Here is a 135,049-nt window from a genome sequence, read left to right as displayed (position 1 = left end):
ACTTATTAACTTTCTTTTATCTTACTAGCTGATCCGTGTCGTCCCGAATAGCAGAATAAGTATTAGTAAAGTAATAAACTAAAAAATTAAAGAATTGACTGTTAGGCGTTACGAAGTTCGCCGGGTCAGCTAGTTTCAAATAATTATATTGATAGCTCCAATGTAAGAGGTTATTCGTGATAATAATTCTGTGACTATAGACATCATATAGTAATATAGCCCTTTTTACATACTTCCTCCATTTACACAATGAAAACTCAAGTGAACGAGCAATGAGTTATAAATCGCCTACGTGGGTACCTCAGTTTCTCCTAATTCAGCCGCCAAATAACTTACCACGTAAACAGTGTTTCGGTTGTAGGTGCGATTAGATCGGTGGTGAGGTGAAATTATAGGCCCCTATGCCCCTTATGGGCACGATTTTGGCCCTCTGGTATGGAAACGAATGAATGATTTCACGGGTGTCATATGATAAATTAATTTCCACATACCTATTCATCCATAGAAGCGTTGGTTACCGCTTACCATCAGATGGGTATCCAAGTATTTTGCTATTGGTATTACATAAACAAAAAAACTTACGTCTATTTATGAAGCTAACTATAGTAGGTAGGTTAGCTAGGTCCTACTACACTACTATTTCTATTACGTTTCGTTTTAATTTTGTTTACTGATTGATACTTCATAAGCTACAAGGTCATATTCGAAACATCGTGTTCCCCTGGGCATTTATTGGAATAAAAGAGTTCTCGTAAATGAAACGAGTGGCGTGCGATATTCATCTGTTTTCATTAGGTGTTGCCCTGCTTGCCAGATTAATCGCATATAAGGCCTTTGTTTATGGGAAGTCATTATTCAATTAAATTTCACGAACAGACGAGAGCTATTGTGCTAGGTGACTGATAATAAAAGCTTTATAATATCTGATATTATTTTTAGGTGTATCAGTACATAGTATAAAATAAAGTCGCTGTCGCTGTCTGTCCTTCCTTATGTATGCTTAAATCATTAAAACTATGCAACGGATTCTGAAGCGATTTTTTTAATAGACAGAGTGAAATGATTCAATAGGAAGGTTTATATGTATGGTACGTGATGATGCGGCTCGAATGCTCAGATGGTAGATGATGATGGCCAGAGAAATGATAGCTGTTTAGTCTCGAATTTAATGGTTAAATACTGAAATTACAAATTTGGTGGATGACAAAATGTACGTTAGATCGAATATTTTAAGTCTGTTACATTACGTTGCGTATTTGAATTGGATGGGTGTGCGTTCCAATCAGAACGCTCCTTTTGTGTTGCGTTTTGTTTCTGCTTGTACGCGACAATGTATAAAACATGTACACTAATCGCACCCTACAACCCAGACAAAGCAAGCTGTTTGTCGTCTGAAATAGGCGATGACGTTCTAGTGAATGACTGTAGTAGTTGCCTTGGTTGTGGACTGTATTCACCTGTTAACCGGGTAATTCCTTTTTTAATTACCCAGCATATAACGGGCGCTATCTCTCACTAGGACGTGTCAGTACGTCAGCACAATATAATTTAATGTATATATTTTTGATATGAAATATTCCACCCGCTCCAGGTTCCAGAGCGCAGCAGAATATTATTGAATAGTGCAGAAATTTACAAAATGTAGGCATACATAAGACCTACACGTACACTAAAATTTTAACATTTGACATATTTATACATCCCGCTCGGTTAACAGGTTAAAGAAGTTTAAATTATCATGCAGCTGTATAAGTTGTATAATAAAAGAATTTTTAAAATCGGCTTGAATTTTGCCTGTTTATAACTTAAATTTAAATGTTTACTTTATTTAATATTGAATTCCTTAATTAATCTATACAGTAATTAGCACCATGTAGTGACAACTATTGTAGTGTTTGGTATGCATTGTTCCTTATCATATATTCTGTTTTTGTGTTCAACATAATGCCATACCTACAAATTATTATTATTATTTTGTATATTCCTAATGTTATGAAAATGTGAAATCCCCATATGATGACGTGTGTCCATGGTACTTTTAATGTATATAGCATTTATGTTTTACAAGTAGGTGGCAGCTTGTTTGAAATTCCAATTATATTACCTTGTTGTAACTGCAGCACTACATTGGTTTTGTTATTATTCAGTAAATTGTAGGAGATAGGTACATTATATTCATCGTATTTATAAATACACGTTATTTATTGAAATTAGAAAACATTTCACATTAATTAATTTTCAAAAAGACTTCGTCGAATACTAAAGGATGCCAAACGTTGATGTAAGCGCATGTCTGGTCTGTAGGTAGGACATGGACCCTTCAGCACAAAGCATAACAAATTACATAATTCATCGTCATTACGACTCGTCCCTTTCCACCCTAAAGAAAAATTGCAACAATCTCTCACAGACCGCGTTAGCGAACCTTTATTATTATTATTCATAACTTCAGATAATAAATGATTAAACTCGCCCTTTGGAAATTATTTCATTATCATTCTGTTATTTGTCTCTTCAAAATGACAATTGCATCATTATTGTCATCTTACCATAATTAAATCCGTTATTTAATTTTTTGCAATTTCTGCTTAGCACATGTATGATATTAATAATCTAGTATTTAGTAACTGATATTTATTAGAATAAAATGTTACTGTATCCATTATGGAAAACATTAATCACTTATGTAAAATGTTTTTTATGTAATAAAATGGCAAACAAGTTGAAGGAAAGTGGCAAGAGTCGCTTATATATGGTCGCTTACATGAACGCCACCATGGATATCAGAAGGACCTTGTTCTGGAAATTTTATTGCCATATCTTATATCTTCAATCGAAATACATTTTATGAAGCAAGCTGCTTGGTGGCTGAAATATTTATAACTGATACAGATCACTAACTAGTACATAGTATAAATTATTGTGTCCTAGTATTTGGTATTTATTCATTTATATACATTTCTATTCTTGAATGTTATATCAACCTTAAATTGAAAAGGAATTACAGCATATTGTTTTAAGAGACGAACTTCTTAGCATTCCGTGGTATCATGTGCGGGTACTGGATCAACAGAGGGAATCTCTGAGCGTAGTTTTTAGTGACCCTTTTGTTGACATACAGCACTCATCTTTCCCGCTTGTGTTTCTCTCTTTGTCTAGCCAAATCTAATAGAAGCCTGCTACTGCAGCCTTAGTTACACATTGTAGCATAGAACCCACTGCAGTTCTAGTTAGTTCAAGATCTTAGATCTCAGATTGCATAGAGATTTTCCTGATATACCTGTTGCTCCCACTTCGAATGCATATAATGCACAATAAATTACCCACATACCCAGTTTTAGTTAATTCGTTTATTTATTTATTTTAGGAAGATTAACGGTGTTATTTTACATGTTACTTGTCATATCAAATTGTCCTATGCCAATTAATAATCTTCGCCAATAGTAGTTTGTAATATTTGTTTGTTTTTATTACATGATCTTTAGATATATTTCTTTCCCATAGGGTCTGCCAGTGTCACACTTTTAATTTACTGAATTTCCCGAACATTATAATGACATCTCATAATAACTGTATTAGTCACTTCTTTCTTTTTGATGTTTAAACTGGAATTGCAGTTGAATAACAGCTTACTAAACAAGCTGCATGCATAAGTAAGACGAAGTTATTCAATCACGCAGAAGCTTTTATATAAAGTTTATTACTGTAAACAAAATTAAATAAATCGGTATTCAAATGGAACATAAAAAGGTTTTAATTTGCTACTTCAACTTATACTTTATTAACAAACATCATACATCTATAATCAGTGATCTTTCGATGTTTGAGTTTCGATGCGTTCGATTCTGGCATTCATGCGTATGTAAAGTTTAAATTTAGTTATAACGAAAAAATAAATTACCTATAGCATATGTACATTAAATATCCTGTGTAGCATTTGTTATATTATAGAAATAATGATACATGAGAAAACTATTAACAAGATTAAGAGGTTGGGTTTCAAAATGAAGTTCAACTAAGCATGGCCATTAGAAGAGACGCTAGACGCCATCACGACAACATGTCGCTACCTGTCCACCGTGATATATGCGACCCTCGCCTAATTGCTTGCCTCTGGTACAGTACACACAAAATTTCTACATAAGTTACAAACTTTTCATTAAATGAAGACTATATTTTACAAGCGGAATGAGAGCGTCGTAGCCCATTTCTGGCATGACCTGTAAACCACAATGCTCTCAAGATTAAATCTGAGCGACACCAAGTAACTTTGTGTGTTAATAAATCATAAACTCTGATTAACGTTTCAGTGATGGAAAATATCGAGAACGATAAGTCTTTAAATATGATCAAATCATGACGTGGCAAGAACTGTATGTTTATTTGTTAGGATGAATTAGAATATTTTTTTCTCAGAATCTATTGTTATATAGTGAGTCAATGCATAACTTGAAGAAACTTGAGAAAAATAAAGCCGCGGTAATATTATTATTTTTTAATACATCATCACCCAGCCCTTTTTTTATTTTGATTTCAAACAACAAATAGTTATAACATATACGTTTACACGACATCTATAAATTTCGTCCCACGTTAAGGGGTTGGAAGAGCCGCTAATGTCATGTAAAAAAAATATATGTTTTTATTAGTAAGTTTGAAGTAATAATTTGAAGTACGCTGTCTACTTATCTAATTTATTAATAAAATGTAAAGTGATGTTCTATTATACTTTTGTCTACAGAATTGTTTGATTTTATAAATTTACAAGCACACGACGTCGGGAGCACGTCTAGTTTTCGTTCTACGTTTGTCATTTATTTGGAGCAATTCAGCATTTACTATCCAAGCACATATTAGAGGGTGCGTACATATGGAATAGAATCGGACCGAGCATGATCGTTAGCGCGGAGTTTAATGACTCAAATGGCCTGTTCACATAATGACCTTTGACACTTTGAGAACTAAGGAATACCTGACGATTACCGTAAGTGTGAAGTTGTGTTGCTCAAATGAATCAATAATCTGCCACACGTGATTATAATGCTAATACAAAAAGTATAGAATGTATTGAAAAATGAAAATATATTTGAATTAAAAAATAAATATACGGACGTTCCTCCTGATGAAATGTGTATGCGTGTAACCGTCATCTGTAAATAAACACCATAAAGATTATTACGTTGTTATGTGAAATTTTTGATAGTCATCATATATTGCTACTACTAAGAAGTAATTTTACCAAACTCGACTTTGACAACCTCGGTGTATATAATAATATCCTGTTACTATTTAAACATCTCTATTTTGAAGAACTTAATAAACTGCTGAAGAAATAAAGTTATTCTTGCTTGGCGCCCAAAACATTAATCATGACAATTAAACGTACGCTTCGCGACAACCAAGAACTGTTTATAAAATTCAAAAGGAGCTTTACTAAGTCCCGATAAAATTAACGACGAACCCTTGTTTATGGAACCGGAAAAACGTCCAAAAAGTTTATTGATATTTCGTCCCGATGACTTGGGAACTTGGACAAATCGAATGGCGTGAAAATTGCTTTGTTTTCGTAAAGTTTCAGATACTCGCGTAACTCTTTCGGGGAATTTCTATAAGTGTCCACCCTTGTTTAGAGTCTCTGAGCGCAATGCTATAAATATTTATGTAAAGTTTTAAAAGACAATCGACGTGAATAATGCTAGACCCTTTACGTAGGCTTTCTTAAAGAGATTTGCTTAAAAAGGTCCAGTTTACATGTATAATGTTTTTTATCTGTTACAAAAGTAACCTGTTACACAGATGTGTACTAGGTATGGCTTATAATAAATTAAACTTTCTTAGAAATGATCTATTTTCGATGACCGCAGATTTGATTCGCGCATAATAAATAAAAATAATTATAAGTCTAGGTGTTTTTATATTAATTTATACTATATGTATATTTATGAAAACAAAAGTATTTAAGTGTCTGACAATACTGTTGTACCCATAGTATAAGTCAAACATTAAAGTATGTACTAGCTTACCCCTGAGTAATTTTCAGCTACTTATTTTTCTTATTTCAATCAAACTCTTTTTAGGAAATAATAAAAATATTATTTTTTTGCCTAATTGTTGGTAGGTATTATGTACTATGTACATTGACCTTGATTTTTATAAACTTTTAATAATACAGTGACAGCGCATTTTTATTCTGCTATCGTCCAACTGAAGGTGCGTACGTCATTGTTAAAGAAAAACAGGGCGATACCTATGTAAATCACAAAAGGGGCTACTCGCATACCCTCATTTACTATTTATTGAAGTGTTGGACATCTAAAATGTTGATCTTCAATATTCATATCATATAAAACATAATACCATGGAAACAACTATCCTCGATAATTTTATACAATTTGTTAAAAAAATATAAATTTATAATTAGAATGGCGAAGCTGCAAGCTGACGGCACACCTGACGGTAATGGTAACCGTCGCTTATACACAAGAACAGGCCTCCAGACATCATCATCGTCACACATGCATGAGTCTGAACGAGTCTTGCCTTTTATTCTGTAATTTAACTGATATTTGTCACTCTTTAAATCAAACTCATTTTATGAAGAAAAATGGAATTCAGTTGAGTTGTTGGGAAAAAAAGATAATACATAAAATTTGACGTACATAAGCGGCTAAAATAAACTATTTTTGAATTTGAATTTGAAGAAGCTGCGTGGTAGCTAAAAAAGTGAGAGATAGAAACACAGTATAGCGACCCGCCCGACATACCCTGGATACGACTATAAGTATGTATACATAATGTGTAACTTTTATAAGAAATCCTCTATACGATAATGAAAGCTATGTCAAGATTAGGTGCTTCATTTAGAAGTAAGTCAGTCAAGAAACATACACATGAAAATAACTTTGTTTTATGTCAGAGAAGTACGATATTTATTACTATATTTCAAAAAGATTCATGTGTCAAAAGAGTGTTAAAGAAAGGTTTAGTTAATAGCATAACCTTATGACTTGTTATAAAGTTCTAAAGGTCAGACCGCAGTCGTCACAGCTTTTAGAATATATAGGGATTTGAATATATTTAGCCAGCGAAAAAAGGTATATAAAAAGGCTTGATATGAAGCATCTACTCTAATTGTGGGCATGGATATTTTAAGTATTCGTATTTGAAATAGTACAATAACGTGACGGCTTCGGTGGTCTAGCGCCTTAGCACAGCTCTTTACTTCCAATGCTCGCGGTTTCGATAGCTCGCATGGTGCAAACATTTGTATTCATGAGTTTGATTATTTATATCAGTCTGGGTGTACTCTATGTATATATTAAATATATATATATGTATATAATGTATTTATTAAAAAAAATCTAAGTAGATATCTCTCTCTCATAGCTAGCATCACTCTGCATAGCATGTAACCAGAGGGTGCGGTGTGAAATGTTCATTGCAAAAAAATTTTGCGAAATCCTGATTTTATAGATTTTAATATTTAAAAATTAAAATTACGATTTGATCTTTTAAAAAACGTACGACTATTTAATTAATTAAAATCACTAGTTTATTTATTAAATAATATCTTCATACATTATCACTGTCGACATAAAACTTGAAAGAGTAGGTGGAAATACTACAATTCTAAATACAAAGATTGTTATACGCGCATTAGAGACCCAAATTCTTGATGAACTCTGTATTTGGTCCCGTTGCTTTTAATTACTGGATTATTACGAACAATGAAAACACCCGGAACAACCTTGACATAGCACGTTCATATTACACAACTCTATTCTATTCTCAAAAAAGTGTTGCCAGCTAAGAATTTTACGCTAATTCTGGGGTAAACATTATAAACTGCGGTTAAATTTATAGCAAAAATTTAATTAGAATATTATTGCAGTTAAGTTTTTCTTAAAAAATTGTAATGTAAAGCTTTTAATATTTTAATGATAAGATATAGAAACAGAACTTGATTCGACTTCCCGGAAGTGATAGATATATTTTATAAAGAAAAAGACTTCACATTATATTTCAGACAGTCAGATTATAACTACCACATAAAAAAATATTATATAATTAAATAACTGCTATAATATATAAAGAGAAGTGTCGGGTAAAGTAAATTTAAAATCTGGCAACAGTGTGGAAGAATTTATCAAATAAATCTTCAATTTAAGAATATTGTAATGTAACTATGTATTATAGGCGAAAGTTTTTTTCTATAAAACCATTATAAATTTCAAACGGAACCAGCAACAGTACCCGTTGCGGATCACAAATTTTGCATAATCTGACCCCGATCGTAGACTCGAAGTATATGCGAGGTTGCGTCCTGTAACATAATCTGTGTCCACGTACATATTACGGCGCAACATAATACATTATTCTGTAAGTACCATACACACGGGAATACTAAAGTTGAGTACGACAGGACCGTCGGCAGTGGGCCGTGCCATGAATAATTTAGATGACCGAGCAATGTTCGCGAAATATTATAAGGCGTGTCTTATATGAGGTGCTTTGCTATGCAGATAGCCGGCAGTCTCCGTATTTCAGACTCTTTATGTTGTAGCCACATTTTTGCCTTCATCTATATGCACCGTTAATGGAAAATCTACTCAAGAAAGGACTTCTTAAGAGTTTACCGAGATAGACTTAGTGGTCGGTTTGAGTCGAAAAATAAAATAAAAAGAAATTACAGAATATGAAAGTATGACATCTTAGTCTTTCAGAATGGTAAAGTATGAGTGGTGTCACAAGCGACATAACGATATGATCTTGTGGTGCTGTTCATGTATATAGGCATCGGTAATCACTTAACATCTGATGGCCATCGATATGTGGCCGTCAAATAAGCATTTCACATTCCATTTAAAAAAAAATTTTGGAAACGAAATTAGTAAAATGTGGTCGCAGTTGCAGGCGTCGTCACCAAATTACGAAATAGAAGATTTACGTTCACTTTTAGTATTCTTTTCACAATGAAATATATAACAGTTTAAACATTTCCCAAAGTCTTGCGAATTGTATTTAAGAAAATCTTAAATATCAATAAATAATCTAATACAATAAAAAATCTTTCATTCATTCTTTATTTTTGTTGTAGCTTGTTTATTATTATAACTTGTTACTGTATCTGTATGATTGCTTGTGCATTCAAATCTTATTACTTTTTCATAGACATCAGATTGTACCTATATTATTATTTAGAACTACAGACTGGAAATAGTCCATTTATCTTTTGTTTCAAGGCCGTGTATTCACAAAAGTATTTCTATATAGCCTCCCCAGAGAGTGCTGGAAGCATACGCGAAGTGAGCTCTGCGCAATATTATTTCTAGTAAAGTAGTGTAAGGTCGTATATTATCTCAAAGTTCTTGGTAGTTTCTTATTGTACAATACAACAATAATACATAACTTTACAGTTAATATTTTTTATATACCATTATGGTGGTTATAAAGTTTACGGCGTATCTGAGGGTAAACGGTTACCGTAGCCTATGGACGCCTATTTTTTTACTTGAATAGAATCTTTTATGTATACACGCTCGCCTCGGAGGAGTCTAGAGGGTACTCTGAGACTTCTACTCACTAATATCTTTGAGAACGTTGTCCAACGTCATATGCTGGAGTCGCGGGATCGCTTTTGCCATTCACCACGACTTCGACAGCCAAAGTTTATGAACGCCTGAAATATCAGGGAACCTATATAAACTCACTAAATAATTAGTGCTTGAAGACATTAAATTATTAGCGCTTAAGATTACACATAAGAGGCAAATTATTTTTTATGTATACTGACTAAATATAAAAGCGAGTAACTTACAGTTTCCTGCCAATTCTCTGCAATACTAGATACTGAAATAACTATATAAGGGATTAAATTTGTATCAAATAGCATTTCTTTAGACAAATACTTTTGTATATTAATATCAACTTCATAAGAGATTTTCAAATAACGAACTAGCTTTAGTACTTTTATAGGAGAATTGCCATATGCATGATTAAAACAAAGAGTGAAGGATGGAGTTAAACTCAATAAGTACAAAAGGCGAAGGAGTGTACTCAAAGGAACCGTTCCCAGGAAATTAAACTTTACATGCGATTGGTTTCTAAAGCTAACCGTATCTTGGATATATTGAAATTCCTTCTATACGATGCACTATTGAGACATAGGTACTAAACGTTGCAAATATAAGGAAAGGAAGCACTGTTTTTTTTGGAATGATGTGGAATAATGCTCTCAACCTGTATTAGCTGACCAATGAAAATGATACTTTTGCTTTCTGACCTAAATTCATGATAACATTATCACCCTCCTAAGGTAACTCGCCAGCGTATATCCTTAGCGCAAGCACCATCCATTCATTTTAAAAAATTGTTACCACTTGACCAATTTGCCACAATAGGCTAATCCTAACAACACTTATTACTACTATAGTAATAAGTGTTGTTCTATTATCTTCTAGAAAGATAGTATTTATCTTAATCTCAATTGTATTATAAACACGAAAGTTTGAGAGTATGACTGTTTGTTACTATTTCACGCAAAAACTACTGGACGGATTTTGTTGAAACAGTAATATAGTTTATGCATCAGAATAACATATAGGCTATATTTTTTATTGAAATTTAACGCAGGTGAAATCGCGAGCATAGCTAATAATAAATATAAATGAACACAGAAATCAGAAAAGTAAGGAAGACTTTCTACGTTCAAAGATTATCTTGGTCGAAATCCGACCCATATTATTATAGATCAAATTGTTTAGATTCCGTATCTCCCCTTTGTTTTTCAAGCATCCTTTGAACACAAAAGGACTATGTTTATGAAGTATTATTGATAGAAACTAAATGTACATACCTAAAATTGAATGAAATGTCCTTTATTTCGTTCCTATACATAAATAATATAATTTTTAATAGTACCATGTTGTATTGAATACAAGTACCACCAGTTGACAAGTTAACAGCATTAAAAATAGATATATGTACAGACACATGTATCTGCTAAAAATGTTCTTAATTGCTGTGAGTTTAGAACTTCATAGAACTATAACAAAACTTTCTATTGCGTGTTAATTTTTAAAAATAATATTATAATATTATTACTGAATGTATACAATTCTTTGGATAATAATTTTGTGATTTTAAACGCTTGTATATGACATAAAAATTTAATTAACTAAAAACTTTACTTGTCAATCAAGTAAAAATCTAATTAAATATATTGTTTAATTGTGCTACCATAATCTTGGTCTATAATGCGCCTATAGATACGTAGAACGTACGTACCGTTATATAAATTCTTAGTCATTAATTCAATTTTTACTACTGATTATTACTTCCATTATACATATTTTATAACAACAATGTTATTTATGTGTTCAATATATCTATGCTGTTACAAAAGTTCTATTGACATCGACTGTGTGTAACAATATCGACACATCGGAAGATTATAAATAGTAATTACTATGGAAAATATCCATTTTATATTTTTTTTCGGATTACTCTATTGCTGTTGGCTACAGCTGCCCTTTATAGCTTCACCGGACGATAGGGAGCGATTGCAGATGGCACTTCGACCCGCGGAAGGACCAATGGAGCACCTGAAAAGCAACTGCCGCCTGACGGATACGACTTTAGTCTAAGGGCACCGCTAATTCTAATCCCCGTTTGAATTGGACGGGGGATCGATAATATATGGTACAGTGGGAATTATATAATATATGCAATTGTAAACAATCGCGAAATTTATTTCAATCTTCAATTCTATTTAGAAGAAGGAAGATGTCATAGAACGAAGAAAGTAAACCTATGGAGTACCATTAAATATTCTGCGCCATGGCCGGCGAATGGGATAATTTAAACTAAGTGCGCCTTTTGCTTTCTAACCACGATTTATATTTACTTATAGCTTGAATTTGCGGATAAATGAAAAGTATCCGGGGATCAATTAAACCGGTTATAAATGCGTAGAAGGGGTTTCGTTGAAATATAATATTAGATTGAAAAAATAATTGTTCGAAAAAGAAAGACTTTGCTTGTAAGAATCTAGCAGAGGTAGACTGTAAAAAGTTCGACTGGTTGGATACCTAAGTCTCACCTACCATATTTCAGCCGGCAAGCAGCTTGCTTTGTAAGTTATATTTCGGTTGAAGAGTGCAGATTTGTCAGTGAAATTACAGAATAAGAAGCATGCAAGCATGTTATCTTAGTCTTTTGGAAGAGCATTGCATGAGTGGCATCACGGATATCACATGATAACAGGATGTCTCTAGTATTATCCATGAATTTGTTTGTCATGCCAATTATATAAAAGAATGGAGAATTGGAAGAAAAAGGTTGAAAACTTTTACATAACTGGAACTGCAAATAAGCTGGGGGATAATCCATTTAAACATAATGATGTCACGGAAATCCTCACAAGTGAAGGTTGAAGTATATCCTGTAACTTCACTGCCATACTTACTGTTCCTTCTATATCTATTATGCCTTTCAAGCACGGTGATGTCTACAAGGGTTCAAACAAAATTATACTGTATTAATTTAGCACTAATAATATGCTAAGTAAACAAAATTAATTCGAATCCGCTGAAGCTTAATTAAGTAACAAACATTCATATTGATAATGGTAATGTGATAGGAGATTTTCCTATCTTCGTATCATGTTGTATGAAAGTACATTGAAAGTGCAATATGAAATAGGATATCCATTTAGGATACCAAATACTTCATGTGAGGCTATGATTCATGATTCTCGTTTAGAGGCGAAACACGTGTCACAGAATGGACGCAAACTTGCTAATACCACACGACGAGTAAATATGAGTTGTGGTTTTACTTCAATCGAAGGTGCCTTTATTAACAATGGGGTCCTTTTGTGGAAATGATGATAGAAAGCTTTAATGGACTGAGGGGAAAAGAGCTGTTTCACCTATTTTCTACAATCGCCTAGCACTTAGTAATTTTGATAGAGATTATGCAACAGTGTTTCAGATTTTATAAATGCCAAAGAGAGCTTCTTTTAAAGTTATGAACGTTTCTGTACGGCTAAAACTTTCGTCAGTAAATTCGCTATATACGCGGTATTAACTGAAACTGAAAGGAGAGTGAAAAACATGGGCTACTTTTTCTAAGCAAATTGAAAAACTAGTTCGTAGGTAAAAAATTGTACAAATATAGGTTATTTTGTTCCACAACTATTTTAGGCCAAATTACTATCTGAATGACATAGAATTAAAATCTGTAGAAAACATATCCAATCCAATACGAGAGACTGCCTCGTCCCCCTCTTTAAGTTTAATTTAAATACTTACACCACAGATAATATAATATTACATACAGATACCCCATCCCATACAAGAAAATGGTTCCTTCCTAACTCGGGCTATTCTTCGGGCTATTTTATTTCGCCGCCGTAGGCGCTAGATGTCGCTATATCTGAAGCAGTTCGGATTACTAGTGGGTGATTAGTAATAAAGCATGAAAATAGATGGCAGAGAATTCGGTCTACATGACATCTGTTTTGCAAAGATACGTACATAATAGGTATATAACTGTATCGAACTCCTGATTGGGTACAATCGAAAATTCAATGTAGGTATAATATTGTTCGCTGACAGTCTACAGACACGGCTAATGTACCTATGTATCTATGTACTATGTTACAGTTACTTTTTTACATGCCTACTTTTTTTCTCCCGACGAAGATACATATGTCGTAACGCGTCTGCACTAAAATCGGGCTATCGGGCTATCGGGCTAATAGCCCGATTTTAATACGGTTTTTTTTATTTAAATTGTTATGTGATAGTGATAGATTTTAGCTATAATCAATTGATGTGCATATGGGTACCTCATATAATTTTCAGTATATAATTATTTCTCAATATGTAGTTAATTATGGTAAACTGGCAATTTGTAAAACTGAAAATAATATCTGCAAACCATCAATCTGTTATATGTATAGGTTTTTTCAGGGATACTACATCGGTGCTAATGACATGTAGGTACTTATTTTGATATTATACCTATTTGTAGAACCTTCGATATCTACAAACTACGCCTTTACTGCTAGTTTTTTGGTATTTATGTAAGTTGTTATTCAGTTGAAATTAAGCTGCGAAATTACAGGATATTTGGACATAACATCTATGTTCTCCGGAATGATAACGTATGCGGGATATAGCGGGCACGACATGATGACGTAATGCTGTTTAATAATATATACGTAATATTATGTACGTCGGATAGCGTCGTGGTTGGATGGATCGTCAGCTTATTTACCATTTCAGTTCATAATAGTAGGTAGTAACTTTTGACAATATGGATGAAGGAGGGTAACGGTGATGATGATGAGATCAATAATGACTGTTGACGATAGTGACGGTGGTATTTATTTATGACCACCATAAAATTCATCATTGGCAGTATTCTCAACATTATCATCATTGTTCATCATGATGATTGAGATCAAATTAATTAATTGATTAAAAAAGTAGCAAGTATTAGGTAGGTACTAAGTCCTTATATGACTTAAATACAAGGTTCTGGGATGCTGTGATATACTAGTCTCTAGATTTTGTTTCTTATTAGTATTCCACAACCAAAGTCTATAGACAGAGAAATATAGATTTACACAAAGTTTTTTGATGTAAATGGGAATTATTATACACATTGCATTAAAAAATATATATGATTACCATCTAATACAAAATCATTGTGTAGTAAATAATTCCTGACATTTTAAATCAAATGAGGTGAAACTAACATTGCATGAACACAACACTTGAAGATCATAAAATTTTTATTTCAGGTAATAAAACACTTTTAAATAATTTATTAATCACAGAATAAACAATTGTTAATAATTTACAATAATATTTCTTTCACTGCTTGTCTATTATACCACTAAAACTTCAAACACTTCTGTTATTTTTATATTATATTCCAAATAAATCAATATCAAGACATAATATTTCATCAAAATCATTTCATAATTAATTCCTGGTACACAAAATATTCCTGGATTTGTTGATGAAGCAATATAATAATAATCATGAGCTTAAATCATAAACTTATTTGCAGTCGGTTACACATAATATAATTACTTGGAATTTCTTCTCATCACTAGTCCATTGCTTTCTTACTTATTTAATTATATTATTAATTGCATTGTGATTAATAATTTACAGATTTTTCTTCTGCTTTTTTCTCTTATTTTTACTTGCATTATTATTTTATACAGTAAAATGTTCATATATATAAATATATTTCTTATTCTTTTGAACTCCTGTTCTTTATAGTAAAAATGTTATTTATCTTCATCTGAATGACTAGGAGATTTAGAATATCATCTCTTATTTGTTTAAACTTTGTTCAGTATTAAGTTGTTGATGTCAGGAAAATCTGAAAACAATATCATATACCATGTTACATTTTCATGAACTTACATGAAAGTAACTAAACTGTAACCTTATTAGCACAATAAACATATTATTCATACATCATATTCATTCAGTTCTAATAAAATATAAAAATAATACTACTGTTTAGTACTTTATTTTGATTAATAATTTTCAGTATTTTCTCAATCAATCAAAAATTATAAAATCAGTGTTAGTTTTTTGAAGTTACATTCATAACAATAATAAAAACATAATAATACCACATTAAAGCGGTCACCAAGTACCTATGTTTATTATATTTTAATATGAAAGATACACACGCATACATATGCAAGTTTTTAACAACTTATAGTTATACCTGGTATGAGATAATCCTCAAAGACACGATAGTTTACTAAATATTTGTAGTAGTCCTTAGACACATTTAAATTATTGAGTTTGACAAAAAATAAGAAGTTCAATGAACTCTGAACAGGAACAATTCAAAAGTTGAAGTACCTACTTAACTTAAATGATGAAAAAAGAGAAAAAATCCAATGCTAGTGAAAATATGTTTTAAGCATTTGACTTAAAGTCGTTTATCCTATTCTTTTATTCCTATATTTTATATTTTTAACATTTCATTTATGTTGCCAGTACTCGTTGTCATTTCGATATAATAAAAAAATATGGACCAACCTACGATTTTAAATCGATATTTTTATTTGTGATGAAATCTAATAATATAAATTATGAATAACCTACCCTCGAATGGAGATATTAAAAAACTAATTATCATGAATAGTAGGTACTAGGATCAGTAATATATCATAGTATTATGAATGATTATCGTTTCAAAACCTTGTACAATTTAGTAAGGTTGAAAATATCTTTCTACAAAAGCAAAATTCGAGTATTTGTAAAGTTTCTTATGAGTATTTTTAAAAATTCGAGGATCCTCATATTTAGCTACCAATGTCAGTAATTTAGATACCATATAACACTTGTTTATTGAGGTTTCATAAAGGTATAGCTGACCTTATATACTCTATACCACATTCAATTCTCATTCATTAAATTACAATAAGTAGGTATTTATTTTTTTTAATAGAAGAACTATGTCACTAATGTCATTAATTGCTATAATTACCAGGGTGACCGCGTGGAGGTTGATATAATAGAGTACACTTATATCAGATCAATCTAATTAATATTTCCCTCTTCAAGTTTCGAAGTTATGAGCGAACAGATAAATATATAGTACTTGCATATCTGTCAAAATCTCTCTATTTTGCCGTCGTCGAGTAAAAATTATACATTGCAATTCGTTCCAAATAAGAGTATAATACAAAATGATGAAATTTTACTGTTTGCAAAGACTAATTAAAAGCACCATCGAATAATGCGTTGTAATATCTTGTTATCGATTATTCGAAAAAATCGATAAATCTATGCATTTATTTTTAATATGGCAACACTTTCTAAATAAGTATTACTGGAATAATATGGTTTTCTTGTTTAGCTGTTTTATATTTACTTAAACTTTTTTTATGTTTAATTTATCATAATAATATAGTAAGTACTTATTATTTGAAAATATAAAATAAACATTTAAAATACGGTGATACAAATGAAAACAGCGCCATCTATGAAAGTATTTTGGAAACAATAAGCCCCAATTAGCAATGATTAAATTGTAAACAAATACAGGGCAACAACAAAATGAGTAAATATATGAAAATTACTTTTCAAAACGCATTATTTCATTTTAACATCTATATATGACTTTTTAAAAATAGATTAAACCTTTTTAAAAACATAGTTTTGGGTTTTAAACGATTACAAAACAATGTTGAATTCCATTCGATACCAATGACGCCATCTAAATCCGTTTTTCGAACTAAAAATGGCTACTATGCCATTGATCCCCACTGCTTACACTAATATAGACTTACACCTAAGTGGAGTTAACGATAACATAAACAATAGATAGTGTATTTTTAGTATTACAGTGAGACTATAATATTTTATACTTTTTCAGACGTGATTGTTTTTGTTGTTGTTGTATGTTTTCCCGATTGACATTAATTTGGCCCTAAAACTACAACAATGCTTTGTAGGTGTTTCATCGGGCCAGAGACAAAACGTCAACGGTCACACGTTTATATTCAAATTTTCGCTAACGAACTATCCATAACTATACGCATTATTATAAAAATTAAAATTAATTAATCGCTAAGAATCTCCGATTTTAATTGCACTCACAATCTTTAAATCACAATGGCACAAAAAACACGAACAATATTACTATCATAAGCATATTTATATATATATATATATATATATATATGTATACGAAATACCTACTCATTCGATAACATTTACATATACCTACTTTCTTCCTGTAAATATTTACTTTGCAATTTACATGCGAAAATTTTGTTAATATGCGATAAAGGTCACATACGTACACATACATCAAATATCGAACCTTTCGCAATTAGACCGTTGATGTTGACATTTCTTTGAAATTAAATAAATTAGATATTTACAAATCTAACTTTCTAATTATGTAGAAAAAGGAGGCGAAAAATACAGTAAAAAAAATATTTCTTTTTCAAAATTACTTTTTACATTGCTATACAGAATGGTATTTTTTGCACTTAGCGGAAATACTATATAGGTTGTATAAAAAACTACTATCTTTCTAGTTTTTTCCTATGAAATATGTATGTGCCTGAATGTGGAGATACATGATTAGTATTAAATACAATTGTTACAGCAATAATTTATGTATTTTTAATTAACTTTATTAAGTTGGCTCTACATATATTCTGACATTCAGTTTTTGTAAAAAATAACTAATATTAATCACCTTAACTGTAATGTAAGAAACTATTGTACTATGATTGTTTAATAAATGTATGTTTCATCATTTTTAAAATTGTCTTAAATAAGTAAATACTAAACAAATATTGAAAGACCGACGAAATGCAATACAATGATTGTACTTTATCATTAAATTAATTATTTTGTACCAAATATATTAAAATGTCTCTAATTTGAATATTCACTATAACTAAAACAGTATATCTAGACTGATGACTAAAATTAATTCAGCACATTTGCTAACGAGCTCGAGTGCCTGTAGATAAGATACTGTATAGTAATACAGTAGGTAATATGTTAATCTGAATCACACTGAGATGAGGCATTTTCTATTTCAAAACATGGCGACGTATCTCCAAAACTTCGTTGACAATGTATGCGAAGATATTTGTTATGGAAATCACAGAGGATGTAGATTAATATAATTTATGCAAACACAAGATGAAAGTTTAATTTTAACATATACGTAATTGCGTAAAGACTTATGTCTCGGTGAGGTTGTTGCGCTTACATGAAATCACTGAATACGTTTAATAATACGATAATAACGAAGTAACGATTAAGATATTTTATCAAGTAAAATATATTTTAAGTTAGCGTTCTAGCAATACAACGGTAAAAATGCAAATTATCATGAAAAACAATATTTCGTTTTGTATGATATGTGCAGAAACAATGTTATTTATGAGTGTTATATATATCTGTGCTGTATAATTAGTAAAAATCACGGGATCTTACCACGTATAAATAATGACCGCGTCAAGTTTAAAACAGTATACATATATCTATGCTGTTACAAACGTTCTATTGACGTCAACTGTGTGTAACAATATCGACACATCGGAAGATTATAAATAGTAATTACCATGGAAAATATCCATTTTATACATTTTTTCGGATTACTACACTACACTATACAAAGGTAGACAAAAATTGGCATTTTGGTTTTGGTTGTTCTAAGTTGCATCTATATTACTTTTTTATTATATTCTTCAATTAATAAGTATTTGTAACTAAAAATTTGCTATTTAAAAAACTTATATACCACAAATGATGGTTCCCCTTAATCAGCTGTATACATTGGTCGCTTATAATATGTTTGTAAGTAACAGAATTACATAAAATAACATTAACCGATTTACGCAAGTTAATCTAATATATAATATGATTAAATAAGTAAATAGTCGAATGCATTTTTGTAGCCGACTTCTAAATCTGTCAGTTCTTTCAATCTGTAAATCTTTCGTTTGTCTTTATTTGGAATAAGATAAGCTTCTCATTCTCTATATTTTTAATATAGAGTATGTGACTTTTAAAGCTTCTCTTTTTTTAGGTAGGCCTTATAATATAGTAGATAGTATACTGACTATAGTAGAATCAGATTCACGTTTCTGTTACTTGATCTAAAAAATATTCGCGTACCCACCCTTATTATCCACGCTGTCTGCGCAGCTTGTAAGAATATCAATCAATCTCTTGTTGATACAACATTTTTCCAACATTGATGTATTATGTATTAATGCATAGAGAAGACAATACTGATGAGCGAACATTGATAACCGAAGAAAAGGAACTGTATAGCATTTAAGTAACTGCAAAGCTAAAAAAAGTACCTACATATTCTCAAATATTTTTAGTGCAGTATCTGAATAGAAATATAAATTATCTAAAGAACCATTAATATGTGCTTAGAATTACGAAAAGAATTACCTAACGTATTCTCCATAAATACAGTGTAATTTGATGGGTCCTTTATTCAAGTAATTTTAAATAGGCTTTTAATAAGCTAGCGCAAATCGCAGGGTTAATTTATTTTCCTTCCTATTATTTTCAATTCAATTGATTACTCATATATGAATATTATTTGTTTTGTGATTGCACCGCAAAGGCGACAAATATAGCAGCTTCTCTACTAGCTAAGTATACACATACCTCAATGTTTAACAAGACGAAATTTTGTTGTTCCCCCGAGTGTTGGCTTGGTCGGAATCCTTTATTATTTTGTCGTCACTTCGTAACACATTATTTATCTTTACAGATCCGAATTGTTGGAGACGTTCCCTTATTGGTATTGTTTCTACATTTTGAGAGTTTTCCATGGATTTGGAATCTCGAATAACTATAATACTTTTCACATTAAGGATCTGTATGTCCATCTGTTGTCTTTGCTTCGGCATACATGACCAACCCAACGCCACTTTAGCTGCGCGATTCTTTGGATGATGTCGGTAACTCCAGTGCGCCTTCTGATCTCAGTGTTCCGCAGTCTGTCTCGTAGCGAGATACCGACCATAGATCGCTCCATTGCTCTTTGGGTGACTTGTACCTTGTTGACCCTTTCAGCGGTTAGAGTCCACGTTTCGCAAGCGTAAGTTATCACTGGGAGAACGCATTCGTTATACAGTTTTGTCTACGCACTCAACGCACCGCTCCGCGGGCTGCGTGGGCGGTGCTGCGCATCGGCAACTGCGGCCGGTCGCGGACACCGACACTTCTTGTCCGATCGGCATCGACACTTACCGGCTTACAAATAATCCCTCCATTCTAAATTTAATCTGAATCTGTCCGTAGCTCATAACAGTTTTTATATTAAACCTATTAACACAGTCCACTAGTTTCATTGGCTATCCAGGACGTAACAATTTTGTTGTTTTTGTTTTGTTTTACATATTATGTATGAATATTTGCTCCAGCTGCACCCGGAGCTCATAATTTTGTGAGTTTTATATAGGTATATACCACTAAGAAAATTACGGGAATTTACCAGGTTTTATATATTGAGTGAGTGATGAGTTCTCAATATTTTTGCGGTGTTACAACAGCCATGATGGCGGGTAAATAGAAGAGCAGCGGGTAGATGGTAAACAATGGTATCTCCCACATGTTCGTTTGTTTCTACTAGTGAAACTCGCTCTCTACTCAACTCGGCAAACAACACTTACATGTGAGATACTTCTGTTCGCGAATATTCTTTAATCGACCCAATTTACTGAAGTACAATACATTAGATAGCCTTTAACCAGTTTTCCGATTAATTCTTTTTGTATTTCTGTATTTCAATGACCTTTTTGAATATTCTTGAATTATGCTTTTGTAAGTGTAATTCAAACCCGTGATCGAGTTTGAATTACACTTACAAAAGCATAATTCAAGAATATTCAAAAAGGTCTTTGAAATACAGAATCGAGTTCTAAACCATCAAGTTTAATAATATAATTCATTCTATGTATTCCTACTTTTCAATCACTATGAAAATATACCTATAAGAATGTACCTTTCAAACAGTACATTTTTTTTCGAATTAGTGCAGTAGTTCCGGAGTTTACATTACTCATTGTAACATCTACTATCTCTCTACAATACATTAGTATACATATAAATATGTTGTTGATTGTATAATGTTATAGTTAATTAATTCTCACGCGAATGCACTTTCCACGAACAAGTTCCATTATAATTATTCGTTGAAAGGATTAATGTGCTTTTGACGTCACTTTTAACTAATTTAGTACCGTACTATTAACGGCGGCAGCCGCTTTCAACACATATAAGAGGATATTTAATTACCGTATAGGCTTAGCAAAAACAAACAAAGTGTAAAAATCTCATACTGTAAAATAGATTAATTATTTTGTTTCTTTGTGGATTAAAAACAAAATTAACGGTTTAATGGTTATTAGCCTAGAATAAAACATTTCATATGTATGACTTCTTATGCTTGTATATCAATCTTTGTATTAAATATTTCGACAATGAAAAGTTAAAGGAAATTTTTCATTGTCGAAATCTAAATGACTGTAGTTAAGCCTTTTAAGATAATTGATTTCTAAAAACTAATGAATAAACGAACTCACTCTCATATTTATCATATTATTGTTAAAGAGTATAAAATATAGTTATATTTTTTTTTTGTTAATGATTGGTAATAGAGATATAAAACAATTAGCACCCAATGTTATGAAAATAATCACTGGATTCATACAAAAAATAAAATGTACACTTTAAAATATGATAATATATGAATACTTATACTATAATGAGGTGTAATAATATCTATTTATTACACCTCATTATAGTCGTCGGGAGTAGGTGTTGCCGTAAATATCGGAAATTCTACACTCGAAATTGTCGATCACTATGTATACTTAGGGCAAACTATTAGGTAGGTCCAATTTCGAGAAAGAGGCGGCATAGAGACGTGGTCGCTAACTATAGGCCTCATGAATAAGCTCAGCGTCACTCAGAGAGCAATGGAGAGGGAGAGAGAGCTAAGCTTAGAGTTTCTTTGCGTGATCGAATTAGAAATGAGGAGATCTGCAGAAGAACCAGAGTGACCGACATAGCCCGAAGAATTGCGAAACTGAAGTGGCATTGGGTAGTGCACATAGCTCGTAGGACGTACATAGGATGGCCGACCGCGGACCGGAAGACGCAGCTATCTGGTGAAGATTCCAGTCGCCAAGTCGCCAAGTCAGTTTTGTAAGATGTGTTTCTGTTGAAAGTTTAAATTACAGTACATGAGTCATGACATCTTACTTCTAAGGAATGGCAAGGCATGTATGGTATAATGGCAATGCAAGCCATGATGATGTGACGTATGTAGTGCTTTTTATACCACATACACATAGGCGACGCTTACTACTTAACGTCAGGAGTCAACTTTTATATTGATGAAGTATTTACAATTAATATAGGTATATATATACGATTCGGTCTCGAATGGCAGATTTCTTATTTTTACTAGGACAGACCGTAACTAGGCAACGGTGTTGCCACACGATGTTATATTAGTAGATTCGCCACAAATTATATTAACTCAATAAATTATATTTTCCATGCATTAAGTTATTATCTCTATACTAATCAAGAACGAATTACCAATATATATAATCGTAAATAAAAGAAATGAGAGTAGAATCTGACTTTTATTAGCGTAAACAAAGATTGCATGTATGCCTCTTCTACGTTTCATTTCGGTCGGGGAAATAGAGAATCATTTTATTTGGTTTGTATAATCTAATTATGATAAGCGAGTTCGGCTTCGTATTGTGTGAAAATTGGATAGTGAAATAATATGGGATATACACACGCCTAAATATTTCTATGGCCTCTGGGTTTATTTACTTTAATGGGTTATATGGAACTAAATATAAACAGTGAAACTTAATATTATGCTTAATATAAAGTATATCAATATTGTACGTAGAAAGGCAGTCAAACTAACGGTCTAAACAAAAAAAAATGTCCAACTAAATTACTTGCGTAAAAATTACTATTCGCGAAATTTATCTTCACAGTAACATCGCTATTTTATAGATATTATTATTTTATTTATTTATATGTAGATATATATATGTATGTATATTTTATATATAATGATTATTATGTAGTTATATGTATGTGTATATGATATGTAAATTTTACATCCAATAACTAATTATTATATCTTGATCAGACACAATCTAATTACTCGCTAGAATATCGAAGAAATCGCTATTTAGTGATAAGACCGCCCATTGTTTTTCTTTTTATATTTGATGTACATATTAATTTATGTAATTGTTATATCTTTCTGTGAGAGGAAAAATAAAGTGTTGTAATTTCTTTTCATCTTACTTGATTAACTCTAGAAATAACAAAAATGTCTGTAATAAAAAAAATATAGTAAAAAAATGTGGTAATAAAAAAATGTCTGTCCTTCCCGTTACACAAAAAATATAAGGTGTTTAGAAAATTCTAACTATAAATAAAGATACATTTTGTTTCGAGATAAATAATTCTGTTAAATTCTTAAAGAACTATCAAGTTACATAGAGATTCAAGTTTACTGAAAATAATTTGGGGGATTCGTTACACAATGAAAAATTTAATTACAGGAGAGAAAGAAAATTATTATTTATTATTCTGTCTATATATTTACATAGTATAAGACAAAGTCGCCGCCACTATCTTTATGCTTACATCTTTTAATTTAAACATCAGATTTCAATGTAGTTTTTAGCAATACATAGATATATTCAACAGAAAGGACATATAATAATAATAATCTAATAATCTCAGGACAATTCACACAGCGCCATCTAGACCCAAGTTAAGCTAGCTAAAGCTTGTGTTATGGGTACCAGACAACTGATACAAATACATAGATATTTTTTTTTTCGTAAATGCATACATATTATACATATATTCAATATGTCTAAGTTAATTCATGTCTACAACTCTGTCTGTCCAGAGATATTTGATTTATGAAATTGGGCGTAATAAGTGGACTTCGAATATAAGAAGCTAAGGTCTTACAATTATTGGACGATATTGGTGGTCTAGTGATTTAGAAAACTAATGCGGTTCGGCCTTACTTCCGATAGTCGCGTGTTTGATTATTTGTTCGTATCTGAGTATTTGTTATTGGTTGGTGGTTATTTGAATTTGGTGTTTTCTATATATATATCAGGCATGTATTTAAAACCAAACCCTATTATTACAGATAATCATGTTTGAGTAATATGGTGGTTAAAAAGATACAATACTTTTGTATTGTACCAACAAAATAGATTTCCCTCTGGAGTACCAACAAAATGTATTGAGTTGTATAGGAGTAAAAAAAATATAAAACGATTTACTCACTTCATATTTTGTTCCCCATAAAATAAAACGTTCTACTTATTTAAGTTTTGATTTATTCTTGTTATAAAATATTAATTTCGGTAGGCGGTAGAGAACACAGAATATTTATGGTTTTAACTTGTGAGAGAGATGATAAATTGACCACCAGTGTAGTCACCCTGCGGTGGAGGCTAGATACAACGATAACTATGTTCAAAGTACTAGCTAAAGTAGGCATATAAAATTTAGTTTATTAAACATTATTCTCTTGTCACTTATTGATCACACAAAAATATATGCTGATTTATTACTAGACTAAAGATCAGATGGAGATTTTTTTTAATGTTTTTAATTTATTTATTTTTACACTACGATAGAGGCAAGCATACGGCACGTCTTATGGTAAACCGTTGTGTATATATATTTACTTCCGAATTAACGCTTAAATAAATATAGCTCTGCAACATTTATATAGGAGTGAAGATAAAGAATTATCTTTAAATATACATTTGAACTGTAATTTTATTCTAACATTTATTTTGTTTCCAGAAATAGACAAAAAATAGGTAAACAAAATAAAGACAACGGAAATCTTGCCATTCAACTAGAACCATATTCACTGGTACATCAAATAACCCCAAATGGGGTTAATAAAGGAAATCCTGTGGGTAACACTTTGCAAAAAGATAGTTTATAAAATCTACTCGGTGCCAACAATACTTTGAACCAACCCGCATACAAACTTTACCATAACGTACACGCGGGACCAAGTACTCGCAAAGTTGCTAATGAAGGACAAAATGGATGAAATGGACTCTGAAACAAAAGGATGGTATAGGAGAGTAAAAAAGTAGACATTGAGTTTACAGTACTAGTATTTTTGATATTTTACGCTTTAGTTCAAAAAAAGTTAATCGTGACAGAGTTTCAACTAATAACTAAACAATAAACCCTAAACTAAGTGCCCCTTGGATTGACAATAATAGAAGACGTAGCACTAAACAATTTCAGTGATATTGAGTGTTAAGTCCGTGCATACTTACTCGTATGTAACGAAGCGTGAACAACAAGAGTTCTGTACGGATGAGAGGCGTAATAATGCGGAAACCGTCCAGATGGCAGGCATCCGAACGAGTAATCTGATTAGAAGGAATAAAAATATAGTTTGTGTTGTCCTAGTCGTATTTGAATGGTATAGATTATATATATAATAAATATCACATATATTAATATTAGAGCCACACGCAAGTTTCTTGCGAGTCTGCATTCCGAATGAGTGGTAGAATAAAAATGTGACTATTCAAAAGTGCGTATATTAGCTTATTTGGATAAAGAATATTTTTATTTACATAAAGTATTTGTATATTACATATATGTAAATTCGTTTCATACATGTAATAATTATTATACGTTTGTTAGAAGTACCATACAATTTACTCTTCTATATGAATTATAGACAGGGCAATAGGTATAGTATAAAATTTAAAGTGTTGAAAATGTCAGTATTATCTCCTGAAAATATAATGCTACCGTTAAAATACGAGTAACTATGACTTTGTGTAATAATCGAAGTCAGTTATGGAAAATTGAGGAAAATAAAAATTTCACCCGCCTCTTCAAAGCCTACCAAGAAAGCAACTGAAATTAATTCGAGCAGAAAATGAGAATCGGTTACCTCCCGGCCAATACGTTACGTCATGGTTTGAATTAGTTGAAATAACGCTGAACGCTGCGTTATCTTATTCGCCGCGGCAAAGTAAGATGAAGATCATGAGCTGTTATAACCACGATTCATATACCTGACCTACCTTACAAAATAGATTGTGCAACCGATAAAATCAGTTTGCGTTGTTAATCCTTAGAACTAGGGTATTAATTAATTAGTGTACATATTTTATAATTTAACATGCAGCAATAAATGATTAAAATCTACCCTATGCCCGCTGTAAGCATATATTATATTAGAGACCATTAGTTCCTGTCCTCCCTCTTTTTTTCCTTACCTATGACAGTACAGTTCGCGTTGTCTCATGCGAGTACTTTCTGTAATTATAATAATAATGTGATTACAAATTGAGTATAGAAGTGAGTGAAAGCAAGTGAAATTATCATATGGACGCTGGTCAGTGTTAAGGAGCCCAGAAAACCCTATCAGGAGCATACAGGTACGAGACAGACGTCTCCACATATAGTATTTTCCGTAACAGATAATAAGAATTTTCATATATTTATATATGAATATTATTTCATATGTATAAACAAATTGCAAAGAATAGGAGTACAGCTATTGAAGAATTATCTCAGGAAGAAAATTGAATAACTAGTAGCGTTATTTTGGCTATCCTACTTAAGACTATTCTTAAGAAATTCAAAATTTATTTAGATAAATACTTCACATTAAAAGCTTACTATATTACGTACTAAACAAAACATTAAAGGAATCTCATCCTGAAGTTACATTAAAACGTGCGGCAGAAACGCAGATTCGAGCGTTGTGAAAGACGAAAATGTATACGTGTTTTAAAATATTCGGACTGTATTTCATTTCGGAGTTCGTCTGCTTTCACCTTTGTTTAATGAACCAAATAAAATTCTTGCCGGGGGTTTTTTTCTTGTTTACCTTTTTCCGGTTCTATTTGCCTTATTCTTTTGTGTTTGATATCAACCAACAGGTGTCTGTTTGATATTGAATATAAAATGTATTTAAATATCAATTGCTTCAATATGTTTAGTAATATGCCATGTGATAATATTATTTGAATATTTTATTGCTTACAATTATTTTTAAACTGTATTACATACATTTGATGAGTATGTAGAATGATAAATATAGTTTAGTTAAAAATTATTCTAAATGTACAGATGCAGATATATACACAGATGCTCCAGTTCTACTAATAGTAAAAAAAAACTTTGTATTATAAATATAATTGTGTCATTGAAACTGTTTCTAGCTGTAACTTAATTGTGTTCTAAAAACATTATATATTACCTTAACATGTTTATACAAATTTTCGGTACGCGTGTCTGTCATTGAACGCCTTATAAAAGGCTGAATGGGTTTGAATGAAATATTGTGGGGATATCTCTATGAGTTTTTGGACGGAAAACTCAGTTGTAGAGATGGTAAGTGGCTCGACAGCCAGACAGTTCAGCAAATCAAATTTGATGATATATCATTAAATTTGATTCGCTGAACAGTTGACTTTTTATTACCTATCTTGAAGTATAGAGAGGGTGAAGGGGGTGAGGCAGGATCTGCCGGGTCCACTAGTATAGGTATTTAAGATTTGGTCGTTCATTGTATCTGGCGGAATATATTAGTAAATGTCAAAGGGATCGAATTATTTAACATTTCTACCAACAATTGTGTATCGTGCTGTCAGTCGATATAGATGATTGAGTCAGTCAGATCACACATCCTTGTAATTACAAATCTGACAATGTATTGATGTTTTTTTAAATCGATAGTTAGACAGTAATTTGGTACAAATGAGTAGTACAATTTTACCGAATATCTATAGTTTCAGATATATACTATTTATTTCAGACCTAGATAGTCACCAGACGCGACACTCGTTCTGGACAATACTACAGCTATTGGAGTGGGATACATCGAGTGCTATGCAAATATCGTGTGACTCAATCCATCACTATCGAGAGCTCTGCAAAGCAGGTATATAATACAACTTGGTGGTAAGTTATTACTAAGTAAGTATATTGTATATATAGTAATTACAGTAAGTGCTTCGTAACCTAGTGATTTACTGCACTACTTCGACACTAAAGTTCGTGAATTCAATCTGGGCGATACCAAAAAAAAAGGTGTGCTAAAATTTATATTTTTGAATCTCGCTCATTCTCTAAAGGAAAGGGGATTATTCAAAAGAAAGAAAAATGAAAATATTAAATTAATATGTGTATGTATTTTATACTTAAAGATACAATTTAACGTTTTAAGAACTGACCAAGTCAGTTTTCTTTATCTAATCATCTAATAATCAAAAGTATCTACAAAAAAGGGTAATGTATTTATTCGCTTTTATTATTTCTACTAAAGTAAAATTCCTGGTATATTTTTTTCGCGTTCATTAAGTAGAATAATTGGACGGTGGTAGTATAAATATAACTGTATACTCGAATAAAGGAAAATAGACTTTTTTATAATTCATTAGGCCTAGAATTTAAATGAGGCAAAAGAATTAACCAAGCAAAGTCATTATAAAAACGTCTAGTAAATTAATACTTACTGCTTTTTATTTTCTGTTTCTTAATTTTCCTTTATTTTAAATTACGATTCTTTCAGTATATATAACATACTATATTTAGTAGTAGCGATACGTATGTTGCTAGTAATAGTAGTCTGTAGGAGTACGGTTGCCACTTACAAGTAGGGAGAAGAGGGATTGTTAGTAATGTGGACTGTTGACGCCCTTTGCCAGCAATGTACAATGTCAGGTGGACATCCATGCGGTTCCCCCTGGTAACCCAAGATAAAATTCTGGTGAATCCATCACGATGGGTTGACTGAACTCATGTTTATCTTATGTTATTGAGTGGAAGATACTAATGCCTCGCCAGCGTCAACCGCGCACGCAGGTGTACCATTCCATTAACATACGAGTACATTATAAAAAACTTACCCATCTGTAAGTCTTTTCAGTCGTTTTGTTTCCTATTCCAATTACATAAAATTTGAGAACAAAAAACTGATTTTTTTCTTAGTATACTTTATACTACAATATTAGTTCACTAATCAATTAAGTGAACGAAGGTAATATATTATTTTCTCTTTTCGATAGTCAATAATTTCGTAATGCCATTAAAATTGAATTTATCTCACTCATAGGCATTTTGCGGATTCGTAGGTACGATGTGTTTCGCGAAGAATTCACTATATTATTTATAATACACTTCTGGATTCAATGCGAGGGTGAATCCATAATAGATGTATGGAAGGTAACTGATTTAGATATCTTACAAACAACAAAATATGTTTCTTTATAACTACATGATAAGATTAGATCATTTCTTACAAAGCAAATATCTTAAAATGAATATTTTACTTCTTTCTCTGACTTGAGAGTGAATAGGCACTTAATGCAATCCCTCGAAATATACCTAATTCTAAAATGAGGCTCGAGTTAAATGTTCGCTGCAAAAGGCTTTTAAGTACTGCTTTGAAGTAAAAGCTTATTTTTAGTGTGAATAAAATGTTGTACAAGTGGCAACTATCTAATACATCCAGCTCTTGAGCCGTTTACATCATGTTGCTTTCTGAGAACCTCAGTGGCTTAGCACTGCCTCACTTCCGATGCTCGCTCGTTCAATTCCTCGCACGATGATAATTCTTGTATTCATGACTAAGGGTGTTTGTTTTAGTTATTTTAGAAGTATATTATGTATATATTAAAAATAAATTATTTAAATATTTCTATATATTGTCTAGTACGCATAACGTAAGCGTTGCGTTATGCGTCACACAGCGACATATAATACCAAGGTATTAAATGGCGCTGTGTGACTTGTCCAGAACCATTCATATTATTACTCATGTAATTACACTCCCACATCTCAGCCAAATTGCAATATAGCTTACAAATGAAGCTGCTAGTATCACTAATAATTAAGTTATAATGCTTAATGTATACGGTATAAAACCACAATGTAATATCTGAACAAATAATACTTATTTTAATCCATCTTCAACTTCTGGAAATTTATTAAAAAAAACAGATTGCTGACTTTATGATAAATGTATGTTATATAATAAAATGACAAGTACGATCCTCATAATTTAGATTTCGCTTTAGGACGAAATGAAAAATAAACAGAGGAAAAGAATATTACTCGAACCACCGCAGAGATAAGTATTCTCGTAAAATATAATGAAAATTTCAGAAGTGCTCCTTGTAGAGAACGAATTGCAGTCAGTATAAATCAATGTTATTAATACACATATTTTTATATATACTACATATACTAGCTGTCCCCGCAATCGTTGTATTGCCATATAAATTAAAATCACTATTAAAAAATGGGGGTTGGTGATAGAAGCGTGAGAAGTTAGTGTTGTAGGTACATTTCAGTGGCCACATTATAAAAAAATATTTTGTTCAAAAAATTTAAAATATATTTTAGAGGTAGATAACTCTTATCACTTAGGGGAAGGAAGGAAGGAAAAATAGAGAGTAGCTGATTCTCAGACCTACTGAATATGCATATAAAATTTCATAAAAACCGATCAAGCCGTTTCGGAGGAGTATGGTAACTAACATTGTGACACGATATTTTCATATATAATATAATATACATAGAAACGTATAGGTATATAATCACATTCACATCCTCCAATACAAGATTGTGTAATTCAATTAAGTCAGGGACTTTAAACTCATTTGCTAAATTAATTTAATAAGTTTGTAATTCACTGTTCTTGCTGTAAAATCTTGATAGAACTTCATTATAAAGGTTATATTATTACTAAAAATTACTTGTAATTAATTCTGCTTTGACTGTTTGCTTATGATTTAGAAAATGATCAGTTTCTATCAAATCTGATTACAATAAAGTGTAATAGGAATGGTACTGCAATAAGTTAACGTTAATAATAATACAACTTACGTAAACTTATTATATACTAAACTGACTTTGTATATAATTAAGTTTACTACTGTATTTAAAAGTACAATAATGAATATTTATATAATCTGTGGTATATGATTAGGTAATGACATACAAAATATAAATAAAAATTACATAGCATAATATCTAGGACATGTAAATGATTAGAATACAGTAAAAAACTGGTACACTGATATCTTCAAAAATTATACAGTTAGGGATAATCTATATATGCACTTAAGAATAGGATTAGACATTCCTATGCCCTGTATTTTATATACCAACTGAGCTATAAATATTTCTCTTAATTAAAGTAGAACCATTCCATTGTATTCACACCCATCGAATTATTTTAATAGTTTCAAATCCCCGGTGACTCAAAAGCATTTTCTTGTTTGCTGGAGTTTGCGGTCACGAAATCGCTGAGGCGTTTGTCCTAACTAAACCGCTTATATGTCATCAGCGCTACCCACATCAGGGAAGTCTGTAAACAATTCAGAAAGTGAATCCTCCGGGGCCTTCGCGCTCTTTAAAAGTAGAAATTTCGAAACTTCGATGGATGAATAATTGTTACATGATAAAATTTATAAAAAAATATAGCATATACTACACATATGGTATATGTTGGCTGGACTGTTATCTTGGATTTAGAGGCAGTATTAATTATCAACATTGTAGTAAATGCAATACATGACATGTTCACATTCCGCTAAGTATATTTAAATCCATTTATTTTAAATAGTCGAACTATTTAAAATAAATAAATAAATAAATAAATCCAACGTGGCGGGGGGCGAACCTAAGCTCGGGTAAATCGGGGTGGTAAACCGCTAGGCCATGAAACTCATAATAGAATAATTTATACTTAATATAATTATAGCATTTATTAAATGTTTACTAGTAATGGTACTTACTCACTGGCAACTTTCTTATACGCGTATGTATATTTAAATTTTTAGTATCATAGTTACTTCTAATTTAAAATCACAGTCGATTTTCTGGATATTTTGTGCGTTGTGATGATTAACATGTCTTCCAATCCAGTTGTATAAATATAATAGTTAATCAGTTTTTCTTTTTGTAACGACTACGACTTTTACTGTGATAGTAGTATATTTAAACATTATACAAGGAGAATTACTACAAGTAGCCCATAGTATTCTTCAATAACCACATTTCCAGATGCTCAAACTGAGAATATAACTCTAGCCAGTGCTATGCTAAAGGACTTCCGAATCACAGTTACTGGCAACCGGCGACAAATGGTTAGCTATTCTGCTTTATGAGATCTTGCTCAATACACACAAAGCTCTAGCCATTCAAAGGCCGTAATATTGTGACCCTAAAGTAAATGCGGGCTCTTTCTGAACGAGATTAATTGGGTAAAGTTAAGCCTGTCTTAGACATGGGTTATTTTCTCTATTGTTACAATAAACACAATATCTAGTTTACTGTAATAATTGACACTACAGCGTAATTACACTATGTAAATAGTTCGTTTTATTTTCCAATTTAAATATGTAATTTTTATGCTTATGTATTTTCAATTATCTATAGTTATTATAGTCAAGATAAATAATTTCAATAGATATAGATATTAAGAATAATTTCAACTAAAATAAAGAAAGAACTGCAGCTAAAATAAAGAACAATTTAAGTTTGGAATGAAAGAACAAAATAAGAACAACAGTCAAAACAGAAAAAAAGAGAATCCAATCACCAATAATGCAGATAACAATCGGAGTAAGGCCCGTTTAACCCAATCCTGTGACAGCGGTCAACATCACCAAAAGTATATTAACAATCGTAAAGAAGAAATTTTATGTTTAACAATAATAATATAATATTCCGTCTCGACTATTACCACACAAGGCATAGTCAGAAGTATTTTTTATGGATAATCATGGATTGCGGCTGCTATCTGTGCTAACGATTACGCTGACAAGGTTCCAGTGGAGGATGACAAGATGAGCTTGAGGTCAGGTCAGCTAGCCCAGCATGATAAATTTACCAAGAATTTATCAATGTGGTTTCCAGGAGAAACTGCATGAACGTTAAACTAACATAATATATAGCAATGGGGTCATTAGTTTACATTACTAACAATCCTCTGGGGGCCAGGGGATTGTTATTTGTGGATATATGGTGAATATAAAACTTCAAATACCAACATTTTATAATGAGGGTGAGGGCATTATGCCCATCGTTATCGACTTTTTTTTTATTATTATTTGTTCACTAATTTCTTCACTGGAGTCAGTTATAAATTTAAGTAGGACCACAAAGCACTTTTTAGTGTCAGTCAGATTTTAACTGTAACTGTAAATCGGATTAGTAAAGCATTAGGCCACAACGCTTGGGGTTATTTAAATAAATAAACCAGCTTGAATTAATAATATTAATTCAATTAGTAGAAATTGCTGATTGAATTATATTATTTTCACACTGTTATAATACGCGTACAAATATTCAGCGAGAGATTCCGTTGCGACGTACTAAAACTCAAAGTTTGAAATTCTATCTTGATCCCTACGTGACTTGGATATCAATGCTTCCTGGGATTTTACTATGCTAACCTCGTCTATTTCTCGTTTTAAAAATTATTATTTACTTTACCGGAAGTTGAGTATCTGTCTGATGAAAAAATACTAAGCTTTGTGACCCTCTATTACATCAAGTGGCCCTGTTTATAAAAAGCATCGAAAACAGTTCGCTCAGTTTCTCACATTTTATCTATACATATATTGATGTAATATATGCACGTATAATGTTTATTAAACTAAACATCTGTTTGAAAAACATCAGCGCTTTTCTTGATTGTTGCTTATGAAGTATTTCATAGCTCTCACTGACAGCATGCATTAAAAACAAAAGCTATATTACAATAACTGTTTATTATAGAGAACACTTTTCATATTTTATTGAAATTTTCACTATCAATTTATTTTTTGAGCCTCCAGCTGAAGCTCTAGACTACAATTGCTTATACTACCAGTTCCGACTCTGGTAATCATGATATGTACGATATAGTATGATACTATCGTTTAACGAATATGACGAATAGCACAAAACACGTAAGTGAAGTAATTTTTGTAGAATCTATTATAATATTTTGGGCATTTGCCTGCAATAATAGTTGAGCGTACAAATAAATAAATAAAATCTATCATTTATCTGTCAATTGAAATTTATTATTTATTTTATTATTTAGACATTCTCAAAGATTTTACAGCTTCAAACTCCAATGAAATGAAACCAATTTACAACTCGTTATCAATACCATCAAATTAATCGAAGTATATTATGTTGACATCAACGAATTGAAGTAAATTTGCAATAGTTTGAATATTTATATATTATTATCGAGGAAGACTTTACAATAAGTCATTTGTTTATTTTCACCTATTTTAGAGGATATATATGTTATTGAATTATTATTAATATTATATGAATATTTATTAACATTATTTTAACCTAGTATAGATTTTTATTTATACTCTTAAGCTATCTAAATCTAAGTTATATATATATATATATATATATATGTATAATGACATTTGTTTTGATTTCATTGAAAGAAAAAACTATCATTATAATTCTAGGCAGTATATCCAAGAAAACCACTGCGTTACCTTTTTGAATAGCCATGGTTACCTTCTGGTATGTAATATTATGTCTAATTATCTGTAGTTCTGGTATGTTTATTACTAATAAGTATAAATGAAACAAATATTTTTATAGAAACAGTCATAATTTATTTCACCAGTTATTTCAACATGTACTAACATCCTGTATTTCACTATCTCAACGTCATTATTACATCATATAGACACATAAACAATACCAGAATAGATGTACACAACCTCGTACCTGTAACAATTAAATCGTTTCAATTAGTAACTGGATGCTAAAACACAAAGTGGTTTTGTTTCAAACCAAATATACGGAAAGGGTAGCGCTTTGTAATGATGCGAAGTTACAATTTACAAATATTGTAATACTATAGGGAAATTGTGGGGATTTATCATTGAATCTGTTTCCACCATTAGCATATTACTCTGTGTTATGGGAAATTACATAAGTTATGTTGGGACAATAATTTAAAATACCTAAACCAAAGTCATTTAGAAGATTTAATTTTGTAAATTTTTTTCGTCTATTATCAATTCTTTAATGTAGCTTAACTTAACTTCTATATAGTAAAATCATCTCTTCTGAACCTTATATATAGTTTTATGAACTTTATAGCTAGGTATATAATCATAGATTATCAAAATAGATACATCGCAAACAATTCTAAAAATCCAAATATCTCACTAGTTTTCTGTCCTTACGTTTGGTAAGAATGAATTGCGTTTCGGCAATAGAGCTCCAATACAGACCTTTCCACTCTCTAAAGCTTTTGTGAATGGATCAAATCAATAGTGAATTGAATGCGTTTGTCTGACCCATTTTAATTTAGAATTGTGATGAAAGTGTTATATTAAAGTTGGTCGACTTAATTAATCTTAGTAATGCATTTTGATCTAAATACAATATTAAATAGAGTTTTAATTTACTTGATTTGTAGTAGTGTATCTTTTTGGGCATGTTATTTAATGTATTAAAGTTGAAAGTTAGATACTTGAGCAGATCTTTTTACTAAATGAACTTATCCAAATTCCACATGAGAATATTGCATTTTTCCCTAGATACTTGGAGTTCAAAAAATAAGTTTCTTTATAGAATAGTTTTATAAATAATCTCCGTCATATCATCATTTATACTTAGCAGTCATAAATTAATTTTTCTCAGTTAAATTTATTTTCTGTTTATGCCAGTCGCATTTATTGAGTTCCTGCAATTTATAGTTAATATTTCATCTTAAAGGTAAATAATCCTCATATACTAAGTTTACATTTCTTTAAGATTATTATATTGTATTTTCATAATAATTGTTTTCATACCGCTATCAGTATCCGGCATAGTGATGCTGTACATCTCGGAGTCCCTAAGGAACAAGTAGTCTGCTTTAAAGCCAGTACCGTCCAATCTATCATTGGACTTGAATGTGATCCTGAGGAAATTCTTCTCTGAAGTAACTTGTAATTCCTTTACTTGACCGCAGTGTCTGTGACTCTGTGCATCTATCATTTGACTGGAGAATTGTACATAGTCGCTAGCTGATACTGCTTCACATCTGGAGGTAGAAAATCTATCATAAACAACATCAATTATTTATTAAGACAACGAGTATATCTGATAGGTATTACGATTTTACTTGTTACAAAAACCAATAACCAGGGAGTAAGCATCCATATTGGGCTTAATAATAGAAATTCTAAATATTACAAAATTTGTATATGCACACATTACATTACACGCACTCGTTTTATGCATATTTAACAAGGCATGTTACAAGCCTTGTATTAGTTTCCTAAATCTCGTTTATAGGTACTTATAAAGAAAAGATTACCATAACTTTGCCTTCCCTATTCATATATATACGTATAACGTAATGACAAGAAAATACATCGTCGCATTGACAGTGATAAATGTACAAGATGCTGCGTGATATAACGCCGAAGAAGAAAAAATGTAACACAAGCCTGGATAGTTTAGTGATTTGTAACCGAACATATGACAGTTCGACCTTTTACGCTTTATGTTATACAAACAATGAAAGCAACAAATTTGTTGTTTATATCATAAACTCAATTTTTTTTTTCAATTCATATATACTGTATTTAAATGTAATATTTTGCATTGAGAATAAGAATAGTTTATTAAAAAAGTTAGAAGAATTAAATATTTATCAAGCGTAGTAGATACTCTTTTAAGGGGGTCTTCCTATGTGATGGGTTGAAAAAATCGATTTTTTTTTTCATAAATTGCTCCCTTAACATGTCTAGAATACGGTAGTAAAGCGATTTTAGAAAATTCGAAGTCGTTTTAAAGATACAGCAGGTAAAAGAAAGAGCGGTTCGGAGCGGTGAGTTGGCAGTTAGAGACCGGGCCTATTGTGTACCGTCGGCTTTATACCTGGCCTCCCTTTTATTAATATATTTGTTTATACAAGTTTAGACACGTTTCTACAGACTTAAACAGAAAAGGAGCAGGTAAACTTACTGATAAAGTTATCCAAGAAATTACAAAATTCTACGGATTAGCAATTCGACGCCATCCAGATTCGCTTGAAGATATGAGAAAGGAAGTTTGGGCAACGTACTATCACAAACGTTCTTCTGATGAAAACCCTCAGCATCAATTTTGTCCAGAAGGCGAAGACAGTTGGTGTAAATGGCGTAAGGCTGAAGCTAATAATGAACTGGACCAATTTCATCACGATAAACCACCTCTAATTCCGCAAGTCCAAGAAGCTATCAAACCGGTTTTCGAAGATTTATCGAAAGACGAATTATTAATTCGTTGTTTAGGAGCAGAGACACAAAACAATAACGAATCTTTGAATTCTTTGATTTGGACTTTCGCTCCTAAACATCTTCATTCTGGTCCCAAAGTTGTTGAAATTGCTAGCTACTTAGAAGTTATTATCTTTAATGAAGGTTTTCAAGGTATTTTAAAAGTTATGTCGATTATGGGATGCCCTGTTGGTCGTGAAGCCCAAGCGTATGTTGAGAAACGGGATGAAAAGCGAATAAGTGATGTCGTTAAACAAGCCAATTGACTCAAGAGCTGAACAATCTGCTTTAAAAGAGTTCCACGAGGAAGAGGAAGGAATACTCTATGGACCAGGCATCGCCGATTGAGAGTAAGTTGATATTTTAATAGTTTTTAACGGACTTGAAACTTTAAACGCGTTTTTCTCAAAACTGTGTTTCAAACTTTCCTCCATTGTATCTCAGAAACGGCTGGACCGAATTACTTGAAATTTACAGGGCACACTCAATATATGTAAACGCATGGAATGAACTATTATCAATCGAAAATTTTCAAAACTTTGATTTTTTTATAGCAAAAAACAAAAAAAAAAACGCCTAATTTGCAACTTTTATTTCAAATGTCTATCAAAAATCCAATTTTTTTTATATTCATTTGATTATAGGTCATTCCGTGCTTTTAAGCCTACAAATTAAAACGCCGTTTTTTTTTTTTTTTCAGATAAGCCGATCAGCCGGAATCGTGGAGGAATTGGGAGCTCTTTTTTTCGTGGCGGGGGTGTTCAGAGCGCTGTAACTCTAGTTTGACTGAATATTTTTAGCTGAAATTTTATATTTATACTGTCCAAATATGTGTTAATAAATGATAAAAAACTTGAAGCTCTAAATATTTACTGGTCGTAGAAAAAAAATCCTAAAATATCCCTAAAAAACAGGCCGTCACATAGGAAGACCCCCTTAATAGTTGAAATTACAGTTTAAAGGTAGATTTAAACTAAAGGAACAAAGAGCAGAACACATATTAAGAGCTAGAATGTTGAACCACGTAGGTTTAGATTAAAGGACTACGTGCAGGTACGCTATTATTTGCAATTGTAGTTTAACAAGTACAGAGCTACTATTATATATGTATCTTTATTTGTCTATCACTATTATTTAGAACATTTTCCTTCAATAAAAAAGGAAACATGATACTTTTCATATCAATAATTCATCTTCATAGTCTACGAGTGTATCGGACTTAATAATATGATCGTTAACATATTGAGTTAGCCTTTAAAAAATTGCCTCTATTCAGTAGATTAAACTTGTATTATACAAGCACTGAATAAATTATATTTATTTTCTTTGTCGAAGAGAGGATAAGATAAATTCGAGATATTAACTCTTTTCATAAAGAGTTTACTTGTCGATCGATGAAGAATTTGGATTTGAACAACATTATATTCCAGATTGCTTTGTATGATATTGTCCTAAATAAGACCGGAAAGTTGCTGCTAGAAATAGTACTTTATAGATCACATATACTTACGGCACTACACCTTCGACATCGAAGTAGGTAAACTGCAAATGTACTCTCTCATTTTCATTTCCATAAAAGAAATAATTACACTCTGTATCCCTTGGATAGAGGCCGGGATAGTTTGGTGAAGTCACGACACCCTTCTCTCTCTTACTGCTATTAAATACAAAGGCACATGGAAATTCTAACAGCTGACTCCCGGATGTGATCCCGTAGTCTGAAAATAATCCGTAACCAGTTTAAAATATACATACCATACCATCCCATATAATTACTGTAATGTTGAACAAAGTGAATGCTAAAACAATTTTAAATATTAATATCGTAACAGTTCAGACCTTAGAGGTGTAATGAAATATTGATTTGATGAATAATTTGAAGGGACTCCGATTCATAACAAAGAGAAGTCAGCAAAACCAAGATTTCTCTAACAAAAACGGGAGCCGGTTTTAATAAAACAGGTAGGAGGGAGCAATAAATCGTATTTACATTTCCGCTTAAGTAAATTGAACGGAAAGATTGATCTATGAATCGTACGGAACAGATTTCTTATTGAAATGCAATGGTATTTTTTTTCGGCAGGACGAAAACGAAATTTTAAAATCGTGCCGCATTCTATCATGATCGGTTTAATATAAACTTTTCTATTCGATACAAAAGGATACAAAAGGATTAAAAAGGATTATTAAGGGTCGGCAACGCGCACGTTACGCTATTGGTTTTTGTTTTCTTTTCGTACTACTCAAATGCCGTTGCATACTCTTATAACTGCCAGTATGTTATTTTTATTGCTTTATAAATTATTAAATTAAACTATTATGTTAAATTTACACCATTTTGCCTACTATAATATATTTCAATATATTCTACTCTGTGTTATAAATAAGTATAACGACTATGAATATTTGAAAACTTACCTCAAACCGAGGTATTAATATTTAGAAATTCCACTAAACCTGTCAGTAAATTGCAGGAGTATGCACTGCTACATTTACTATCTGCATAAATGTATTTTTTGTTAAAGTGTAAAACATTCAATCACTTTAAAATTGCAAGCTTAATAATAATGTATTAAAACTAAAACAAAAATTAAAAAGTTGTATTGTAAAGTTTTAATTTTAATATGCGCAATTATCTAGTTTATTAAGAAGCGTGTGGAATGTGGAATAATATTTTTAAACCGATATATAAATAAAATTTATTGGTAGTTCAATGTTTTAGTATTTTATGAGTAGGGATCATTTCTATTGAAAGGAAACTATTGTTTATAGTTGAGGCAATCTTAAATTATCCTTATAGTTGTGAATAATACTAACCTTCAACGAAGGCGTAAGATATCTTAAAACCCCTACTGTGTCTCGATGAGTAAATTCCACGGAATTCGATCGATAGCTTTGGTCCGTTTGACATTATAGGCTTCGGTATTTCGTTGCCACAAAAGGAAGCCATTTTCTCAAGTCGACCGTCTACATACAGAAACACGTCAAGGGAGTCCATACTTTCGCAGCTGAAAACAAATGCCCACATTCAATATTAAATATCCATAGATTCACCAATAAGATGTTAAAATGATAATTATTTGTTAAAAACGCAGCCATTGTAACCTCGCTAGTATTTTTAATCAAAATTAAATTTAGATTCATAACCTTACTTCAAAAGACACATAATTAGAGAGACATATAATTAGATTATACAACAGACATATAATTAGCATTATGTTACATATCTTACTTGAAACCTTAATTATACCTAAGTTACATTATTATGAAAAGGAAAATCATTGTAATTATATTAAGAGTGATGCTCGTGACAGGCGCCCATTATTTGAGTGACAAATTGATACCCTCCACTAGGGATTTCAAGTCATCAGCATAATTATAATGTGGATTTCTATATAGTTTGAATGTGTCAATATTAATAATATTTCAATGTCGGTAACATCAAGAACTGAGTTATACTAAAGTCTGAGTCCTATGTCTCACTACTTGAAGTACGAGATATAACACTAAATTTACTACGTACAGATACATATTAGTAGTGGCTAAACTTGCCGTTATCCCATTATTAGGGGACGGCGCAATATATATGTCATATTCTTCCACAGGTCCATATCAGCCGTTTTATCTAAGCTCTCCTTTTCTGTCTAACATTTTCTACATAGTCCTTCTATCGTTTCCTTTTTCGTCCTCTCCCTTCACATGCGTCCACGATTATATTAAATACTTTCTCATATCAGGAACCTCACTCCACCACATGAAATACAATCTGTTACTTCTTAACTTCTGTAGTAGTGAACGAACTTTCAAACTACCTCGCAATACTTATTTCCTACTCTGTTATTCCTGGTCACCACACACATCCATCTTCTTTTACTTCCCTTTACGCAACATTCTGATCCACATAAGCAAATAGGTCTTATTATTATTAGGACTTAATTACTTTATTTAAGTTTTCATATTGATAATATATAATAGAATTCATTCGGTCCTGAGACCTGTTGCAATTTCAACCATTCAGTGCTAATACTGCAGTTGTAATACTAACTAACGTAATTACGGCGACATAACTCCTGAGTTCTCTAGAGCGGCAACTGATGACCTGCCTACCATGGTCGTTACACTGTACCTTGTGATTGGAATTGTTATCAGGCGACAACGCTTCTTATCATTAGGCGAATCCTTAGCTTGTTCCAATCGTTTAAAATATTATCACTAATAATTTATAGCAAATATTTTCAAAAATAACGACGAATTTAACTTTCTAAAAGTATCTAAAATTAGACTCAAATGAATAAAGATAATTTGATTCGATTTGATTGATTTGTTCTATTTAACACTAGCTTCGGCACTGATCGTGCGGATTTTTTTTTATTTATAAAAAATAAATTAAAAATAAAGAGTAATAATAATTCATATAGCGACATCTACTCCGAACTAAGCAGACTTTGCTAACTTATACGCCTACCTTTCTCTAAAAAAAAATATATACAACTCTTTTTAAGATGTTTAGGGAAAAATGAACATTTAATTTAAATAATTCAGGAACTGAAATCGCGACTACCGCTAAATTGGTGGAAATATGAACCCTAATTAGGTAGTTTACAAGGTTTTTTACATTTACAAAAATGTTTATTTAGTATAGAACAATGTTCCAAAGTTTCTTATATTTTTATTTATACTAACGAAATTAAACGACGTGACAGAGACAAAATACCCTGTAAAACAAAGATGGACATTAGGTAAATTAAGGAAAATTTAAAAGATAAAAGCTTAACTTTTTCATGTTAATGTATATTATATATACTTTCAAAATCAAAATACCTTTATTAATGTATGGTCTATTAACAAGCTGACTACCCACTTAATGGTAAGTGGTAACTGTTGCCTTTATTGTACATATATGTACAGCACTACGGACATGACGTCATTAGGTGACTCCGAATACCATTCTAGAGTTACTATTCTAGAGGATTAAGATATCATGCCTCTTATCCTGCAATTTCACTGTCTTATCCTATCCATTAATTGAAACACAGCACAGAAAGCAAGCTGATATGCGACTGAAAAGCATAGGTCCCGCATGGGCTTCTTTAAGCAAAGTTTCGGCAAGTTGGCTCTTCGTGAAGATGACTATTCATCTAATTATAAAATGTTATCAACTTTTAGTTCACAAATATTGGGTTAGTATAATTAATAACAAGTCTATGACATACGAGTTGTGTTTTGAAACTATAATTGCGAATCATTAACGACTTAAATTTAAGTTCTTGTCTTCCTCAGGTACTGGGCTATAAGTTATATAAAAAAAATGTTGATAATTTCTGCGAGTAGAGCGGTCAAACATCATTATCAGCCTACAGCAGTCCCTTGTTGGACATAGGTCTTTCCCAAGGCATGCCACTGCGCATTATCTTCAGCCCTTTTCTTCCAGTCATTACTTATCCCTACGTATGTTGTCACTCCACCTACCTGCGGGGTGTACTACACTACGTTTGCCAATTGCGGTATCCACTCTAGAACACGTCTACTCCAGCAAGAATCAGTTTTGCGACAGATATGACCAGCCCACTGCCACTTTAACTTACGAGCGATCACAGAAACAATCAGTATTATATAAAATAGTAAAGATATACAGCAATGCCCATTGATATACTGATAAACAGATTCACGCTCTAAATATCTAGGGAACCATTCAAGTTACTTACTCGATAATATTCTCAGTCATTCTCTGTAAGCTGAAATCTTCGAACACTAGTCTCACGCGCTCCCTGCCTCGGGCTAGAAAGTCATAGTGACATTGCGTTTTCTGGAGATACGGGGAGGGATACATTGGAGAGGTTAATTTGCCACTCTTACTCTTGTCACTGTTGAACACTTGATGACATGATGATGCTGAAAAGGCGTGATATTAATTATATGATATAACATAATAGGCAATTAAAATATTGCTGATATTTTAACCGTCTTTGTATTAGTGTTTAAAGTTTGTAAATGTATATATGTTAATTTAAAGTTAAATTTACATATATACATTAAAATTAATTGCTATCATTAGTACAGCAACCTAAATTTTAGTTGATAAATCAAATGTAAAAAAGGCAATTTTGTATGTAAATCGCTACATCCAATGACTTTTAATAGGATAAGATTAAGATTCTAATAGGATTAATATTCTTTTACGAAACTGTATTTCTTCTAAAATATTATTTTTGTATGGACCTAATTACTTAATTATATATGTAGTATATTAACTTAATATATTTAATAGACAGCGTTCGTGATGATCAATTATAAAATTGACATTTTTGATTTAATTATAATAGAAATGGACATAGTAGCAATAAGTACAATAGTGAATAATCCATATTTATTTATTTATTAAAGAATTCTGCTGTGTATATTCAAAACCCAATATCAGAAATAGAAAAAAATTTAAATTAGACTAATTGTGAGAAATTAAAGTATTTACGAAATGTATTGAACGTAATGCAAAAATAAGTATTAAACAATCGAATTGAAAACTTTTTTGAAGTCAGTTAAAAACCAATTCCATTTTTAGCAGATGTAATGTTTAATGTTTCTGCTGTATCCATTTTTAATTCCCGAACGGGGGGTAATAAATAAAAAATATAACTTACTTGCAGCACTGACTGCCGGTCCTAAACCGGATATCGATTCTGTCGTACTCGACTTTTTAATATCTGAATCTGTCCAGAAAAAAAATATATTATTAAACAGATATTAATAGGAATTCACAGCACATAAAAGGACTAATAAAACGAATTCATTCATATCTCCTTGTCAGCTCTTATAATTTGAATGTCATTCATACCGTTAAATAGCTTCCATTCCTTTTACAATACTTGAATTTCTTGAGTAAACATTTTCTCGGACATCAAAATTTGATAAATTAATTTATATAATAGATCTCGAACATTGAAATCATCATCATAATTATTTTCCTGCCCTTAACCTTTACTTAGTCAATTGGGGTAGGGTTAATATGTTTTCATTCATATTGGTATATGAGTATATAGTAGATGAAACATATAGGGTTCCTGTTTATGATTTCATTACCGACTGTAACGTAAATTCTTGAAAATGCTTTAGTCAGGAAAAGGTAAATATGAAAGTTCGTGGTGAAAAGAAACTTGGAAATTAATAAAAGAAGCTGGTATGTGGAAGGGTTATTGAGAAATTATGGAACACTACAGTGACATGCGATACTGGCAAAAACTGGTATTGCTTGGGAGCCCGGATTATATACCGGTATACCCTTATTCCAGTAGCTGACGAGTCACTAGAATAGGATATTCCTGGCTGAGTACCAAGACATCTAAAACACAACATTACTACAGTATGCTTACTAAACCTGCGCTAGAGTTATCATCCATATGGAACTGGTAACTTGCTTTGAAACCTTGTCCTGGTATGTTTGAATTTGCCGTAAATTGGACTAAGAGATCCGGGCCGGTCGATAAAATTTCATAACCTGTGAAAATATATAGAAAATGAAACATATGGCACTGAAAATATAGTGTACTGTGTTATGACATCTTAGTTCAAAGGAATAGTAAACTATGGAAGGTACATGATATCGAGATACACGGTACAATTCATCGATTGCCAATTCACATTAAAATCCAGTTATATGAAAAATGAATGAAAATATGAAAAAATCATAAATATAGCTAATTTTAAAAACTCTAAATTTTTTTCAAATATTGATTATATTATTATAGTAATTACCATATTCTATCAAGTGGTTTTTAACTCGGTTACCATATCATTTGTTATCTATACATCTATATATATAAATGAAATAACGTTTGACATATTATTTATTTCTACATATTACTTATTCCTTTTAATAATATATTTTAGTTATTATATTATATTTTTAGGTTTTTAATTTTAGGTTCTTAGACCTATTTTCTTAAAAAATATAGTAATATAATTAGTATAGTATTAGTATTAGTAATATAGTTGTACAATTAAGTTATGTAAATAAATAAATTTGGAGTGTCTGTTTGTAATATTGAAATAACCGTTTTTTATTACATGCATATGAATATAAAAACGATACACACATCAAAATAACATTTTTTACAATTTTTTACGTCTGTCTGTCTGTCTGTTTGTTCCGGCAAATCTATGAAATGTCTAGACCGATTTTGACGTGACTTCTTTTGGCAGATAGTGATGTAATAAGGAGTAACTTAGGCTACTTTTATTTTAGAAAAAATCTCTAATTAACTTTTTGTTAAATTCCACGCGGACGAAGTCGCGAGGACAGCTAGTCAACATATATGAAATCAAATTACATTGTTTTCTTACCTACAATTTCATTACAAATCATTGCAAGTACAGGTGCCGTCGATAATCTTCCATCAAAAACTTTTATTATATCCGCTCGATTGAGACAACTGGAAACAGAGTTCATATGAATATTGAAAAGGCAATATGATATCAGCAAATATGTGTCTATATTATATTACCTTTCATCTCCTTTCTGAAGGAATGACTCTTCGAATACTAATTTGATTCGTTCACGTTGTCTGCAATAATAAAAGTTATATCATATCAATACGAACAATATTTACTAAGAAACCAATTTAGTTTCCACTCGTTTTGAAATACCCATTTTGCATATTTATAGAAAAACTTCATCTTTCGCTCTCTTTGCTGATTATTTTCAACGTCCAAATTCAATTTCTTCTCCAAAGATATTCGCTTTAAATATTTTGAAATCTTTCTCACCAGTTATGGTTGGAAAGTTTTTAAAACAAGATGATGGATACATAGTTGAGAGAGCTGATACTGAAAGATCATAACGACTGACTTATCTGTTTATATTTAAAAACTAACTTCGTGAAAAGAAATATTTAATATTTATTTAAAGTGTAGTCTTACAGCGAATTAATTATTTACTATATATGATATTACTATAGTATCACTGAAGTATTGAATTTTATATGCAAATCATGTCAGAAAAAGTAAAATTATAATATAAATTAAAAGTTTTAGCTCACTATAGAAAGACATAATTAAACATTGGTTTAAATAGAATTAAACCTAAAGGACAATTTAAAAAGTTAAATAATCATGTCGAATTTTCTTAACCATATTTTGCAAATCGACAAATATACAGAGACAGCTTTCCGAATGAGCGGTAGATTAAAAAAATGTAATGACTATTCAATAGTGCTTCAATGTAAGTTTATTTGAATAAATGATTTTCTATTCTATTCTATTCTATAGCACGTCGTCACTTTTCAGTACGAAAGTTAAAATCAAATGTTTTGCAAGATAACAGAATTTTGAGTTTAAAATTTTATACTTTGTAATAACAGTAATAATAAAAATTCCATATGCAATTTGCACTCAAACCGTTACACGGGAGTATGGTTCATTCAATGTCATAAAAATACCAAAATCTGTTGTGTCCACAATTTTAAAAATATCGTTTCATTAAATATCTAACATTTGCCATGTTTCTGTATATTTCCTGAGGGCTTTTATTATTTTTACATCAAAATATAGTACTAATGACGTGACTTTTTAATTTATCAAATGTCATATATTGTTTCATAATAGGCTCTTAATAAAATCGTATCCAAAAAAATTATAAGAAATTTATGAAGTTTTTTTCAATATTTACATTAAATGACAATATTAAATTTTTATGTATTTATTTTATTTCGAATAAAGGTTCCTTAGTTATATATAAACCGTTATATGTTTTGTTAAAAATGAAATCCTGTATTGCAAATTATTTTACCTAAGTAAAATATTTACCTAAATAAGGGATAAAGGGTGATGATGAAGCACCTGCATCTATTTCTGCTACTAACTAGCTTGTATTTTAAGCAGTGAATCGATTGGCTGAGATATGGCAGTGAACTTACAGGATACGGTGGCATGATACCTCAGTCCTCAGATATCACATCATATTGATACACATGTTACCACATGTTATGATGTGAATACTACGGTTACTATATACTATCAGAGCCACTATATAAACACACACATAGCTTTATAAGTTGTCCATAGTTATTCCAGATACATAAAAAAAGTATTACCTTGCACTAAAATGATAAGTACATCTAATATTGCTAGGATAGCTCGAAGGGTATCGAGGACTATATAATCGACCATGAGCTGGTCTGTTTGGTTGTGAATTGAAGACGAAATCGCACCATGTATCTGGTACTTTTACGCCATCTGTTTCGAAATTACCTGCAAAAAAAAAATTACACAAATTTAAAAACAAGCATATTTTACATTAATAGGTATAAATTACTAGGTGTATATATCGGGTCTACCCGCGTCTACTTTAGTAAAAATCTGTATTCAAGTCTATCCTATGTCAATACATTGAGCCAATTGAATGATCATTCCATGTAACAAATGTCATTCGAAATTGTCCCGTCGTTTTTTCATGATTGAATAACAAATATCCAAGCATATTATATTAGTTATTTCGGTTGTAGACATGCTCTTGAAAAAACCTTAGCATATATTTTTACTACAATGTAAAAATTAATGCTAAGACAAGTAATAAAATCAGCGTCTAAATAATTATTTTGTTACAGGACATATTTATTCTTGTCATTTTAATTGCCTCTTGGTCTTTTAACTAAATAAAATGTATTACAAGTAAACATGACGAAGTTACCCTTAAGGGTCGATATCCCTTCGTTAATGAAGGGACATTTTGATATTAGACTTTGCAACATTGTTAATTGACTGTTTTTAATTACAGATATTATTTTAGTAAAAAAACATTGACATACATTACGACTTTAATAGTAACAACATTAGTATCGTACCACCTTGCTAGTAATTCCTATCAATAGTAAGTGAATCATCATAATCAGATTGAATAATCGAGTAATGGTGACAATTATCGATTCTTTAAAAAAACTACTTAACATAGGTATTTATAATAAATAAATGTACTTACGCCTGTCTATAAATCTATAGGTCCCTACAAATCCAGTGGCATTGGATGCACTTGGTCCAGTATGCAGCTCCAAAACTAGTAATGGTCCATGCGAGTACAAAGCTGGCGGTGCTTCGAGTCTGCTACCACAGAGTGCCCTAGACCAGGCGGAATACTCATTCACGCCAGGTGGTCCAGGTCCATGTGTTCCACCTTCGGAGTATACTTTCAGATAATCGCCTCGTATACAACTGTAACAAGGAAATGTCATACTTATTAAATAGCTGCTGATCCCGGTCTCGCATATGATTGCAATGAGTACGACAAACTGAACAACTGAAGGTAAAAATAATTTATATCTGTGAAAACTCAAAAATTTGCAAACATATAGCGTAAATCCCTCATGTCGTGCATCAACTTTCTATTATATAACTGCTGGAACAAACAAGCCGTACGTTCATGGACTAACCGTTAATTCATTTCTCAATAACTTTCTAATTGCACTGCCCTATCTTATTATTCGACACAATAGTAGGTTACAGAGGCAACCTGAAGATAGAAGTGCTCACAGTGATGAACTTGTAGAAATTTTTTATCTGATTACTTATAAATATCTGCATTCATTGATCTTAAGTTTAATGAAAATATACTTAAGCAAGCAATAAAAGTAAAAATACTTGTAAACCAAATATATAGTATAATTCTTACTTATATCATATTTTTTAAGCTTTTTTATTTTAGGTTCTTAGTTGTACAATTAGGTTATCTAAATAAATTGACTGTTGCCTTTTCACGACTAAACGTCTGCTTGGATTTCAATGAAATTTTAGATAGACAGGCAAGTTCTTTATTCACTAATTATACTACAGAAAATATATGTATAGAAATAAGGAGATGGTGGTAGCTTTATGGGCCGCAAAGATGAATAAGCAAACATACTTTTAGGTGTAGTTAAATCTAATCATAAATACACGTTAGATCCTTCGTTGTGTTATAATTGTAAACAGTCAATCTTTTATCTTGAGAAAAGCAAAATTGCGTGAATTAGCTAGTATTATCTCTTGTAATATATAAATATAGACATGTATTGTACTTATTCAAATGATGAATGTGCTCATGAATATCGTATAAATATGAATGAATATGTCGAATTCTATAGATCTTGCAGGCTGTAATTTGAAGTTTAATACTCACCGATTCGAGACCTCGTTGATGTCTGGTTCTAGGTTATTTCTCGGGGTTAGTTAACTCAATTTGATATTATTACCAAGTTAGTTTTGGAAGTAGTGAATAGGCAATAAACTTCTGGGTAAATTATATAGCTGTGTAATTATCTGAATAGTTAAACGTCCTTTAAGTATAATGGACTTATGTAGAAGTTTATCGAAGTCCCTATAGTTGAATAAAGTATGAAGTTGAATAAAAAATGAATAAAAAGAATCTGATATTTGTAATATATCTTATCAGCTTCTTTTTACAAAAAATCATAATATTTAATACAGTAAACACTATCTATAATAAAAGTAAAACCTCAAAATAAATAAACACATTCATTCGGGGACACTATTATACTTATAACTTCATATATTTCTACATCTTTTTTAAGTAATTTATTAGATACTACGTTTTGAAATATTAGGAAAAGTTGTTATTTCATTTCGTCTTGCTAAGAGTTCTTCAACGTTTACAAAGAATAATTTAAATGAAATATTCTGTAACAAAGTATTACACAAAAAATGACAATCTTTCTTAATTTATATATTTATAGAACAAAGGCTTAAAGAACGTAGAGGAAACGAAAGAGAAGTACATATGTATTTGAAGTTTTGACGTTCCAGTGTTAATGAATATCTTATTGGATATGTATGAGGCTTCATTTTGTTTTAATTATGATTTAGTTTGATTTAATATAGAATTATTTTTAAATTTTCACATTTAGCATATACTGTGAACATTATCGATATGGTTTTTTCTTTATACTACAATTATGGCCAACAAGCATACGGTCCATCTGATGGTAAACGGTTACCGTAGCCTATGGACGGAGAATATCCAGAGAAAAATACCTTTATTTACTCTAAAATTATTCGTATTAAGACCCCGATTAACAATATTAATAATGATTTCGTGATTACTGACATAATTATGCTTTACAATTAAAAAAATATTCTACTGTTTGTTCTTCCGAGGTACGTGTAGTAGTATGTCCAAATGTATTAAATTATTAGCTGTGTATTTATTAAATAAAACTATAATGACTTAACATAATTTAATTAAACAAAACAAAATACAACTATATCTTTTTTATATATTAGTATAGTGGAATTTTTACTATTATATTTTCATTAAGTCGGTACTATTTAACGGATTAGTTCATTATAAGTTTTTTATAGATATAAGATAGAATAGAATCTGCAAAGTATTTTAATTGCTAATTTACAAAATTTATATGTAGAAAATGCTATAGTAAAATTATAGAATATAGGTAACGGCACGACATTCATTATATGCCGGATATATTTCACGGAAAGGTCAACTGATAGATCACAAAACCGGAGATAGCGTTTCTATCAGTTTTTGTAATCTATAGTAATCTATCCCGAGGAATATAACATAGCAAGTACCTACCCTTGTACTCGCAATTTCGAGTTAGTGTGAGTTTTTTTTGCCCTTCTGTTTGAGATCCACGACAATTTGTTCGGGTTAAATTATTTCCTTTTGACAAAAATGCAATAGCATATACTGGTGATTATATTCTCCTGGATTGAATTTCTGCTCATTTGAAATGTAAAAGACCTGACTTTCTTATCAGTTCTTTTTGGCTCGAAAGCACTCCGAACTGATGGTAAATATGAAATATCATAAAAGTCTGTAATAGACCTACATTAATAAAGATATTTTGTTTTTATTATATGTACTAAGATGTCTTGTCTCAGTGGCCAGACTAAGTTTTCACACCATAGACTAACTACAGTTCCAATGTCAGTATAACCAAATAAAATATTTATAACTTTAATAATTAAATACAATGACGTGAAAGGTTTTTGTACATTTTTAAATGTTTTCTAGGACATTAAGTTTTATTATAAAATGTATCGATATAACTTAATTAACTACCAACAAAATAAATCTAAGTGTTAGCTACCATGTTTCAAATAAATTTAGCTTAGTTTTGTAGATTGAGACAACGGTTGTCAAGATTTTAAATGGGCCCTTTAGCAGAATTGAGCAACGCGAACGAGCTTCTTCAATTAATTAACAACGAAACACCGCAGATGGAGAGGAAAATGAGTGGGTACAGATAAATTATACACATTTAACGGAATGCGATACACCATAAACTAGTAGTAGGATAGAAATACTATTGTCGGAAATTTATACCTCGTTTAGATTAAATTTCTGAAGCTCCACAGTAGTTATAACAAGTTAATAATTTATATTTTGAGGTTTGTTGTTGGCCAGAATGAAAATTTAATTACAAGTAGTTCAGTAGTACTTCGACGTAAATTAAAAGCAAAAAGTAGTTTGTTATTAATATAATATACTGTTTGCTTATTCGATTAATTGTGGACATCTAAAAATAGTTTAGGAACAAAACATTTATTTTCATGTCTTAGTGTTTGAGTAGCCGACGAATATCCTTTTTTATCTTTAATAACTTATATATGCGTAGAAAGAGATAATAATAATGATAATATCAAGTATTTGACTTATAATTACAATTGTTCTATTGTCCAAATAGATATATAAAATATAATAGTAACAAATCTTAGAATTTAAATAGCTGTTTTCAAAGGTGTTTCGGATGCCCTCATCCAAAAGATATTATCTGCTCCCACATTATCTACATATAAAACTCTTAAGTATACTGTGTGGATGACGCACGTAAAAAATATTTCCTTTGGTTACGGTACATCCATATGAGTAAAACGCTTCGCTCCACAAGTTCTCGACGTTTAATGGACATTACATACTATTTTAAATGAATAATCTAGTGCAAAGAAAGAGGAGAATGTAAGTATATGCCACATATCAGTGTTACAATAAATATGTAATTCGACAATAATATACTCTGTACAAACAAGGTTTGCGTTAACCAGAGTTGGGGAACAACATCAAATTACGTACGATAGGTGGCACAGAACGCAATGCGGGCGGGCAAGTTAAAGTTAATTAGAAAACAACATAGGTAGGTACGTGACCGTAAAACAACATAAAAGTCATGTACAACAGAACGTGTGTGGAGGGACGTTTAATCTCATAACATGACCGACGTAAATTAGTTTCTTTTTGTTGACTATTTCAATTTTAGAATTAATTACATGTCGAGTCATATTCCCATAGATATAGTATTTTTTTATGAATTATGCTCCTGTCCTGTCTTGGTATTCACTAGAATATGATTGGATGAGAATGCAGCCAGTCTGTTTAGACTCAGCCTAACTATAGCGGTAAATTTATCATAAATTTTCAGAACCATCTCTGTAAAAGTCGTCTTAATGTGGTAATTATTCGTAACAATCTGTCGACTTAATCAAGTATTTAATATTCGATGTGTTTAGATTCAACCTAGCAATCTGTGGGTATTTAGATATCAGATCTAGGCGTACGTAATTTGCTATTGATTTAGTAAGTTAGCTGTAATGAAATTATAGACATTCGACGTCTAAAGCAGTTACGATATCTTTGTGTAGATTGACTTGTATTAGTACCCACAAAGGTGATCTTCTAAAATTGATTATAGTATAACATAACATGATTAGAATATTTATTATATCAGCTATTTATTATTGTATTTTAATTAGTAAAACATATATGTTGGTTATGCAAAAAGCAAGTTACCGCACCCAAATACATTTTCACTGATGGAAAAGGTCATTAATAATTGTGCCTTATCTTCTTAGCTTCGTATGAAAGAAATAAAAGTGTAATTATATTTTATAGTAATATTGATAACATTGTAGATAATAATTATTATTCTAGACTCTAGACGACTAGAGAAGTTTACGTCCGTCTTTGTGTTCTTTTATTACGGTACATTCAGCCGTTTAGTTCTTAAAAGGTAACAAACAGACATGTTCCTTTTTACAGTATTACTATTGATAAAAAATACTTAATAGATCTGAGCACTTAACTACTTACATTCGTATGTTGCGGATAAATATGTAGTTATTTCCTACGTACCCTATCTCGATTGGAGTACGGAGATTTATGTCAATGTAATGTTAATCATATTCATAACTTATCAGTCGTTTATCCTATTATAACGTTCTATATTCCTAAATAACCTTGCATAATTGTGAAGATTCATCAAAACCTATTTGTAATACATAATTTCTTCTTATATTAAATACAATACGATATAATTAGTTATAATTAATTTTTCCAGAAATATTACATTCATTTTTATCAATTTCTTTCAAATATCATAATTAATTTATCACATTAAATATCATTAATGATAATTATGTAAACCATCAAACAGTAATGAAGAAACGAAATTATTTATAAATCCTGATAATCTGTTAACTGTCTGCTCTTGGGTTTTGGTCATCCAATCCAAGCACTTAACTTTTTACAGCGGTAGCTTAGCAAAGTAATAACATAAACTTGAGGGTAGTAAAGACACTTCGAACAAATAATTATTCTTTACGAGAGGAAATTTCTGAATACTCCCGCGGGTGGAAGTGCGAGTCATAATCTGGCTAGATGGTGATTGTCGGCTTATGTGCGTAAGTGTGACATAGGGTCGTGTGGAATGGATGAAAATATACCACACGATATGTTACACATGTTAATATACCACATATATATAAATAGTTAACCTAAATTTTAGATTCAAGTAAGGTACAGATTTACATTTTTGTATATAACGAGGACAAAAGTAATTTTAGATAAAATGTAATTATGGAATAAATCGAAAGAAAAGCAGATAAAAGAATCATATAAACACAATATTATGTAAAGTAATAGAAAATAAAAAATAATATATATATATATATAAATAGTTAGGTGTACGTCGTCTAATATTCCATGTTCCTAGTTGCTAATATGGTTCACTACGAGTACAAATACTGTTTAGAATGGCAAATAATATATACCTATTAAACATTTTTATCATTTTCCTTATTAATATGGTATAAAATACTCTCAACTACACACACTATTCTTTGATTTCACTTGTTCAAACAACTTCACTACTGCCAATTTGATTGTACCTGGTAATTAATAATACTTTAAACCTAAAATACCTAGGTATTATATTTTAGGTTTAAGGGTTTAGAATAACAGTAATAGTTACAGAATCGAAACAATAGATGCTGTGGATACAAAGAATTATTCAGATTAATACTCATTTAACTTGTGTTTTGATATTTTATTTCCAAAATAAAGTTTTATATATGTTTGGGTAACTAACTAGTAAGCTAACCACTAGTTCATTTTGTCAAACCCTGTATTCTCTCAGTAACTCCCTCAGTTTATATGAATTGTTATACAAAAGCTTACCTACACAAATATAATGTTATTTCTGAGATCCACAATCTTCATAAAGACAGTCTAGTAGCTTTCATTATATTATGATTTATTTTCTTACATACTTTGTCTCGACATAGCGTCTCTTATCTTGCGTATAATGGTTAGCCAACGTACATATCTCTGTGTCCCGGGAATTAACGAGTTGCGTTGATGCGTTTTCCAGAAAGTAGCACAGGGCAACATCGTCCTCTAACTTAATTAATGAGTCCTATAAGCTATATCCGAGTCGTGATATTTGTAAAGACCCCCCGACAATATTAATATCGACAAAGAATTGGCAGGGGGAGCAAATTTGGTGTGTTTGTTATCTTTGCTTTTATCCTAAGATAAAATGACTGTTTAATTAAATTGTATGACCTGTTCTGTCATGTGCTTATATTTATTATCTATATTGAAATATAGTTAAGTATGTAATACTGATAGTCAGCTATACATCCATAGCAGAAATGTTAAGACAAAAATGTTTATGTACAGAACTTTATCCGGATTTTCATCACTGTACAAAGTAGTTAGCGTTACATTATAGTAAATAGATAAGTGATTCCTAGTTCAGCGTCTGTCGTTTTTGTTACGGTAGGATACTGACGTTGGATGAACATAATTTCATTTTCCTGTATTCCAATAAGATAGCGATGCGCGTAAGAAGCAGGAACAAGTCATGTTTTAATTTTGTGTAACATTTATCCATAGAGATTCTTTTGAACTTAATCCTTTGGCTAGTTATCGTATCTACTTATTCTACTAAAAATACGCAGAACCTACTTTAATGATATTAATCCTCTTATATCTGTTTACAAATAAAGATTAGGTTGATAATAATAATCCACCGCTTTACTTCCGATGGTAGCGGATTCGATTCCTCACACTGTGAAAAGATTTTTGTTCATTAGTATAAGTGTCTGTATCAATCTGGGTGTTTTCTATGTATATTATTTATGTACTTACAAAAAAATATTTAAGTATTTATATCAGTTGTCTAATACCCATAATACTTGTTAACGCTATGTTAATTATTCAGGGTTATTTATTATTATTATTACATAATTTGGTTGACGACGCGCTCGTAACATCCCTAGTATTTCAGGCGTCCATAGGCTACGGTAACCGTTTAACGACAGATGGGCCCTATGGTTATTTGCCACCATCGTAGTTTACAAAAAATAATTCAATAAGATATGATATACTTATTAATTATCGTAAATGAATTCCAATATCGTACAATAGATTTATGTATTACACACAAACATTGCAAAGTTTCGACATAGAAACAATTCCAGAGAGAAATAGGAAAACTGAAGCAGATACACAACACAGATATCGTGGCAACACTGGGGACAATAAAAATAGTAGTATCCGAAATCCTGCGAATTCCAGAATCCATGACTATAATTTGTCGAAACGAGTTTGTAGCGACACCTACCTACTGGGAAAAGAGAGCTATTTTTAACCTAAAAACTGGATGCTTTCTATTTTGCTTCCTATGAAAATAGAATTTTATCAGCATTTTTATTTCTGCATGAATTAACTTTAATGATTCTTTGATTTTCTTTTAAATAATGCAGGACAATAAACTATGTCTGCACATTTTTTTTTTATATATAAACTTATTGAGAACCTTTTTGAAGATAGACGGTGATTCTTTGTATAAATATAATGACACTGCCATCTAGTACTACGCTAAGCAGAACTTGTGTTATGGGTATATTGGACAAATGTTAGAAATATATAAATACATTTTTTGATAAATACATACATAATATATAAGGAAAATACCACTACCACCACAACTGTACTTATCAATACAAATGTTTGTATCGTTCAAAGCATCGAACCTGCGATCATACGAAATAAAACATTGTGTTCAACCTCTTGACCACCAAGGCCTTTCTCTTATGCAAGTAGTGTTTCTCATTGAAGTTTATTTTCTTAGAGTATATGAAACTCTTTCACATATTTTTTGTCAATCCAGTCATTTTCATACCATATTCATGAGCACAATATTGAAGGAAGATCCATTTTTTACCTCTCATAGAGTATTCACTTATATAACTTCTGTTATTTACTTTACAGTTACTAAGACCACAGATAACATAATATTACATACTAAGACTGAAAATAAAAATATCTTTATTTAATCTATAAATATGTAAATGAGTACTTGTATTAAATAAGTAGTTATCTTGTTGTTTTGAGATAAATTTAGTCAAATGGATGATTTACTATTTATTGATATTTTACTAGCAATCTAAAAATATAGAAGAAATTTTTCTTATATTTTTTTGAGGATAATTTATCAATAACTTTCACGTTTCATTCTCCACTCAACTCATTACACCCTTTTCAAAGTTCTGTTCGAATTTCCCATCAATTTTTCCCAAAAGTTTAATAATATTACTCCAGAAGGTTTCGTAACTCTGTAGAATGTAATACAGCCTCTGACCAAGCCTTTGTTGCTAGTGTCCGTAGCGTTCTGGGTTTCCGTTTTCAAGAGAGAAGATAAAAGGCGACCGCTATCTGTTCGATGCTATTAACTTAGCTTGTAATAGTGAATGTGGGGTATGCGTGTCTTCGATGAGTGATTTATTTCTTTTAAGTTCACAGCTGCTACCTACACTTTTGTGCCTAGTTCATGTCTATGCAGATATCTTATCTTACCTATCAGTATTTTAACTCAAAATGAAATTAAATTAACATTCAAAAAGTTGCAGAAATTAAATAGTAATAAACATGAAATATCTGATGTCGCGAAATAAAAGGGAAATAGCTTAAGGATTACAAATTAATCAGACTTAATTAAAAAACTATATAAAGGCTTTAAACATATATAGACTACATATTGATTTGCTATATTTAAAAATACTTAATACCAATTCAACGTCAAATATTATTTATTCACACAAAATACTTTCTACTACTATATACAATAACAATGAAATTATTTTATTGTTGTATTATTATTATTATAGAGGGAAAAAATCAGACAGTTATCAGATAGAATGTGGCTTGTGTCACCCGTGAATATGGCAAGACGAGGTTTACAAGAGCATTATCAGTTTTTAAATAATAATATGCATATACGTCTTTTATTAAGAACTCCATGTTGACGACGACGGCCTTGGTGTTTTAGTGGTTTAGCACACCGCTTTACTTCAGATGGTCGCCGGTCCGATTCCGCGCACAATATAAACATTTTTATTAATGAGTATGATTGTTTCTATGAGCCTGGGTATTTTCTATCTATATTATGTATGTATTTACAAAAAAAAAGACCTATGTATTTATATCAGTTGTCTAGTACCCATAACATAAGCTCTGCTTAAGTTGGGACTACGTGAATTGTCCAAGAATCTTACTATTATTATTATATATAATACTAGCTGTCCCAGCAAACGTTGTTTTGCCTTAAAATAAACAAAAAATTCAGGGGTGGACTACCCCTAACATTTAGGAGGTTAAAACATAGATGTTGGCCGATTTTCAGACAATACGCTCACAAAATTTCATGAGAATCGGTCAAGCCGTTTCGGAGGAGAATTTTATATATAAGATTAAATATATGTGTATCGCAGTCCTGATACAAACACTATATTACCACAAAAATTACAAATTCAGAAAAATCTACTTTAAAGTAGAGTTCCAAAAAATTGAAATTTTGAGTTACTTTGTTTTTTATATAACAAACACCGAAACTCTTTATACAAATTAATAGATGAATGTACCAGATAATATTATCGTTAATACTTTGCAGATATCGCCCGATATTGTTATCTCCATTCTACCAATTACTTATTGGGACAAATGTAATGAGTTCAAAATGTCAGTATTGATATTAATTACAGCTATGATCAATTCCATATTACAATTAGACGAAGATCTAAATTAAGCCTGATCTGAGGTACGGATACTCTAGTAATGTCTTTAGCCTAGTCTTTTCCAATTCGTTCGGTAAAGCTGTAAAAAAGGCCAGTTGTAGCCACTTTAGTATACTTTAAAAAACCTATTTGTCTCCTAATTCAATAACAATCATAGAAAACATGTATATTATATAGATTATGAGATTGACAAGCTATTACCGACTTTTATTTTAATTATCCCGAATTTCCGTTTCTTGGATTGGAATACTACTGTCGCGTCTATCTCTATATCAACCTTAACACGCAAAATTACTTAAGCACGAGTAACAGACATTACTAATTCATGGTTTCAATTTACGATATAAATATTTTAATAAATTAGATTCTCTGGTATCTGATATTGTGATATGAAAGAATAGGAACAAATGCAGAATATTACATTGTTCTTTGTCTCTAAATATGTGTATTAATTCGAAAAATATCTATAAGAAAAGGAATTTTAATTTACTGGTCTATCAACTTTGGCATTACAGAAATAGTATAATACAGACAGATTGTCGAATTTTGTAGTTTTACCGTATGTGTACAGAGAGATTAATAATTGCTCTTCTGTGAAAGGAAGATATATTTCAAGCCTCACATCTTGATGAAAACCATACATAGAAAAACCTGCATAGTAGGCGATTTCATACTTGCTGACGGTAATCAGCCTAAAACTAGAAACTTCAAATACAGGTTTTGTTTCAAACATTTATAAAATTTTCAGCTTTACAGGGAGATAATTAATCCCAGGGGTAACAGGTAAAGCTAAATAGAAGTATAAAATTTTACTCAACTTTTCGTACAGACTGCCACATCATTACTATCTATATACTGTCTAAATATAAGTCTCTAATGCCTTTCGCTATGTAGGTTGCATCGTTTTTATGAAAAACGATGCAACCTATCATCAATAGCTGAGCTGCTGAGTATAGGTATTTCATCATTTAACAATTTAAAAAGTTGTGTTTCTTGCCTGTTCTTCTCAACCTAACTAGAAGGTACGGATAGTACTAAAAAAATAGGATTAGCATAAGTGGCCGAATTTGTTTATATAATCGTGTATGTAGTAACACTTTCAGCCACTGATGACTTGTATTTTGACATTCTACCAACAAATTAGTACTCTTGACATACGAGTTGATGTATGACTATAACATTTGGAATGAATATATGGCAATATTAAAATAATTTTAAAGAAATATCGAAGTAGGAGGTGGGTATCACTGTTTTAGGCGGTAAAATACTTAATAAAAAAAAAAGGTTGTGTTTATAGAAGAGATAGAGAGAGTTGTGGTCTTCAGAGGCGCGTTTCTACATTCAGCACGAATCTACTAGACGTACATACCATTAACTACTTCTTTCTAATTATAAAAATAACTCTTGTAAAGGTCGACTAATTTATTAGAAACTTTTTTAATTCCTTAAAATTTGCAGAGACTAGATGAACAAAGTACTCAGAGGATTATGTTAACAGTTTCTATAGTAACTTTGAATTAATCATTTGAGTAGATTTTAATTAATAAACATCATACAAATACCGGTCATTCTAATGGAAACTGTAATAATTTGCTCAAAGGTGTGCTTAGTCTAAATGTAGAAAACTTTTAATTTAAGAAATTGAACATAAAATAGTCTAGATCAGATTTTGGTAGAAATTTATTCTGAACACGTGTAATTTATTATGGATAGACTTTATTTAATCAGAATAGGTAGTCTACTTCATATGAAGTAGACTACCTATTATGAGAACAAGCATATGCTTGTTCTCATATTTATACACTTACTTACTGAACGAGCTAGCAAACAGCTTTCTTCAAGCCGTCCTCTTTTTGATAGGTGACTTCCTATGGTAGTGAAATTGCTGCTTACAATACTTCACTAAATGTCTTTATACCATAATAATTTGTAAGACACTAATTATAACGCATCACAGAGATGATATTGCTGTGGTCATGAGTTCAAGTCATCACCGAAAAACACTGTTTAATTTTATTTCTGACTAACTCTCAATCTCTCAGATGTTTAGACCACTTCGTCTAAACATCAATGCTAAATCCAAACAAACCCAAGATACAAGGATAGAATATGTCAGGTTACTTTCAAATGTAGGCATGTCAAGTATTACGTTGACTACAACGCGAATAATAAAAATATCTTGGACTATCCTATCTCAGATAATAGTTATAGAGGTATATATATTTATTTTTGTATTTAGTTAAACATGCATGAAATTTGTATAGCACAATTAAATATACGGTACAAAATATACCTATATATGTTAAACTCTTTCTTCGAATATATTAGTTTCCTATTCTGGGAAAAAAAGTTGAACGGTTACTCGATACATCAATCATATTGCCCGCTGCTGTCGGCATACGGCGATGGGCAAAAGAACATGTCAGTTTTTGTACGGACCCACACAAATTGTAGGATAATATTTGAAAAAGAGAATACGTAATAGAAGCATCACGCAATCTCCAATTTGGGGCAATGGCTAAATGATGGATGATTAATAGATGATCCATATTACAAACTATCACGGATAATAACATCTATTCTTAATAGAATTCAAGTACAAAGGCGTGTCAACAAATTTTAAGACTAGCAGCATGCTATCTATATTGTGTATCTTGTGTATGATACTTCTGTCTGCCGTTACGGTGTAAATCGCCATGGCATTAGTGAAACGTTATAGAATAAAAATGATGTCACTTAGTTTGACTTCTCTGGGAATTAAGCGGTATGGTTTCTAGTAGGCAGGAGTGGGTCCATTGATTACTACATACTATGCCAAGTCGATCTCCAGACTTGGCATAGTATGTAGTAATCAATGGACCCACTTGTCTCTATTACTAATATTGCATAACATAACCCTCTCTCCGGCTGTACTCCAGTACATCCGTATCATTCTTCTAGTGTGAGGTATGGTCGTAAAATAACAAAATAACAGAGTTCAGAAACTCACAATTTAGCTCACCGAAGTAACAATTCATGAGAGGTCAAAAAATATACTTTTTTAGTTATGTTAATATAAATATAATTATTTAGGGACTAGGTTTTTCGTTTCACTTCTATAAAAAGATATTATATTTACTAGTAGCTAATCACATAGAATAAAATACCGATGAGTTTTATTATACAGTCGTCTCAGATTAAACACGCACTACTGGTAACGTAAGCTTACGTATACGTGACTGTTAGTCACAAATGTACTCGAATTATAATGATACCGAATATGTAATGGAGCCGTGCGTACTGTGTAACGTAGAAATAATTACACGTAATATATTATATGTTGGTATCCCGGCATTCCTGACGAAGTCCACGTACACAAGTTATATATCACGAGGCGCGTTGCGGTGACATTGGTGGAACTAATCGCGTGGAACAAATAAACGGTACGCTGTGAAACACCAACTTATGCTATTGTTCAGTATGCTCACATTTAAACAATCTATTCTACAAAAAATATTTGTGAATAAATTGTGTATGAACCAACCTGGGAATAGTAAAGTATTTCGACCTGAAAAGTGTCATTCAGAATTTTATTTTTATTTACGCTATTCTAAATTTTAATATTTATTAGACGATATTGATAGATAATAATCACCAATTCAGGACCAATTTTGTTTTTATGGAACGCAATCTTAAATTGAAATAAGTAAAAATATTTAAAATAACGTGAATAATTTAAGATTTATTTCCAAAAAAATCTATATCTCTAATGTTACATTGTTTTGATGCGGGTAGGCGGGTTATCGGGCATCACATATATGAGTGTTACGGTACATGGAAATCACGTAATGTCAGACGAAAATATCCGGCCCAAAAATAAAAATGCTGTAATATACGTAATATTGATAAGTGAAAATTTAAAAATTCATATAATATCTTAGAAATCTGTTTTAGTGTGTGTTAAGCAACGAATTCTACTAATATAAGTAAGTATTATTAATAAGCTATAGATATTCACAACAATTACAAATCATCCTGTCATAATGCGGGCTAGTCATCTCAATCTTAGTTACTGCCTCTAGACATGGCCAACTTTATGTTATATTGTTTATAAAATATCAGTTTCCTGTAATTTAAATTATTTTTAATAGCAATAAAACGAAAGTACTGTGAATAAGGTGCGATAATGAGTAATGCCTCGGTAGGGGGCAAAAAATGTATTGTCATTCTAACTAAGTGAAAGCAACATTGTCCTATATACGAGGAAAAAAGAAGAAAACATTGCTAAAGTACCCGCCGCCCGAACCTGAAATACGGAATATTATGAAAGGAATCGTTGAAAAATATGAACGTCAGGTAGGAAATATCACCGTATCTCCAATACGCCGTGGATTTTGTACATCCACGTGAACATGCTATATTTATGGTCCACAATAGTGGAACAGAGACAGAGACAAACGACGTCCAAACAAAAGATAGTTTGTACATACCTACTACGATTTCCGCACTACAAAACTCACGAGAATCTCATTTTAAGGATAGTATTCAATTCCTGATTATATTAGAATGAAACGTTAATAAAATAAAATTGTATGAGCATAAAAACATATCATATACATTTGTAAATTATGTATTACGTTTAAACAATTGCAATACCAAATCAGTAACAAACTATACTATTAAAAGTCTACTATTTCTTATTAGCAATTAGATGATCGTCAATAACAATAACCACTGTGCGTAAACAATACTTTGCATGATTTGCAATAAATGGTATATATCATCTGTATTTTCGTTAACAATTACTATTATAACAACATTTATATGTATAAAATACTTTTTATATCATACAACAAAATATAGGTAATATAAATTAAATTTACAGGCAAACTTATTACATTCTCTCGTACGTGTTTTCTTTAAACAATAAAAAAAGGCATGTGAGGAAGTAGGATAATATATTTTTTTTTATTTTCTTAAAGTATCAACACTATTCGTTATTCGTTATTCTAATATGTAAATTTTGTTCTAATACTAGTTTTATTCTTCAATTATATTTTTAAATTATTTTAATTATTACTACATATAACGCAATGCTTTATTTTTAGTTCTAATGGCTATTTAACATGGAAGTAACAACCAAAAGTTAATATTTTTTTACTATTTTTAGTGCTTTTTTTCATGCTACCATGGTGGCAATCAAGCGACGACCCATCTGATGGTAAATGGTTACCGTAGCCTATGAACGCCTGAAACACCAGGGGTATCACGTGCGCGTTGCCGACTCTTAAGAAACCTTAATATAACCTTCTTGAAAAAAATTTAAGTGAACTAAGATATATGGAAATAACAAATTCTATTAAATATATACTATGTAAATGGATTAGAATATATGATAATACTTTGTATTTGTAGCAAAGACCAATTTGTGGATATGTTGAAGTAGTTCACAATATTATTACAATCTCACTGTACGGGACAAAATGGTAAGGGTTTCTGTGTGGGGAACATTAATTTTGCTGTAATTGGTTTAGGATCTAAAGCTGGGTCAATCTGTAGATGAGATTTTTTGATTCTCCTGAATCAATATTGTCAGCAACTACAATATTTTTAGATAACTATATAGTAAAATTTTGGGTACAATAAATTAGTCTCCATATTATTATATTTTGATTCCTGTATTTTTGATTACACTCGTTATTCTTATTAAACCAGTATAGCACGGCACTGGTACGGTTATTTATGATATATTAAAAATATTTCATCAAGTTTATTTACAAAACGATCTGAATCCGACGTTAAAATTGGAACTTCATAAATACATGCTACCTAAATATAGACGAATATATAATATATTAATTTCAAGCAAGGCACATTTATGACATAAAATTAGTTAACACTTAAATTGACGACAGCCTCGGTGGTTTAGTGGTTTAGCACACCGCCTCACTTCCGATGGTCGCAAGTCGATTCCTCGCACGGCACAAACATTTATATTCATGAATATGTAGTAGTAGGGTGTTTTCTATATATAATACGCATGTATTTACGAAATATTTTTTTCGTACAATGTATCAGTTATCTAGTACCCATAACACAAGCTTTAGCCAGCTTAACTTCAGTCTAGATGGCACTGTGTGAATTGTCCTGAAATTATTATTATTAAATCAGTTTGATGATGAGACTTTATATAATTAAATACCTCAAATATTGCAATATCTACATCTATTATACAACATTAAATTTATTAGTAGAATCTATAAATGCCAAGTACTTCGTTATTTATAGCTTCAAATAATTAGAAATACCTTCCTTTTCTATTACGTACTAAGAGGTTGGTTCGAATATTTTTGAGGATTTAATCTATAATTATGCTTGCTATGTGGGATTTTATAGGATATAGGATTTTATAATACATTTCGCTTCTCTTTCACCAAGATATTTGTTTTTGTAGCTATAATTATACTATAACAATAGTTTTTACGACATTTTGAGAAAGGAATGTTAAGAAATTTCTATTCTTACTTTGGCATTGCACATAATTTTGCAATTTTAACTGGTTATTTATACTGATTTCGTTATATACCAAGCCGAAGACCAGAGACTTTAATTACAAATCTGTACAAATTTTCCCAAAAGGTGAAGTGTAAAATTAAAAATAGTGTTTAAAACCATATCATTTGACAAATTGCACTGTCACATGTACCTACAATTTATTATAAAAAGCTTTCTAGTATAGTATTTTCAATGAAGCATTTCTAGGTGAATGCTCATCAGTTTTATCAGTATTGTACTTAATTTTTGACTTGCTATAGAGTTTACGACTAAAACTATATACGTTCAATACTAAAACTGTACAGATCTAGCCAACTCTTACAATTTGAAAGGACGCCATAATATATCGTTCGGTAAAGCCGTAAAGTTGCGGCTGTCACCATTAGAATAGTACGATAAAAAGAAAAATAAAAAAAACACTACACTCATTAGACTCCGTCAAATCGTTTAGGCTACATGTTACTTCAAACTTAGAAACGTATACAGTGTGTACTAGAAAACATTATCCTCCTTCTTCAACTGTTAAGTAATAAAAAGACACAATTGGGGACCGCGCAGTCAGCGGTTTTCAACGGAATACGCATTTACTGCCTTCATTCCCGCCTTTAAATGTTTATTTTAAGTACACATATCCGATGTTTTACTGCTACAAATGTGACCAAAATGTAAATAGCATTTTATATAACTTTGCCTACGTCGGGTTAAGGCCAAAAATGTGTACTCGTATTCGTTTTTATCTTTAATCATAAACGAAAATGCTAATTAAATTAAAACTTTATTACCGTTGCAGTAAAATTTTCATTAAAACCCGACAATATTAGAACACTGCATCATTTATCCAGTGTTGTTTTAATAGCTGTCTGTATATTCCGGTTTTGAATACGCGTATTATGTCGTTTTAGAGGAATTTTAATAAGGAGTTGTAAGCAATTTAATTAGTAATGCAACATTCAATTATGGATGAAATAATAGATTAAGGAAATATTTCTAATTTTTATTAGTAAGGTACAGGTAGCAAAAGTCTTAGAATAAATAACATCATTGTCTTTTACAATTACGCATACAAATAACCGATCTAATTAGATTGCTTTTACATCATGATTGAATTTAATTCTCGTCTAATAAATATTTATTCAAAGTCAATTTAAATGGTCTATGCCAGTCATCAATGGGCTTTAGTCTCTTAGGTATTTTATTATAAATTTTAGGAACCATACCAAATATAATATTACTGAACATATTCGTATTAGTATCGTATAGTATTCGATAATTAATACCAAATTGTTTTTTTTATTACATTCTTTTATCCAATATTGTCTGAGAAAACTAGCCTAAGTGATGAAATAAATACTTGAGTCAGGTCAAAGATTAAAAAATAATCGATTATCGAAAATTAAATTATTATTTAATCGATTAATATACTAACAAAACTCATATATTATTTATACACACACTCTATCAATCATACGCCACACATTCTATCAGTCAAATATTTTAAGAATTGATGCTTCTTTCCATTACGCCTACCTCTGAGATTGCATTACCTATACGGAGATCTCGTAGATTTAAAATAGGGAAGTAATGATGTGGAATAATGTGTGACTGATCCTAATTAACTACAGATGATTTATGTATTGCATATGATTGCATCTCCTATAATAAGTAATTTTAATCTAATATGTGTTTAGGAGTAGACTTTAATAGCAACTTTTGCTGTGACAGCAACGAGTTCCATCCCATTGCACGACTTAGACATTTGTTGTTAAGTTTGATTGTTTGTATTGGTGTTTTCTTTGTTTATTATATATAGTATTGAGTTTTTTATCAGGTATTTAATATCCATGCTTACCTTAGGACTAAAGGATGTTGTATGAATTGTCGTTAAATTGTATTATCATCTTTTCATTATTAGGTAGGTAGTTCGTAGTATATTCCATATTTATTGTTTACTTCTTACTATTCAATTCTTTTATAATTTAAAGTTCTAAAGTATAAGAACTAGAAACGGATTCTAATAATATTATTTTAGATATTTTTTTATAAAAATGCATTGTAATGTAACAATAGGTAGGAACTAATTTCATGGCAGTGATTCTAGCTACGTCATAGAATAAGAATTCAAGTTAGTGGGGAATGAAATAATGGTTTCTGAGGGGTTGAAGCTAACTTCATATCCGCAAAGTTATTTGATGCCATTTTGTGTCACGATGTAACTAAATAGGTTAGGTAGATATACGATAAACGCACTATCATATGACAAGTAACTTACAAGGACGACACGACTTCCATACTGTTATATTACACTGTAGAAGTTCGAATAATTGTGACATGCGTACCATGCATACTTTCTACTTTTCAGTTTTGTTGTATGTTGTCGAATATAACAATAAGCTTTTTAAATGTAGATGATATATTATGTTTTCGAGTCTTCGTATTGAGTAAAGATATGTAATACAATTATAATTGTTTTCTTAATCACTTGTATAGCATATCTTTCAACTGATTATTTTAAGCATCTGCTTTAGAGTGTTTAGGAAATAGAACTCGAGTTTTTTAATGTAATGCCGGACCACTTGATTCCGCTTTTAGAAAATTTTGTTCTTATTTAAAAATGACAATGATACATATACATTTACTTAAGAGATTGACAATAACATATAATTCTGTAATAAAATACAGAATTATATGTTATAGATAGAAATACTTTAATTTACATACTTATATATACATCTAGCTGTACTCACGACTTCGTCCGCGTGGAATTTAACTTTATTTTTTAAAATAAAAGTAGATCAAGTTATTTATTACATTAGCTACCTGCTAAAAAAAGTCCCGTCAAAATCGGTCCAGCCATTTCAAAGATTAGCCGGAACAAACAAACAGACAGACAGACAAAAATTGTAAAAAATGTTATTTTGGTTTATGTATCGTATTTATATATTGATATGCATGTAGTAAAAAACGGTTATTTCAATATTACAAATAGACACTCCAATTTTATTTATATGTATAGATTTACTTTACAAATTTTGTTCATATTTAAAAATTTCAATTATTTACATGTTCATAACGTATAATTCTGTATCTTATTATAAATACTTTACTCCGGATTACTGAAAACACCGCAAAATAAATCCCATTTCGCCAATCACACTGAAGGAGCAGCTAGTTCTAATAAAAACATTCCCACTGAGACATTTTTACACATTTACTAAAGCCAACGTCGAGTAGAACCTCCAGTGAACTGATGTTATATTCATGAAGTGGAGTTATTTGATTCCTTAGAAAGTAAATTTCCTCGTCTTATTTACTTGCGTATTTTACATTTGACATAGACTTTTAAGAGAAAGGAATTAATTATTAAATTAGACTACCTAAGAATATAAACTGTCTTATCGTTATCAGATATTTAGGTAATCTTAGTGTAGTAGAGTACAGTAGATTCATCCAATAGTACACTTTATCGGGACTAGAATATATATATGTATATTCTAGTCCCTAACATGACTGTCAGAAAATTCATTGCTTGCTTATACAATTATACTCTACAAGAATTATATTCATCGGTAACTGGATAAAAGCTAATCTGTAAAATTTTCTACTACTATAATTCCAGGTGTGAAATCCTATTTATAAAGTTATTTACATTTCAGACGGTAAAGTTCAGAATCCAACGGGACCCCAATACGAATCTACTGGAAAGTCTAAATATGGTTAAATAGAAAATAATTATTCAGTAAAGTTATATAGTTAAGAATAATTAAGTTAGTATATATATATATATTTCTTTAATTAATATGTAGATTCAAATCGAAGCGTTCACTAGGACGTCGACAGATGTCAATGACTCTGACTACCCCTCATAGGATCACAACGATGACGATATATTTATTATCTTTTTGTTTGAATTAATTAAAAAATACTCTATATCAAGAATTATACAGTGACTTCACGTCTATTTAATGGAGGAATCGTAATGGAATACCGCCCATCCACTCTTTCCACATGTCTTATTCATGACTTCCATGAGTGCTAATAGCCGAGGGTGTTTCAGAGACGTTAACTAAATTTTTTCCTTAGTTATCACCTTCAGCGGTGATAATATAAATTGAACTATTATTATAAAAAGAAAAACATATATTTCTTTTTTATTTTGAATGAATATATTAAGAAAACGCTAAACAGTTTTTAAATAATCTTTTACCAACAGAAAGTTATATTATCAACATAATGATATATATAGACGGAAAAAGCGTAATTGTTATTCTTGAAAAACCCAATTTCACAAAAATTCTCTTATATTCTTCTATATAAAAAATTCATAATGATATATTCATTATGAATTTTATTGAGACAGAAAGTTAAAAATTTGTATGTATATATCAATCAATTTTACTCTTTCTATCTCGATAAATATATGGGATATGAATTTTTGGGTTTGGTTTTTCGAGTTTTTCAAGTTACGACTATCCGTTTTTTTTTTCGTCGATGTATACAAAAAGAGGGACAGATTATTTATAAATTATTCTATTCAAGTTTTATCTGCATCTGTAGTATACGCTAATTGTACGAGCATTACAAATAATCCTAACCTGTGTTAGACTGTGACGTGTTAAGTTGAAATATAGACTAGGCGTCTATATTTCAACTTAACATATCAGAACATTATAGCAGAATAAACATTTTGCAATATAAAATATCAATTTTAATACCAACAAATATATTATATATATTGTATCGTGTGTATAATATATGAATGTATATTTTACAATGTAAGATTTGTGTATCTTATCTAATATGTAAGTAATTACCTATTTATTTAAATATTATTATACTTATGCTTCAACAAATATACAGATATACATAACTAAACTGTAATTAAGATATTTATTTACCTAAGACACAATACCGAATATTAAAACAACATTTAATAGTCTGCGTTCCGAATGAGTGGTAGATTAAAAAAAAATGACCGAATACTAAATAAGACAATACTACGATCAATTATGGCTAAGAATTTAAATTAGTAAATGGCTGTTAACAAGTTTTAGTTGTAATTCTTAATGGAAATATAAATTATCCTATCATCTAAGCCCTCGCTCTATCAAATAGACCACCCACACTCTGTATTTTACAGACTGATAATAAAGAAATAAGTTATGTATATTATAAACTTTTACAGCTTTTTATGTAAATAAAACAGCAAACAAGCTAACGGCCCACCTTATGAAGAGTGGTTCCCAACGCAATGGATACTAACACAAGCAAGGCTGGACATCATGAAATTATTTTGTGATATCCGTAATACTTTTCATGCTTTGCTATGTTTGACTACGAACCTCGGTACCACGTTATATCAATACATATAGCATCATTCAAATCCGAACATAAAATCTTTTTTTTTTCCAATTCAAATTCATTATTTGTGAAGTATAGGTTATAAACTTGAATTTGAAAAATAAAGCTTATAAAGCATCTATACATTCATAAATTTAGTCGGTGAAGCTCACACACTTTACACACACACATACTTCATATCAGTCTCTTTAAATGTTGATACGATAAACCATATAAGCAAGAAATAGGTCTTCCTTTTTGAATTATATATTCAACAGTAGACAACATTTGGTTTAAAATATATTGATGATACTTTTATAATTCCATCGTCTAAAGAATTAATGGCATTAATGTGTAATTCTAAAATTGTATATTATACTTCCATAGGCCTTAAAATTACCATACATTATACTATGTAATCATTACAGCTAAACCAATTTTCATTAAAATCTTTTTAACGTTATTAATTGTACTTAGCATTCCGTGGATTAAGAGTACCAATGCAAATATGGGAAACGAATCAGCGAGTGAGCGAGGAATTAATTAAATTTACATTTTATTAGTAAGGCGTCGGTCGGTTGTAACATAATGACAGTTCCATTATTCAACTTCATTCTTTCTTCGAACATCCTAATTTTGAATTCAGTAGATATTTTTAGACATTAAATGAATCTGTAAAAGTTTCAAACTGTCAATCATTTTTATGGATTATTTTTGATAGAATTCATAACTCCCTGTTCCTTTCTAAAATCTGTTCGAATAATAAAAAGACTTAAGTAATAATTGAATCAAATCGTAAAAACCAAGAATATTGAATAAGTATTGGACATCCAAAAGTTCAAACTTATACAGCCATATTTCTCGCGTTCCAACATTTTAAAGAAGTCATTCACTATGTTTTTGGATTGTGAACATTCCTCTGTATCTTGGTAGAGTCATATTGTAATTTGTTTTTTATGATGTCAACATGCTTACTCTAAACCTACGTCAAACACGTATATAGGCTACTTTGAAAACTACACATCAGTTTGTACACCAGAGTTTTTAAAAACAACTGGAGGAGTATTACGGGTAGTTTATGATGACTTAATGTTTGTGGTGGTGTTGTTGTGTTGTATTGATGTGTTATGACATTGACTACTTTCCATTATGTACATATATCATCATCAGCTGTTTTATTATTTTAATTGTATAGAAGAATCGTATCCGCGTTTTATTTTCATATATCGCATATTATCTGATACGTTAAGATATAAAGATGGTTGATTATATAATTTTCAATACTGATTCATATAAAAAAACCCGTACTCACTCGAGATGCTCCTTGTAAATGTCGAAGTCGGTGAAGACGAGTTCAACGATTTGGTGCGGAGCAGCAAGGAAGGTGTAGAGCAGGCAATCGAGGCGTGGCGGGTAGGGTCGCGGGTAGTCCGGACTGCTGAATGTGCCGCGCTCCTTGCCGTACGTCGACGTGAACCGGAGGCATGTGCAACCTGCAAAGCAAACATTATTTATCATCCAAACATATGAAATTACAGGCTGCGGAGGTAGAAAAATCTTGGTCTTCAGGTTTATCAACGTAAACGAAGTACCATAGATATTAAGGCGGCATAATCTCCGCGGTGTAGTTTATGCAAGGGCAGCAAGAATACTGTCTGTACGAGTATTCTATAAATTTTGGATTTATGGCCTTTGATACAGGATATTGAGGATATTTTTATTTTCATTTCAAGTTTGTATAAGATTTTGGTTAAAAGTACGTAAATTGGTCAAAGTACGAGGTCAGAAAGCCAAATTCAGTTGATAGACGAGATTTTATCAGATTTATTATTTTTTCGTACGAGGCTAAGTATTTAAGGTCGGCAACCTTTAAAGGCAGTTGTCACTTTTCATTAGAGCAGTCAGCTTGTTAACTATTGCATTTGAAAAAAGGATGTCACTGTCACCACCACGCCTCAAATCGAAACAAAGGTGATATAGACGACTTTGTAGAAACTCTGATAAATATTACACTAGTGAACAAATTTATTATTATTGCGTTTGTTATTTATTTTCAATATAGAATCTCGTTATACAACTTGGATGCTGTTGACAGTTCTTCCAACTACCTATTTGCGTAGTTCATTTTCTCTAGCCGCAAAACTAATACTGTGTTTGCAATGGTGTTTATTTGACGTTAGAATATGACAAAGCGAACACGTAAATACTGGTAGCGACAATTCAACTGCTATTGTTTCAAATTTATATCTTGAATTGTTCGTAATCTAAATTACGTGGATTCTTCGTACAAATGTAATAAAATACAACGTGTATTAACAATGCTAATGTTAAAAGTAAGTAAGCGAAAACGTAAATATGTGTTTGTGTTTGTATAATTTTCACGACTAATCGACTGAACAGTGGAACAAAATCGGTTTAAATTAGAAAAATATCGTATATTTTTAATCTGATACTAATTACATAAATATACTACAATAAAGTAAACTACCAAAGTGCTATTCTTCAAACAGTGAATAGTAATAGAGATAATGGATATTACATGTAATAATATAATCATTATAAAAACCATTTCATAACTTAAGAGAAAAAAATGTATTATAAAAGAAATATTATAAATACAAGTATACTTTAAATACACTGTAGGTACTTATTATCACGATTCTGAGAGTACTATTCAAACGACCAAGTGGGAAACTCAGTTTTACAGAGTAACTACTTGCAAATGAACGCAAAATTCTGATAAATGCCCGTCGAAGTTCGCAGGTCTGCCACGTTGGTTATTCAAGCTACAGTGCTATTCACAAGCTTTTGTTCCTCAACCGTTCATAGCCTACCTAATCGCACAATTCCAACAGCAATTTGGTTGTTGTAATTTAGCGTAATCGAGGTCTGAATGTGAGCGAATCGATTCATAGCCATTAGGGATTGACCTCTATTAGGTTTGGAACATATGGACGAAAACTGTACAGGAAACTTTATTGTCAAAGTTGTACAACGTGCATGCTTTCGTAAAAAGTTTATTTTTATTTTTAAATTGTTAAATTCTGTAATCGGTATCTATAAATATGAATATATAATATATGAAGCTATAATAATATATATGAATTTATAATATGAAATTTATATCCTATATGTTATTCTGATGTATAATCTATATTACTGTAAAGTTTTATTAAAATCCATTCAGTAGTTTTTGCGTGAAAGAGTAACAAACATCCATCCAACCATTCATCTGCACTCACTAACTTCGTTAACCGCATTTGTAATATTAGCAATATGCCTCTATGAATTCTTTAAGCGATAAAATCTTTTACATGACAGACAGACAAGATTTTTTTAATATAACTGCAATGGCATGCCATGCTCATAGGCAACCTTATGAAGTAAGTATCGACTATAGACATTAACAATACTATCAACATCACACAATACATAAATATATCATGACGCGTACATGCAGCGTATTATGGGTATAGTACGCCGCATGCGTTCATGCGTTTCATTCTTGATGAATAAGATGTATATATGTATTTAATTTTCATATAATATCTAATTCTCTTTTTTAGTGCGCCACCTACCTTTCCCCTTACTCAATACTTCTATCTTCCAAGTTATCTCTAAGAGATTGTTTTGAGCGATAAGGCCGCGTTTTGTTTGCATATATTTATTTTTTTCTTTTTTGTAATTACTTGTTTCTTTTATGTAAAATAAAGAGTTTTATTATTAAGATGTAATATTATGGTACAGACATATCTTGTTATAAAACGGAAATCGGTAAAGCTTATATTATATATTAGTTTATATCTTACAAATTATCGATTGATGAAAAATACACGTATTTTTCCTAAGTGTATCTTCTACTCCAATAATTTTAATCCGCATCTACTGTCACTAATTCTATACATACAAATTTATTGTCCATCGAATCTCGCCGTTTTGAATCTTATATTGTTATTTGCTCTTTCCATTGCTTATATTATAATAATCACAAATTCCATTGCTTTACAAAATCCATATGTTAGCATTACCTACTTGTGTAAAGACATTTTTGTTGATGTTTTTATTAGATATAGCTTGCAACTTTCTTACGAAATAAGAATACGCGTTTTTGTAATTTATATTGATGTTTCTTAAAAAGTTACTTATTGAACTTTAGCAAAAATCTTTTGCTTGCAAATATAAAGAAAGATTGGCTAAAATCCAAGATAGAGAATTATTTTTGTATGGCCTGCAGTAAAGTGATAAAAAATGAGATATTTTCATTTCTTCGTATGACAAAGAAGTAAGGATACAATGTATAATCTATACTTTCCATTTATTGGACATCTATATCGAGTAAGGAGAACACAAGCACTATTACAAGAGAATGTTAGGGAAGTTAAGCTGATACAGTATTTCTTATGATAAATAGATTTTATATTACAGTATTTCAATTCTACTAAATTTTACTAATAAAAATATTCTTTTGAAAACGTAATATCAAGCTATAATAGAAAACATCGATAACATGTTGCAGATTAATCCTTTTTAGAGATCATGTTGATGAAATTTAATTTGCCGGGGAAAAAAGTATCTCATCACTCTTCCATGCCGATGGATCTAATATACTTTATTACAATATAGATGAAGTAGAAAGAGGATGAAAGACGTGAGTTTATTATTATATACATACATTACAGTCATTTCAACATCGAATTCTCCAGTGACTTACTTGGCACCACCATCGTGACTTGATTTATTGCAAGACTCACTAATGATAGTAAAGAAACAGTTACTAAATAAAGGGACGGACATTATACGCGGGCTCAGTTACGCAGCTGATGAATATTTTATGTAAAAATCCCGGAGACTTACTTCTTAGAGAGCAATTCCAGACGGTGTCAAACTGGAATCTCGAGTTATTTCAGACGCAGTTGAATATAAACGTGCCTTTAAAAATTCAGTGTAGTTTTATCGTTTATTAAATTAGAATATTTATTTATGATTAATGTAATCTTTACTTTATATTTCTACTTCTATCATATCAACGTTGTATCTTTCGAATTGTTGTTTACTTGATGTTTATGTATGTTATATAAAAATACTAGAAACATATTTCTTAATACGCTATTCCAGATGATGTGAAACAGGTATCTCGAGCTGAATATATAGGTGCTTTGAAAAATTCAGTGTGGTTTTATCGCTTATTACTTATATGTATTTTTTTAATAATATTGTTTACGAGCTGTTCCCGCGACTAGGTCCGCGTAATTTAGGTTTATTTTTCTAAAATAAAAGATATTTTGTAAAATGCCTAAAAGCTTGAGGTACTCTTTATTACATCAGCTACCTGCCAAAGAAAGTCCCGTCAAAATCGGTCCAGCCGTTTCAGAGATTAGCCGGAAGAAACAGGCAGACAGACAGACAGACACACAGACTAACAAAAATTGTAAAAAATTTTGTTATTTCAATATTACAAATAGACACTCCAATTTTATTTATATGTATAGATTAATTATATATGTGTGTACTAACTGAAATTTAGCTATTTGATATAGTCTGTAATTTATCCATGTTATAAACTATATAACATCAGTTTAATATAGAAAATGTATATGTTTGGAGGATGCTTGGCAACAATGCTTGTTTGCCACCTACGTGGTATAAAAGAAAACATATACTGTTTTAAATTATTTTTACGTACAATTAAATACATGTAACTCGCAACAGCAATTGACTTAATTTATAAAACATGAAATATAGAGACGAACTTAAGTAAAGTATTTCGTGGATTAACCGTGCTGGTCCCGGATCCACTGTGTGGCTGAGAGAGAACTCCGAGCAGTTACCGGGACTTGTTATCCAGGTGTAGGTTATATAAAAACGTAACGTAAAATAAATTTTAATTATATTGTGGAATTTAATAAAAGTATAAATAAAATTGTTGTTCTTGAGCATGTTAAAAGAATATTCTAAGAATTTAATACACTCTACGTTTTATTGTTTAGTAGTAAAATTAATTATTATCAAGTTGGGAGATATTCAAATTTCTATAAGAATTCATATTAAAAGTTAAAGTGTCATCAATATATAAAATATTAATAATAATCGTCATCATCACGTATGTATAAAAATATTATATATTATTGGTTTCCACAAAAGGCACATATATTTTATAATTTAGTATTTACAAAATTAAAAAACGCATAACAGTGGCACATTTTTTTTACAACATTTGTTTTGGCAATATCCTCAATCCTTTGCATTAAATCAAAATTAAACCTAAACCACTTACATATACTTTAAAACATGCAGTATCATCAGTATTGATCAGTCATCAGCATAAAAATGTTTGTATCAGTTGTTTAGTACCATAATACAAGCTCTGTTTAGTTTAATACCATATGGCGATAAGTGAATTATACGGCATTGTTTATTTAATGACTTTATGTCTTCTAGAGTACACTATATCTACTATGACGTCACATAGAAAATAATCAAATCGCTTTCAACAATACCTAATTTTTAATCGAATTAGGTGTTATTTTGCGGAAGTCTATTTTACTACTCGATAGATTTATATTATTTTGTTTAATTCCGCTACAAAATAATATAACTCTATCTAGTAGTAATACCTAATTTGTCAGATATATAGGCAAATATACATACGTATATACAAATAGACATACATGTACAATGTATGTATACTTAGATATATATTTGTTTAAATAATCTATCCTCTTTGCTTTGCTGTAGAAGGGAATTCAATAGTAAATTTTGATTCAGTAAGATCGATATTATACAAGCGAAGCAATTTAAATAGTACATTACAACGAAATTAGTGAAATCATCTAAATTTAAATGGAAGGCAAACAGTTTCGTTTACCTAACCATACATAATTACGCGAATTTAAAGTAATATTTCGCAAATTACACTGAAATCATTTCAATGTTACCTACCAGAAATGAGATATTGAAAATTAAATCGAAACGAAAGCAATTTGTGTTAACTGAATTAATTTTCAATTTGACGCAATAATATCTGCAATGTTCGATGGTAATTATTATATTGAATTGCTTCTATTAATCACTTTCGATTAAAATTAATTGAATAAAAAATATTAACAAACTCATATCTATTCTGCTATATTAATATTATAAAGAGGTTAAGTTTGTGGGTTGTCTCTTTTTCTTTATCTCTCTGCATATGCTGAACCAGTTTTGAAAATTCATTTATTAGAAATTTCTATAAAAATGCACATTATTTGTGAGTAGCTTTATTTCATGGATGATAATGGAATGGTGCGCCCGGTTTACGCTGGCGTGGCACCAGTGGAGGATGATAAGATGAGCACGAAGTCAGGTCAGTTAGCCCATCGTGATAAATTCACCAAGAATTTATCACTATGGTTTCCAGAGGAGGTCGACTTAATACGGTACATTGCTATCAATGGATCATTAGACCCTATTACTAATAATACCATCTCCCCTGTGAGTATCTTAGACTGTGTAACATTACGGTTACGGCCAATAGGAGCGGAACTGAATTAACCTGTTCCAAAAACGATGAAATTGTGAAGCATGGGATAGAGGAAATTGCGAGGTTAGACTACTTAGATAAATAAACAAATAAACAACACTGGACTATTAACACAGCGCCATCTAGTCCCATTCTAAGCAGAGGTTGTGTTATGGGTACTAGACAACTGATATATATATATTTTGTAAATAAATACATAATATATAGAAAATACCCAAACCGATATAAACAATCATACTAATGAATACAAATGTTTGCACCGTGCGAGAAATCGAACCCGCAACCATCGGAAGTAAAGCGGTGTGCTAAATCACCGAGGCCGTCTATACGAACATAACCGTCGAGAATAACAAAGCATGGTTTACTATGAGTATCTGCAGAAGAATTCTTTATATGGATGGGTTCGGATGAATAGATAAAAATAAACAAATAAACAAATTTAGGAACTTTTGAATAGTCATAACAATTTGTTTTTTATCTACCATCGTTCGGAAAGCTGTCTCATCACAAGAAGAACGAACAAGAAACTAGTGTGTTGTCTTTTAAATAATCCTTGTAAGTTTACATTTACAAGTCGAAACGTGTGAATACAAACTACCAACAAGCATATATATATATATAAATATGCAATAAGATTAAATCACATAATATATAAGCAAATACAAGCAGCACTCGTTTCACGATATAAACAATCACTGCGCTCGACTATATGAATACAAATGTTTGCCACATGTCTGGACATTTTAGTGAGAAACTACTCATTCCACACGACCATCACAGTAAAAAATTACTATATGGTAGTTACAGTATTCGCACTTTACATAAGGATGCATGCGGCAATCAATACAAAAGCCGCTACGCTATCATATATCAAGAAAGCATATGAAAATTAAAATTATAACGTTGTCCGAGTATTCTTGCTATATATTGCTATCATCTATAAATTCATCTTATAATGGACATAACATTTGTTTAATATAAGATTTGAATTACCATAAATTACAATGAAATATTGTGCCCCGATATACCACATTACAACATAAAAATCTACTAATCCTATTCTTACTTAAATTCACGCAAGTAACGCCGCGGTATACAACTAGTCTAAAATAACTCGACCCAGTTTTATGACAAGGTATGTGGTATATATTAGGCGGTCATTACATGTAAATATAAATTAAAATAATGTTGACTCACTCGGATTTATGGCGTGCCCTTCATCAACTGTGTGGAGGGATAAATGTACCAGCAGGATCAAGGCAGTCGACGTCTGAAAAATAAATATTAAAGCATGAGACCACCGTAAAATGAGGCTAAAGAAGGGTAATGTTCAGGAATAATAGACACGAACAATTGTTTTATATTATATACTACTCGTACCTTCTTATTAAAACTTACCTTCAGATATTAAATCTATATCATGTGACTTTTTTATAAAAAAAAACACGTATGTCAAGAAATAAAAAAATATAAAATTAAAAAAAAATCAATCCCATCAAATTAAGATTTATGCTTTTTTATAGACAGTCTACAATATGTACAATTTTTTTTTATCTTATCAATCTTTAAAAAATCTCTGTTCACTAAAAATTTCTTTCTTTATATTACCTAGTTTCATATAAAAAAATACTTATAATACAACTCAAACTTTCAAATGAAACCAGCAAAAAATTTCTGTTACTTTAATATTACTATAAACCAAATTAAAAAAAAAAAACAAATATGGAATTCAATATATATAATACAATAAATTTATATCCTATTTTTTAAAAGTAAACAATAACACTGGTATTTAAAAAATATATTTTTGTAATATATTATATTGAACAGAATATAATATGCTAAAGTATCAATTTCACTGACATTTCCTGTACAGTACAGGATCATATTATATTTCATTATATAAAATAGTAGCATTTATTATATCATTTAACCTGAAGCTATCTTTACGAAAAATACATTTATTTCACATAAACTAACGTCGAAAACGTTTTATATAAAGGTTTTGCAGCACAGATTGCTCAATCGGAAGTAATCTCGGCCAAATCCGGGGGCCGTTGATTCGATTCCGGGCTAATGTTCCCGTATACATACACAAAAGTTATTTATAACACTCTTCGGCAGAGGAAAACCGTGCGGAAACCGGAACATCTGGGAATCGGTACTGCTGGAGATAATAGACCTGTCGTCTAATGTGATATATAGGTATATGTTATGCTAATAACACTCTTAAATAATAATGTTTAGATAACATAATACTGTGAGAAAATATATACTTTTTTATGGCATACATTATTAAGTGGGTTGAGAGGAGGGATATATAAAAATATTTTGTTGTACATCCGTCGTACCTACAAGCATATTTGCCGTCATATTGCTTTCCGAATTGAAGCATCATATACGCCATATGGAAATTATAGTCCACAGAGGTATTCAAATATGATAATAGTAGTTGTTACTAAACAAATAAAAAAATCATCTTTTTATATAATTGGAGAAGCAAACAGGCCACATGACCATAAGTGGTAAACTTCAACGCACAGGTGGTGCCACAGATACAATCCAAATAACTGGCATGGAATGGCATGAGTGACATACTGACTTTATGCATGCATTCTAGAAGATTAAGATACAATATTTAAACATCCTCTAATTTCACTGCAGATTACTAGTGCAGACGACTGTATATTTTACCTCGATCAAGTTTATGTTTTAACTAATATTATTTTTTCCTATATGTTTTTAGTAATATGGACTATGTGTGTTGTAAGAGTACATCACTAGCGTGATTATTGATTGTTGACACAACACTAGTGATAGATGTCATTAGTAGTAAGAATGGAAACTGATTGTAATGGCGACTCAATAAAGTATAATTAAATAAATAACAATGGTTTAAGTGAATAAGTAAGAACATCATAACATGGCGCTGCGGACAGGATAAAAAGATAAAATAAAGTAAATTCAGTGATTCGTCTGCAGAAAATACAAAAACAAGTAATTGCATCATCCATTGTTAGAACAAAGGAAAAAATGGAGGATAGTTTTATGGGCTTAAAACCCCCAGAAACTCTACAGAAATTAGACGCGGAGGAATTTACGAAATGGAAAACAAGATTTGAAATTTACCGGAAAGCGACTGGTATGAATAATAAACCGGGAGATATCCAAATAGCAATTATGTTACATTGCATGGCTGACTTAGGTATAGACACCCATAGCACTTTTGATTTGAATGAGGAACAAATTAATAACTATGAAATGGTTATGAGAAAATTTGTTGACCATTTCATGCCATTGAGAAATGAAAGCGTATACTCTCGTATATTTATGAGAAATAAATAAATAAATAACAATGGTTTAAGTGAATAAGTAAGAACATCATAACAATGTGTTCCCTGTATTATGATACAAATTTCATCGCAGTCTGTTATGCCACATTTGTATATTCTCGGCGTAAATTGTCATTCCGCATTATTCATATCTCATACATGTACATAGGTAACATAAGTTACAACTATTTTACTTGCATTACCAAAGATAGGTATGCCAGAGTCTTCATACATTTACATGTTTTCGGAATAGCAATAGGTTATAACTTTTTTTGATCCCATTGGAATGCTACTGACTCCTCATTATGGCAAGCTTGCTGCTATAGGTACATCAATTTATATAGCATTAAGGTTATATTACGGACCGGATTGCTATTCCGATAAGATAAATATTCTAAAAATCATTTTTTTTTTACCACAATACACTTTTATACGATTCTATAATATGTAAGATTACAATTTGATTGGGAAATCTAATTTTGGATGAAAATAAAATGATGAAAATATAACTTGTTTTCTTGTTCAAATAACGAAGAATAATCGGTTGGCGAAACAAAACGCCAGCAAAGCCACGTCTTTGAAGTCCCTTGTGTTTGGAGATAATATTTACTTGGGGACTGTTGTGTTTTTATCAAACAAATGTTTTAGAGAGGTAGGAAATGGTTCATATTTTTGTTATTTTTGCGTGCACATGGAAATCTTGAAACAAAAAACTTATGTTTTTATTAAATTCTGGATGCCGATAGAGGATATAGTTTATAATAAAACAAAATCTAATATGTATTTCTAACAGCTCAATATAAGAAAGAAGCTGTACCACAGTTATACTCATCTCATCATCTTGTTATGTAATATTAAAGTGCTAATATTCAACAACTCATCTAATTTTTAGTTATTACTCAGCTTAATATAATAAAAACATCATGGAAATAATTATAATAGTCGACAAGACACATAAAAAAAGACTATGGATATCAAAATAAACAACATGTGTAACATATGTAGATAATATATTATTACAAATTACAAGTAACCAACTACGAGTACTGGTAATATCTTAAGAAGAATCAACTCTGTTCTGTATTGTCCTACTGTGTTTATATTTTACTATTACATGAGAGATATATTGTCACAAATAGTAACAGATTAGGGTAAAAAAATATATTGCTTAATATATAATGATATATAAGCACATGCTTGCGTGAAATACAGCCTATATTATTTGCTAATATTAGATATATTATCTAGTAGATAATAGAATTTATTAAATCAATGAAATATATTTTAAGTTTATTAATTACATAGAAACAAAAAGTAATATTTCCTCTTTCCAAGCATATATTTTAGTGTAGATCATAATCTAATTTAGACAATAAATAGGTGATAGAATAAAATTTCATGCTTAATAATATAATTGTTTGTTTTATATCATTCATTGTTAAAGTGTGTACAACTATATAATATTATGTTATATGTGATACTACTAGCTATATAGGTATGTATATATGCATCTGACGTAAACGATAATGAACTGTAGTACATTAAAAAAATGAACGACATTTCAGTTGTGTATGTATTTGTCATTATTTATATCATTTCTATCAGAACTAGTTAGTATTCTGTCCATATTGGTATCGAGTATCGATTTCCGGTACAATAATTTAATTTCAGCACTCGTGTACAGTGAGCATGTCTAAGGCTTCAGGCCTGACATGTAGGTATGAAGGTTACCTTTCAGGCTAATTTGATATAGGTGGGAGTCCACGCACGCGATATTTTTGTGCCTATCGTATGTTAAATAAAAGATCACATTCTGTATTCTCCCCTTCTTCCCGTTGAATATTATAGGAAATGGATTGTGTATGGAGCATTATCTCTAAATTTTATAAGCAAACAAAACTGTATAATATCTGAAAATGTGAAATGTTCATAAAATTACTGAATTACTGATTCTGTCTAATGTGGACACGAAATGATAAGTTCTATCTCATTGAAAATGTATGGTTTTATTTAAATTAGTGTCAACTTTTGGGTAATATATGTACATATGTTTATGCAGGAGTGTCTCGACGCTACTTCGACTCTGCCCAATCCCACTACAACCCGCTTATAGTCAGTGTGGTCGACTACGCACCGAGGAGTAATATCCGTCATACGCGATAACGTCGCTCGAGGCACGTTCTCATTGACCCCAACGACCCCATAACGGCAGTCAACCTCCCCACGGGCCCACCCATTCCACCCCGACCACACTTTTTACTTCATCACACACACACGACACCGTCCTCACCGGCGAAGACGACGACCCCAACACACCATATCGCGCAATCAACCGGGCGCCTGCGAGGGCCCGGGCGCTCCACGCCGGCGCCCCCGGGCGATAATGATTATTTGTTATATATATATATATATATATATAATAACCTATATGCGGTTGTTACTGACCGTCAGGTGAATCTGCAATTTGATTGCAATTCTAATTAACAAAAAAGAAATGGTTGCATCTTGACTAGTATTACTTGTATAGTACATCATTTTTTTAACAAACCAATAGATATTAATAGTATATAATGATAATATTATCAATGGAAGTTAATAATGTAAGTTGATATCACATTTACGCATTACATACATACTCTCTTACATTCTGTTCATTAATTCCGTCATCACTTTTCCACTTATCAGGAAAGTAGCGACAAAAAGGTTCAACTTAAGTGCTTCAAACGATGCATGTACTTAGCTATAGCTATCTTAACTTACCTGCCCTATTAAATATTAAGTGCACTCGCTTTCAACAGCAATATAGACTGAATGTTTTCTTACTCACATAGTATAATTATATAACTCCAAAGTAATTAGGACTAATAAAAATAATAACATATACTGTATATTTTATTTACTGCACTTTTGACATCGCTAGTTTAATGTAAAGCAATTTATTTTAGGTATAACTAACGTTGTTGTCGAAGTTATCAGTCATAAAAATATTTATGCATGTCGTTAATTATCATAAAAATCACTTGCAATTACTACGTTAGATTGGAAGCTTATGATTTAATATAACTTGTATAAGAATTGATATTGATATTGCATAAATTCAGTGAATCGGTGACAATCTTTGAAAATTTAATTAAATAATAATAATAAAATAACCTAATATATAATATAAAAAAAATAGTTATAATTATATAAAAAAGGTGATCAATTTATACCACTAGTAAAGGCTAGTAAGAATGTTATTAGATTCTATGTTTTATGTGAAGTCAAAAATTACTTATTCCAAAGTCAAAAATTAATTATAGATAATTTCACTATCGACGAACAACATAAATATCATACATTAAATATACTCGTACGAAACTGCAGCGAACTGCAAGTACAATATAAAATACCTTCCTTTTAAAATGACTTGAAACTATTTCAGCGATTCATAAGTAGGATTAAATGACAGGCAGTAAGAATCATGACTCAACCGTAGCTCCATTGAGACACTTCAGTGGCGTATAATACCTCAGAGAGATATTTCCGGCTTAAATAACACCCTCACATTCTGTTAGTTTGTCGAGAAACATGACTGGAATAGGAATCGTTTTATATCGAAGCTAAATCATGTACTGTTCAAATAGACAACTACGTAGTTTTAAAGTAACATAAGTTAGGTACAAGCAATAAATAAAAACAATTCTAACGCCCGATAAAAACAAGAAACTCCAAAAAGTAAAAAAAGCTGATGTTTTGAAAGTACTGCATAGATTTTTATAAATTGTAGCTCAGAACCATATCGATCATGACAGTTTTTGAATAAAGAAACGTATCAAAATCGATTCATTCGTTTTCTTTCCAAACAGACACACAGATCCATCGACACGTCAAACTTAAAAAACTGTTTGGAACGGGGATTAAAGAGCATTGAAATTGAATATTATATATAATAATAATAATTTAATATATCTCTTGCATTAATGTATAACGTTTTAAATGTGTACACGCTGTATAATGTGCAATATTATGATACTTATGATAGTAAAACAAGAATTGCACTCGTATCTAAGTAAGGTTAAAGATTAACAACATTATCTGTACCTGCCCTCTTAGTGACTTGGCATGAATAAATATAGATATCTACTTTATTTAAAACCATATCGCCTTTTGTACAAATAATAGTTTTTATCTAAATACATTACATTGACATCTAGCAACTAACTGACACTACAATTATTCAATATTTCAAGGACTTCCCATCCAATCTCTATCCTATTTTTTCCGAAATCCCGCCATAGTGCTTTGTGCAGGTAAATGTATAGATAAGTTAGTGAATACTTTCTAAATTTAAAAAGAGAAACTGTGGAATGGCGTTGCTAATTTTTTTTTAATATTCATATTTTTTTTTTTTTTAATATTCATATATTAAAAAAAAATTAGAACAAATTAAAAAATTATACCGTCACGACTACTATGACCAGGTGGAGTAGACAGAAACACTGTCAACTGTCGATATTATGATTAATGCAATACTTAACATCCTTTTCGCTTGGTATATTTGAATCCAACATGGCAGGATTAATTTTTGGTTTTACATCGATGTTATTTGAAAGGAGAGTCAGTCAGAACTAAACAAAAATTGATATATCCAAGTTTTTTTTAGTTGCTCGGCCAAATTTGAACACAAGACCTGTTGGACGCAATTCAGTAAACAACATGGCTACGATACATTTTTTTTTTCTATGCTAATACGTAAAATTTATTTTACTCACCAGTATTACATCTCGTATTTTACCGCTTAATCAAAGTTTTTTTTCTTTAGGCCAGTGAGAAAACAAGGTCGCGAAACCAAAACAAATATTTGTCTTCTTTCCATATCACAACTACCCAACTATGAAAAGAAACATAATATTTCTGCGGCATACGGGCAAAATTGATATCATTTGTTTGTAGGAAATGTATATAAGTTATTCTTATAAATTTATACCTATGCTTTATATTAAACAATTTTTTTAAATCACAACGTAATAATTTACTTCCCCTATCCCCTAAAAAAAATCAACATAAAGTGTTAGTACACTTTATTTTGATTTTTTTTATTTCAAGACAAATCAAACTACTAACTACTACTAAACTTGCATGCTTTAAAGATATACCCTGGTTACGAACTAAGGGAAGTTACTACTTCATATTAGATCAAGGGGAAATAAAACTGTAAATTAAATACTATATACCGGGACGATTGGCCAGTTTAATGTTGGTAGGCTAATATCCGCTTCTGTAAGACCTCTGTCACTGGAAAATTTCATGTTTGTTGAGATTATAGTTATAATTTTGAACCTTAAAACATACCTTTTTTTACCTATAGGTACATATATTCACAAACAAAAGCACGACCACTCTCTACATTTAAATTCAATTCGTAACTAAGTAATTCATCCAATAAAGTACACGGAATAAGTATTCCGTAAAGAAAACTCTAGTCGTGCCCTGCGGTATTAGATATATATATATAGAGACTCCAACATCTCATATTAGGATAAGAGGATTTGGGTTTGGTGTCGGGTCTTAGTTGCAATGACTTGATTCGGTCGCTGTGGGCTTTCCGTATTCCATTGGTTGGTACAACGCATGTTGCTTAATATTTTAACGTATTAGGGTAAAAGTATTTTCGGTCCATGTAAATGGAACAAAAACCACATTTTATACGACCTGGAAATATACAACTTTTTTTTATTGACGTTATTTGTTTCACAATGTTGATTAATTAGGTTAAGCTTCAATTATCAAATGGTTGGGTGACCGCGTAGTATTGTAATATAGGAAGAGTTTGTCATTCTCAAACTAAGCTTCAGTAATATCACATGTATGGGTGGTCAAATATTAAACGGTATAGACATTGTTTGTCATTCTCAAACAACAATCTAATAGTAAATCAAGCTATTAAAACGACTGAAAAGTCATTTTACCTTCCAACTTTACCACATAAATAAAAGTTAATTTAGAAAGCCATAATTTTTTCTTATATTTTAAGCGACTTCAAAAAATATATCTTATATCATCATATATCATCATATCATCATCATACAGATAGTAAAAAGAATAACCGTAAATTGGTTCAGTATTGTGAACGATACATATGTCAAGCCATACACATATTAGAGAAATTAAAATCTAATATGTGTATTGCTGAACGTTCAATTTACGGTTATTCTTTTTACTATCTGTATGATTTACCCCAGTGTATACGAATAATATATATATTGACTATGATAAAAGTCAACTTAATATAAAATCTTACCTATCAATTACCAACAGACCACCGTAACATTAAAAAAGAAATGATGACTTAAAACGGAATAACAAAATGTATAACTTAATTTTGTCCCTAAAATTATGTAAGCATTACATATGTCTTAAATATTATATCCGACATAAATTGAGCGAGATTAATAAATTGGCAACATTTTAAGGGTTCGTAACCACTTTGATCAGCCGAAATTTCCATTAAAACGTGAAATATTGGAAACATTTCTTTTACGATGTTTGTAAATCAAGGAGTAAAGAAATATACCTATTTGAATTTGTCGACGAAGAACATTTTCATGAATGAAGGAAAATATCTCGGAGGGTTATTATTTTATATACATATGAATAAATTCAAAAAGATAATTAAAGCTTCGTATTTTTTCGTTCGTTTAATCTACGACTGAAAACATGAAACCAGTAGCTTTTTCTTCCGATTTGTTTTAATGATATATATACTTTGAATCTATCCATATGCCTCCATACTCCTATTCATATTTATGCTAGCGGCATCTCATTTTGCAAGCAATGTCGGAAGGAAAGAGATATGCTAGTGAAATTACATGATACGGAGGCGATATGCCTATATTTGTCCTTAGATTTATGACGGGCATATCAATTTATTTTGTTTTTTTTTCGGACTACTCTAATGCTGTTGGTCGCAGCTGGCCTTTACAGCTTCACCGGGATTTACGTAGTACTAATATACACAAATTATTACTTTCCATCATATAAGTATAAGTATCTGTGTGAAAGGTTCCACGATTGTTGATTTCTGTATAAATCTGTTGAGTGTTGATGACTAACAATACTCAACGAATTCTAGAATAGAATATTCTATATCATATTAATCTACCAAACAACAAAAACATCGAACTCAGAAGCGATCAAAAGATTTCAGGGCCTATAAAAAACTATCTGTATATATTCTGCAACCTGTCCAAGGTCAAACTAAGAGTTCTAAATCTCTGAATTTATTCACAACTTAAGTTTTATCAGGCCGAACTATTTCCTTTTACAACAATACCCGGACCATATCTCAAGGGAGGCTTTCCTAAATGTAGATACAAGTTTTTATTCACAAATCCACATTCGTCACGATATCTATCTACGTAGAATTCGCGAGTTTTTTTTATTATAGAATGCAATACAGTTTGTCATCTCTGGAGACCAAATATTAGCATAACAAGAGATCCGAATTTGCTTCACGTTTCCCCGCCATTTAATACTGCCGAATGCCCATTCGTTAGAAGAACTCGCTTCGGAACTACCTTTGTTACGCAAACTGAATAGTTCTACCGGAATAAAGTAGTTTTAAAGTTCATGAACTGCTTCGAGTTTTAGAGTTAAGAAGGATCGTTGAAACCACAATACTAATCCGGTTCACGCAATCATTGCTAAGTCTGAACTTCAGTAGCTGTATAGGATATTCAAGAATGAATCCAATTGTACTGGACAGATAGATTTGGATTAGTTCTTGTATCGTTCAAGTCCCATCTTAACATTGACTATTGTCGTCCTTAAGAGCTTTTATGTCGAGTTTACCGTCGATTCGAATTAGTCGTTTGTACGAAGGAAGTACAACTTTATCTGAAGATAGTTAGATATATTCAATTATATCTAAAGAAATTACTGGCTTATAACTATTACAATACAAGTACAATTAAAAAGTGTGTCGAATATCAGTTTGATGATTTTAAGATTATATAATTGTAATAAGATACCACTATATAGGTCATATGGATGCGAATTTTTTTTATAGTTTTGAATAACAACTGATTGCACCTACATTACATAATCAAGCTCCAGTCTTCTCTGTTGATACTTTTATTTTATGCATCATAGATTCTGTTCAATTTCTTTTATATCTATTGCCATCAAAGTACATCTGTTTTGGTTTAATATTAAGATAATATTTTTGGTACTTAATCAAAATAGACCACCACTTAAAATTTTATCCATATTAATTATTTTATCTCCTAACAAACATAGATCATAATCATAATAATAATAATAATCTTTATTGTCTAAAAATTTTTTTTTTTTACAAATACAAATACTTAAGAAGTCCCTGAATTCCGAGGTAGGTATAGAAAATACCTGTGTTTCAGAAGTCAGTGTCCTCTTCCATATTGAGGTCTAATTTATTTTGTTTGTTATGATATTACAATTTACGTAGGTTGGTGTAATCATAGGAGTGTGTGTGTGTGTGTGTGTGTGTGTGTGTGTGTGTGTGTGTGTGTGTGTGTGTGTGAGTGCGAGTGTATGTGTGTATGTCTTGAGAAATTGGTGATAATGGATTGCAACAAAACATGTAGTATTTTGGATAATACAATGTATAAATTCATAGCTATTATAACCTTAAATTACTATATCAAACAATAACAATAGACAACAACAGTTTGACGTGGTACCTAAATATTACCGCTTAACACGAAGTGGATTTATATTGCCCGAATTTAACACAGATATTTACAAAGTCCTACGAGTAATTGTACAATACATTTTGAAGATCAAGCGGATTATCGACAGATGTTTAGGTATACATCTATTACGTTTAACCGATTTAATTGGATCTGTGACCTCTAGACGATTGAAAACCGTTACCATTCTATATTTGTAATATTAACTACAACCACAAATAGTTCAATAGCTATAATCTCACTTTACCTTGAGAATATTTTTGATACAAAGTGAGTTTGTCTGTAAGTTTGTTAATACTTGGTGCATTCATTATTGACTTAATCAATATTCATGTAATATAATATGCCTGAAGATGAAAGTCATATTGCCATTATTATAAAAAATCACTCGATAGTTAAAAAAAAGTTGTCTTAGGTACAGGTTCTTGGATACCCAATTCAAAAAATACATTTTTCTTTTCTAGTCACTATCTAATAAATTAATTACCTATATGTGTATAATATCTCGATTTCTATAATTTTATTTATTCATTAATTCTTCACTTTATCAAAAATATATTATGTTCATGAGAACATAATTTATGGACTATTAAGGTACAAAAGGTAGTCTTAATGCTTAAGCACTCTTATCATGTAATATAAAATTAATGTATATATATGTTTATAGTTTGGTGAGAGATCGTTGTGACTTAGTGGTTTATTATCCTGAATTGAAAAGATTATGAGTTCAAATCTGGGCAGTACAAAAAAACATTGTGTGTCAATTTATATTTTTGACTGACTCTCTGATGACGTAATCATCGATAAGAATTTACCAAGATAGATTGAATTAGTTACGAAGTTGTATACATAGATACCACTGTCTAACCGCAGCCAGTCGATGAAAGGTTCCCGTATATAGTTATAATATTGACATAATGTAACATAATAGGTACGGGATTGACTATGATGCTTGTAATATTTCCCATCTGACTTGTAACCCTCGATAACTGAAGTGTTACGCCACTTGTGTTAATGTGTCCGTGATTACTCCGCCTCTTTACCCTTAAGAAGAAAACCCTCGAAAGACAAGCACCTTTATAGTCAACAGCTTCATCACTTAGTAGTTCTGTTCACCAACATAGTAGCTAATGTAAAGACATTCATTATAACATAATCGTAGATGGGGTAGTCAGAAGCATTAGAAGTTAGTGTTAGTATCGTTGTTGTAGTGAACGTAACACTTAACACGCTCACATTTCGCTGAGTATAATTTAAATGTAACATGGCACGGAATCGACCGCCCCCTCTTGAATTAATTTGGTTCATTTTCGACGTTTTAAGAAATATAAATTTACACTAAATATTTTTCTATATTCGAATAGAAAAATACTTAATATAAATATATTTTTCTCTATGTCTCAAATTGGAATTTATATATGTAGTATTATTCATATTAATAAAGAATAATTAAACGTCGTATATATAATACATATACGAAACTCTCAAATTAATATTTAATAATAAAATAATAAATAATTTGTAAAAGTAATTTATTTTTTACTTACAATCATTAACAACTGTCGTAATATTTCAACTCCATGCAGTTTCTAGCGTAAATTACTCGTACTAGTACTTTAACATGTAAAAAGTTAGTCGTTCTAAAGAGGAGTACTAAATCGTAGACTTGCGGCAGTGGACATTTTGCGAGTTGAGAGTTTGCAGAACATAATGTTCCAACCTCAAGAGCTTTTTCTTCACCAGTACAACTAATAATAGTACTCTTTTAATAATTATATTTTAACAATATATACTTAATATATCTAGATACTATATCTATCAGTTTAAAATGTATCTGTTTGTAACATAGTATCAAAACTTATACGAACAACATTTTAATGTAAAAAAAATATACTTTAAAGAGTATTAAAGAACTTGAACGAATTTGCTGAAAGAGTTGTTTAAAGTTATAATAAATTCTAAATTTATGTAAGTAACATAAAGTTTAAAATAATAATGTGCTACAATGAGATATTTTAAGAATTAAATAATCTGGTATAATTGTATAATTTCTTTTCTCTTAAGCGTTTCTATCTATATATAATTCCCTAAAAGTACAATAATTACATTATATTAAACTCAAATGATAAGGTAAGACCTACATAATATATATTAAATGGGATGATAGGGATAAGTACCTAAATGATATAATATGATAACTGAACCCCGAGATATTTAAATACAGAACTGGTAAACTGGAATATCTAGTATTATATTAAATTACTACAAAAATAGATATACCAATTATTTATTACATAATTGAAACAATATTTACACATTATACATAAAGTGTATCTGGCTCAAAAAATCGAGACCCTTTAATGAAAATTTCTAAATTGCTACAACTTTTATCCCTATCTAACAAAGAGTATTAGTATACATTATTATACAATATATTAAATACAACTTTACGATCAACATTTTTAAAACAATGACAAGTTACGCCTTTGACAAATTTTATGAAAATTTAAAGTAAACAGTTGGCTGAGAAAATGGGCCTCATTTATTGGGCCTCGGGAACAAACTTGTAACTTTGATGTCATTTTGTCTTCAGACAATACTGTGGCTCGAGACAGGGCTTACAGTTGTGAGTTAGCGTTCTCACGCTGAGCGATGCTCGGAGATTTACATAATAACAAAGCATTTTAAATATTTTTCAAGCATCCCTCCCGGAGAGTAGGAATTTGTTATTCCTTATAATTTAATTGTGAAATGGGTATGAAATTTTATTAAAACATTTTATCAGTAATAAACGTTTGATATTTTGTAATAAACGTGTTAATGTAATAATTTAATTTAGAAATTTAAAAAAAATAACTCCTGACAATAACTAACTAAACATAATAAATCCGTAAAATAGGAATCTATAGAAGTATTGTTATTTCTTAATCTAAGATAATGTCCATCATACTCGTATTTGTTCGGCTTTACTGAATCAGTAACTAAAATTTTCCCAAACTTTGCACTTACGGTAATGATTTGTTAATTATTACGTAATATTCAAAGCAGTATTAATTAACGCTAATTAACGTAGGCACACAGAAGTAATATAAACAATTAATTAGAGGATGTATTTAACCGTTCTGTTATAAATCATGTGGAAATTTGCCCTTGCTTGTGATGCCCTCTGCGCTGTATATATGTATGACACATTCTTTATTCATGAGCAAAACGATATAACCTACACACGTGAATTGATCAATTTACGTGCAAAAGTGGGGGAGTTATTAGGGTTCCGTACAAAAAAGATAAAAAAGAACCATTTACGGTGCAACTTTATTTGTCATAATATTATAATTCTGAAACACAAAAATAATGCTAAAAAAATTACTATAATATAAATTAGTTCAACTATAATATAGAAAATTCCTATTAAAACTATATGTCCATATATATATATTTAATTTATATGATGATTTTTAGACTAAATAGTTTCAAAGTTGTAATAAAACTAAACTCTAATAACTCTAATAAAACAGAACTAACTTTCTGAAATATAATATCCGAAATAAATAAGAGTTTTAATAGGAAAATTCTATATTGTAGTAGAACATAAGTGACGTTTCTAAATATTGTATGCCTTTTTTGTTATATAGTAGGTACTCGTAACAATGAAAAACGTAAGAAGTCTAGGTAAAGTAGGTCCCAGTGCATAAAAATACTTTCAAATATTCATCGCTTCTCAATTTTCCTAGACTATCAGATTTATGAAAGTATCAAAGGGTAAGTTATAACTCACTTTAGGACGACTTAGTTCCGTAAATTTTCTAAGTGTTATTTCATTGCCTGATCGGGGGAGCTCTTAGACAACTAGACGGATAGGGACGAATCGACCGTCTTAAGTCGGGGGACACTTAGTCTCTTATTCTTATCAAAACTCTCTGAAATTTGGTAAGGGCTTTCTTGAATCGTACTTACACAGTAAAATTTAACACAGAATATCAATTAAAGGCTGACCTTTTAATTAATACCCTACAACTATAAATATAATTTTTATGTTCATTAGGAAACTCCTAAGAAATAGATTGCAAAAACTAGTTCATGTAAATACCTCGGTCCCTTATTGCAATCGCCAAGCAGCTTACATAGTAAATTGTGTTTCAATTGTAGGGTGCGATTAGGCAGTGAAATTAGAGGATGAGAGATATGATATACTATAATTCTATAGAAGGCCAATGCAATATTAGTATCACGGGTGTCACTTGGTAACGTGATGTCCATAGTGACATTCATGTATATAGATAACGTTACCTCTTACCATCAAATTGGTTATCAGCTTGTTTTCTATTCCCATTAAGTAAAAAAATATCATGTCTACCCTACATCAATTTAATGAGGCAAAACTTGATGTGTTTACTTCCACAACTTGAGTTTCACTCATTATAGTATCTAGTAAGTAGGTCAATGTTATTAAATCTGCATAATAGTTCCACGGACAACAACAATACTACGATTTTTTAAGAAGATATGTTTCTGGTATTCCTTTCTATGTTCGACGACATATTTATTATATTAACATTTTCTTAATTCGCTTCATAATTGTCTAGTAATGAACATAGTTTCAAATCTTATTAGGTTGATTTTATATTTAATTTTAACTTGTATCAAAAGCGGTGTATGTTTAATAGTAGTATGACAAGTAGTAATAGTTAAATAGTTATGTTTCTGTTAGTTTATTTGTCGCCAAATATAAGCAAATCTGTACGTTTTATTCTTAAATAAAATTTTCAAAATTTATTTATTTATTTGTTTTCTTATGTTAGAATACATAAGAAGACAAATAAATAATTTTTAGACCTAATGCTGCAGTCTTTCATATTATATTGATTCAAATGTTGTTATGCCAAAATGTAGGTGAATAATGTCTATGAATTAACTAAAACGTAGACATTATGTTTATGATAATAATAATAAACTTTATTTATAAATGTACGGTACAATTAAATATAGTTAGCCCTGCCTTTCGATATAGGTGAACCTGTGCCACGAAAGAAATTTCCATCCAACATTCTGTAAACACTTTTGGTACATTTGCAGTTGTATACATAAAGGAATGAAAACAAAAACTTAAATACTTTTGAATAATAATACTTGTATATTTAAATTTATTTAATATTCTCATAAGAAATTGAAGTGTTGATTTACAATTTAAAGAATGTTATTCCAAGTACGTATACATTAGTGACGCCGCCGCGCAACAAACACAACCTTAAAAATATGATGACAAATTTTCTATTAAAGAACTGGATTGTAGATTTTTACGAATAAGAAACTGTAATTTGTTTTTAAAATAAATAAAAAACATTTATGTTTTTATACATATGGGGGTAATGTTATGCAAAAGAAACCCAATAACTTTTAATCATATAAATATAAATTTACGTCATTCTCAGGCAGCAAAGAAAAGGGTGTCTAAAATGAGTCAATTCGAACTTTATGTACAGCTAAAAGGTTTGATCTGGCACTTTGTGAACTTTTTATTCCTTCAAAGTACTAAAATCCGTGTAAAAATGTCACTTATTTCAATACTTACTTCACGCCCTTGCAACATAAACTTAAGTATTTTAATAAAGTATTTTAGGCTTGTGACATTTAGATAATTTGAATTCATTGCGAAGTTAGGTTTTATTAAAAATATATACATGTATGGTATAAATATATAGGGCCTGCCTCGGTGGTCTAGCGGTTTAACACACCGCTTTATTTCTAATGGTTGCGGATTCAATTCGTCGCACCGTACTTTAGTGTATTATGTTCTTTAGTATAAACATTTGTATTCATGAGTATGAATTTCTGTATCAATCTTGGTGTTTTCTATGTATATTATGTATGTATTTACAAAATAAATGTCTAAGTATTTATACTAATTTTCTAGTACCCATAATACAACCTCTGCTTACATTGGACTAGATGATGTATGAATTATCCAGGGGTATTATAATTATATATCTTAAGAAAATCAATTATCTCGTTACTTTCTCAAATTGCAAATCAATGACATGATTTTCAGATCTAAAATTCTGCAGGTAACTTAAATTAGTAATATCTTATGCTAACCATAAACAAAAGCATAAATATGTGATCTCTAAAAATATAAAGCGACATCTAACTGACTAATTAATCAATTCACGGCCTAAATAATAAAAGTTATACATTAGATTTTTTTAATATAAATTACTTTTAACATTGAAATGAATGTAGTAGAACTGGTTTCACGTCAGCAACATTAGCTGATAATGTTATATAACAAAAAGGTTAAATTATATATTACTATATACAATAAAGCGGGAGTTTATTTGTAGCTTTTTGGCTTGAACTACTGTCAGAACTGACAGTATATTATTATATATTCTTAATTGCCCAGATAAAACAAAGATATTATAATTTGGAGACAATGTGAGCAAACGTGGACTTTATATTTCACTTATCAAAAGTGTTGTGTGTAATTAAAATATCTTTATTTATGTAGGTTATAAATAAAGATATTTTGATTTGATTTGGTAAGGTTGAATCACTTACATTTCTACTCTATTGTATAACTTATAATCAAACGTGAGGTAAATTTTAAATAATATGCATACACAAATGACTATATACAAATGACTGAATACTTACAGATGAAATGCCGCGAAGTGCCCACAATAGGGAAAAGTCAATTCTATATCTGTTCAATGGATTTATTTAATCAATAGCTTCTTCTATATAATAATGTACAAAGTGATTTCCTTTTAATACGTAAAAGCTCTTAGGTAATTTGCCAAAGTGATGAGGTACGGTAAACGTAAACCGCAACATTGAAAATGTACAAAAAGCAACCAACTTTAGCACATACAATGCAAGGTAGCGACTTGCCAGTGGACACCATTTAATTTATTTTATACTGGTATAGCTCTCTCTCCAAATGTATATGCGCTATTATGTATATTTGTAGTCATATATGTATATTTATTTTTGTTTATTACGTGCGCCACCTACCCTTTTCTAATTTTTACATTCTCTATCCACCAAAAGGTAGTCTGGAAGAGATTGCTTATTTTTTTTTATTCTGTAATTGATGTGGAGAACTGATTTGGAGAGTTAGTTCAGTTTAATAAAAATATATAATATTTATTTGTGTTAAAATAACTGTAAGCGAGAACATTTCTTAATCATCATTGCCTTACCTTTATCCCATTATTTGGGGTCGGCGCAGTATGTCATTCTTTTCCACTGCTCTCTATCGGTGGTCATATCTGAGCATACTCTTCTTTTATTCGTATCATCTTCCACACAATCCATACATCTTTTCTTAGGGCGTCCCCTTCCTTTACATCCAACCACATTCATATTATACACTTTCCATAAGACATGATCCTCGCTTCTGTTCGCAAATGTTAATACTACATTACAGTACGTCGTCAGACTCGCTTATAGGAAGATCGTCTTCCTTCCTCATAAGTGCAGGAGTTATGACAATCAGAAGAAAAAATAAAAGTAAAGTAAGCTGTTTGCAGCAGAATTAGGTGAGTTTCTCCTTAATATACCTTCACTAATAGTAGTCCAGTCGCAAGTTATACTGAACACAAAATGTACTAACATTTCATTAGATATGTGTTTCAATCATTATGAGAATCAGTCAAATATACAAATTTAGACTCAAACTTTATTGGTTTCAGTCAGATTTAAACTCATAATTTTTTCAGACCTATATCGAGCTTGTATCACTAGGTCAAGATGCTCTCAATATATCTTGCACAAATATTATGCATATTTTATTTATACTAGTTACACCTAAGCTTAATCTTTAAAGATAAATAAGGTATAATATAGTTTATGTTATGAATAGATAAGTTAGTTTATGAGTCCTTTTTGCCCTACTATCTAAGACGTCATCTTACAAGTATCTCTTCAATATTTTCGCTCACGCCTCCTATATCCTCCATCTTTCATCACACTTTCGACATGTCCAATAATTCAGTACACATTGGCGCTGGACATTTTTAGAAGCTATTTTAAAAGCCTTTAATATTTATACAGGGTAGCAGCATAGATTGGTTACATGATATGATCACAGATATGGATAAAAAAATTTGTAATTTATTAGCCTTAAATTGAGAGTTATAAATTTAGATTAAATGTCCTTCGAAAAGAATTATGGCATAAAGAAATAAAAAGATAATATATGTAAAATAAGCAATATAAAATTGTAAGGAATTAAACGAGCTTGTTTATATGGTTTCAATTATTGTAAAAAAGGAAGTTTAGTATGTATGATATAAGAAATATGTTATTCCATTTGGTTAAACCATTCTCTCGTAATATGAATTTGAGTGAAAGAATTGATGTTCGGACTAGGGCGTACTACCGAGGCGACGCGAAGGAGCAGCACCCGGCCACTGCGAGAAATGGAAAAGGGTTGTTGCACCACAACGGGCCGGGCGGGTGCAACGTAAGAAGCAAGTCCAATGGATGGACTGTGTGAAAGATGATATGGTAAGAAAGGAAGTAAATAACGCGATGACTGCGAACAGGGATGAATGGAAGCGAAAAACATATTACGCCGACCACAAACAAATGGGATAAGGAAGAAGCAGATGATGATGATGTTATTCCATTCGGAACTGATGTTGATTTTTTTTAAACAGATAAGATTTGCTCCTGTTTTATAAAATTTTGTCTGTACGAATCAGTTATTAATATCTATGTATTTATAGTAAATAAAAATTAATTTATTCGCTTTTTTAATTTTTATAATATACTTATACCATAACATAAAAATATGTAAATAATAAAAAAAACTGGTAAACATGTGTATATTTACCAGGTGTTTTAACTTTTTAATATGTAAACAATGACAAATCTATTGATTTGTTTCCAAATTAGATAAACAAGAATTTTATAGCGTTATAGACTGTACAGTTATGTTTTATCTAGTATGAGATTTTAATTACTCTAGAATACAATTCATATCTATTTTCTAAATAGTTTACTCACCTTCATATTTTCATAGCCCATTTGAATTGCATATCAAAGTGTTCCAAATCTGAAACAATTTATTAATAGTTACGAACCATTTAAACTTAGTATTTATTTATATAATTTAAAGTAAGTAACTATATATTTATTTTAGTACAGATCATATTGTTCGACGATGCGTGCTCTTTTTCCATTTAAAATTCATACAAAACATAATACGTTAAAGAAAAAAATGAAATAGAAATTACAACAGTAACTTAAGTAAATATTACCTAAACATATTAGTTTATATAAGCTAAGATTTTTTTTGTATAATTACAATGGTAGACAAGCTAATAGACTAGCTAAAGGCAGGTGGTAACCGTCGCCTATGAACAGCATTATCGAAATCAGGTGTCATGTGATACCCGAGATATCACTAAGGCGTTACTATTCCGGAGTATATGTTATGAGTAAAGATTGTATTACATAAAGGGCTATTAATAATCTGTCGTGATATAACATAATATACTGTACTATATTTTTATTCTAAGCATATAATTTGTTTGATTGTTACAATTTATTGTGCAATAAATATATTTGAAATAACATGATATGACGATCTTAAGAAATAAATTGTATAGTGGCGGACTTATCCCAAAATAAGGGATTTCTTCTAGTCACTCTTTGAATAATGGAAAGAAATTGTAGAGTGGTAAATGTAGATATACATACATGACAATATTAACAACGGATAAAAGCAAATAATATTTAAATATACCTACATATAAATAAAATATTATTAGTAATGATTAAAAAAATAAATAAAAACAACAGAAATATATAAAAGACAATACTACTACACAACATAAAATAGTAAACTAATATCACAATGGCCATAGAAGATCTAGAAGATCTATCACTTACCGCTCGCTGGCTATATAGTCAATTGTTGTGCATACAAAGAAGAGAATAAAAGTGAAATATTGTTGAATTGAGAGCATTTTTGAATGACGAGAAAGTCTTTATATTTAAACTTTGTTTTGTTTTACTTAAATTAGGTTTTGCTCTATAAACCTACTCATCACACAATGAGTAATGGAAGGCACCATGTGAATTACCATCCATATTAGAATTTGACCAAATCACACAAAGGGTAGGCAGGATATAAAAAAGGTAAAAGATTTAGAGGAATAAAATAGATCACTAGCTCAAGGATTACTTAATTGAACCTTTAAGAACCAGTATTGATGGATTTGTCTTGCACTTATGTGGTTATCAGATAAAATTATTTGTTTATTGTTTATCTAATTATCCACCACACACATAAAACAATATATATGTACCGGCTTTAAAGTCCGTTAAATTTCTCAACCAATCAGCTATCGCTCTGAACAAAAATTATAGATTCCTTATAACCTCTGCTACGCACAATGGTTCATTATTAACCTATATTCTCTATTATTATTATTATATGAAGTCATGTAATATATCGTACCCTTAAAAAATAAATTCTCCATTCATTTAAACATAAATGTAATTTATGAACCGTGGAGATATAGCCGTGCAAATTCTTTATACCTATGTGGTGTTCAAAGGCAATTTTGATTAATGAGATATCTATCTTAGATTCATGACCATCATTATGACTTTATGGTGCTATAAAAATGGTATTCGCAGTACCTAATAGCTTCAATTTAAAATGAAATCCATAGAGTTGATTAACAGCTCTATTTATTATATTCCCTTGTGGTTATTAACAATCTAGTTAATTTCAACATAGTTCAGTAGTTATTTAAAAATGTATTTATTCCATAAGTTTACAAATTCTGGTTCTTTTTTACAATCGTTGTTGCATATACATAGATATATAATTAAACCCATACGGATTTCGTCAAATGAATGTCGGTTTTGTAATTAACTACAATATTTAGTATAGCTTAGAAATGTACGCAATACAAATATTTCATACATAAAACCCATTAAATGAAGTTTACTGTAAGTCAATTATGTTTGCATAAAACTGTGAGACACCTACTTCAACAAAAACACGTAATTTATTTCTGCCTCTATCCAACAAACGTAAACAATGTATCAGGATAAAAAAATCACCTATAAAATGTTCGTAAGATACAATGGAAGGAATAAAATTGTGTTTTCTTAGATTGGAGAGCGAGCAACGTCTCTCCTTACCTGAAATTTACACATGCGTGCTTCTTCCAACATTAGCTTTTCCTGTAGCTAAGTGCTTTTACACAAAATTCTCTTGTTACCCTACAGTTCTAACAGTCATTAAAAAGTTTTTATTACATCGATGTATTTTTTCTTTTTTCTTATGGACATTGAGTATGTTAATTATAACTTGACATAAACTAGGTCACGAGAATAGAAGAAAAAAATATTATAGAGCCAAAAACAACCTCTTGACCTTGTTTTTGGCTCTATAATATTTTTTCTTTTTACAAGTTTATATATTAATTTGTTAATCAAATATGAAAAATAAATGTTATTCCTGTGGGATAAGGGGTTGTTAGTAATGTTCACTGTTGACCCCACTACTAGCAACGTACCTTGTTAGCTTGACCCCCATGCGGATCCCCCTGAAAACCGTCATGATAAATTCCTGGTGAATTTGTCAGGATGTTCCAACTGACCTAACCTCATGTTCGTTATATCATCGTCCATTGATGTCCCGTCAGCGTTAGCGTAGACAGGTGTACCATTCGAATATTTTTTATTTTATTAAAATTAAAAAAAAACGTTTTAAGTTACATAGACAAGTTAACTTGACAACACAAGAAACGAAGTGTAGGGTGACCATCAAAGAGATATAAATTTTAAATGTCTGCTCAGAATGCCTTTAAACCCAAGCAACCTAATAGGTCCTGACATACAAAGCAGTAAATTCATTACTCAATTCATATAAAAAGAAATTAGCCTAATCTAACAAGTGCCAAATAGTGTACTATATAAGTTTCTTTATGATTAGCACTGAATAATAAAATAATAAAAAAGTAGATCTCAAAATTCCATATTTACTTGTAAAAACTATTAGATATTTTATGAAATACCTAACAAAAATATGTTGAATGTTATCTCCTATTATCACAGCAATGGATCGAACTGATTCTGAATACATAACCATGAAATTAAAGGTGAAGATAGCAAACGAGGAGATATTAAAAAAAAATGCTGACTATAATAAAAAAAATGCGTCCGTTTCTAAAATTTAGGACAGGTTATTAAATTCAGAGGCAGAACGAAGGCAATATCGGAAACTCATTAATAACGTTACAGGCTGCTTCTAATTTCATCGTGACTTGGGCATATTTTCTAAATGGATCAATTTTGTGGATATTATAACAGTACAAAAATAATTTCATTATGAACTTGTAAAATAAATCACTGGACAAATAAATCATAGGATTATAAGTTGCCATGTTTTGATCTGGAAATAATTATATATATTTGTCAATTCGTTATTCGAACCTTTAAATAAATCAGATCCAATTGGGCCATAAAAGTTGTATTTGTTAAGTATTATCGAATGTTACCAGCAAAACATAATCGTTTGGAACTGATTTCAATTAATTATTATGAATAAAAATACCCGAGATCTATGCATCGACCTTTACAATGATTACCGAATTTTACAATTAAAATCAGTCTTTTCAATTACGTTTTCTAATGATAACTATTACAGTTAAGTTTTAATAAGTCGATAGAATAGAATTATTAGTTTTACTTTATTTAAACTTTGTATAGGTAACTGTAATAATACAATCATTAAACTTTATCTTAATAAAAGATAAAGTTTAATGATTCCCATTAAAACTTTTTAGACATTTTCTATTTAAAAATTACATTTTATAAATGTTCTGCATTACTTAAATATTGTGATTACTGTTGGCTCTGGCCATTTTTATAACTTTATTGACATCTATTTTTTACCCGATACACACGATAAAAGAATAAACATATGTCGACATAAAAAATAGTAAAGTTTTGACAACAAAAGTTTCGATATGTTCGCAATATTTTGATATCTGACGTTTTAGATAATCCACTTACTTAAAAGTTTAATTTTTAATGTACTTAAAAGAATAATTTTCAAATGACCAATTATCATTTACATATATTTTCTTTAATTCATGATTTGACATCATATGTAATTGGAAAGATAAAATGTGGTGACCGTCACTCGCATGTTCACGATTATCACAAAATGTGTACTTTGTTACTACTGACTACTAAATTATTATATTTCTGTACTCGAAAATTTCACAGTCATATTTCATTTCAAATCAAAACACAGCTTATAAAGTAAGTAGCTGGCGATAATAATAGATGAGATAGAGATACCCAAGCAGACATCTGCATGTTTTTTTTTTTTTAAACACAATAAAATAATAAAATCGAGACTCGACAAAACTGTCTGTTGGTCAGCTTAACTTTTTGTATGTCAAAGTTTCATGTAAAAACTACTAGAGGGATTAGAATGAAATGTTTGCAGAATATGTTGTAAAAAATTGCTGAACATATAGGCTACACATATACGATATAATTGATTTTATTAATATTTTTAAATATGCCACCTTTATTATTAATAATTAATTATTATAAATAAATATTAATAGACGCCATTGTATACATTAAATCTTATTGTTATCGTTTGATTTAACTTCTATGGAAATTTATATATAAAATTACATGATTACGCAGTAGAGGATAGTACTATTATGAAAGGTTTTACCCAAAACTAAACTAACATAATTAATAATTATTGTTATCTATAGGATTTGTTTTAGTGTTCATCCCATACTTATTTATTTTCAATTTAGTATAATAGAGAATTATTATAAAACAAAAATTGTTGGGCATATGCAGAGCACTTAATAGTAATCACCTTTGACGTATCGATATAAAAAATGAATATGAACTGCAGCAGAATAATGTATTATTACTGCTGATATTCGTCTTTTTACGCTATAAACTAAAAAGCTTTTACTGAGTTTTACGGTTACTTCCACACCTTACCATTTCCAGTGATAAATTGCGCCGGTGCACGGAATTTGGGTCCATATATTCGTGAAGTTATGCCAGTATGTGCACAATAGCAGTTATTCGACTGAAAATGTGTATTGCGAGATATAAGTTCCTTAATTTCGTAGTACAAAATCAAATTGTCCAGCAAATTAATAATAATAATAAACGAGAATTCACTCAGCGCTATATACTTCTAAGCTAAACAGAGGTTGTATTATGGGGAGGTACCAAACAACTGATAGAAATAAGTATTTTTTTTTTGTAAATACAAGCAATCATAGTCATGTATATAAATGTTTGCAACGTATGATTCCTCATACGTTCCAAATTCGTGTCCATCAATAGTAAAGCGGTATGCTAGACTTCCTGACCACAAATTATTCTAAAATAGTCGTGTCTGGTTCTATCGTTTGAATTTTGTGCCTGGTGTTTTAGTCTAGTCTTAGGAGGAGTTTATATATTTAAATGGACTTCTTAAACGAAAAATAAAGGAAAAAAGACTTCGTTTATTTTGTTTGTTGAAAACTAAGCGAGTTAATTCGTTATTTCATTTAATATTTTTACAAGAAATAATTGGGTTTGTAAAGTTTGACAACCTATGTCTTTGTTATTTCAATATAAATTGTTTCGTATAAAATACCACATTCGTCGACCCCAAAGGTCACATAGCGGGTAGAAATATCCAAGCAAATAACATACAATATAATCTTTTCTATCTATATCGTCATCTCGTAATCTGTATCTTTTATACATATAAATAATAAAGAAGCAAAAATCGCAGTCTCCGGATGGAAGATATATGTATTAGATAAAGTATTGTTATTATTGTGCTTCTTCCTTACATAGTATAAAACAAAGTCGGTGGCGCTAGCAAATTCAAATTCAAATTTGAATATTGATTTAGATGAAAATTACAGGATCTTTTTATTGAGGTCCCAATAATAAAAAACAAAAAGCGATAAGATCCTGTATTTTTTTTTAATATTAAGGGATCTCGTTATTTTCTTATTTTTTGTTATTTGTCAGTGCATTTGAGTGCTATAATCCTAGACACGGCTTGACCGATTTAGCTGCGGTTCACTAATGTACTCGTAATGTGATGGCGTCGCTTAAAATTTAGCTTTTTTTTTTATTTCTATTGGTATAGAACCAAAAAAGTTATAAATTATTGCTATTCTGAACACCACTTCGCATAGGTATGAAGTTGCTCTCTAGTATAGTATATACACATGTGAGCTCATCTAGTGTAGTATACATATGTGTATGTCTGTCTTGAAAATATATTTATAATATTTAATCCGTTTCTTACAAATTTTTTTCTACATTTGTACAAAAATGACTGAACAGTCTATTGGTTCAAATGCGTTTGTATAACATTCTAAAATTTATGATAAAAGGAGATAAGTTCATATAACGAATTTTTAGGTGTAAAAATTACCTATCACGATGTTCGTTTTCGCCTATCTCCGAAACTGCGGAGCAGATTTTAATTATGTTTTGTAAATATATATTGTTTTCTTCAACCTGAGAGTTTGAAGAGTTTTTACCTAGATGAGTAACCCCCTATAGTTTTATTGCGGCTTTAAATATTTTTATAAATCAATAAATAAGAAATCTTTAGATTTTTTACTACATATCAAAAGATAGCGTTGTTAATCAATCTAATTGCCTGGTAAGTAATGATAGGGGCAACATAATAATTAAAATAATAGTACATCTTCAAAGACATTAAGTTATCTAACATCGGTCACATTGTCAGTAGGTTATAAAATTGATATTAATTACTTATTAATATATAACTATCTTTCAATATATCATTATTTTCTATAGTACTACCTACCTACTTTAATTATACATGGTGTTTACGCCGCTAGCGCGTGGCGTCAACAAAGGTTTTTACTTCCCTTTGGGTAGAATGGAAGCCTATCATCAAGTCTTATCAGTTGCCACTATAGTCTATGTCTTGATTTTTTTTTTCGTGCATTAAAATTTTAATAACACTATCTTCCGTTGTTCTCATTCGGTTTCTGTTTCTGATCCATGTTGTAGATAATTACAGTATCATAAATTATATATTATTATCTCCATAATTCCCTGGTTTCCTGTATTACCCATAATCGAGTAAACTATATGTATATTATGTTCATTTAAAATTAAATAAATTCTTAAACATTCGCTAATGCTACCATTATCATTATTTATATACTTTAAATCTCATTTTGGAGAGTACAAATGGCAGTAATAAGCTCGAAGTCCAAACTTAAAGCCTATTGGATTAAAGCTTCCGCGTAGATATGGTTACGTCGGTAACCCAACTTGGGTTTAATGTGATTTAAAACAGGTAGTTTGGGAGTAAATCTCATGTGATAGTAACGAACGATGCCCAGGTTTGTTTGTTCATGCATATAAACCTTTAGGTAAATTTAGAATTATTTAATACGGCGTGATATTTGTGTATAATTAACAACATTCACAAAATATACTGATCGTGATTAGTTTGTATGTTAAATGTGTAGTTCTTAAATTGGTACAAGAATAAAAAAATACCTTTCAATAAAAAAAAATTGTAAGGTCAATTTGTAAATAGCCGCATGCAAATATACACAAAAAATTAGAACTTTCTATTTTGAAGATACAAATATTTGATACAAAACATGTTTATGGTATTTTTTTTTTATATTATATTATAGTTTAATATGTCACATCAACTTATGTACTCGGACATATTGTTATAACATATATTTTTAACGTAGATATTATTAAAAAGAATGACTAAGTTTCTATTACTTAGATTACCGGACAAATTGCATATTTAACACAAATCTCACCGTTACTACGAGTAAGTTGCGAATGAATAGTCCTAAACTAATAACTATAAATTATGACTATAAATATGATTTAATATATAAAAATTACATAGACACCGCAAGTTCTACTTATAGGTGTAATTTTTATGCAACTACAATAAATTCTGTACCTTACTTTTCTAATGGAAGAAGTTTTAATAAAATAAAAATAATGTCTGGAATTCTGTAACAGCATATTATGGCCTAATTAATAATTGTCAACATTGTGTTGCCCACACTTGAGATGTCCACAATCCACCATGCATATTTGAATATAACACGGACAATTACGTACCTTTATAATAAACAAACAAATATCCTTAATCTGAGGCAATTCGCTTGCAACGTAAACAAGGGTTGTCATAACGAGATAACCAAATTCAGATACAAAATGTACGATTCGTTCGTAATTACCGCTGGGCATGCGAGCAAAGGATGGATTTCGTGGACATTATCAGAAAGGCGAATAATTTGTTTTTGTATTATTAAGATAACACACATGCCTCTTTTAATAGAAGGTAATGTAAATGTAATTTAATTTACAATTTAGGGATCACGGATAATTTATTATTTGTTTTTTTTTTTTTTTTGTAATTCTTGTTCATGTAATTGGAATGCCAAACAGACTAGACTAGACCTCCTGTTGAGAAGTAGTACTCGTTGCCTACATACATAAATAGCACTATAGACATCATCGAAGGATTAAGATATCACATCTCTTGACCTGTAATTTTACTGCTGTAACTTAATTTTACAGCCCTTCGACTGAAACACAGCTTACAGAGTAAACTGTGTTTCACGTTTTATAAAGTTTCGGGTAAAAAATATAATTAATTTGATTGTTATTTACATACTAATTCATCTATAGTTTTCTGTATTTGTTGTCGATGTTTCATCTTTACTAAATTCATTGAAATAAATTTAACAGTTAACTACAATTAAAATACAGTCATAAAAATATACATTTAAAAAAAAATTAAAACGTTTACAATATTTTATAATAGCTTGAGCAATAAGGCCGTTTTTGTACCATATTACTCTCTAAATTATATCCTCTGTAACACATCTGGTATAATAAACTTTTAATAAATAAATAAAATAGTAGTCAGAATACAATCAGTAGTCAATAGTTGACGTTGTGATGGATGTAATGACTCGACTAGGCCTAATTAATCCTACCACTGGTTACCACAAAAACATATTAATGGGCGACGCGAACCTGATAGATTATAGGCTTTTGTAATTCAAATTACCAACTTGAATAACAACCGAGACATATCGATTTCAAGTTTAAAATCAGTACTATTATTAGCACGATAGATCTAGATCTATCGTACTGTCAGACCCATCGGATATGTTGTGGTTAATTATTGCCTAAGGTGTGCTAATATTCATTCTTTTATATTATTATGTTTTTGTTATATATATATATATATATATATAAATATATATTATATAAGTGATAATAGTAACCACCACTTTGTAGCGAACTAAGTAGAGCTTTTATTATGAGTACCAGGCAACTGATATCAATACTTAAATACGTTTTACTTAAGTACTGAAAACACTCAGGACGATACAAATAATCATACTCCTATAATATGTTTGTACTGTGCCAGGAATTCCGCGATTACCGGCACTACGACACTGTGCTAAACCGTTAGACCATTTCTGTTTATATGTACGTACGTGTATACATATACAAACTGGCAGCACGGATATGGTGCGTATACCTTATGCGATACTATGCTAGATGACAAAGGTGACATATATCCGTAACGTAATTTCACTGTCATTAAACCGAAACACATATCAGCATACTTTGATGCTGCTTGGCGACTGAAATAGATGAAACAGAAAAACCCATGCAGACTACAAAAGCAAGCTCATTACTTTACATTGAATTTGATGCTATTCTGTAATTTTAGTCGTTTTAAAAAAACAATGGAGTTTTATTAGTAAAATCCAATTATATTACAAATTGTATTCTCATCTTTATGTCCCAGAGGGCAATACCGATATAACAAGGGATTATCGGAGCCAATATAACAAGTAACATCTCACGCTAATCTTGAAGCCATTTATCGTTAATATACGACCTCCCTGAGGATTCATCGGTCGCTTGATTAAACGATGACTTTGCCTGTATGGTACAAATAAGATGTAGTACCTAAGTTAATAATGTTCTTTGATGACAGGAAGGCTTACATCGCCTCAGTTAAATACAATGAGCAACGTCATATACAAGTATATATGCATATTAATAAAAATATAATTAAAAAATTTTAAATCATAAATAAAATGCCATAAAAAATATATTTTATTTTCATATACAAATAATTACCTATTTAATATTTTAAATATGGTTTTAATTAATATTAACCTTATTCTTTGTGCCCATTATCCTGTACAAAGGAAGATCTAAGGGGTGCGACAGAATGCGCAAAAGTTGTCGCAACATTCTCGGGTAATTATATTTAGTTGCCATTGAAACGAAAAAAAAGATTCATATTAATTAAAAATATTTTAAATATTAGTACATTTTTTTACATTCTTATTGGTATACTCGATATTACCACAGAAAACATAATATTACATTTATAAAATAATATTTATATAATTTATAATTCAGTTCTCATAATATTAACTTTACTTTGTTGGAGACAAGATAGTGTTATGTAACGTATATTATTTGTTTATTTATAACGAAAAGGAGAGAATGGATGTCCTATGAAAGTACCGCCATGGGTCACATACGAGATAAAATGTTAAGTTACCTGCGTAAATAGATTTTTCTTTATTGTAGCGAAACATTTAATGATTAAATTGTCTATATATTTATTACAAAACAAAATTCAATCAGAATTTGTATAATCTATCATACAGAATATTTATTGTTTTAAATTAATATTACCTAGAGTTTAGCTCGATTATATTGAGTCATTTATCTTGTTAAATTGAATTTTCCCTTAAGTGACACCTATTTAGATATTTCATCTCGAAAAAGCTCGTTTCATTGACATCGTTAGAGAAAATTTATATATAAATCAAATATGATTTTTTTTTTGTATATAATTAAAACGTACAGGTACTAGATAAATCATTTTTTTTTATATTAGATTATAAAAATCTGAAATTGATTTATAATCTGTTTATTTTAATATGACATTCTGCGTAAGTATATTTACATAATTAGAGATCTATTTATGTTAAGTTATTTATTTAGTTATATATCTGACGTGATATAATTAGAGTTCTAAAAATATTAATAAAGGCTTGATTATAAAAAAAATGGAATGTTCAATAAATATCAATACAATTCATATTATTTATTTCACTTTTCTGAATAGTGCACCATGGTATTAACAATAAATTATGGATCTCCAATTTGATTTCAGACTCTATCCAATTAAGGAACGACACGTTACTAAGGTGTCCGTATTCAAATCGTTACTATAACTATTGTTAATTTGATGGTGTTCAGTTAAAATCAGTTTCTGAGTAATTTATAATATATAAATATAAATAAACTGACTGCTAATAATAATATTCGTAACAATAGATCATCTTATAATTATATTTCTCACTCTATGTAGCACTAAGGAAGAATAAGTTTGAAAAACGAAATAATAGATAAATACTATTTGAAAATTAATTATTTGCTTATTTGGCGTATAAAACTCCTGGGTTTCTATATACAGGTGCATATAAAACATCTAACTGTACTCCGTTTATTAAAATCCATATTCGTTTAATTCCGATATTGTTTCAAATATTCGAACATACATATATTCTAAATTATATGCATATTTCATTCAATTTACAATATCCTCCTTTCATTCGCAGTGACACAATTATAATATTTAAATAATTGAATAGACAATGACAACTAAAACTTCCACTTTAGCATTAATAATTTTAGTGTGACAGTTACCCGTTTGTTTTGGAGTTTCATTAATATTCAGTTTAGTACCTAAACAACAACACTGTTATTGACATTGGAACATTTCAAAATGCCATTTTAATTATTAACTTTTTTGTTTAAAGTTGACAATCAATTATTTCTTACTCGACTGTCGAGCAAGGAGGGTACTTTTCTCGGAAACTATTATTACGCAGGTTATGTATAGGTTTTTATCACAGTATTACGACTTTGTCTAAATAATATAAAATTAAACTAAATTAAATAATAATGCCTATTAACTTTTTTGATCACAGAAGAACAGCTCTAAAATTATTGATATTAATTAGAGTTTGAGTCAAAGAGATACGTACATATAATAGGTTACGTAATTTTTTTTTAATAAAATTATTGTTTTAGATCTACAATTGTAGAGAATTGATTATAATTGAAAATGTAGTAGTAGTATAAATAGTATATATCATATACATAATTATATATCACGCTTATCTCCTATTTGGGGTAAACTAGCTAGCGGTCCCTCCACATTCGTCAATCTATTCGTGCAAGCTCGACAGTTTCAAGTACTTCTTAACTTAGCCATTTTCAGACGGTACGTTCTATTTGGTCAGCCAATTTGGCATCACATTCTGTAATATCTATAACATTGTTCAAGTTTTCAAACGACTACCACTTTTCCTAAGTTCGCCAGTATTTTTACTTTCCATTAAAAACTTGGACACTGTATCGTTCACAGATATGTACTTTCAAAAATTTTAAAATACAACATAGTCATAACCTAGTGAGAGCGTCGTGGCCTAGTAGACTTACAACCAAGTAGTGTGGTGTTCAAATCTGGCCACCATAAAAAAAATTGTGTCAATTTACATTTCTGTAATGACTTACTTACTAACTCTCCGGTGAAAGAAACATGTTTATTAAACCAAAAATAATCGAAGAGACGGCGGTAAGTTAGTTGGATTCAATGAATAGATTCTATGACCATGTTGAATTCGAATATACCAAGCGAAGAATTGGTTATGATGCTAACAATGTCTTGACGGTGTGGTTTTTATAAGTTTACTATAATTTTTTAAGGTTATTCGTGGTAATAAGTCAGACCAACAGCTTAAAGGCTCTTTTTCACTGTTACAAAGAATACTTTTAATAGTTTGCCTCGTTACATTGTCGGAGAAGATTTCTGATCTCAGTTAGGTGCTGTTATAGTACAGCCACTAATGAGATAAGTTTCTTGCTGTTCCTTTCCCTCCGGTCTGTCTTTAACTTCAAAGAGTAATTTGTATTTTCATACATTGCAAAAAACCAGAACAAGTACAAATTGGACTTGTATACTAAGAATTCCGTTCAGTTAAACAAATAAAAAAAAGCTTTTGATACCTATAAATATTTGTGATAATATTTTTGACTATTTTATATTTATAAATTAACCCCCGATTATTACATACATTCAACATAGTAGTTTTATATATCCAGTTTCAAGTGGCTGCATATTAATGTTCCAAAATCTAATTTGTGTTAGAGTTAACACGAAAAACTACAGTAGAATAAATTTATTAAGTTCCTTTAATAGAAACTAAAACCTACATCATCATCTAACTAAAATCCTTTACATTATAATAAATCATATACACATATTTTAGAGTAATAATATATTATTTCATTTGAAATATAAATTATATTAATACATAATTATAAGTTTAAGAAATTCTCAAAAACTTTGGGTACAATAACAGTCGTACTGAACCCTAAAATCAGAAAGGGATGGAGATAATGACATTTTTTATAACAAACGAAAAGATTAGTTCCGTAAGCTAATTTATTATTAATCACTAGTCTCTTAAATGAACTTGTTGTATTTGAATTCAAATATACCAGTTAATATTATTCAATGACAAATAACCAAAATAAACCATACTATTTCCTGGCTGTCTATCTATAGTATCATAATTGTAACATTCACGAGTGCTCCAAAAATTTCTTTTTTAGACATATAATATAAGAATAATAGCACTGCTATTATTATTTTTTACGAATCGCTCCATCAAACCATTATTTACTAAATTAAATTCGCTGATAAATGTTCCTAAATGCAATTAGAAATGTACGAGTTTTTTAAATTTGTAATATCTCCCCTCTTCTTCGAAATTACGGGAAGTCCGTTTTTAGTGTGCATTCTAAAAATAAGGTCTATTTAAAATTTCATGTTTTTAATCCAACATTTTTTGCGGCATTAAGGCACAGTCAGACTTTCTAACATCTAATATAAAAATATCCAGTCGACTGTATGTGTTTGTGAACGTCTACGATATTATTTTTATGCAACTGGAATGATTTTTATACCATTAAGCCAAACATTCTGTTTCTTTTTTCTAAATTCCAATACAGAAATGTCCACTCGACTGTGTTTGTGTAAATTTTCGATATTCTTTTACTAGAATGATAAATGAAGTGACAGCCTACCTAGTTAGTAAATGGCAACCGTCACCTGAACGACTGTTGTGTTATTATATAATGCACAACAACATAGTGAGTGCTACCGATGAGTTACCTTTTGGAGGCCTAAGGATGTGACATGTCTCCATATCTTGTAAATTTACTGTTATATTATCTCACCTTTAAACTTAAACATAGTTTAAGCTAAGCTGTTTTAAGTCAGCTCAAGTACTACGTAGATAAATTCAATCATGTTGATTTATTAGGTTTACTTTAAACCTAATAAATCAACATGATTGAAAAGAAAAAAAATATAATATAATAAAAATAGATATAATATGGTATATTATTCTCGAGCTGGTATTTTATTAATTTTATCTAAGTCTTTAGACTCATATATGTGAAACTAAATTCTTGTTAACAAGAATTAATTGTATAGCAATTTTTATTGCTTTTACTCCAGCAACTTTCAGCCAACCACGTGGGCAAAGTATAGAGAGTAGAAGAATATTAATAATATTCGGTAAGTTTACCTATCGTAATAAAAATATTACAAGTTATAACGTATATGTTTTGGTTTATTACAATTATATTAACTTTTATTAAGACTATTTACATATACACTGTACAATATATTTTATTAAGTTTCACAAACCAAACTTATTTAAATATTAAAAAAGAAAAAAATACTTACTTCTTTAAGAAAATTCATATCTCGAATGGAATCATACGAATAAAGTTCTTACAAACGCAGTTCTAAATTCAAACATCACTTCGTAACCGCATGGTGCTACGGCGTAGCGTGCTACCAATCCCGCGCTCGGATACCGACTGATATAATTCGATGCTCAGTTCTCGCTCGTAAATCGGAACAGTGATGGGATAATACGTTGATTTTCACAAACTACTCAACGAAATGCTCCTTAGTTATCGGTGGTAATAACAACCCTGCTTTACTAGTTCCAGGCTTTCATAGCTTATCTTATCTATAGATTAGATGCTGCATGTAATTTAGTGTTTGATTTAAACGGTAGTTGAAAATGAAAAGATCGTTGTGGTGTACTATTTATTACCTAGACTTATAGATCCCAAAGGCGGAATATTTTCCGACACTGAAAGTGGGTTTGGTAAATTTTATATTAAAGATGATATAGATCAAATTATTTATATTTATTTTATTCTGGGCTTTGTCAATAAATTTATAGGCAAGATTTAATGCTCGGAATATAAATAAACATTAATCAAATAAATAATTGCATAAAGTATTATTGTCATTATCAATTTCCGATTGATGACATGTGAAAATATGAAGTTGTTTTGGCTAGAACTAGAAACAGTTTATTCATTTAGATATAAGTATTTATAATATAATAATATATATATATAAAATCCTTAAATTAATAATTTTAAAGACTACATACACATTCGTATATGCATTTAATCTTCAATTTTATATGAAGTACATGTCTATGAGGTCATTGATAATAGAGCACTCCACCTAAATTTCGTAGTTATTTCCTCTTGAAATTTACATTCCATATATTAGTTTTCAAATATCACTATAGATTTACACAAAAGTATACCTTATTGCAAACGACGTAAGGACACATAACGGTAACATACTCTTGGTTCCAGATGCGACATGAAAATGAAAACATATGGCTCCACAGGGAAACTATTCCATTCCAAAACTATCAATTGATTCCTATTTACACTTCTTTTTATATGGCTGAAATGGTAAACAAGCCAATATTCGAAAAATATTATACTGTCTGGAGCGACATGGTAGGTACGAGTAAAGATACCATTACAATGTTTGACTGTCATTTTTCATTTCATTATTTTGCAATAATTGTAATAAATAGAAATAATCTTTATTCAAGTAAACTTAATATAATAACTATTGAATAGCAAAGTAATCACAAGAAGAATGAACAGGAAAGTTGAAAACTTTTAAATAAATGTTGTTCAGAATTTCATTTTTAAGGATTTTGTGTGCACACTGCCTATTATCAAAGTTAGTATAAAGAACTAGTTACTTGAATTACAAAATAAATCAGTCAGTTATCAGAGCAAACAAATCCTTACAAGCAGCACCCATTTACGAGCATATAGGGTGAGGTATGACAATATAGGTCAGGTTTAACAATATTTTAGGGAGCCCAATGACCTGTTCCAATAAAAAAAGATACAAACGTGCTCGGTATCTTTTTTTTTAATAATATAATTATTTTATTATTACAATTTAAAAATATGAAAATAAATTCAAAATTCACCAGATTGAAGGCATTGTCCGTAATGCTTTCAATCTGATGAATTTTTAAATCACGTTATCATCTGATGACTATGGTATTCCGGAGAACTACGATGACATTCCATTTATCCCGTAATATCTCAGGATGATACACCCACTAGATAAACGTCAACTAATTTTGCATATTTTACCGTTAGAATTTATTACTGGATTTTATCAGGATAGGTAGTCAGTTTATTAATAATGTAATGATTGTTCTTATTTCATATCAATAGATAAATTTTCCATGAGAGGAGCGTATTGGCATTTCCAATTCATTTTAAAAATGCATATTATACCTCGAAATGTTTCATATCGATAAAACAAACAATTTTGTATAAGGAAAAATAAGAGAAACATTCATTTTTAATTTTGTTTCTTTTGAGATGTAACATAATATTTCGCAATATAAAGCTAAAGGAGAATGTAAATATTTGTGTACTTACTGATATTCTAAGAAAAATAAAAATATAATCTTTCCACACTACGTGCAAAATGAGATGTCAGGCTTTCCTTTGCCTCAACAGTACAAAATAAAAAAAACAAGCTACAAAATTGGCGCCACTTTCATAACAACGACGCATAAACGTCACCTGGCGACCATATAGGGAACTCGTCGGGTTTCTCATCGACGGAGTTTGTTCATGAGTAAAGTTATTCAGCTTACCGACAACTGGTGTTCGATCGAAGCTTGGTTTTTCGAATTGAACTTTTTCAACCAACTTACAAATGAAAAGGTTTTAGTTCTATTGTATTTTTAGTATGTGATATCTGTCAATCAGTATCAAAAATTCGTAACGATTATTTTTTTAGCAGAAAGTATTTACTTCAGAGTTATCGTACTAAATTTGCTACTATTAACATAAATGACCACCGATACAATTTTAAATTAATGATAGTAGAAGAATATGATTAAATAGTACTGCGTACATAATTATAATAATGCAGAATATGCAAAATACAGACAACAACTATTTGTTTTTTGGACTCGGAGATATATCGTAGACATGATCGCAATAAATATTTACTATTGTGAGTTCTAGATGTACCGATAGTACCACAGACAAAAAATAGTTCATTTATTCGAATAAAACCACACCCAGAAGTGTGTAATATATTTGATTGTACCACAGATACTGAATAATAAATGACACTCGTAAATCTCGTATGAAATCCCTATAAATCTAATGTATAGTATGTTTATATATTTTTGGTTAACCACGGATGGTCTAAAGGAAATAATATTTTAAAGTTGCTCGTTACAACTGAACTTGTTTACATCAAAATTAAATCAATATTTCTATGATAATATTTGAAATAATATTTGAGTATCAAATAAACACTTTAAATAGAATAATACAACCAGTCTTATAACAAAATAGTACTAAAGACTGTATCTACCGTATTCGATATTGCAGGACTACTCGGGATAAACATCTATCGTATATTCTTTTTTATTATATTAATCGACGAAATAATTCTTTTTTAATAAACATTAAAAAAATACATGATTTGCTTTTTTCTTTCAAATTAATATGACTAAGTGGGCTTATTTGACGTTTTACATTATTACATAGTATTAAATAAAGTCGCTGTCGCTGTCTGTCCCTATGTATGCTTAACGGATTTTGAGGCGGTTTTTTAATAGATAGAGTAATTCGAAGAATACTATAATATAATAAGAATGTATATCCGGGCGAAGCCGGGGCGAGTCGCTAGTTTTTTATAAATATGTTAAGTATGCGATACAGTATTAGTGAATTGCATAACATTAACTACAAATTACATTCACCCTTAGATACTCGTATAATTACAAACCACGCCTAACTTTGGTTAACCTTCAGCCATTAGTAAGTAACGTTCAAAAGCCCTCGAGCCCGAATTTAGTTGCTGACTAAATTTAATACACATATTGAAAACATACTCACGTATACATTAACATTCCACAGGATATAATGCGTCTACGAAAGGTCAAGGTATCAATATACGGGTATCACGTATCGTTGAATTGGACGAAAATCGATCAGTGAATCTCCGATGTAACTAGTAGCAACTTAACCAAATCTCTTTTCCTAATAGTTTACATTATATATATTATTTTATTATGTATAATATTGTATTTTTAAGTACAGTATGTGTTACTGGTAGCTTGTCTACCATTCTTTTTATAAACTTTATATATTTTATCTATTTTTTATATGTCACTTTTGACGAACTAATATTGTTTTGTTACTTCTTGCTGTGAGCCCTTTTGGGAAGAATACACATTTTTACTAGTATTTGGTTTTTATTAAAATAGTAGTTGTGTTCCCGCTCCAGTAACAGTATGTTTGTCTTTATGGAAGATGGAAATACTTAACTCGAGAGCATCGAAAGTAAAGGGCTGTACTATACTATTAGGCCAAAGACTTCGTCCATATACATAGGCATATAGATCAAATAAAAAAAAATATTAATTTTATTTCAATTATATAATACTTCTTTATACAGTTTCATAGGTAACTTCACTGTATTGTCGATTTTGTGAGTTGTGTGTATATTAAATACAATTGAATGAATAATACACGATATCACATTAAAAAATCACTTAACCTATCATTATGTTAAATTTAATTTTAGCAGGCGTAACGAAAAGCGACGTTACCGTAGTCTCATTTGAATCACCAATTAGTTTAAGTGAAAAGCATAATTTTCAATTCGATGGACAGTTTCGAAAGTTGTACGGACACTTTATTAAAATTAGCTTTTATGTAAGTGCGTCCGCTGTTTTTTCCCTACTCTGTCATAATTGGATTATCGAAAGCTTTCAATGAATGATGAGAATTCGTCTACAAAGTTTTCAATGGATTTTGAGTTGATCTAAATACTACGGGATTTATCTTTAATAGAGCCATTAAATATGTATTAATTATTGTGTATTAATCATTGTTTTAAATCCATACAGAGCACTTCTACAAATAATTGTTCATACTAGTGATCGCTCAGTGATCGAAAATCGAGCAGTATTAATTTAAATTATAAGTTTGAACATTATTAACGTTCTAATAACTATTACACATTTTATTATATATTTTATTATATATATATATATATATATATATATATATATATATTTGATTTATATTTGTACATTAAGCGAGCGGTATTCTACTAATTAATAACATGTATTGTAATAAATGAATGTATTAATGTTATGTTTGACATTCAGAAATAGTATAGACAATTATTATTAAGAACAAACAATATTTATCTATTCTCAATTTGACCACAGACTTTTTTATTATTAATAATCAAAAACAGGTTCACAATTAGGCTTATAATTATTTTACATTTTCTACGTGTGTGCAAAAATAAAATTATAAATAAAAATATTACACACTATATATTTTCTACTTATAATTATGTATTTAGTAATGTAGTATGTGTGTTACAGGTCTCATTTTTTTGTGTGTTTGTACATATGTGTGTAGTTGGGTGTGTGTGTGTGTTGGTGCGCGCGTAAAAAAAAAAAGAAGGAATTATATAACATTTATGTATACGTAAGGCTTTCTGTAAAAAAAGAGTATAATCTGTGTGTGCAAATTTCAAATACTATTACACACAAATACATAGTATTTAGTGTGTAAATTTCTATTTCTATTTTGCATAATTAAAAAAAATTAATATATTGTATGTTGATAAACTGTTTAATTTCATACTTATATACATCGACAGTAAAAAGAATTAAAAGAAATCAGCCCCTATTATGACGCTCCCTACTAGTGTTACCATCTGTATTCCCCTTTTCATGGTAAAGTGCACTAAATACAGTCAACTTTATTGGAACCTATACCAAACATAGTCGATTAATTTTAGTATCAATAGCAGTATTTTTTCGGTTGGTTGCAGAGTCTGCGTTACTTCGATAGACACCTTCGTGGCCTTTGATCGTATGAACATATTAATAAAAGAAAGTTATGGGCTAGTCAATAGACAGCATTTTCGATAAACGTGTAATATTTTTAAAATTATAAATAGAAGAAAAAGTTTAAGAGCTAGAGAGGAAAAGGAAGAAGTTTTCAATTAGAATTTTCCCCCAGCTTTGAATCGATGTTTATGTTTACTTGTTTAATAGGTGTAATATATTATTTGTACTATAACATTTATTTATAGGCATTTTAACTTATAGGTCACGAGTTTAATGGTATGAACAGGTACTATATTTTGTCCCTCCCGCATTAGTCACAGTAAAACCAACCTTCGGTATATAGGTGAAACTGTCAGTTTAGAATTGTTGCTCTAGTACGATACTACGTTTTAAACCCTTTTGTAAACTTTCAGAACTTTAGCGTATGCAAGAGAATGCATTTATCTTATTTATGGTAAGTTGTTAAAACAATATAAATTTGAAATATATCAGTAGTTAGTTTCTGAAATATTATATACAAAGTTTTCAACTGTAAATAAATATATTCCCAAGAGAATATTCATCATCATCACAACAACCCATTTGTTGCACTACTGCTATAGGAAGTTATTTGTATATTTTATACGTTTATATCCTTGTTAATTATGAAATCTGTTACATTCCAACACGTACCATTTTTGCTTAAACATTTTTGAAACATACATACTTCTTTAAAAATATTATCATTAATTATGATCTTGCAACAGTTAAATGTCATCATGTAGGTAACTATATACATATATATCTTATGTAAAACTCATTATAATATACACGAACTTTGAATTCTTAATCAATAAACATTAATCTAAGGCATAGAACTAGTAACACTAAGCTCTGAAACAATTTCGTCGAGTAGCAAAGGGCATGTTTATGTTTCAACGAATTACACAAAGTACTTACCCTGCTAATGTTTACATCGCAATTCCTGAGTACACAATATACTCATACTATATAATAAGAGTGTTTAGTATATAGGAGTATAGGAATAGTTCTTAGGGATCAGTCACCTACCTACCTAAGTAAGTTAGTATAGATTTACTTGAGTGTACATTACAAAGTAGCATGTATTTTATGTTCAATATTGCATTTAAAATTATATATTTATATTATGAAATCAAATCAAATCAAATCAAATAAATAGGTATCTATTTGCATGAAATATGGTATAAATATTAAATTATATCGATATTAATAAAATAGTCCAAATATTTCACCGTTGTTTTGGCAAGGAAAATTTTAGTAATTGTACAATGGAATTAACGAATTTATACACAAAATTTATAAAGATGTTATAGCTGATATTATTAGTAACGTAAACTATTTTTTATGCAATTGGAATTGTAATCTGACGGTTATCTGATGGTAAGTTAAGCACATATCTAAAAAGCAAGTTCCATGCGAAAGAAGTAGGTGAGACTGAGCACCTCATCCAATTCAATTCCAATCCAATCCAAGTTCTATTACATGTACAAAGTTCTCCAAAAATAGGTTTTCTGTTACTTTATTCATGTTCAGCCAAGAATCAGTTACATTTTTTTATTATATTAATATATTAAGAAAAAACTTGTTATATCGAAATTATTACTGCTACATCGCATACCTATTTGAATATTGAATCTTTATTTAAAATAACAAAGGTCATTCACTTCACCTTATTCATATTTACTAATATGTAATCTAATCTTAAGTGAAAGTAAATAAAATATCTCAGTTCAAGCAAACTGTAGTCGCAGAACATTATAGTATCAATTAACGAAATCATTCGTACAGATCTTTGATCGTTAATTGATTGAATATTTAACTAATAAGTTTGCAGATAATGTTGTCATAAACGTACTGATAATTAACGTCTAGTTGTAGACAGGTATGTGTGAAGACCGTATTACATCTTATTAGTACTATAAACGCGAAAGTTTGTGAATATGGATAGATGTTTGTTACTCTTTCACGCAAAAACTACTGAACGGATTTTAATGAAACTTTACAATAATATACGTTATACATCAGAATAACATATAGGCTATAAATTTCATGCAGATAATATCGCGGGCAAGCTAGTATAAAAAAAAATTAAAGTTGTTATAGTATGTTAAGTTTATTATATTTATATACGGCACGTTCATTTACATTATTTATTTACGTGTAATATGAATATATTAACTAGTTCTAAAAAGTTAATATCATATATTAATAAAGTCACAAGCGCCATCCAACGACAAGCAGTTTTCCTAAGCTGAACCCCTTTAATTAAAATCAAACTCTTTTGTCCTTCGCAAACAGATAAATTATTTGCAAACTCCAACATTTCTTAGGGTATTACCTATCCAAATTTATGCCCAGTAAGGGCTGGGTGGATAAAAAAAGTGGATTTTATTAAAAAAGTTCCCTGGTCCCTAACAGGGTCGCAACGTAAATGACCTTAATCACCGCCAGTTCAAAGGTTTATTTAACTAAATGTACATAGATAGAAATCTTACTTTACATTTGTGTAAAACTGCTTAAAATAATAAAATAATTGCTCTTAAATTTATATTTTTAAACGTTTAAAATTTATTTACTTTTCAGCCACAAGTATAAATTAATTTTACTATATCGCTTATATCTATGATTACAATACTCTATACTTATAAAGGATAAATTAGCCTATTAAAAGCACGCGTGTTTTTTGGTGTACGATGTTATTTTCCTTCATTTACGCCAATGTTTTTGTACTTGTATTTTTCCCCTAATCACATCTTGACGATAAAAAGGTGGAGACACATTATGTCCCATAATGTAGGTAGACCCTATTTATTTTTTGAGTACCTTCTATTCCCCTAACATTACAGACAAAAGGCTAAACCTGTTGCTCATTCTCGTTGCACGCATGGCTGAACTTCTAAGAAATATTAAAAATCTCGTATTTTGAAGTATACTGAACTGCGTCTTCGTTAATTTTCTTAGCTTCTCACAGGATGGACCTATTCCTATAGAAAAGACCAAAAACAAATCCCTTAGCCTAACACGCATCCATATAAGTATTTTCCCTAACACATTGTATACATACTCGCAGTCGATCATCTGACGAGTAACCTACTACTAATCGAGCGAGCGTGGCAACCTCTTTTGTCAAGAGTTTTCAAGTTCTCGTCGCTGTAAATAGAGATCTAATATAACTGAAATGAAGATTATATTGATAGGGATATTTAAAAAAAAATACTATCAGAATTAATTTAATGATTATTGCGATAGGCCTAGTCGCAATAAATAATTAAATCAAGTAATTAAAAAAAAAGGTTGAAGTAATGTCGTATCATATTTATAGTCGGATTATATGTAAAGAGAATTACAAAAGTTAGTGGGAGGAGGAAAAAGCTCCACCCACAAAAGGTCCTAAATTATGATGCTTCATATGAATGAAGTTTTTCAATGTAACAAAATCTTCACTATGAAATCCGAAGTTTGTTAAATACATGCTTATTCCTGTTTAAAAGGCCGAGAACGTACTTGTAATTCCCCTGGTGTTGCGGGTGCTCATGGGCGGCGGTAATCACTTACCACCAGGTGAGCCGGATGCTCGTACGTCCCCTGTGTTATAAAAAAAAATACAGAAGATTGTTTAGCAAATTCATGTTGAGAACGAATATCAAATTGCTAAACAGCAGTCAACATCGCTATATGATTTCAATAGTACGTGAATAATAAAAACATTATTAAAATTTATAAAAATCTACTTAAAAGCTACAATCTAACCATTTTATATCTTTTAGAAAAACTAAAAAATAACATAAAACTGATAGCTGTGTATATGAAGAAAATTTATTCGCTAAGTCGCAGAAAACTAAGTTCGACAGCTTAATAAATAAAAAACTTTCAAGTGTTATAAGATTTATGTTCCCCTATTTATAATTTATATTAAATACCCTATTACACAAGTGCTCGGGCACGAGAATTATTTTCCTCGTATATAAATAATGGTGAAGTAACTATACACTATTCAAACGTGAATATAAGCTTTGTATTTTGTAAATTAAAATAACTAGAAATTCTTCTCATATCAAAACACTATGCCACATTTAAATTAAATAAATGGGTCCGAAATTTAATACATTCATTTAAATTTCGATTTTGTTGTCAATAAAATATAAATAATAATTTTAATGGGAGTAGTAGACAGCGGCATAGCAAAACGGCGTTAATAGATAAAACTTATCACTATTATAGAACTTATTTGTGAAATAACAGTAAAAGAACTAATATTCATACTTATGCATTTTATCAGGTTACTTTTTAAATTATTTTGTTTATTTATTTTTGAATTAGAGTGAATGAGACTGGTGCTATGTGCATATATGTAGATTATGCAATTTGCGCATCATATATACAGATTTATATTTGCCAATAATAGAAAGGTTTTTATGTAATTGTTATTTTTCATTTCAATACTTGTAAGAATATCGAAATACACCAACATTTCTGAATAATATTCGAGACATAGAATTTTGAGAACTTAAGACAAGTATTCAACAAAATTCTATGGTGCCTGTAGAAACATATTATATTAGGAAAATATTACTGTCCACAGTATTGCCAGGAATGGATTACAAAATATCCATTCCTGGCAATACTGTGGACCTCAAACCAATCACGCGAGACGACATATCTATCGAGCACACAAGTGCCGCTAGGGCTTACGGCGGCCTTATACAATATCTGTCTTCCTATACTGACATCACGAATGGACAAGAACAAGACTAGTCTACGTACATATATTCCTATACCTATCGTTCATCTTAAAGTGGATTCATATTATTTCACTCTGACCGGACGGGCCGTGCTGAAGATGTGATTAAATTAATGTGCCAATCTAATAGAGGCATCGGCTCGTCGTCCTGTCTAAACCGATAATTTGTGCCTACTTTATTTCTTTATTTCTTCACTAATTTATAAAGACAATTATACCTACAGAAAAAAATAAACTTCAATCTATATGATTTCCAAAACCTATCTACAAAAATATTGAGACTGTCAAGATCACTAAGGAATGTTATGAGATTATATATTTATTATCATTAAACTACTAGGATAGACTTTATACAAAGTTTACTGGATGAGTACGTCTATCTTGTTTGGGCCACCAAACTGTCAATTGCCTATAATTATTTTAGTATGAAGTATGAGATACGGCACTGAAATTACGTGTATTTATTTATTTATTTATTTGAGTGACCAACAAGACATACACTCTGAGGTTACATTTATTATCACTTGCAAAAAGTTCAGGTATATAGTGTTGACTTAATTACTGGTTGCCACGGCATGCGTAAATGTTTACAGAAGTTTATATTTGTATACATATTTATCTTTTTATTTTATTCTAGTTTATATATTATGGTATGACGGTATGGTATCACGTATATGTATAGATAGCAGGTACATTATCAGTTTTCTTATCATCAAATTATATTAAAAATATTTTATAGAAGTAAAGTTGATATTTATTATAAAAAAACCCCCGAATTATATGTTCAAAGCGCAATAACCTAACAAGTCTCATGAAATTGAAGCATTGCTTAACATCTCAAGAGCCTGGAGATCCGCATTTTCCATTATATTATCAACAACTAAAGATCCGTTGAGTATTTTTGTGAAGACACGACTCTTTTGATGCACTCTGTGGAGCAAACGACGCGATAAATTTTAACGAACCCTACCAACTACATCCCTATGTGACATCAGTGTCAGTGATCCATACAATTTTTTTAATTATATGTACTTGTTATCTTGCAAATATTTTTATATGTATGTTCCAATTAATTAATTAACAGTATTTTCAGTAAAAAAGTTCAAGGTCGATAGTTCTTTTGAAAGAAATTTCGTGGTCGACCTGTAGGAGACTACGTAATTTCTATAAAATAATTTATACATCTATATCTTTGATTAATAATAAAGGAAATTAATCATTCCTAAAGCGACAAAATGAACAATTTATTGAAAAAATATTATATAATACTAAACTATATGTTTATGGTAGGTATACACTCGTGTGTATACCTACCATGCAGCCTATAGATTTAGATGTATATAATTGTCCAACTTCATAAGAAATAACGTACAAATACAATTTTCATGTAGTACTTTATGATGCCGTAGAAAAACTACTTGAATAGTTAGATCTTCGGTTGAAATTTACTAATTGCTTCCACTAAATGCTACCTCAGCTAACGAAGAGTGATGAATTCAGACTTATCTTCTACCAGATACTTAAATACTATCTTCGGTAAGTTATTAGTTGGAGGAAGTAATTATAGTGAAACCCTGAAAGATAATGAATATAGATACCTAACGACTTAATCGTTCAAAGACAAAAATGGCTGTCCTCGTGGTAGATCTATCTATAGATATCCTCATATATGACTTGGAAATAATTTACCGTCAAAATTTATATAAGTAATAATTATTGCTTATTTCAGTATATTTTACCTAAATAGAGAAATAGAAATAAAAAAAAATAGTTACAATATTCTATTAATCTTCACGGAATTTCCGTTACGGCCATAGATAGAAAAAACCGAACTCTATTGACTGTTCTTATACACAATTTATATTTTATAGTACCATGCTTACACGCCGGTTTTTATACTATTAGCTTTTACATTAGATAACAATCAATCTGATCATAATAGGTCAGTCTGAACCTACCCCGATACATTCTCTTTCACACAATGAAACGTTGTACTTTTCAATTAATTATTTTAGTAAGTACATGTAGCTAAGTTTTCATAATACTTTTTTCACAAGAACGTTCCTTATAATTTCACATTAATGGCTTCATTACGGAAGAGTTAATGAGGATTAAGCAATAATAGAATCATTACATTATAATAAACCCGTAAAATCTCAAGATGAGGTAAAAACAATATCTATGTTAACGTTTAATGAAAAATGGTTAGAAGAATTAGGGTGAAATTTTAACTGAATATTTTGTTTAATATAGTCCAAAATAAGGTTTTGCTACAATAGGGAAAAAATAATAATACAAAAACTTGAGATTCATAAGCGCCTAAATTGTCATACATGAATAAATGATTTTTGCTAAAGAAAGCTAAGAAAAATATCAATTTTGCCATTTCTATAATATTTTCAAATACTGTCGTATTCATTTATTTACTAGTAAAATAACTGATAGCGGCGTGTAAATTTTGATTTGACTTTGTTTATCATTACATGTGGTATGCAAATAAAAATGCACAACTAATTATTACTTAGATATATCTATGTAAACAGAAGATGGATACATGATATTAAAGTAGTGGCAGGTGGTACTTGGGCAAGAACTGCTAACAATAGAGACCACTGGCGCCAGTTGGAAGAGGCTTATGCTTGTTAGCAAACAGATATATGTATATATGATAGGAAATGTAAAATAAGTAATATCTAATAAAGGCTTTATAATTATTATTAAATCTTTTTGTATGAAGTACGTTCGTTAATCATTATGTTATACAATGAGAGCTCACAATAAAATAGAATCATAAAAATATCGTTACCAGTGGTCTGTCATACAAATGTGTCTATTGTACGCTATAATGGTCACACCTTGTGAACCCAATTTACATTTTATTTACAAAATGTCGCATTATCTCCACTGTAATGCACATTTTTCGTATGCAAATTCTGACATCCTCGTATATATTGTATACGTTTAACATAAATTATTATAATGACGCGCATCACTCTAGGTTTGCGATATCTTCTCACGATGTACTACATTTTATGGCATTATTATCAGTTGACATAGACAATTCGTAGCCTTTTGTTTGTAATTTTATAATTCGATTATGATCTATCCATTTAATCATACTTTCTATATCAATATTTAATTATTTTTATTCATATTTTTATATCTAACTACAATATTGTCCGAGGAATGGCAAAATATACGTTCATTACATATATCTATAAAATTCAAAAATGTATACAGTATTCCTCGTGAATGGCATCCAAGCAAGGTAGTATGCTATTATTTACATGCTTGCTTATAAATATAAAAATACAATATCTATATATGTGATATTAGCAATATATATTAGTCTATAGAGTTAATTGATATATATACTTCTATAATAGATTCTCTAACAAAAACAGCATGGCATTAATTGTGGTGTGTACACTCAATCAACGAAAATAGATTCAATATAAGTTTATAGTTCCCCTATTTCCGTTTCTCACAAGACAAACAACAGTAAAAGGTTCTATATAGGGACGAGATTATCTTGATTACAACAACGTCGATAATATATCGATATTAAACTTCTGACATATTTAGAAACTTTCAAATGTTTTAACAATACACACAAAATCATACCATAACAGTTCCATTTATGGAAAGTTTATGATTTTGTCAATTATTTTTATTCATTTATTTACCTACTTTATATAGTATATAACTTATAAAAACAGGAACATATTGATTTCCTAAAAATAAATATCATAGTTATGCTTAATTCTAACTTAGCAGATATACTTGAATTAATTCAAAAGCTGCATATTAAAGCAGGAGAAAGGCACACAATTATATATATATAACGTTATTAATAATAGACCTTCGAGAAAGCCAACGAAATAATATAAAATACATTGAATCTCGTCTTACCTAGTAGAAATACAAACTTGATGAGATAGTTATCTGACAACCGTTTGAATTATTTATCGATATCGATTATCCCATCCCTCTGGCGGACCCACATTATCTGTCTAAACAAACACTCGATCACCGAAGACAATAAAAGTTGCATTTTGCCCTACAGGCCCCATTGCCAGGCCGCAATGTACGTGTGAAAGTTTTATAGCTCTCCTCATTGGGCAAGAAATGGCTTTATTGTACATCTGATATGGACCTTAGGGTTCCCCTGCATAATCCCCTCGACGTTCTTTCTAATATTGCTGACGCGGATCACCTCATTAACAAGTTGATTTTCTGTAAGTATTTCATTATAATCTCGTTGGAATTTGTTTTTTATCTCACTTCCAAAAAAGTAAGACAATGTATTTTTTCTTTTAAGAATTAAGTCTTTAATTTTCTTTAGATTCATCTCTATTATTTAAAAGAAATAAAGCCACATGACAGTAATTACAGCATGACAATTATAACAGCAACAAATTATAAAGAAAATAGCACAAGTTGTATATCATTTTAGTTCTATTTTATACTTAAATTCGAATTTGTATTTTTCGATAATTTATAAACAACATAAAAATAAGTTATTTTTGATTTAAAAAGTTTGACAACGAAAGAAACTTTTGACCATTTTTAAAGTTTACTGATAATTAAATTAAAATAAATAAAAAGTAAAACGTGTTGTCTAACCTTAAATGGCAAATTATTGAAATTTTATTGAATATTGAAATTATAAAACCCATCAATATTTGTAAATTTACAATTAAAAGATTTTACATTATTTCTGAATCATGTACATCTGTTTCAATTTTTTTTTAGTTGCATACATAAAAAACAGTCTGAATATTAAATTTATGCTACATTTAATGGTCGACTTCATTTTACAAAGGAGAGCACTTTTTCATTACATAATCCATTATCTATACAGGTATATTGATAAATTTCCGTAGCTGAGTTTTGATTTAAAAAGTAGTGTAATATTATATTACTCAATCTTTGAAGAAAAAATAGCTCATTTGCTTTTAGTAACTTGAGGGCATAGTGATCAGTTTAATTACCTTCATTATCATTATACTCTCAAGTTAGCAAAAGCAAAGGAGTGATTTTTTTTGTTTATGTCATTACCATACTAATAGAATAGCAATTTTCATATAAAAGGTTCCTGATTACAATTTACCAGAACTCGAATACTATTTCCGAGACAAATCAGCTAAAACCAGTTGGACGGTCCACTAGAAACTAAGTTAGCTGTTCGTTTAACTTTAAAGTTAGTCACCAACTATTTTCCTAAACTCTAGTGTAGTTGCCTCTGTATAACTGGGAGATTTAGTTTGCAGTGAAAATTGCAGTGAATTTAGTAAATTAGTACAACTAGGTATTTATACTAATATTATATAACTTTATTGAGACAATTAAAGTAAGTACAAATAGAAGACTTAATTGCACTCTTTTAGAATGTAGTCAATTTTGAAAATACAGAAACTGATTTAGTAAATTAGTACAACTAGGTATTTATACTAATATTATACTATATTAATAATATTATATATATTAATAATAATATTATATACTAATATTATATTATATTATACTTTATTGAGACAATTAAAGTAAGTACAAATAGAAGACTTAATACTGGAAGCATTCTGCAGCACCAGTAAACCATTAGGTTGTACAGTAATTCACTAATTAAATTGGTGAAGGTAATAAAAAAGATAACTTTACAAGTAAGAATAATTGTCACACTTAATTTTATACTATATCATTAATTATTATTGTAGATATCATAAATTAGGATCGTTAATAAAAACTCCTTAATTGTAGGCGGCTTATTAACTTCATAAAATAAATACAACGGCCGTAGAAAGCCTTTAAGAAAAATCAATTAGGTATTGTATATTTTATTATTTCTATCTATTTTATTTACAATGAAATTAATTCTATACATTTTACGTTCGCAATAACTATCTCAAAAACTAGTGAACGTAGAAAATTCGTTTTCTATTCACTCTCAAAACCTACTGAACCATTTAAACATCCAAAACGTATTGAATCCTACACAAATTCTATTCGACTGTTTATATTTTGTTCTTCAAAACACATCATAACAGACTGTTTTAAAAACCTTTCTGTCGCCGAGAGATTTCATTTTGTCACTCTGTTTTATTCATAAAAAACATAATGATTTGTAATATGAAGAAACTTTATACGGTTGTAATATTTTTATTTACTTCACGGAGCCATTATGACAAAATAAATTTTCACCTACATGTGTCACAATTTCTAAGTTTAACATAATTCGAAAATAATTGTACATTCGTGATTTCAGTAGTACAACGCAGTACACAAATAGAAAATGATTCCGGTAGTTTCATACTACTCTTATAGATCTATTTCTAAACGTCATTGAATATGCAGATTTTAAAATACGCGGAAAATTCAGGTCGGATATTTTTACATGAAATAATAGACAATTTAAATTTGAATGATTTCTATACTCAGGAACTGTTAATATTTTTAATTGTATAAAATAATTTAAACATGTATAAATACATTTATAATAATAATAGTAATAATTTATTTATTTCTCCTCATAAACATTATCCCTACAACATTACATTGGGAGCAAATACATGTAGTATTTTAGATACTGCGTTACATAAAATTACTCTTACAATCAATCGTTATGAGAAGTTACAATGAATTTATATAAATACATTTATTGAAAGAGAGACTATCGGCGCAACCCAGTTTCGTAGATAGTTTTTCTGTTATAAATTTATAGCTGCCACTACTTAAACAGTTGAAGGCTACCTTAATATTGTGAATTATTACTTATACCTCACCACTATTTTCTCACCTACAAAAGAGCCATTGAAAGGTTTATGGAACAATAATAATGTTAGACGTACCCCATTACTTCGTGGTTAGTGTGAAAAGGCTTTATAGCCTCACGCCTTGCCAAATCGCGTGTAAGTTCTACTGCTGACCTAATGAATTTATGATGACGCTCACGGTAAAATTATTTCCTTTCCAAAACTATAATAGAAACACAAATAATTTGGGCCTCCTGTGAATCGAGTTTTTGATTGCTATGCCGTTTACCACGATATTTTTCAATTAGAACAAATTTGTATTGAAGGAATGTCTAGGCCCCTATTTGTTTTTTTGTGCCATATGTAATATAGTTAAAATACTTATGGAATATTTGTACCTATGATATTGCCATTGCTTACATTCAACTTAATAATCTAAGATCGTTGGATCTGGGCTTAAAGTAGGCACATCACAGTCTACTGTAATATTTCAAAACCTACTCTTACTTCAGGTACTTCTTTGATAACAATAGGAATGAAAAAAAATCTTTCATTATGCTATAAAAATATGGATACGCTATACTTACAAACAATTTACAAAGTCGAGCGTAGAGATATAAATTGTACAATTACTTAATTAAAATTATTATTTTCGTTTATTAAAATACTAGGTGTCATGGTGAATTTGGTATCACCTACAGTATATTTTAAATGAATATAATGATCATTGCTTTTATTCTAAATTAATATTTAAAAAAATAAATATAATAACGGTTCTAAAGAAATAATAAATACTGATCTAGTCAAACCATTTTTTAGTTTCACCATGACTTATTGCATTAGCAATTATTGAATTAATAGATACTAGCTACACGCTCCGGTTTCGCACGGGTATACATGTATCTAAATATATATAACTCAAAGATGACTGACGTAGTGATCAAACCACTAGACGGATCGAGCTGAAATTTGGCATGCAGGTAGATGTTATGACGTAGGCATCCGGAAAGGATTTGATTAATTCTACCCCCAAGGGGACAAAATAGGGGATAAAAGTTTGTATGAAACTTTGTCAATTTTAAACCGATCGGGCTGAGATTTTGCATGCATAAAGCTACTATGACGTAGGCATCCCCTAAGAAAGTATTTTCATAAATTCCACTACGAAGGGGATAAATTAACGCGAGCGAAGCCGCGGGCAAAAGTTAGTTGTACATATAAACCTTCCTCTTTAATCACTGTATCTATTAATAAAACAGCTTCTAAATCCATTGCGTAGTTTTAAAGATTTAAGCGTACATAGGAACAGAAAGCGACAGCGACTTTGTTTTATACTATGTAATGATTACAGATTGCAAATAATTGATTGATGTCAGAAGAAGGCAAGGAAATTTTAATATAATTGAAAAAGTCGAGACATTAGTGCCGAACAAATACGTGCTTCTGGATACAAATAGCCTTATAACAATACGCAGACCAATTTCACTAATTGCTACCATTCATATAAAGTGTACAGCAATTCGGAATAATTACTGGATAATTAAAACTATTATTTTAGACGTACAACAATAAAGGGTTAATTCGTTAGGAGGGTTCAAAGATGTATTCGTTTAATGAGATTCAAATTTTACTAATATTTTCTTTGCTGGTTTTAACTATATAAATACATATTCTTTGTTCCAAATAATCAATTGGACTCTTTATTAGCTACTAATAATTCAAATAATTTACTAACTAAAAAATTTACTAACAAAAGTTAGTAAATTTTTTGAATTATTAGTTAATTATAGAAACGATTGTATAATTAATAATAATTATACATTACAAAAAAATATGCTTATATAAATAAGCATATTTTTTTTATAATAGATTTGTATTAAAATAAATTATTTAATCAATCTATTTTGTACATTATTTACACACTGTGTTTTGTGCCGCCAATTCCATTTAGTGATTATGCGCTTCTTAAAATTTCCACAAAACAATTAACAACTTTGTAATGAAAATTTAACATTCAATTGAATTCAGTAACTTTGAACCACTGTTATTTTATTGTAACAAAACGAATAATTTTCTTAAACGAAAACATTTCTCAAATACATTTTATGCGTAAAACTTATACAAATGCCTACCCAATCCGCAAATCTATGAAACTATTTACATTCATATACACCCACACACATCATGCTTCGACAAACTTTATATTTAGTATTGTAAAAAATAATATTTTTTTATTTATTTCTTGTGACAAAAAAAGGTAATATTACAAAGACCACGAAGACCTTATTTCCAAACCTCGGATCCTCCATAAAAACATCATTGGACAGAAATAAAAAGGTATATTCCAAAAATAACGGCCTCAGTATTGACTAGAGGTCAATTTATTAGGGTCCCCCATATTGGTTCCTGCAAAATGGGTTCATCATACACCTCGCAAAACTCACCTTTCCTTTGTTATTTTATGGTTAAGTAAAATTCTTATTGGTTTTCAATATTTATTACAATATAAAAGAGCCACCGATCTTCGGTATAGATTATAATGGCCGGAAATTGAATAAGTTTCTCATACATGTTACTACATATATTGGATAATAAAGATGTAACACACACTAATAAGCTACATGTACGTTTATGTTACACTAAGACCTCGGTGGTCTAGTGGTTGTGGTAAACCACTAGACCACCGACGTCTTAGTGCCTCACTGCCGAAGATCGCAGGTACGATTCAACGCACGTATGATTCATTATAATATAATACATAGATGTCATATATAGTCGTCTATATATGACATCTATGTATTTAAATATTTGTATCAGTAGTAACTTTTTTTTTATCGTGGAGAAAATCTTCATAGATTCTACTACTCGACCGGGGGAACGGGTGGGATATATGAGATTCGTACACACTAAAAACTCCACGGTGTTCCTCGGTACGCCAAGTCAGCATGCCACGGGAAGTATTCATATTCTTATTATATCATTTATATTCTACCGCGACAGCTGTAGCGACGGCCAGCTCTGTGAGGTGTTTAGAGCGACCCCTTTTCATTTTAAGAACTTAATACAAACCTTCAAAAGATGTTTAAAAGGTTCGCCGGAACACGCGCATATTCACAGAACCCGTTTTACAAAGAGCGCACACCCCCGCGTGCGCTACTCTGAGATTCAATTATAGAGCTCGTAGGATATTACAATCTCTCCTATGGCATCCAGCTCTCCGATCGCCATCGAATATACGCCATTCGATGGCGTTGCTCGAACTCCCGCTCGCGTTCTGCAGCCTCTTTGTATCAGCAGTACCTACCTACCCATAACACTAGCTAGCTTGGGAATAATGTGTCTTCCCATTCCCAAGCTAAGTTATGTATAGTGTCTTGGGTAAAAAAAAGTACAGTATTAATGTTATTCCACTTTTTTTTAGTTGT

At 30.3% G+C, this 135,049-nt stretch overlaps 1 protein-coding gene across 1 annotated transcript; it reads right to left on the bottom strand.

Annotated features, from left to right (window-relative positions):
- Window positions 1–35,287: 35,287 nt before the first annotated feature.
- LOC131852022 (suppressor of lurcher protein 1-like) lies at window positions 35,288–114,719 on the bottom strand. Its single transcript, XM_059202592.1, has 15 exons — window positions 114,605–114,719; window positions 99,703–99,751; window positions 79,845–79,917; window positions 72,441–72,621; window positions 48,870–49,099; window positions 47,986–48,142; window positions 46,399–46,458; window positions 46,238–46,326; window positions 45,273–45,392; window positions 44,539–44,607; window positions 43,606–43,792; window positions 40,718–40,908; window positions 39,411–39,618; window positions 36,446–36,678; window positions 35,288–35,369 (listed from the first exon to the last, which is right to left on the bottom strand). The coding sequence occupies exons 2-15, from the start codon at window positions 99,721–99,723 to the stop codon at window positions 35,299–35,301; spliced, it is 1,890 nt and encodes a 629-aa protein (XP_059058575.1). The 5' UTR covers window positions 99,724–99,751; window positions 114,605–114,719; the 3' UTR covers window positions 35,288–35,298.
- Window positions 114,720–135,049: the final 20,330 nt, after the last annotated feature.

The sequence above is a fragment of the Achroia grisella genome, unplaced genomic scaffold (assembly GCF_030625045.1).
Source record: "Achroia grisella isolate CSIRO2021 unplaced genomic scaffold, CSIRO_AGI_Agris_v1 utg821, whole genome shotgun sequence".
In the NCBI taxonomy this organism is placed as follows: domain Eukaryota; kingdom Metazoa; phylum Arthropoda; class Insecta; order Lepidoptera; family Pyralidae; genus Achroia; species Achroia grisella.
Note: the sequence above shows the minus strand (reverse complement) of the source record. Positions and strands in the feature narration are given on the sequence as shown.

Excerpts from the sequence above, each read along its gene's own strand:
- LOC131852022 (XM_059202592.1), bottom strand. The coding sequence starts at position 99,723 with ATGGGCTATGAAAATATGAAG. Across the intron at positions 48,143-48,869 it reads CTATAGATTTATAGACAGGC|GTAATTTCGAAACAGATGGC; the intron begins GTAAGTACATTT and ends TTTTTTTTGCAG. Across the intron at positions 43,793-44,538 it reads ACCGGCAGTCAGTGCTGCAA|CATCATCATGTCATCAAGTG; the intron begins GTAAGTTATATT and ends ACGCCTTTTCAG.